The sequence below is a fragment of the Halichoerus grypus genome, chromosome 6 (assembly GCF_964656455.1).
Source record: "Halichoerus grypus chromosome 6, mHalGry1.hap1.1, whole genome shotgun sequence".
NCBI lineage: Eukaryota > Metazoa > Chordata > Mammalia > Carnivora > Phocidae > Halichoerus > Halichoerus grypus.
The window spans coordinates 149,034,924-149,156,819 of NC_135717.1; the positions used below are offsets into that span (position 1 = coordinate 149,034,924).

At 41.8% G+C, this 121,896-nt stretch overlaps 2 protein-coding genes across 6 annotated transcripts; both read right to left on the minus strand.

Moving 5' to 3' along the window:
- Positions 1–27,458: 27,458 nt before the first annotated feature.
- Positions 27,459–120,127, minus strand: POC1B (POC1 centriolar protein B). 5 transcript variants are annotated; one of them, XM_078076399.1, is made up of 13 exons: positions 119,791–120,124; positions 119,042–119,126; positions 96,058–96,229; positions 91,697–91,876; positions 77,217–77,324; positions 76,759–76,874; positions 76,426–76,506; positions 75,493–75,626; positions 73,144–73,212; positions 72,280–72,432; positions 63,795–63,875; positions 32,864–33,085; positions 27,459–29,054 (listed from the first exon to the last, which is right to left on the minus strand). In XM_078076399.1, exons 1-13 carry the CDS (start codon positions 119,803–119,805, stop codon positions 28,950–28,952), a joined length of 1,521 nt encoding a protein of 506 aa, XP_077932525.1. In that variant the 5' UTR covers positions 119,806–120,124; the 3' UTR covers positions 27,459–28,949. The 5 variants fall into 5 exon arrangements, with proteins under 5 accessions (XP_077932525.1, XP_077932527.1, XP_077932528.1 ...); XM_078076401.1 differs by lacking the exon at positions 119,791–120,124 and adding an exon at positions 102,002–102,045 and having other exon boundaries at positions 119,042–119,750; XM_078076402.1 differs by lacking the exon at positions 32,864–33,085 and having other exon boundaries at positions 119,791–120,127.
- Positions 113,251–118,743, minus strand: GALNT4 (polypeptide N-acetylgalactosaminyltransferase 4). The gene has a single exon (XM_036097290.2). The coding sequence runs from the start codon at positions 118,514–118,516 to the stop codon at positions 116,768–116,770; it is 1,749 nt and encodes a 582-aa protein (XP_035953183.1). The 5' UTR covers positions 118,517–118,743; the 3' UTR covers positions 113,251–116,767.
- Positions 120,128–121,896: the final 1,769 nt, after the last annotated feature.

A 121,896-nucleotide genomic window follows, 5' to 3' on the forward strand; every position in this document is an offset into this window, starting at 1 on the left:
TTCTTACCAATCCAATTAGTTCCACACCCTTAAAATTTTACTCAACACTCAACTCCTCTGAGAAGCGTTCCCTGATTACCCTGTCGTTCTTCCTTGTCATTGCAAACCCTTAGCCATTGTTTGCCCATTGATTGGCGCTCTTACTGCTGGGTATTTCCTACGCTCAGCAGGAGGCTCAGTCCCATGGGCTCCATGGTGAGTAAGTCCCCAGGCACTGTCCTCATGGAGGTCACAGTCCACACACAAAAGATAGCCTAATAGAAGGCGCTAAGGGCAAAGATGGAGATAGACAGGTGGAAGCACAAAGACTGTCATCTTCTGGGGTGTCAGGAGGCTTCCTGGAAAAGCTCAGATAACTGGGAGTTACGCAGGTAAAGGGAGGTGGGGAGAGGCACGCCGATTTGTACAAGAGGTGGTGCAGGTCAGAGACAGATATGACGGGCCCCTTGGCCCCCCCCCCGCTCCCCCCCACCACCCCGTGCTTGGTGTATCAGGAATCTTCTACCTGCCGATAAGAAGGTCTCTGAATGTGGGTTCTTTTCATGCAATTGAATTATAAGCTCTTCTAGGGACCATAGTTTCTACTTATTTTGCTTTTTTCCCACAGGTCTGCTATTGTCCCTAGTGTTTGCTAAAGCACTAAAGAGTGTTTCCAAAGAGTGTGTTCCACCGTCTTGGGCTACACTGCTGACTCACTAGTCAGCCCCTGCGTGCTCTGTCCACCAGCACTAGCAAGACCGTGTGGCCGTAGACAGATGCAGCGTGCTCTCCGCGGCAACCCGAGACCCGGGCAGACATGCATGCCTTTGACTCAAAGCAAGTACGTGCTGCTTCCATGGAGGAACCATCCAAAGCACTTTCCCGGAAAGTTCCACAGTCCTCATTAAATACCAGCTTTCTGCTATTTCATATTCTTAGCCTTTGTGATGATAACTTGCCTTTTATATTCAAAATCCCTGCCCCAATAATTCCATCAGGGTTTCATTGGATAATAATAAAAAAAAATCCACTGAGCAATATGGAATAGAAGTTTTAATCATCATCCTACAGAAACAAAGTCATCATTTTTTCAAAGTAGGATCTTAAAAGCCCCCTTTTTGTTGATGGGATTGCTAGCTACCTCAAACATCGCAAATGTTGGGTGGTCACTGTTATTCTTGATCCATCTGATTTTATTTAAAGTTAGAAATACTTCGTGGGCACACAGGCCAATATCTTACAAACCTGTGAGAGCTTTGTGGAGTCCCCCTGCTTCCCAGCGGGGAGGTTGGATGCCTCAGACAGAGGCTGAGGCACGAGCTGTGGGTATTGCTTCTGGCCTCCCGTTTGACCTCTAGGTAAAAAGACCTCCCCATTCCAAGACTGCAAAATTGCCATTGTTCATGGATGGTTAAATCCTAACCCCTTTTCCCACTGTCTGGGGTCAAGGGTGGAGGAGGGAGGAGAGTTAGAATAGCAACAACAGGGCAAACTCATTAAAAAAAAAAAAAAAAATGGAGAGAGAGAAAGCACCAAACAAGTTTTACAGGCTTTGCCACTCCAAAGCTGTCATTTCAAGGTTATGGCTTTAGAATGACAGAGGAGGCATCTTTCCACCTGAGCACTCTGGTGCAAACAGCCAGAAGCTATCTTGCCTCTGGAAAGAAGAAAGAAAAATCCTGGAGCTTGGAGCCAGGTGGGGGAATTTTGGCCACGGAAACCAGAGCTTTCAGAATGACCACATGATGCTTGGAGACCTTTGTTTCTGATGGCTCCCTAGCAAGGTCATACGTAGTATGGAAATTAAACTAATGGCCTGTTTTAAGTTCCCCAGCCGGACTTTCCAAACCCAGGTGATCTTCCAACAGGCAGACACTTCACGAACGAGATGGTGAAATAAAGCCAGGTGCCCACCCAAGGCCTGCATCATGAGGGGGAGAAAGGCAGAGAAAGGCGTTTCCTTATCCAGTTAAACTTCCCCGTTCCCAGGTCAAGTAATTCCTTTCAAATACATTATTAGACCTTGTACGTGAACACTCCGGGAAAGCCAATAATGCTTCCTGGTTGGCTTTTGCTCTCAGCCTCAGTGTCCTGATCAGTACTTTAGAGAGGTTAACACCTAACTCAGCGAGATAGTTACCAAGACTACACGAGGTAAGCTTTTCAAGTCCTCCCACAGTAGGCTTCTTCCTTTTCTCCCACCTTTCTGACTCCTACCGTTCTTACTGTCTTGGCAGTTGATTACATAACAAACTCAGGGCACCTGCTGGCTCATGTTTTCACTCCTGGAACGGTCTGAAAATTCAGTGAGGAGAGGAACCGCGTGGGATGCGCTTCCCCCTGAGGTGATCCCTCTGACAGAGTAGAGAGATGTAGGTGCTGGTGGCCATGTGTTTCTGTACCTGTGATGACCTGCTTCACGCTTGTGTGACTTTTCCTCCTTCTCAATAACATAGCAAGGGTGGTGGTGATGAGGAGAGCCAAGGCAAGAGAAATGTAGATAAAATTAAATTTCCTTACAACCTGCAGGCCATTGATGAATACCAGAGACCAGCAGAGCGGGACATTCCTCAAGGGGCTCACAACCGCCTTAATGTTAATGCTTTGCTAGAGACTAAAGCAACCTTAGCTCAACAATAGCCAGACAAACAGGATCCTCTAAGTCTTCTTGAACATAGGGGAATCCCTTTAGAGACTTCCCCCAAATATATAATCAGTCAGTCCTCACAATCACAGCACAGCTCTTTCTGCCCACGGGTCCTGTCCCCATGCCATAATAAAAGCACCATTTTGCACCAAAAAAGTCTCAAGAATTCTTTTTTTTTTTTTTAAGATTTTATTTATTTATTTGACAGAGACAGAGCACATAAGCAGGGGAGGCGGCTGGCAGAGGCAGAAGCAGACTCCCCACTGAGCAGGGAGCCCGACGCAGGGCTCGATCCCAGCACCCTGGGATCATGACCTGAGCCGAAGGCAGACGCTTAACGACTGAGCCACCCAGGTGCCCCTAGCCAAAAGGGCATTTTACAGAAAGCTCCACAGCTTTGCTCTTGAATCTTTTGAGAAAGACCAGCACTCTTGCCACTGCTATATTGAAGCTGACAAGCACCGGGCAGGGACCGTCTGGGAGACGTGGGCTTCTACAGACTGATGCCTCCTAGAGACAGGTACAGAAGGGCATTTGAAAGTGCCACGTCTTTCATTTCACAGGTGAGTAAGCTGAAGCTGGAGACGTTATGTTTTGCCCAAGATCATAGGCTCGTTGGAGATTGAGCCAGATAAAAGAAAACCCATGGCCAATAGTTTCCGGCTCCATTCATTTTATTCAGAAAAGGTTGACTAAATGTCTACCATGTGCTTAATATGTTGGGGGTACAGCCAAGCATGACACGATCCTTCTCTTCAGGGAGCATCAGTCTAAGGGGGATGAGGAACAAGAAAAACAGCTGGTCATACAACAATGGAGTAATGGAAGTAAAGGGTACTAGGAGAGCCAGGCAAGAAGAGTGAGGCACTCAGTTGCAGATCAAAATCAAAAGGACACCAAAATGTCAGTAACCGAGATAAGGAATATTTTCGTGCTAAAGACAGTATCATTATGACTAACTTTTCCCTTTGGTTCAGACTCTAGTATGGCTCAGCAAGGCACTCTTGCAGCTTCTCTCTTTATTTAACGTGTTAATATTTTGTTAACTGTGGATTTTCTTGCATTCATTTTGGTTGTTTAAAATATTACATTAAAATAATCTTTATGTCAATGGCTGAGTTCTTCTGGTGCCCCCCTCTAAAATTTTGCACCTTGGGCAAGAGCCTCACTCTAGCCTCCAGGGGAATCTAGCAGAGCCAGAGTGGGGATGGGAGGAAAGGGAGGGTCCTTTATGGGAGTTCCAGCAGAGGTCTAAGGTTTTCAGATTCTGCTTCCTTAAGACCTACGGATTCAAAAAGAGCCCCATCGGGGGAGATGTAGGACATTTTCAGCCAGAGCAGCTCAGCCTTGACCTGTTGTTTGCTAACATTTTGTGTAAGGGCTTGTCGAATTCCTAATTTGGTAGACAAGGATCTTCAGGTCTAAAAAAAGTTCTTACAGCAAGGGGAAAAGATGAGGTTCAAATACAGAAGACCCATCACATCCACCACAGGGCCCGAGTTCGGGGCAGAAGGATGGAGGATACAGGAGAAGCAGGCAAGGCCTCCAGCCCCCAGTGAGAGAAGGAACACACGGAGCCTCCCAGATGCTGACTGACCTGCTAGAGATGACAGGTTTCAGAGTTCAGCTCTTTGCTCTCCACCCAACTCTCCTACAGCACCCTGTTAGCAGACTCATTTGACAGACATGTCTGGTCATTTAACTGGACCATGTAGTTTGCATCCCCTTATCTGTCCACTGAAGAAAGGGTCTAAAAGGAGAATTTTTAAAAATTGGCTATCATAAGAGAAAATCTGCTGTCCTTAGACAAATGCTGAATAGATGATGATTGGGGCAGGGGGCAGAGCCAGAGAAAGAAAACATCTTAGAAATGATTCCTAAAACTGAATTAAGTGTAATCCAGCCAGATTTGGGGGGGGGGGGCACCACATTGCCCAACTCCAGGGGGCGACCTCTCAGTGTTGCCCGTGTAAATGGAACCCTTTGGAGTCATACGACGCACAGTCGTTGACTACACAGCTATGGTTTATGACGCTTGCCTACATACCCACTAGGAAATAATAGCTTGTGTCCATATTTGGCTAATTCATGCATCCTAATCCATGCATCCTAATTCAAACTATTAGGCTCTTTCAGTTTTTAGCAAGCTAGATTCTCAAATTCTGAAATTTTTCTCTAGCAAGACTTCAATTTTCATTCTCTTGGATCCCTGTAATTATTAGGGATGAAGGAAGTGTTTGTGTTCGTGTTATAGTGACAAGCGATTAAGGTGACAGGGGAATCCGGGAAGCCACTGAAAGTCGTCAGCTAAGAAAGATTTCAAGATCAGGGTCAAACTTATTATATTGGTTGGATTATATATACAACAAATCTGATAAGATCGAGTTTTGGAGGAGAAGATGTCAAAAGGGACCCTCATAAATTCCCAGCAAGCTTGGTATTTCTTAAAGGCTATATGGGGCTATGTGTTTAAAATCTAAATTATATGCATACAAATAATTTTAAAGCAGGTTTTAAAACTATGTCTACAGTGACCCCACCAAAAATACATATGACTACAGGAAAAAGAATGATGAGTTAATATGCATTTAAATGATGGTTCTCTGGATAGTGTGGTTATGGGTGATTTTTCCCTCCCCAGCTTTATTGAGATATACTTGATCTAAAGCATTGTATAAATTTAAGGTGTACAACGTGTTGATTTGCAAAATTACATATATCTAAGTGATTACCAGTAGAACTTGAACTAACACCATCATGTTACATAATTACCATTTCTTTTGGGGAGTGAGAACATTCAAGATCTATTCTCTTAGCAACTTTCAAGTATATACCACAGTATTATTAGCTATAATCACCATGCTGCACCTCAAATCCCCAGAACTTATAACTGGAAGCTTGTGCCCTTTGACCAACATCTCCCCATTTCCCCCACCCACTAGCCCCTGGTAACTACCCTCTAGTCCCTCTTCTATCAACATTTTTATTTTTAAATTATTATTATTTTTAAAGATGTTGAGAGAGAGAGAGAGCATGAGCAGAGGGAGGGGGCAGAGGCAGAGGGAGAAGCAGGCTCCCTGCTGAGCAGGGAGCGCAACACGGGGCTCGATCCCAGGACCCTGAAATCATGACCTGAGCAGAAGGCAGCCACTTAATCGACTGGGCCATCCAGGAGCCCCTCTATCAGCATTTTTAGATTCCACTTATAAGTGATCTCATACAGTATCTTTCTCTGTCTGACTTATCTCACTTAGCATAATGCCCTCAAGATCTATCCCTGCTGTAAAAAATGGGACTGATTATGTGAGATTTCAAAGGTCTTTTCAAGAAGTTTGCTCTACTCTGAGATGGAAAGCCATCGTCTGATTTTGAGCAGAAGGCTTCTAGAACCTGGCACATTCTTCAGTGGTATCACTCTGGTGGTGCAGGGGATCAAGGGCACAAAGAAGAAGACCAGCTGTGAGGCTACTTCAATAATTCAGGCAAAACATTCTGGGGGCTCAGAGCAGAGAGATGGTGACCGTGGTGCGGGACTAGCATTATTCTGACAGTGTGCCTGACGGAACTTGCTGCAGGTTTGGATGGGTACTATGAGAGATAAAGAGAGATGAAGGAAGGCTCGAGGTTTCTGGCCTAGTTGGAGTTGCCGCTGACTGAGATGGGTGGAGCAGATCGGGAGGAAGACTGGGGGTTCAGTTTTGGACATGTTGTATTTGTAATGTCAAGGGGCAGTGGGATTTGGAGTTCAGGGGTCAGACAGGAGAAGGAGCCCGGGACTGGAGTTACATTTGTCTGTGAGTTAGCAGTGGTGAAACAGGACCCATTGACCTTGCAAGGGCGACACGCTCATGGGCTCAGCAGTCCACACCCACTCAGATCTGGGGTCTCTTAGCCCTGGGTCCCTCCACTCCACGGACGACCCTTCCTGCCTGGTCTCGCTCAAATGTTACCTATACACTCCTCCTGTGAGTATGTCAGGAAGAGGACCCCAGGTAAGATGCTTCTCTGGTAGGATGCTGGTTGACCTGGGGAGCCACAGCTAGGGAGCGGTCCGAAGCCATGAGTGCTCCTGCCTGCCTGCTAGCTAGCTACAATATGTGCATCTGTCGGCTTTGGCTTTGTGCTTTAAGTAAACTCTATGCCCAACATGGGGCTCAAACTCACGACCCTGAGATCAAGAGTCGCCTGCTCTACCGACTGAGCCCGCCAGGTGCCCCTGTGTGCATATGTTTGACCTATTTGTTCTGAGACTTGCTCGGATCATGACCCACCAACTGGTTGGGCTCAAATAATGCTGACTGGCCAGTTCGAAGAAACTGCACTACCAGGAAGAACCTCATAATCTCTGTTGATCAGATTGATTTGGGCCATTTGCTACAAATAAAAATAATCGTCTTATTTGATATATATAATAGATATTTTCTCAGTAGTATATAAGGTGGATATAAAAGCATAGAGAACTTTACTACTTTTCGGACCTATTGTACATATTTTACGTTTTAAAAGTGCACTGCCTATGACCTCGGTTTAAGACAACCCACAGCCACCCGTTTTAACCAGATTGCTGCCCAGGACCCCTGTTCTGCGGGGACTCTGGCACTGCCCCCCGCCCCCACGGGGCTTCTGAGTACTCTTCAGAAGGCCATCTGCCTTGTTTCCACAATGCGCCACTTATCTTTGAAACAGCTGCTCCAGAATTCAAATTTCCAGCCCCAAGTTGGCATTTCTCTGATCCATTTGTAACCTATGCACTATTCATGTTTGGATTATATTGGATAAGTTTGGAGGTTAAAATTGATTCATGCAAATGGATGACTGAGTCAGCAATAAAAACATGACCTAGAATAATCTCATGGTTTGATATGGCAAAAACATGTCTTATAATCTGTTTAACAGCAAATTTGATACTTCCTGAATGTGTCAACCAGAACACACCCTTTTTTGTTAGCAGGGAGAAAAAGGAAAACCATATTTTTCTTCTCGTTCACAATCAAGGAAATTACTAAATGAGAGAATCTGGCTGTCCTCAGCACACTTTCTTAGGCTTTTCTTTTTAGCCCGGATTCTTTTCTCATCTTCTCGCGCAGGGGTTGGAGCAAAGGCACCTCTCTTACCTGCAATGGTTGCAATAACCTCGTTTCTTATTATAAGTATACCTGCCTGATTCTGACCAGGGATCAAAATGAGCATTGTCAAAAACGGGACAGGTTGACGTTATGTGCCCTTCGGTATGACACGCACAGAGGAAGAGCACCACTTCCGTGATATTCCTGGCAAAATGCATATAATATCATAAAGAAACCCATCATTCTAACCCAAACTGAGGGAGATTCTACAAAAAAAAAAAAAAAAAGTGTGAATTCTTCAAGAACATTGAAGTCATGAAAGATAAAGAATGGTTGAAGAATACTACAGAGACATCAAAAGTAAATGTGACACATGATCCTGGATCGGATCCAGAAACAGAAGGGAAAAGAAATTTTTTTTCGTACGTACCAGAACAATAGGTGAAATTTGAATGGGGCAGGTGGACTCCGTGGTGGTACCATATGTCAGCTTCCTTCATCTGAGGGCTGACCTGTAGTTATGTAGGTAATGTCCTTGTCTTCTAGTAAATACACACTGGCATTTCTAGTGGGACTGAGGCATCATGTCTGCAACTTTTAATTGTTTCGGGAAAATAGATAGATGTGGGTGTTACTGAACCTGGACTGGATCGCCCGAAGGAAGAACCAAGCGGCACCCGGAGATCTTGGAGGATCGGAGGTTTATTTAACGCCGGTGGGCTCAGAGGAGAATGGTCTCCAAAGGTCTGAGCCCCGAGCACAAACAAAGGGGGCAATTTATACACTTCTATTTCTGCATACTTGGCACTTTTGGCGCGTGTGCGAAGCACGGCAGGGAGAAGAACCCAGAAGAGCCCCGGGGCAGGGGCTGGGACTCTCTTGCTGGCTCGGTCGGCCATCTTAGGACACAGATTTTGCTTATCTTCCCCCCCTCTGATGCCCCTTTAAACACCTAGATTAGAGGGCATCATTTTCATCTTCTACGGGACGATAGTAAGGAGTAACTGGAGTCTGATTTTAGCAGTTTGAGTAGTGATAAACCTAGTAAGGGCTGGAGTGATTCCCACCGGCAATGTACTCATTCCTGTAATTGGGTCAGAGTTTCTTGGACCACCTCCGACTCATTAGCAAGGAAAAAACATTCCTGCTGTAGGAAGAGGCAGAGCCCCCCTTGCGCGGCTGTGAGCAAGTTGAGCCTGCACCTGTTTTGGAGGACCACTGAGGCCAGTGAATCGAGTTGGTGCTGCAGGGCCAGGGCTGACTGAGTGAGGGCAGAAAAATCCTCTGTGAGTTGAGTTAGCCCCTGGTACTGAACCTGAGACATCCCGACGCCAGTGGCGCCGAGGACAACACCTGATGCAGCCGGCAGGCTCACGGTAAGAGGGATGGCCGCAGGGGAGCGTCGAGGGCGGCTAGGAAGTCTCCGTATGAGTGGGGCATCGCTCCCGGGGAGGACTGAAAGATCGGGTAAGAGACTGACAAGCATGCATGATTGATTGTGCGGGGTGATGCAGATGTCTACACCTTGATCACAAGCCAGAAAAGTGTTGTTAGGCGCACAGACCCGACTGTGACCCATGACACGAGAGGAAGGGTTTCCATACAGCAGTACCAGAGCCAGAAAGGGATAATCTGAGGTCCCCGGTGCCGAGGTGGGAGGTGACATGGTAGATTGGTTGAGGATGACACCCAGGTATTGGACGGGACTGGGCTTCATACAGACCCAGCAGTCAGACGCTAGGGTTGGATTTGAGTGGTTAAGTGCTTGGTGGGAGGCATTAATCACACCTAACAGTTGCGCTATAGATGTTTGCTGCGTGTGGGTGGGGGACCCGGGGATGCGCCAGGGCGAGTTATTTTCTGTCTGAATCTGGGGGTTGACTGTAAGGCTTGGAGTGAACATGGACTTAATCATAAATTTGGCCATGGGGTCGATTCCCATAGGGTGATATTGGCCCAACAGGAGAACGATTCCTGTAGCCCATGATGTGGCATTGGGTTCTAAGACTGACATACATGTGATTGTTAGAGCAAGAGGATGGGGTGGCGTTGCGTGGCGTTGCGTGACAAGGAAATCTGGATGTCACTGTGCTATTTGAGGTGCCACCACCTGGTGGACCATTGTTCCATTCCCGGCCAAGTTGCCACCATGACTCGCATCCCCCGGCTTGTGAGCAGAACTGAGGGCAGGTGTTTGGCTGTTGAGGCGTAGGGCCCCCACAGATGTAGATATCTACCAGCTGGTAACCTGAGTGAGCACTGTCTGTGAGGTTCCCAGGGGGTATCAAGAAGCTGGCATCCATCAAAATGGAGGTTAACCTTTGGTGTGTGCCCATCCCAGGTGGAAGAAGTCAGTGGGGGCTCTGGTGTGGGACTGAGGGGGATAAGCTGGAAAGTCCATTTGCTAGTAGCAGTGATATGAGAGTTTGCCCCCCTTGCCTGGCCGGGCAGCTAGAGGCAGTGCGGAGGAACAGCACACCAGGCAGCAGAAGACAGGGACTGACTGGGGCCAGGAAAACCATGGTGAAATACACGCAGGAGTAGACAGCAGAGGGCCAATATAAGTGGGATCTATGACCTTAGGTAGAGGGAACCATCGTGGCTAACCCGACAGCAGATGAAACCCGTGGACAAGTGAGTGCAGTAATACACCCTAGGGACACCCAATAAGCAATGGCAATAGTAAGTCTCTGGGGGAAAGTCCAGTCAGGAGGGGCAACAGTGTAGAGTCTGAGTCGCAAGATGAGGGAAATCATGCCAATGAGAGCCAGGGACCACGGTGAGCAGGTGTCCATCAGTCGTTGGGGTCTCGTCGAAGGTGAAGCCAGAGCGGGTTCGTGAAGTCTGGCTGGACTCCCCACTGGCGTGGCTCCTCGTCTGAATGATGAGCTTTCTTCACTCTGGAGTGGTGGACCCATGGGGTGACACCTGAGACCTTGAGGGCAGTAGGGGTGGTTAGAACAACAGTGTGGGGCCCTGTCCACTGCGGTTTGAGGGGGTCTTTCTTCCAATCTTTGACCCAAACTGAGTCCCCTGTCTGGAAGGAATGTACCTGAGACCCTAAGGAGATTGGGGCCCTCTCAATGGTGTACTTTTGTAATTTATTTAGGGTGGCCCCCAGGGCCTGAAGCTGCTCCTTTATCCCTTTATCTCCAACCTGATGCAAGTTTCCTGGAAGGCTTCCCAAGCACGGGGGAGGCCGTCCATATATTAATTCGAATGGGGAGAAACCTGATGTCCCGGGCATGTATTGAGCATGCAGGAGAGCTAGGGGTAGCAGATCCGGCCATGGGAGGTTAGTTTCCTGACAAAACTTTGCTAAGGTTCCCTTGAGGTTGCCATTCATCTGCTCTACTTTCCCTGAGCTTTGGGGCCACTAAGCTGTGTGGAGTCTCCAGGTGATGTTGAGAGATTTGGTCAAGACCTGTACAATGTCTGCCACAAATGCAGGTCCATTGTCACTATGGATTCTTAATGGCAGGCCGAACTGGGGCACAATCTCCCACAAGAGGACTTTAGCTACTTCCTGGCTTTGTTCCATCCTGGTGGGGAAGGCTTCGACCCACCCAGAGTATGTGCATACTATTACTAGGAGATATCTGAATGCCCTGCTCGGCTGCACATCTGTGAAGTCTACCTCTAGATCTTCGAAGGGGGTTGCTCCCATCCTCTGGACACCTGGCGGGGGCCGCGGTGCAGACCGAGTGTTATTTTTAGCACATGTTGTGCATCTTTCACTCGTTGCTTGGCATAGTGCTGGCAGCTGACGGATGTAGTAGTGCTTCTTGAGAAGCGCCTCTAATGCAGTTTTCCCAGATGAGTGAGTCGCTGGTATTCCTTGACTAGATGCCCTCCAGTTGCTGTTGGAACAAAGACGCACCCATCTAGCATCATCCACCATCCCTTTTCAGTCAGGGTGGCTCCCTCAGCCATGGCCCATTCCTTTTCCTTTTCAGTGTAACTGGGCGGAGGGACTTCTTCCAGGGGTGTCAGGGCCATGGTGAGGGAAGGGGCTCTGTCCATGTCCTCACTGGCTGCGGTCTTGGCTGCCTCATCTGCCAGATGATTTCCCCACGCTATGGGGTTGTCTCCTTTCTGGTGTCCCTTACAGTGCAGGATCACTACTTCCTTTGGAAGCCAGATGGCTTAGAGGAGTCTCAGTATCTCCTCCTTGTTCTTGATAGCTTTTCCTGCTGCAGTTAGGAGGCCCCTTTCCTTGTAGATGGCTCTGTGTATATGTACAGTAGCAAAGGCGTACTGAGAGTCAGTGTAGATGTTGACTCGCTTGCCTTCACCGAGAGTGAGGACTCGGACTAAGGCATATAGTTCAGCCCATTGTGCTGACCAGCCAGCTGCTAATGCCTTAGCTTCTAGGACTTCAGTGGTTGTGGTTACTGCATAACCCGCTTTCCGGGCACTCTCTTGTAGGTAACTGCTGCCATCGCTGAACAGCATGAGCTCTGGATTCTTTATGGCTTGATCCTGCAGATCTGGACGACTCGAGTAGACTTCATCAATCACCTCGGAACAGTATGGTCTGGTTCCCCCTCTTCTGTGGGGAGAAAGTTGCTGGATTTAATGTCCTTACTGTTTCGAGGGTGACCCACAGGTTTTCGCAGAGGAGACCTTGGTATTGTGACCCACAGGTTTCACAGAGGAGAGTTGGAAAGGAAGCGGTGTCCCTGTGCGTTCATGAGGGACACAACTGCATGAGGGACCTTGACGTTAAGTTCTTGCCCCAGGGTGAGTTTGTCTGCCTCCTTGATGAGTAGGCCTGTGGCTGCCAGCGCTCTGAGGCATGGGGGCCATCCCGCTGCCACAGGGTCCAGCTTCTTTGACAGGTAAGCAACTGGCCATTGCCAGGGTCCAACAGTCTGGGTGAGTACCCCGAGTGCTATTTTTTCCTTTTCATGCACAAAGAGGTTGAACGGTTTCTCTACATCTGGTAGGCCCAGGGCTGGAGACTGCCCAGGGCGGTCTTTATCTCTGTGAAGGCGGCTTCTGCTTCCTCAGTCCAGGCAGGGGATTCTCGATCTGGTCCTACTAAGAGATCATAAAGAGGTCTTGCTATTGCCGAGAACCCAGGGACCCAGATGTGGCAGAATCCTGCAGCCCCCAGGAATTCTCGTAGGCCCTTTTTTGTCTGGGGCTGTGGCAGGGAGATGATGACCCTTTTCCTCTCCAGCCCTAGTTCTTTTTTCCCTTTGGTGAGGAGGAAACCGAGGTATCGGACCTGTTGTTGGCAGATTTGTGCCTTCTACCATGAGGCTCGGTATCCTGAGTCTGACAGGAGCTGTAGGAGGGCCTTTGTGCCTTTTGTGCAGTCTTGTGTGTCACTGGTAAGGAGGAGGTCATCCACATACTGGAGGAGGGTGCATCGTGTGGCCTCTCTTGGGAAGCTGGCGAGGTTCGTGGCCAGCGCTTCCCCAAAGAGGGTTGGTGAGTGTTTAAACCCCTGCGGGAGGCGCATCAAGTCAGTTGCATATGGAGCCCTGTATCAGGTTTAAACCATTCAAAGGCAAATAGTGGTGGCTCTGGAGAGCTAAGCGGAGGCAGAAGAAGGCATCCTTCAAATCTAGGCAAGTGAACCATCTGGCCGACCTGGGGATTTGGCCGAGGAGGATGTATGGATTCAGGACCACTGGGTGCAGAGAGATGGTCACCTTATTGATGGCCTGCAGGTCTTGAACTGGTCGGTATCCCCCTCCTGGCTTCTTGACTGGCAGGAGTGGGGTATTCCAGGCCGACTGGCACTCGACTAGAATACCTGCTTCTTTGAGTTTGGCCAGATGTTCTTGGATGCCGATCTTAGCTTCTTGTGGAAGCGGGTATTGCCTTTGCCTCTGAGGTTGGGCTCCTGGGATCAGTTCAACAATGATAGGGGCCCAATTCCGGGCTCGTCCAGGTGGGTTGTTTTCAGCCCATACTGAAGGGAAGGCGAGTCTGAACTCTGGCAGGCTGCTTGGTTGGGCCTGGGCACAGAATAGCCTCCATTCTTCTTCCCTTGGCATGGTAATTGCTAGTATTAGAGACCCCGTCTCCTCTTGCCTTGGGTTCAATCAGAGGCTAGTGGGTCCAGTGGGCTCAAAGGTTATCTGAGCCCTAAGCTTGGAGAGTATGTCTCAGCCCAGGAGAGGGATGGGGCAATCGGACAGATAAAGGAACTCATGTGGGACCTTGTGGCCCCCGAGTTTGCACTGGCAAGCCTGGCAAAAGGGCTTTTGTATTGCCCGTGTCCTGGTGGCCCTGAGGATGGTCGCAGTCCTTTTGCTGAAAGGTGCCACTGGGGAGGTGACAACAGAGTGCTTGGCCCCAATACCAACCATAAAAGTCACTGGTTGGCCCCCCACATTCATTTTGACCATGGGCTCATGGGGGCCAAAGAGGAAAGAGCCCGGTCCCCCTCAGTCTGAGTCCATTCTCACAAGGCCTATGAGGTCCTCCTCTCGGGGTTCTTCCTTGTAGTGGCTGGGCTTTTGAGCCTTTCCCCGGGGGGGACATTCATTTTTCCAATGCCCTTTCTCTTTATAGTAGGCATATTGATCCCTTGCCAAGGGGGTTCTGGGTTTCCCCCCTTTTGCTGGTTGGGGTCTCCCCATTTTTGTGTTGTCCTTTTCTTTCAGGGTGGCAGCAAGGACGCTTTCTTTTTCACCATCCCATCTTCATCATGTCTCTTGGGTTCCCGTGTCTCTCATCTCTCGTACCAGCATTTGGAGGGCACAGGCCGCAGCCCAGCTGCTGGTCCTGGAGAAGGTGGATCTTTTGGGTCTGGGGGTGCCAGTGGATCCTCTGGGCCTGGAGGCACTAGTGAAACCAATGGTGGCAGAGTGTCTGGAGCTGAAGGGCCAGGTGTAGGCAGTCTTGGGGGTATGTACGGTGGGAGCAGGGTCAGTTCGTCCTCAGGATCTCCGGCTAGGATCTGTGGAGACAGGGGCTTTTGCTGATTTTCTTTAGGTCGCTTGGATGAGATGATTAAGACTCTGGCCTGTCCCTGCCTATTGCAAGCGAATCGCACCCAGGGGGGAAAGGATCTGGGCAATTCCTAGCCAGGAGTCAATGTATGGAAACTGGTCAGGGTGTCCTGGTTCTCCTGTTACGACTCACCATACCTGACGAATCGTTGGGACATCGAATGTCCCTTCTAAAGCCACCGACATCAAAGGTGGGCCATTCCAATTCACATAGGGTTCTCAACTTGCCGGGGTTCATCCTGACTCCATAGTCTCCCAAAAACCCCTTCTTAAAATTTCTGATCATGGTCTCTAGAACCGTAGGTTTACTCTGCCCTGACCCCATGGTGATGTCCCCATGTGTGGTGGTGCAGAGACAGACAAAGCGGGGGTGTCTCCTGAGATGAGGAGACCAATCAGATGCCCGTCTGGCCGTGTCCTGAAGGAGCTTAGGTGAGGCTTAGCCGTAGTGGTCTCAGCATTGTGACTTAATGATCAGAATCTATTCCGATGCTGCTCTAGACTGTGTGCCGTTCACCACGGAATCGCAGACGGGCCCACTCAACTCCATAGGCTTCTGGGGACCTTAAGGGTGCCCGCCCGTGGAGTCACAGAATCAGTTTGCTTAAGCAAGCCAGGTCGGACTGCACATTCATTCACACATTCATTCCAGAAGTTATTACATTCCCTCCCTGGGAATCCCTACCTGTGAGACCTCTAAGAGGTCTCTGGGAGGTGATCAGGCTCCCCTTCCACCTCAGTAGGGGTGGGCCTGTCTGGGTCCTGGGGCCCCAGGCCTTACCAGAATCCGACGTCGGGACCAGGTCCTCACCTGCCAAGTCTCCTCGAGTCCGGTGGGAACAGCAGAGTGGGGCAGGCCCGAGGCGACTGGGGTGGGAGACTGCCGAAAATTAGGCAGGGCGCACCTTCTCCATTACGATCCCTCGTTCCATCACCGCCCCGCTGTTGCCCCCAAACTGGTGGCAACAATGGCCCAGCGCAATTGGGTTTCCCTGTCAGGGAACCAAATGTTACAGAACCTGGACTGGATCGCCCGATGGAAGAACCAAGCGGCACTCGGAGATCTTGGAGGATGGGAGGCTTATTTAATGGCGGCAGGCTCAGAGGAGAGTGGTCTCCAAAGGACTGAGCCCTGAGCACAAACAAAAGGGGCAATTTATACACTTTAACTTCCGCATATTTGGCAATTTTGGCGCGTGCGAAGCGGGGCAGGGAGAAGGACCCAGACTGGTGCACGCGGGAAGCAGAGCAGGGAGAAGAACCCGGAAGAGCCCCAGGGCAAGGACTGGGACTCTCTCGCTGGCTCAGTTTGCTATCTTAGGACACAGATTTTCCTTATCATGGGGGGGGGGGGTAGAAAGATGATAGATGATAGACGGATAGAAGATGGATGAATAGATAGATGATAGATGGTAGATATAGAAAGAATGATAGATACATAGATGATAATAAAGCAAAAGTGGCAAAATGTTAGCACTTTGGAATCCTGGATAAAAAGTATATGGCTTTGGGGTGCCTGGCTGGCTCAGTCAGTGGAGCACGCGACTCTTGATCTTAGAGTTGTAAGTTCGAGCCCCACGTTGGGAGTAGAGATTACTCAAAAATAAAATCTTGGGACGCCTGGGTGGCTCAGTCGGTTAAGCAGCTGCCTTCAGCCCGGGTCATGATTCCAGGGTCCTGGGATCGAGTCCTGCATTGGACTCCTTGCTCAGCAGGGAGCCTGCTTCTCCCTCTCTCTCCCTCTGCTTGTGTTCTCTCTGTCAAATAAATAAAAAATCTTAAAAATAAATAAAATAAAATAAAATCTTAAAAAAAGTATATGGCTTCATATTATTCTTTCAACTTTTGAAATTATTTCAAAATAAAAAGCAAAAAAAAGAGAGAAATATTAAAGAGTATTGTAAAGCAAGAGTCATTAGGTTACTTACTATTACTCTTAAAGTGAGAATGTTCATGATCACCATAACACAAATGGCAAATATCTGTATCTATGTTATTCTATATAAGATATAGAGAGCATCTATCTATCTCTTTCTATCTATCTTATATATGTAGATGTGTGTGATTTGCCTGGGATCCAGCAGACCTGCTGAATCAGAACACGGGGCTGTTTCTAGCAGCTCCAGGGGGGATGACGGCTCACAGCCAGCATGGTGCATCCCCCTTTAAGCAAGTCTTGCCAGTCCTGGGAGGTCTTGCGTAGGTCTGGGAAGGAAGAAATTCGGCTTCCTGTCTTCTCTCGCATGCTGTTTCCCTCACTAAGGTGTAAAACCCGAAAATGAATGACTCAGCAGAGCTTCCTAAACTATGTTCCTCAAAAGACTCACGTGTTCTATGAAAACAAAAACAAAACCCCATCTGGTCCTTGGATTGAAGAAGTCTATATCATGCTTCCTACCCTAGCTCCTTCCTGGACAGTTACTTATTTATTTTAAGTAGGTTTTGTTTTGTTTTGTTTTTTTGTTTTAAGTATAGTTGACAAACTTCCAGGACATTTACAATATGCATTATAAATGTTTTATAAATGACTGCATTTTGTGTAACTTGATATTTTGTGGACATTTTTGGCCATGGAAGGCTTTCCCTCCCATTTAACACTGATCCCATGACATCCGGTGACACTTGTGTTTCTCCTGGTTTACTTCTTCCCCAAGGCTGTGTGAGCCATTCGGGAGGCTGAAGGGAACGACCTAAAGGTAGTTGGGCTTCAGGACATTTGTTGTTCTCACAGCTCCGCCTTTTAGCCTGTGTCTATTTTATCCACAGGGCGACTTACCTCATGCAACTCATGCGATTTCAAGATCCCGTGAGTGGCAACTGGTCTCACGCTCCTCCCTTCACAGCCAGGCAAAGAACAGATTGTAGTCGCCTGGCTCAGATGACCCCGGATCCATCACCAGATCTTGGGAAATCAGCCAGGGCTCACCCCTGTGGCTGGGAGGGTCCAACTCCTACCTGGGGGCCACATGAAGGAGAGGCGGACAGGATGGATGTTCGGTGGGGGGTATCAGAAGGTTCTCCACAAAGTGGAATTTCAACATCAGAGAGCTGAGGGCATTGTGCCCCACTCAGGTAAACCTCTCCTTACCCCGAGCATCCCAGATGACCAGCAGCTTCTCAGGCAGCTCTATACCTTAGGTTAGGCTGTCCTGGGGGTGGGGAAAAGGGGCACCCGTGTGTAGTCCCCTCCTCCGCAGGCTGCAGGGTGGAGGCCAGGGGCAGAGATAGGCCCACCCAGGTGCTGCTCCCTGAGCGAAGGATAAGCATACCAGTGTACGGAGGTGCCTTGTGCATTTTTCTTGCCTTTATTTATTCCCATGCTTTCCCACAATTGAATTTTTCTCTTTCTTTGGCGCCACCCAGATTTCCACAAGCCCTGGCCCTTAGGAGCACAACTTTTCAGGACACTCCTGAAAAGACTACTGAATGCAGATTGCTCTCCAGTTCCCCTCTGCATGTTGAATTCCAAAGGTTATTTCCTTTAAGCCTTAATCTCAACCTTTTGCCTCATAATTTTGAAGCAAAATCCTTCTCGAGACAGGTCCTCACCAAGTGCTAAGAACTGAACAATGTGTCATTATTACACTGGCTGGCAGTAATTTCCAGAGAGCACGGGTGCATTCAAGCATCTGTAAGTAACTTAGCGTGGGTCAGCCAGGCCGCTGCTAAGAACGCCCCGACGTGAGGCTACCACTAGAGCTTTAGTTGAGCGAGGGCACACGAGGAACAGAAATCAACACAGGTCAAGCTTTCCTTCTTGTCCTGTGACACAGTTAATGTCGCAAGTACGGTGCTTTCACACACCTCTAGCTGGCCTTGAACGTGCGCCATCCCTCATTCATCACCCAAAGATGAGAGACAAGAAAGTGCCCCGTGCCTGACCCACAACAGATGTTCAGTTAGGTGTTCTTTCTCCCCTTCCTTCCTCCTGTCTCTTCCTTCCCCCAGAACACTGTCCCAGAAGAAGAGATCCAAGAACTCACTGAAAATTAATGTAACAAGTTACTCCTACAGGTCGCTCTCCTTTTGCCCTTCTGGAAATCATCAGCCCCTTGTAATTAGGTCACTGCCTAATTCATCTGATAAATGACTATGTGGTAAGGTATGTCACACACACACATACACACACACATTTTTAATGTGAGATCCTCGACACCTCAATTCAAAATAGTGGTAAGAGCTGAGAATCCCAGGCTTTCTCCTCACCACCAAGTGCTTGCTCCTCTCTGAAATCATCCCTAGAGGTGACTTGGCTTGGAGAGTTTTTAGGGTCATTTTGTACAAGTGACCCTGTACAGCCTACAGTTTGTCACATATCTGCCTCAGAGAAGACTCAGAGCCTTACAGTTCTGAGAGTCTCTTGAGGCTCAAAATTCTGCAAGGCCGCCTCCGATGTGTGAGACTCCTCCGGTCCCAGAATTCCTTCTGCAGTTACCAGTTCGGCAGAGGTAAACCACAGGATCAGAGTCTCAGGGTCAGATCCTCAATGTGCTGTTCTCTGTTCTAAGCTACAAATTCCCTGCCAAGTGGTCATCTAGCTTTCTCTGAAACACCTCCAGGAAGGAACGACTCTCTATTTCTCAAGGAAGTCCATTTTGCTTTCAGAGAGTACTAATTGTCTGAAAGTATTCCTTAGATCTGGTTAAAGCCTACCTTTCTGTCGTTTCCACCTCCTTCTACCTTCGGAAAGAATTTTTTAAATGCCCAGGGTTTCTCTGTAGCGGCTTATACCCAGAGCCTGCCATTTCGTATAAAGGAACCTCATGCTCGAGCAGGCGGGCCTGCCCTCCCCACCACGCCCAGCCGAGGGAAGCAACGTACTTCCTGGTACCTAAATGGCTATGTTCTGTGTGGCGCCGCCATTCTGGTCTACCTATGGGCTGATCCTTGGCCTATGGGAAGCGCCTCACAAGTGTTTGTCTTGCTAGGGATGATGATGATTTAATTCATCAATGAAATTGTTTCTCTCAAGCATTTGGACTAGAAAAATGGGGAGAGGTCAGTCAGAAGGTAACATCGGCAAAGCAGAGACAAAACAAAAATCGCCAATTCCTGTTAGTGATGAGGCACGAGAATCAGAGTTCTGCTGTTGGGGGTATGGTACGACGGGTTACCTGTAATTGTGATGGACTCTAACAATACAGTTCATATCCTGCACTAGATCTTAAGTACTAGGCTCAGGTAGGCCCGGCTAGACCGTAATTCCTCTCTTTCCCAACAAACTTGACTATGATTCTTCCTGGGTTGCCATATTGCCCGGCACTGTAATTGAGATTCTTGCCTTCTGTATTTTCACACAGAGTCTTCTAAAAATTTCTGCATCACCTAAAATAAACCAAATGAATCTCTAAGCCTTGAACCCACAGAATTTAAGAGTTCTCACATCTTCCGAGTCTTCTCTCCTCCAAGATAAAGACCTCTGAACATTTAAGCCATCATTATGGAATGGCTTCCAATCTCTTCCACTTCTCAGCTTCTCTCTGCCCCGTCTCCCCTCTCTGAATTTCTCAGTCCCTCCGCCTCACCTCCAACAGCCAGCATCACAAATGAAGCAGATCAAATGGCAGCCCATCCTAAGTGTGTCCTGCGTGTCTCCAACAGAAGCAGAATACTTGTATGAAATCAAATGTCCATCTTCTTTCCATTTTTGGAATGATCAGTGGAAAGATTTCCCTACTTTATCAGCCCCATGAAACCCAAGGATTGTTAGAACCAAACCTGTGAACTGAATTACAATGGATGATTATCTGCACGCTCTTAAAGGGAATATGGTGTGAGCCTCCTATTCATCTCATGACTACCCCTTTTCGCTGGATGAGATTATCGAAAGTATTGGCTCTCATTTCAATTTGCTTAGGTAGTATTGGGAAAAGAAGTTAAAAAAAAAATCTGAACTCCAGATAATGTGTTTAAATTGATTATCTGAAAAAAAATGTAAGTGTTCTTACATGTATCCACTTTTTTGGCTGCAAGTAATAGAAAACCTAATAATTACATAAACTATAGGACATTCTTTACTGGGGTATCTAAAACTGGGTTCGGGGTCTGTCCCCCCCACCTTGTTCCCTGCCCAGTACTCAAGATTAGAATCTGTATTTCTTCCTCCAGAATTTTGCTTGACATTTTCACATAACTATGTTTAAGACTGCAAGTCCTGAAAATCTTGAGCCACCAGAAGACGTCCCCTTCCATCTCATTAGTCAGGAAAGAGACACTTGGGCCAGTCTGAGCTCTAAGGGAAGCAAGGAAGTGAGTTTCTGGCCAAGGGAAGAGGGATTGTCATGACCAGGCAAGGCATCTGCTTCAACGCACTTAGAATGCTTAAAATGAGAGTTTTATTTTATTACGGAAATTAATACGTCATTATTAAAGGAAGTCTGGAAAACAGAAGAAAAAACATTTCCTAAGGCCCCCACCCAAAGTCTTCTCCCAAGGCACGATGTACTACTGTTCTAATCGTATGGTACATAGAGAATGATTTGCCTTTCTTTGTTTTTTTTCTCATTTAGCATACGATTATTTTAAAGCTTGATGGTTTTTGAAATACATTTACTGTCTTGAACGAAAATACCAAGTAGGCAGCAGAGAACAGTGGAGGCGGCGGGGGGCGGGGGGGGAGGGGAGGGCCTGGCTCGGGAGCCAAGAGGCTGGCCACGGCCGGGTCCCGGCGCACATTCATCCTGCGTTTCCGTTTCCTCAAGAGAAAGAGCTGTTTCCTCAGTTCTACCATTTCCGAGTCCACGGGATCGTGAGAACTGTGCCCTGAGACACACAAGCCACACTGTTCAGCCACCGACTCGACGGAGCAGCGACCGGTCACAGAGACAAGCAGGCAGGGGGGACTGGAAGGAGCCGCCCCGGGCACGGGACGCGCCGCACAGAATAACAGAACATAGAATACGTGATAAATGACCATCCCGGAGTACCAGATCTTCCCGTTTTTGAACAGAACCCAGAAACCTGGATTTTCATGTGAACTTGCTCCATTTTTAAATGTCGGTCCTTAATTCGAAATACCGCAGAGGAGCAAAACAGGTCTGCCCGGAGCCGACCCGCAACTCCAGCAACACAGGCGCCAACCCGACCAGCGCCAGATTCAAGGACACAGACGGGCGTTCCGGGGAGCTGCTTCTAAGACATTTTGGCTATACGGCGACTAGGTCACTGCCATAAGTCTAAGACATCAAATGCTTATTTTAATGGTGAATAAATGTTAGGATCTTATCGCCTCTGGTCTCTTCCATCGGCAGGATAAGGACTTCCCGTTGCTTCTTCCCAAATCCCCTGAGCTTACAGGTGCTCTCTTGAATATGTGCTGTATTGGAAACAATGAGTCAGGACCCTCCTTGGCCACAACTCCTTTCATATTTATATCTTTCATGATCCTACCTGGTCCAAAATCCCCATCCTGCGTCTTTTTGCCTGACTCACGCGGTTTATGGAGAAACCGGAAAGGAAAATGATGAAAGTCTTAAACAGGTGTTCCCTGGGGTAAAAACTGCCACCTTAAGCAGTTTGTTCTCTTCAATGCCGCTAATGTTGGGTCTTTAATCTCTCCTTTTCAGAGAAAGAATGATCAACATCAGGGTGACAGGGAGCCCCTGTGCTTAGCAGTTCTGACTCTCACTCGCTGAAAGCAGGGCAGAAAGAGGATTTAACGACTTTGAACTTTTTCCGTGATTTTTGCCTTTGGCACAGTTGTTATTAAATGAGTTCTAAAAAGGCAACAGTCCCCTACAAGAACATCAGGTTTCTAAATGATTCATCTTCTCACAGACCTTGATATTCAATCCAGGTGTAGGACTAAACAGTATAGCCCTCGGGGTCTATCCTTGGGGCTTGGAAAGGCTTCAGTGAAATTCTATAGCAAAGGGCCCAGGCGCTTCCCCTGACTTTCTCTTTGTTCTACTAACTTTTTATCTCTGAAAAGCAAAGGGATTTCCTTTGGGGATTAAGCAGAGGAAACAACCTAAGGTGGTGATAGTGTTTCATTAGAATTATGAGATGCAAAGGTATCCTGGAGTTAACTGAGCAAGAAGCCCTTTACCCCAGTCTTGGACCTCCTCCCTCTTACCCAGCTGAGAGCTCCACAGGCCCTGCCCATCTGAAACTGATCTTTCTCCAGGCCACAGGAAGATCCTGGGCAAACACAGAGGTGTCTCATCCCAAAGTAATGACATGCTGCCTTTTTTTTTTTCCCTTTGTATCTTTCAAAAGGTTTTACAGGTATCCTTTTGTTAACACAAAATCATTTTGTAATAGATATTTAAAAATCAGTAAGTGCCATTCTCATCCTGCCAGGTCATGTTTTCGAGTCACTGAAAGGAACAGAGGTTAGAACAAGGCAGATGATTAATTTTCTTAATGATACATTTGTACCAAGAATGTGACAAAAGAGAAATACTCTTAAAATATACCCTTCCTGCTCACAGAAGGCCAATGTGCTGCTGTCCTAGCCACACTTTTTATGCCAAACCAGGAGTCTGCAGAAGGATTGGAGTATGTCAAGAAAAGGATTTGTGTCAAATCCTGACACCCATCTCCTGTCAACACGAGGCTAGATAAAAAGTATACATACACTGCTACTCAAGAGCCACGAAAAAAAATCTTGAAATAAGCAATTACATAAATCACATTCCTATTACATTTGTTTCTCCGATTTTTCCACTCCGCTTAGTGGCAGACGTCTACTTTAAAACTGTGAATGGTAACCCGAAGGACCAAATTCTAAGTCAGCCACATTTTTATTAATTACTTTTGAACTAAAACAAGTTTTCTTCTCCTTTTGGCTAATGATTAACTTTAAAATTTTCAAAGAGCAAACTATTTTCCATATTTTTTTATGTGAACTTTATTATATTTTCCTTTCACTTTATTACGGTCGCTTCTTACAATTTTAGGAAGATCCTTGGCTCATGCTTTCATTGTTTCAGTGGTATTCCATCTAATTTGACAGGTTGCATTTCTATTTGCACTACATTTTGGGGTTTCTTCACTGGCCCAAATATTATTGAGGAGTTTAAGTTTTCTTTTTCGTGTGTTCTGTGTGATTAAGCATTTTATTTGGTTATTTCTAATTTTATGATTTGCTCTCTGGATATATGGAATACAGTGTTGTAACTTCCTTTATATCATGTAGTCCAGAACATGGTCAAATTTTGTTTAAAAATACACTTGGACAAAAAAGAAAATTTGCTTATATTTCCATATAGTTCTTTGTACACATGTTAAGTCTGCCTTACTAGTTTTGTGCATTAATAAAATTCTACTTCTGAGCTGTTGATATTCCCAATTATTTATGTTTGCATTTCTGCCAATTTTTTCCTCTCATACACTTTTTCCTTTAAAAATTTAGAAATTTTAGATGAGTGAGCTATTTCTCCTACTGCTTTTGTTGTGAAATCTCCTTTATTAGGAGAAGAATCTCAAAGCAGAGGCTTTATTTTTTATTAGGAACATGTTTGATATTTGGCCCCAAAGAAAAGGCAACTTTTGTACTTTGCAAAGAAAAAAAGTAGTTGTGTACACCCTCTCTACCCCCACTAACCTCTGCCTCTTGGCAAGCCACTGACCTATTTTTCCAGGGAACCCAAGCTGCCATTGTGTTATCTGACCGAGAGTCACAGCTGGGGCTTATGGAGGACAACCTGGCAATTATGCTGTGTTTCTAGATTCAACGTACATTCATAAATCCTCTGGGGCATGAAGTCTAAAACCTCGTGACTTGCTAAGGCAAAAACATTGTACGAGCCATAGTGGAATATGAAGCATACAATATATTGAAGATATAATTCCACTTAAATACCTATTATAGACCCATCCTTACTTATTACTGAATTTACTCATGAGTTGAACATGATTATTTGTCAGTAACCTCCAAGTATTTAAATCATGACTTTCTCTCAGCAGCCAAATATTTCTACCCGGGGCTAGAGGGCTTATCTTTCAATCCTCTTAGATGCGCAGAACTGATCTTGGGAACAACAGACCAAGTTTGCTCCTCATGTGAATGAAATGTTCAGTGAGGCTCTGGACTGCTTTGTCTTTAAAGAAAAGGTAGAAAGCAAATACTGCTTGTTCTCCAAATGTCAAAGGGCACGAAGAGTATGAACTCCCGGGAAGTCTTTGCCTCACTGGCACTTCCTTGGTTCGCATTCCAGGCCCTTCTCCCACTTCTCATTTCTGCTCTGTCTCTACTTAAGATAATTATGGCATTTGTATGCTCAGGCTGAATTCCTCTGAAGTTGCTCAGAGGCTAGCTTTTGGCCTGAACCTTGAGGTTTTATGTGTATGGAAGGCTAATTTCTTTTACATATTTATTCTTTTAGTTGTACTTCCAATAATAAAAACATTAATTTTGGATGAAATATCATGCTTTCATTCATTAGCACTTAATACCTGTATCCTTCCCACAGTTACAGTTGAAATCATATTATTTGGAAATGCAGTCCAGGGAAACAAAATGAGTAATAAATAGCAATAATATCTACCATTTATTGAGCACTTAATTCTGTGACAGCAATTGTGTTAACCATTTCACAAACATAATTCAATTATTTTTTTACCTTTCATAGGTAAGGAAAACTAAGCTTTGTGAGTACCTTTCCTAAAGGTCACACTGCTAGAGAAAAGCAAAGCCAGAATGTACACCTGGGTCTTTCTGGCTTCAAAGACTGTGCATGTGGGGCGCCTGGGTGGCTCAGCCGGTTAAGCATCTGCCTTTGGCTCAGGTCATGATTTTAGGGTCCTGGGATCAAGCCCTGCGTCAAGCTCCCTACTCAGCAGGCAGTCTGCTTCTCCCTCTCCTCTGACACCCTGCCTCTCTACCCCTGCTCATGTTCTCTCTCTAATACACAAAATCTTTTTTTTTTTAAAGGCATATCTTTAAAAAAAAAAAAAAAGGCTGTGCATGTAACTATTGAGCTATACGACAAATAGCAAGTCAGAGCAATGCCCACTCAGCCCCAAATATCAAGCATCTAAATTTTTACCTATGCTATGTCTTCCAGTCCACTCAGCCTAGTTTTAACTGCTTTTAGCTGGAAGTGGATTGAAAAACAAGTTTTTAAAACACTCGAATAAATGAAAATTCTCATTTACTCAGCAAGTATCTGCTGAGTTCCTATGAATGAGGCAATGTGCTTGGTGGCGAATTCTAAAGATACCAGCGTTTGCTTTTTGAGAAGGAGAGCCACAGCGGCAAGGGCAGAATTGCAATTGTATTGCCGTCTGTGTTGGACCAGAGACTTGCAGGGAACGAATGGAAGTGAATGATTTCATCCCGGGTGGTCAGGGAGGGCACCTTTGAAAAGGCAACCTGTAGGGGCGCCTGGCTGGCTCAGTCTGTGGAGCGTGTGACTCTTGATCGTGGGGTCATGGGGTCGAGCCCCATGTTGGGTGTGGAGATTGCTTAGGAATACGTTTTTTTTTAAAGATTTTATTATTTCTTTGAAAGAGAGAGAGAGAGCGAGCTCACAACCGGGGGAAAGCGGCAGAGGGAGAGGGAGAAGCAGGCTCCCCACTGAGCAGGGAGCCAGACGTGGGATCCCAGGACCCTGGGATCATGACCTGAGCCGAAGGCAGATGTTTAACCGACTGAGCCACCCAGACACCCCGAGAGTAGACTCTTTAAAAAAAAAAAGAAAAAAGATGTCTTTGAAAAGGCAACCTGTGAGCAGGGCTGGAATGTTAGGAGGGGTGGGGACAGAGAGTTCCAGGCGGAGGGAATGGCAAGTACAAAAGCCCTCAGGCGGGAGCTATTTTGCTTCGTCAAAGGAAGGCAAAGAGGCTACTAAGGCCTACGGCCAAAGGGCAATGAGTGAGGGCGACCCAGGGCAGAGGGGAGAGGTCCACCAGGAGGGGGTAGGGGTCCCATTACTACTGTCAAGGTTTGAGCTTTCAGGCTGATGAGTGCGATGGGAGGCCCTGGAAGGTTTGGAGAAGAGCCACCCGTGTAAACTCGCTTTTCAGTGAGCACTCTGGCCTACTATGCCAGGCCGGCAGGCGGGCCAGCAGGGAGGCAAATGTGGTCAGGAAGGGACGATGGCAGCTCGGGCCCGGGCAGGTGACCAAGGTAGTGGAAGTGATCACGTGTTTCATCCGCTCTGACAAAATCTGCTGGAGGAATGGAATGTGAGGTGTGAGAGAAAGGAGGCGAGCCTAACTCTGAGGTCATCAGCCTGAGCACCTGCCGGGAGAGCTGCCCCTCACCGAGACCGAGCCTGGAGACGCAGGAGGGGAGCTGGCGGGTGGCACCGGAGCGGGGAGCAGAGCTCGGTTTCGGACATATTCAGAGAGGCCTACTAGTCTTCCAGAGTGGAGATGTAGATGAGGCAGTTGAATATGCAGGTTAGGACAGATGAGAGGCTGGAAAGCAGAGGAAGACCAAAGAGAATCCGCAAAAGCTTAAAAAAAGAGGGGGGAGGGGTTATAAAATGACCCTCTTGAAAAAGTTTCAAGGCATTTTAATTTCTATCACCACTGTTTTTAGATCCCTTATAAGGGTTTGTGATGCCTATAAAAACGTGGCAACACCATGTTGTAAGAAGTGGCTATAGCTCCGTCATCGGTTTCTAGAGTGTGGGCCGTAGGCCGGCAAGCATCTACAGCTCCTGCGAGCTTCTTAAGAGATGCAGATGATGGGCCCCGCCCGACCCGGTGATCCTACAAACCGGGTAAGGCCCAGGAAACTTGGACAAATGCCCCAGGAGATTGTTATGCACAATGAAATGTGACTGAGCTGGATAGGAAGTTTAGTATTTCAAGGTTTTAACCACTTAAAAAGAAAGGAACAACTTTTTTAAGGTAAAATGTTTTTATTGTTTGAAGCTTAAGAAATGGTAAACAAAAATCAGTATGACATTTCATATCTTAGTCTTTTGAATGAGGTTATAAAAATACAATGCCACTTAGTCTTTACAAAACTTTTGAAAATGTCTAGAAGTTCACACTTAGTATAATATAAAAAGGCACTTAAAACACACAATGAGGTGATTTTTTAAAAAAAAACACCTTATAGATATGATTGAAATTGCTTGGGAAAAATTTATAAACACAGACTCCTACATAAATAGGACTTGACTTTTTCTTCTTTTTCAAAACATAGCTAGCATCTTCCCCATGTTACCTACAGACAGCATAAACACAGACTGCCCTCGCCCACCTCTTGATTTAGGTTAACAGAAAAGCAAGCAAAAATTAATTTGTTTTTCTTCAATTTAATCTATTTTTTTTAGATAAAACAAAATTCTTAATTTGTAACCAAATCACCCTGAGCATTTTTTGGAATGCCAGGCTCATTTTTATTTTGTTTTAAATCACAATTCGTTAAAAAAAAAAAAAAATAGGAAGACAATGATGTGAATATTATACATACTTATTACTCAGCCACCCAAATCACCCTAAGCAACAACTTTTCTGAAGCATGTGGACATACGTGTGTGTGTGTATTTGTAAATATCACTGTTGCATCACTCAAGCATCAGACCATACTGAAACCCCACTAGCGACATCTTTGTACCCTGGGGTCATAGGTCTGGACACAACCCAAATCCTTCCGTGCGCCCATCAACGAGAGCAAAGACGTGCGCTTCATGCGTTTCTAGTTCTTCATTTTCTTTCAGGCTGGGCAAAGGATAAGCCATGTTCACCATAAATGAAGTAAAAACCCACTGCCCTGTGTCATGTATATAAGTGTATTCTTGCTGTGGAAATTCTGTGCTTTGGGAATTTTATAAGATCATCATTTCAGGACATTGTTAAAAAAGAATAAAAAAAAATTTTTTTTTTTTGAGCTGACAGAAACATGAGTCAGACCACTAATTCATTCTCCGCATACAGGATGCAGTTTTAGAGGTTAACTGCATTACTTCACCCCAAGGGTGTTGTTCATGAAGGAAACACATCCATTGCTTTAAGGAATCACCTGAATGTGATCAGTTGAAATGATTTAACGATGAAATTCGATTTGGTTACTTTCCTGGCAGGATTTGGACTATAAACGAAAACTGGCATTTACAATAATATGGGGGAAAATACAGAGCCACTTGAATACTTACCACTTTATTACTGCAATCATAAATGGTAATGATTTGAATTAGTCCTTGACATTGATTTGTGTGTTTAAATTAGTCATTATGCCTTTTCTGCCTTTTGTTCTGTTGTTCACCCTTTTAAGAAATGCCATGATAGTGAGTACATGGGTGTGTTGTGTGAAGCATCTTGTACCACCCTCCAGAGCACATGTACATGTGGCCATTTATCAAGCCTCTGCTCATATTTTTCTATTTAACTTTTCTGTTGGATAACATTGAAAAGCCTTTGCTGATTTTCAAGGCAGTCTTTCAGCTTATCCTCTGTCAAGGTCAGTCGCTGCTCCAAGATTGAAACAGTCTGCAAAAGGAGGACAAAATAATCAATACCTAGTGACCTGGCGGTGAGGACAATGACGGTCATCTCTGCATCGGAGATCCTTTCAGGAACTGGAATGTCCACCCCTTTGCTGGGAAGGGGCTCCTAAATCAGCCCCAGAACGTGTTCTGCTTCTGGGCCCTTCCACTGGCAAAAAGCGTTATGAAGCAATTTGAGGAAAAGATAAAAACCGATGCCTTTGGTGAGAAAAGAGTAAAAGATGAGGCCTCTGTAGACCATTCTTGTCTGGTCTCCTGAAGCACCAAAGCCAGGGAGGAGGCCACAGGTGGCCTGTGCGCAGTCCCGCAGGCTACATGGCAGTGTGGGGGGGAAGGGACAGGGGGGCGGGGCACCACAAGCCCAGCCCAGGGCCTACTTATATGTCACCACTCGTCACTCTGTCATGACCAATCCATGATGGACCCTAACTATACCAGCTGGATCCTTCGTTTACTTTAAATTGTTAGAATAACCAGCATCAGTTCTCACACCTTGAAAATGACCGTGTCTCCCAGGGTTGTTAGGAAGACCGAATGAAGTAAGGCACACAAAATGCTTACGCGGGTGCCTGGTACATACGACTTGATGAATCTTAGCTCTTTTAACTCCTGTGGCTGATAAATGAGCAAATGACCCCCCCACACACACACACAAATGGCTACTTCGACATTTGGCAAATCTAATTTGATATTGACTACTTCATCTTCAATCTTTTAGATTTCTTTTAAACTTTTTATTATAAAATAAAATGGATTCAGGAAGCTACACAAAAAAACATGTCCCTGAATGAATCCTCATGAGAAAAACACCCTGATAACGAGCACCCAGGTCCAGAACTATTACTTTGCCAGCCACCCCAGCGTTCTTTCCATGGGCCTCTCAGAATCCCCACTCCTGCCCTCCCCCCGACAACAGCCACTCTCCTGACCATTATAGTCATTGCTTTCTTACGTTCTTTATGGTTTTATCGTTCAGGTGTACATTCCTAGACATTGTAATTTTGTCTTACCCATTTTCAAAGTTTGAGATGCCATTTAAAGTTCCTTTTAATCTACAGCTTCTCATCCTCACCCCCCACTTTTTTTTTTTTTTAAACAATTTGTCTGTTGACAGACTCAGGCCATTTAGAATAGAGTTTATCTGCAGAGCGTCCACCATTCTGAATTTTAAGGATAGTGTGCTAAGGGTGCAGGTCATTCTGTTCTGTTCTCTATATATTTTCTATAAATTGGCAGCTGGATTCAAAGGCTCGATTAGACTCAGATTAGATCTGCAAGACTATGGATCTAATAAGACCTATAGTTAAGACTATAGGTAGTGGTCTATTTCATTAGAAGGCATGTTAATAAGGTTTGATCATTTCTTTTCTCATAGTGTTGGACCTGCTCAATGCCTAGATCTATTCATTCTTGAGCATTGTAAATGATATTCTAATTCCATCATTTAAAAAAATTATTAGCTGGGATAATTTATAAATAAGAGACACTTTCCTCATCTACTACTTGGTTATCCAGTGGTAGAGTTCATATAGGAAAGGCAGGATAAATGCTTGATTATTTTAGTCAACAAGTTTTAAGATAATGAACTGATTCCCTATCAACCTCTGAAAGTAAACATTTTAAAAATATCATTATTTAATAGCTTTTGCTTTCATATTCCATACTATAGATTATGGCTAATTAAAAGTGATGCTGATAGGGGCGACTGGGTGGCTCAGTCATTAAGCATCTGCCTTCAGCTTGGGTCGTGATCCCAGGGCTCCCTGCTCAGCGGGAAGCCTGCTTCTCCCTCTCCCAGTCCCCCTGCTTGTGTTCCCTCTCTCACTGTGTCTCTCTCTGTCAAATGAATAAATGAAATCTTTTAAAAAAATGATGCTGATAAAATTTTCTACCATTTCTTGAGTACCTATATGGGCCAAGCATTTTGCTATATACTTTACATACATTATCACAATTCCACATGCTAAAGCTGTTGATATGTATATTAGCAACACCTTTAACACTGGTTAATTCCATTTATCAGTGCAGATGAGATATAAACACTGTGAGTGAGTTAGGAGATGCTCAGTCATCTGTAATTAAAGTGAATCAGAACATGTTTATTTTACTTGCTACTTGCCCACAGATTCACTGTTTCTATTTTGCAAGTGTGTTGTGCTTGCTTTAACCTCTTTAATTATAAAAGAAAGCCAGCCTTTCAAAACTAAAAATCATAGAGACATTCAGTAAATCTTAAATGATTCATTTTACCTTGAATCAGGTAAGAAGGAAAGATGGGTCATGAGGCTGAAAGAATAGAGAATGGAAAGATTCACTTGGGAGAGGCTCTAAGAAGGACCTGACATTGAATATGACAGTGTAGGTGAAGAAGTTGTGGCAATATGGGAAATAAGCCAACCAAAACTAAATCTGGCATGAGGCCGAAAGGGAAGCTGCCTTTAAAGGGAAGAAGTGTATGATAAATACAGAGAAGGTCACCTCCAGTACAATACTGCAAAGTGAAAGTTAGTGATTTTAATAGGATTTTCATTGAACAAATCTTGTGATGACTCCAAGTACTCACATGGCTCTTTCCCACAATCTGTCAGGACCCCAAATCCACATATATGGCTCTTGCTTCAAAAGGCCCTGAGATGTGATCTACAGGTTTTTAGTATTCATTTAATTAGTGCCTCTAAACCCTGGCTGTGAAACAGAATCGTATGGGGTACTTGAAAAGACAGATGTCAGGGCCTTACCCCAGCCCAGTCGCAATGGATTGTCTGGAGATGAGAACTGGCCGTCTGCGTATGTATGCTTTATAACTGCCCAGGTGACTACAATGTACAGCCAGTGTTGAGAACAGAAGGAGATGATTTCTATGCAAGAGCTATTTCAACTTGAAATATGTATTCTGGAAAAGTAATTGCCATCTCTCTAGCTCACATGATAGCCTCTCTTTCCGTATAACTTGTAGCAAGGTCTGCTCTGACAAATATTGGCAACCTCATTCTACAGATCAGAGCAACAATAAGACTTCTTCAGAGGAAACACTGAATCAGCAGGGCTGGAGGAGAAACCTTTGATGTATCCATTTCAACACACCACCTCCTTTAAATGACACCTATATCTTCTGACCAAGAGTTGGAAGACCTTTGGTATATAAAGATCCTCAGTATACCTTCTTTGCAAAGGTAAAAAGGCATCAAAGGACGAGGTAATATTCTAAAACAGGTATGCAAAATCCATCCCCTCCAGAAGCACACAGCATCAACGTAATTAGCTTTGGAATGAGGAAAGTTGTATCTTGGACAATGAGAAGTTCTTCACAGTGAAGAACTATAAACATTGTCAAAATTTCATTCTAACCAGAAATTGTTAATCATTTTTCTTATGGCCCCAAATATTTCTTTGATAATGTCCTAATCTGAACACAATACATCAAAAATCTTCAGGTAAAACCTTACTGAGCAGAATCATATACATTTATAGCATGGCGCACCATGCTATTCTTCCCAGTCTCCACTGTTCCTTCTGGCCTCCAGATGGCAGACAGAGCACAAGGGCAGCTGTACGTGTGCGTGCGTGCGTGTGCGTGTGTGTGTGTAAATGCACACATGCGTGTGTACACGTGGGCTCTGATCTTACCTCTAAAAGATCTTACTATAGCAGCTCAGCAGAGCATGCCTTGCTATGTTGCTTGCCACCTTGAGCTAGCCCTTCTAAGAAATTTCCCCACGGCTTTGCTAGGTCTGCAACCTGCTGCAACCAGCACTGTGTTGTATAACCTAAGTACAAAGCATGCTAGCCCACCTGGGTCAGAACATTGAGTTGTTCCATAATATGTTCTAAAGCATCAGTCACCGCGAGTGGTATGCTTCTTTGGCTCTCAGAAGGGAGGTCACTCATGTCTTCCGTTTTCTTTTTCAAGGATGTTGGTGAACATTCCGATGACAATAAAGAAGGGTTCAAGAAATATCCGCTGATCTCTTCACTCCTGTCTGCTAAGGTTCTAACAGTGGTGGTATCTGTTGTCTTTGACATCACAGAAAAGAGGAAGAGTTACCTTTTCCAAACCTCAACATGATATACATATAAGTTTTTAATATTCTTCCTCTAAATACCCAGCTTACATTTAATTGTTTATCCTCAACTACAGTTTATAAAAATTACAATTGCAGGGAGAAAATAAAGCTAACAACGAATAGATAAAATTCACAACTTTCCTGGATTTTTTACATGAAATACACTTTGTATGTATCTGTCTGCTAGATGAGGTGTTCTACCACTAAAAGGACTGTTTAGATGCAGTCTAATTCTTAAGCAAAAACAAATACCACATCAAGGTGACTATTATTTTTTTAAAAAATGGAAAACAACAAGTGTGGGTGAGGACGTGGAGGAACTGGAGCCCTGATGCATTGCTGGGGGGCTATCAAATGGTGCAGCTGCTATAGGAAACTCCACAAAAAGTTAAACACAGAATAAACCATATGACATAGCAATTCCACTCCTAGGTAGATGTCCAAACGAATTTAGAGCAGAGACTTGAACAGATACTTGTACACCGTTGTTCACAGCAGCTTTACTCACAATAGTCAAAAGGTGGAAACAACACAAATATCTACCAACAGATAACCGTAGAAACAAAATGTGGTACGTAGATACAATAGAGGACTTCGCAGGAACTTGAATACTTTTGAATACGTTAACCACCTGTGTACAGATTTTATTACTGTTCTCACAGATAGAAACCAAACGCTCCAGATAACCAAGACAGTCTTTTTCACACGGGTCACGACATACCTCCGTATGTACATGCAAATATCACTAGTGATGCTGTAGCAATGGTTCCGGCCATCCATGGGAAAAGGCCTCAAGCTAATTAAACAACCATCTTTGAACTCCAGGGCTTTGCAGTCAGGGTAGTTAGTGAAGAAAGGGTAACAGGAAATGGACAAAGGAAAGATTTAAGACCCTTAGTCTAAGCCATAAAAGATCTCAATACAGCCTTAATAATGGTCTTCTTGTTTGGGACCAGCAACAAATAAATGACTATCATATGACATGTGGAGGTGAATGAAAAACAGCCCAGGGTATGGGCAGAGAGAGGGGAAAAGTACGAGGTCTCCATCCCACATCCCACAACATTAGCCAACTGACGTTGGCTCTTTCTGTTTCTCAGAAGTAGTGGAATCTAGAAATTAGCAGATTCTTTCCCACCAACCAACTCTGACTTTGCATCCTGCTTGTATAGGAAAAGGGAGAGCTGCATGGCTTGGGGAAGCTTCAATGCACTCATTTATGAAATTAAAAAAAAGTTGAGAAGGGAAAAAGTATGTTTAAGATTCTGGGCTATCGGAAGTCCAGCAAGTGAGGCTGCCATCCGCAGCGCTCCCAGTGCACCCGGGCCCTCTCCTACCTCCAAGCTGCTACTACTCTCCCTGGTAAATGCCTACCAAGCACCGACAACACACCAACCATCTACCGATGTTAAATATGAGTATGGGGCAGGCCTGCTCTCGAAGATTCTGCAGTGGCCAGAGAATTAAGACAGAGCAAGGCCTAGAACCGCCGCGGTGCTCGGCTCCTCACTGGCAGTGCAGAACGCAAAAGAACCAGGAGCACACCCATGACTGTAAGACTGCAAAACAGCGATGCTTTGGTGCTCCATAAAAGGAAGCAATCACACCACGTTCCCTTAGCTCCTACTTTACTTGCCGACACTTGAAGTACAGTGAGGTAAGAATAATTCATTCATTCACTGATTTAGCAAACGAAGGCCTCCTATGCTGGGCATGAAAGCTACAGCAAAGAGCAAGAGGGATGTGGTAACTTCCTTTGTGGAGCTTATAGTTCTCTGAGAAACCACTTCATCCAGAAGGATGGTAGGGCAATCACCACCCCTAAGTTTTCCTTGGCTGGGCCCCTGGTTGGCCATCTCAAAGATGGGAAATGCAGCCTCACCAAGGGCATGAATAAATCTGAGTGGCTGAGAGACCCTATGTCTACAGGTTAAAAGGCTTGACTCTCCCTTTGAACGTACAAAATAAAATAAGAGATAAAGAGTTGACTGATGCCAACAACTTTGATAGTCCTGAGAGCTAGATACAAAACCTCTGACATCCTGGGGACAACTGACTCTTTTTTTTTTTTTTTAAGATTTTTTTTTTTTTTTTTTTGACAGAGAGACAGAGAGAGCACAAGCAGGGGGAGAGGCAGAGGGAGAAGCAGACTTCCCACTGAGCAGGGAGCCTGATGTGGGACTCAATCCCAGGATCGTGGGATCATGACCTGAGCTGAAGGCAGACGCTTAACCGACTGAGCCACCCAGGCGCACCAGGACAACTGACTCTTAACAGATTGTTTAGATGCCATGGAAAAATTAATGCGTAATTTTTCATTTGTCACTTACATTAGAGAATGAATTTTTTCGATTTTTTAAAAGATTTTACCTATTCATTTGACAGAGAGAGAGAGAGCGAGCATGCATGAGCAGGGGCAGAGGGAGAGGGAGAAGCAGACTCCCCGCTGAGGAGGGAGCCTGACACGGGGCTCAATCCCAGGACCCCGAGATCACAACCTGAGCAAAGGCAGACGCCCAACTGACTGAGCCACCCAGGTGCCCTGAGAATGAATTTTTTAAATACATTAATAGAAAGTGAAAATCGTGGCATTTGCAAGCAAATTTTTATCAGGAAATTAACCATTCAACAATGCAATCAAGGTCCACACATTTAAACTATTACTATTTATATAATTAACAATGGAACATTCAAGATACTGTGCTGCTCTATTACCCATAGAAGTTCATGCATTATCTTTATTCCCTTCCTTCCTCTCCCCTTCTTTCCTGCTCCTCCTCCCCTCCCACCCACTCCCTGTCTGGGCCAGCAAGCCAGAACTAATCACCGGTGCCCCTCTGTGCTCGTAAGCCATCATGCTTGCCAACAGTAGAGCACTGTCATTTCCTGTCATATTTGTGTTTACATGTCTATATTCCCAACTAGTTTGTGAGAGAGTCTCTTGAGGGCAGGAGCCATCACTTTACCATCTTTTTTCCTCAGGCGTCCAGCACAGTGCATGAGACACTGATAGGGCTCACCAGTTATTGAGCTGAGTTCACGGATTCTAATTCACTGAATTCACTGTCCTGTATCAGTTGAGCCATCAACAAAATGGAAATATTAATAATTTGACAGTATTTGGAGACAAGTTAAAGCCCAAAGTTAAGCCAATACCATTCTCTACTAAAAATTACTGTCTGAAGTGCCTCCTATGAGAGAGCAATGGAAGCATTTACCACGTAACTGCAAATCTGCAGATCACTTCTTGATTTTTATTCACCATTCCCCCTCTAGCATATTTGATGGTTTCTGATAGCCGAGCATAAAGACTTTCTGCAAAAGTAGGCATTTCACATGTGAAGATAATCAAAGACTTGGACTTCAGATACATCTTTAATAAATGGGTTAAAATAAGTCAGTTTTGGCTTATAACTAATATTTTTAGTCTTGGTTTAATTCTGTAAGTAGAGAACAAAACAGGCAAAAGTCAGAAAAATCTATCCAAAAGTGGTTTTGACCCCTCCAGCTAAAGTGAGTTTCCCATCACTGAAAATTCTAAAATAGACATGGGATGGTCAACTTGTTGGGGATATTATGAAAAATATACAAACATCAGGTCAGGAAATTCAACTGAATGCCCTTCAAAGTCCTTTCCATTCCGGATATTCTGAGATTTTCAAATCACTACACACACACACACACACTTATGAAATGCCTCCTTGAAATAGACTAGGATAACAAAGAATATCTTTTGCCTGGATAAAAATAAAGGTAAATATTATTTTTCAAATAAAGAATGGATTATTTATTTTCAATAACATTTAGAATATGAATTCGAAACTTCAATAATCTCTATATGGGATCTAAAATAATGAAGACATAACGCTCATTCAAACGACTTTTTTTAGTTTAGCACCTACATGTCAGAAAAATTCCAAACAGCAGAGATACAGAACGGTATTCGTTTCCTACTGCTGCCATAACAAATTACAAGTTTAGTTGCTTAAAACAACACACACTTATGAACTTAAAGCTCGGGAGGTCAGAAGTCCAAGACAGGTTTTACAGAGCTAAAACCACAGCCAGCAGAGCTGTGTTCCTCCTGGAGACTCTCAGGGAGAGCCTGTTCCTTGCCTTTTCCAGCTTCTAGAAGCCCCCGCCTTCCTTGGCTCATGACCCCATCACTTTAATCTCTGCTTCCATTGTCATACGCCTTCTCTAATTCCCGGGGCCTCCCTCCTTCCCTTACAGGGACCCTAGTGATTCTACTGCATCCACCCCAATAATCCAGGATAATCTTCCCAACACAAGATCCTTAACTTTATCACATTTGCAAAGTCCCTTTTGCCATGCAAGAAAACACGTTCACACATTCTGGGAATGGGGACATGGACATCTTTAAAGGACCATTAGGCTGCCTACTATAAGGAATGAATAAACAAGAGAGATCCTGTGGACACGGCATTATACTCAAGTGGGTGAAACAGGAAAATAAATATACAGATATGTGATGTAATGTCAGGTAATGACAAGAGTTATGAAGAAAAATAAAGCTGGGTAACATGTTATATTATGATATAGCTTCATTGATGATGTATTTTTTTTTAAATGGAGAAGGTAGAAAATAAATTTTAAGCACGTTAAGTTTGAGATACCCATTAGACTTCCAAAGGGAAAAGTCATGAATGCCATTGGAAGTATATGACTCTAGATTTCTGTAGAGAAGTTGTGGAGAGCTATCTGTGGAGAGTTATATATATATATATATTCACCAGTTTTTATAAAGGATACAAATGAACAGTCAGATGAAGAGATACATAGAACAAGGTCTGGAAAAGTCCCAAATACAGGAACTTCTGTTGCCTTGAAGTTGGGGAGCTTGGCATGTAAATATTACAGCCATGGGCCTATGATCACTTGGGGGGAGTCAAACAAGAAAAGAGTTGCAAAGACTTCAAAATGCAGGGCACAGCTGTAATAATGGACCACAGAATCTAAGGTAGAAGAGAGGGACACAGACACAGGAGGTGGGCAGTGAAAAGGCAGGAGGCTCAATGGATTGGTGACCCTTCTAGGGTTCATGAATTATCAAAATTGGAGGACTGGAGGAAGTGGTGGCCAAAGGGCAGGAGGCTTTACACTGAGTTTACCATCAGCACAAAGGATTCAGTCACTGAGTTCATCTGAGAATCCTGCCAGAGAGACTATGGCTGTCTTTCAGAAGTGACTCAGTGTTGCTCTATCTTTAGCTCTCTCCTTGAGGCCAAAATCCTGTGTTAACCAAGGAGTGGATGAACCAATCAGGAAAACAGAAAAAGGAGCTATAGACTCACCCATGTGGGACTGTCAGAGGACCACATCACAAGATTCACTCCCAATTTCTATAATCTTTAGGAAGAAAATCCTGAAGAAGAAAACCACAAGTCTTCTATTTCATCTATCTGCATAGTGTACTGTGTATCCTTGTAAAAACATACCCACCTGCTCAAGTCTTATTGATTTAAAAGGATCTCTGGGATAAAATCAGAGAATGTCATGTGAAATTTGTGTCTCTCACACTACATTGGCTGAGTTGAAAAAGACTTCTGTTTGTCCCTTGGGAGAAATCATACATCTTTTTCTCAAAGAAAGAGCCTTCAGGCTTTAGGGATAAGGTTTTACGGAGGGCTTTGATTTTTCTTCTTCAAACCAAACTGGAAATTTCATTTTTGTCAGAAGACTTGAAAAACACACCCCTATGTAGCTATCAACTATAACATCTGAATGCTTAATCCAGTCCCCTTGGACAAGGCAGATGCCGCAACAAATCGACTGTCTTTGTCTTTAATCTTTATTCTCATCTCTAGAGAAGCTTATTAATTTTGAAGCCATGAACAGGTAGGATACAAGTAGGACAAATAAAATCTGTACAAAAATTTCCTTCCGTGGTTCACTTCTTACACGATTAGGCAAAAACAAACTATGACGCTTCACTCTCTGTTCAAAAAAGGTGCACGCGTGTATGTATCTAAATTTTGAGGCTTATATTATACAATGATGTATTTCTGAAAGATATTTTATATTCAAGTAAGTATTACATCTTGGAAAAAATGGAAGTTTGACGTGGAAAGCCATATTTGGTTTAGTTTCACCCACATGTCTCAAAAGAGCCATCTGTTCACCTTTCAGAAAGCTGCCCCCTTCTGTGGGCACAAAGCATCAAGGGAAATTAATACATGAGTGGATAAGAAATGCAACCTCACTGCAATACTAACGTTTTTGAATGAATCAGGAATCCCTCTCTTTTTATCTAGTAACTTTTTTTAATAAGTTCCAACTATGCTTTAAAACTTTCAATTAAAAGGTATAAGGAATAATAATGCAGCCCTCTCCGCTACCTTAAGAAATAAAGTGTATCCTTTTCTGATCTATCTTCTTTCCTTTCCCTCTTAAAGAATACCATCATCTTGAATGTGGTATCTATCATCCCAATTCACATCCCTTGGCTTTTATCACATCTGTAGATATCCCTAAACCACAGTATTGTTTTTGTGTGTATTAGAACTGCACAGAAAATGGTCTTGTAGTATATCCTTGTAGAACTTTTTGTTAATCATCATTTTTAGATTTGTCTATGAGGATGCAGCTAAGTCTAGTTCACTTATTTTCACAGCCAAATAGTACTCCATTGATTGACTATTCTACAATTTATATATTCTCTCTACTATTAACTTGCATTAAATGCTACAATGAGCAGTCTTATAAATGTCTCCTGCATAGAAGTGTGAGAGTTTCTCTAGAATGGAAAAGTTAAGTCAAAGTTTTACCAGATATTGTCCAAAATATTGTCCAGACGTTGTCCAAACTTACTCTTATATGAGCAGAAGGCAATTTCCCCTTTTTCTACAAAATCAGTAATATTTCATTGTGCATTTCAATGATTACTGCTAACTTGGGCATATTTTATGTGTATATTATCATTCTTCTGTAGATTGCCTGTTCAAATCCTTTGTCCACTTTTTAATTGGTCTACCTCTTTTTTCTAATTTATATTTAAGAGTTCTTTATATATTCTAGATACCAGTACTTTGTTGTTTGTCTTCATTTCTATTTTATGGGATTTTCTTTATTCATACAAGTTTTTGTCATAAATGTAGTCAAATTGATCAAACCTTCTTTTGTAATTTATGCATTTCGCATTTTGTTTAAGCAATTCTTGCCTACCAGGAGTGTATAAATATATTCTTCCGTTTTCTTTTAGAGGTTCTGAAGTATTTTCACATTTAAGCCTTTAACTCCCCTGGTATTGATTTTGTTTGTGGCTAAAAGTAAAAAAAAATTATATATTTTTTCCAATTAGCCGGTTGCCCCAGCAACATTTATTGCACAGTCTATGCAGTGGCTAATCCATCTTCGTGGGACTGCAAAGCCAGGACTTTCATATACCAATCATCTATATCTGTGTGGGTCTATGTGCTCCCCACTGTGGACTCTGTCTCTCCCTGTAACAGCACCACATTTAGAGCTTAATGAAGCTCCAACCTTCATATTTCTTTAAAATTGTCCTGTTCAGGGGCGCCTGGGTGGCTCAGTCGTTAAGCGTCTGCCTTTGGCTCAGGTCATGATCCCAGGGTCCTGGGATCGAGCCCCACATCGGGCTCCCTGCTCCGCGGGAAGCGTGCTTCTCCCTCTCCCACTCCTCCTGCTTGTGTTCCTGCTCTCGCTCTCTCTCTCTCTGTCAAATAAATAAATAAAAATCTATAAAAAATATATAAAATAAATAAATAAATAAAATTGTCCTGTTCCTAAAACTGTCTATTTTTGGCCCTTTGCTTTTCCACATGAGCTTTAAAATCAACTTTTTAGGTTTCACTAAAAATCTTACTGGGATGTTTATTGGAATTGCCTTGAATTTATAGATTTATTCAGGAGAACTAAGATCTTTATGACATTGAACCACCCTATCTACAAACATGGCATTCTAAAAAACATGGAATATTGTCTAAATTTCATGTTATCCTTACATGAAGGCCTCACACTCTGTACTTTCTGCATCATTTCCATTTTAGTCCATTGCTTCAAAAGCAAACACATCGCCACCATGTTAGCGTTATAATAGTTATGCAGAGCCCAACTTACCCTGATGTTTCAAATTACAATTTTCTCAACTTTATCATGGTGCAAAAGCAATACACATTCAGTAGAAATCATACTTCAAATTTTAAATTCTGATCTTTTCCTGAGCTAGCAATATGCATGGGGTAGGATACTGTCTGGTGACGCTGGGCAGCTCCCAGTCGGCCACACGACCTCAAGGGGAAATCCAATTGATACACTTTCAACCATGCTCTTTCTCACTTTCAGTATTCAGTAACTCACATGAGATATTCAACAGTTTATTACAAAATAGGCTTTGTGTGAGATGATTTTGCCTGACTGTAGGCTAATGTGCCCTTAGCACACTTAAGGTAGACAAGGCTAAGCTATGACGTTTGGTAGGTTAGGTGTATTAAATGCAGTATATTGGGATGTAACCTCATTGTAAGTTGTACACAGATAGCCAACCAAATCAACAAGTCAAAGTATATCCTCAAATAACTATCTTCAGTATTTTTGTGAAACACTAAGTTATCATAGAATCAGGGACATTATTTAGAATATATTTTGGAAAAATTATTTCCTGAGCTTGCTTATTCTCTCAGATAAATAATGCCATTTCTTGGTTTTTCCTACAGGCCCCATTTTCTGTTCCTCGAAACTCTTCAAGTGCCAGATTCAAAAGAAGTGAACTGTGTGTTAAAAATCATGAGATAATTCTTGGGGCGCCTGGGTGGCTCAGTTGGTTAAGCGACTGCCTTCGGCTCAGGTCATGATCCTGGAGTACCCGGGATCGAGTCCCGCATCGGGCTCCCTGCTGAACAGGGAGCCTGCTTCTCCCTCTGACCCTCCCCCCTCTCATGCTCTCTCTATCTCATTCTCTCTCTCAAATAAATAAATAAAAAATCTTTAAAAAAAAAAAAAATCATGAGATAATTCTTTTAAATTGTACACACAAAGTACATCATGCTTTACTCAATTGAATAAGACTTTAGCTCCCTTGCTGTATTTGTTTTAGTGCTATGAAGAGGCAATTTTAAGACAAGAATTTATCCAATCATTTAACAAAAGCTACATTCAGAAAACTGGCAAGCTTTACAGAACATCTTTCGGAGAGCAAATATTGTATTTATTTATTGTTCTATTCATCATGTAGCATAATGTGAATATTATAGTACAATTAATAATAACTGTGATTGTAACAGTAATATGTGTATATATTCACAGCTGGGTTTGAGAACCACCCTTCTGTCTATTTATTATTCATTAAATCATTCAAAAAACAGAGAATGAAAGCTTTCTATGAGAATTCAATATACACAGTGTACATTGTATTAGTTGACTTGAATTTGCATTTGCTAAATAATGAAGTCTTTCCTTATCTTCCCCAAACAGATGAAATTTGCCCCTCATCTAAATCTCTACAAAAATTCAATTTTGCTTAAGGCAATTATCAATTTTTCCTTGCATTTCTGCTATTTGTGACATCATATAATTTTTCTATGCTCTCATATAATATGGTGGCCCTATGAATGGGACATCAAGTCACACAGACCTTTAACCCTGTATCTTTTATGCATTAACTATGTGACCATGGACAAATTACTTGACCTGTCTAGGCCTTAGAGACGTTGGACTCTGAAAAACAAACTGAGGGTTCTAGAGGGGAGGGGGGTGGGTGGATGGGTTAGCCTGGTGATGGGTATTAAAGAGGGCACGTTATGCAGGGAGCACTGGGTGTTATGCACAAACAATGAATCATGGAACACTACATCAAAAACTAATGATGTAATGTATGGTGATTAACAATAAAAATTAAAAAGAAAAGAACATCGAGCTACATTATAAGGTTGTTGTGAGAATGTACGTAAAGAGTTTAATGTACAGTTTGTATTTACTCACCTATCATCATCAGTATCATCATATTATATCCTCCCCCCAATTCCTCTAAAATCTAATTTGCAAGTTTCTAGAAGGGCAGAAGCCACAGCTTACCTTCCTTCACACAGTTGACAACTTGATGAGTAACTCCTATGCATAAGGCACACAAAGTAATTAATAAAATTTGTTGAATTAAAGATATTTCTCTATGCAGTATACTCCAAGTTTTGGTGTTGTTTTTTTTTTTTTTTTAAATTCTCCTCTTTATATGTCTGGTTTCTCAAATTAGATAATAAACCATATAAGGGCAGGTGGCAGTTCAGCAAATAAATGAATGAACCTTAATAAAGAAATGCTAATAGTAAATGAGTAAGTAAATACTGAATATACATTTAAAATAAAAATCACTGACAAATCCAAAATAAAATATTAAGACATTTTCAGATGTAATTAAAAAAAAACACACAAAAAACAAGGTTTCCATTTTCAGGCAGCTGCCTGAAAAATGTATATATTTTTAAAAGACATTTAGTAGACAAAGATCCAACATCTATAAAAAAATTTTGGTCTTGTCATTTTCATAGATAAAAAATGGTTTCCTAATAACAATACAGGAAGCCAATCTAACATCAAGCATTTAAATCTATGAATCTTATGTAAAATATTTAACCCCTTGATGAAGATTATATATCTAGACATAGTTGAAAATTATGGCATAAAGCCTCCAGGAAGAATAGCTTATGAGTAGAATTTCAGTAACAGATATTTCATTATAAATAACTGAAAATATGATGCTATGATAACAGTATACTGTTTGATAGAGATACAATATTTTCCTTTCCAACATTTTTGTGTGTAGAAAGGTGTGTTTCTCCCTTTCTTATTCTGCTGGTGGAAGAAACCCAGAAACCAAAGACAATAAAAATAATGACTGCATTTATAAAGAAAGATTTTTTCTTTTTAACCAATTACCATGGGGAAAAGTGGTCCAGGAGAAATAACTTACAAATACTGCCACAAAACTCACTTTCTACCCATTGATGTCACTGAGTAAGCATTGTTAAGGTCTCCCCTCCTGCCACCATCATGTCTAAGTCAGTCTCCCAGAGCCCCAATAGCTGTGGAAGCTCTTCATTGGAGGTTTGAGCTTTGAAACAGAAGATGAGAGTCTGAGGAGCCATTTTGAGCAATGGGGAACACTTATGGACTGTGTGGTCATGATAAATCCAAACACCAAGCGCTCCAGAGGCTTTGGGTTTGTCACATATGTCACTGTGGAGGAAGTGGATGCAGCCACGAATGCAAGGCCATACAAGGTGGATGGAAGAGTTGTGGAACCAAAGACGGCTGTCTCAAGAGAAGATTCTCAAAAACATGGTGCCCACTTAACTGTGAAAAAGATTTTTGTCGGTGGCATGAAAGAAGACACTGAAGAACATCATCTAAGAGATTAATTTTTAACAGTACGGGAAAATTGAAGTGACTGACTGAGGCAGGGGCAAGAAGAGAGGCTTTGCTTTTGTAACCTTTGATGACCATGACTCTGTAGACAACACTGTCATTCAGAAAGTCTGAAAGTGCTGTGAATGAATGGTCAAAACTGTGAAGTAAGAAAAGCCCTATCTAAGGGAGAGATGGCTAGTGTTTCATCCAGCCAAAGAGGTCGAAGTGGTTTTAGAAACATTGGTGGTGGGGCGCCTGGGTGGCTCGGTCGTTAAGCGTCTGCCTTCCGCTCGGGTCATGATCCCACGATCCTGGGATCGAGCCCCGCATCGGGCTCCCCGCTCAGTGGAAGGCCTGCTTCCCCCTCTCCCACTCCCCTCTGCTTGTGTTCCCTCTCTCGCCGTCTCTCTCTCTCTGTCAAATAAATAAATAAAATCTTTAAAAAAAAAAAAAAAGAAACATTGGTGGTGATCATGGAGGTGGTTTTGGTGGGAATGACAACTTGGGTCATGGAGGAAACTTCAGTAGGCGAGGGGGCTTTGGGGGCAGTCAAGGTGATGGTGGTGGCTATGGTGGCAGGGGGGATGGCTTTAATGCATTTGATAACGATGGAAGCAGTTCTGGAGGTGGCAGGAGCTACAGTGATTTGGGCATCTACAACAATCAATCTTCAAAATCTGGACCCATGAAAGGAGGACATTTTGGAGGCTGAAGCTCTGGCCCCTATGGTGGTGGAGGCCAATACTTTGCCCAACCATGAAACCAAGGTGGCTACGGTGGTTCCAGCAGCCACAGTGGCTACGGCAGTGGCAGAAGGTCTTAATCACTGCCAGGAAACAGGCTTAGCAGGAGAGGAGAGCCAGAGAAGTGACAGGGAAGCTACGGGCTACAACAGATGTGTGACCTCAGCCAAGCACAGTGGTGGCAGGGCCAGCCTGCTACAAAGAAATGTTTTAGACAATACTCATGTGTATGGGGCAAAACACTCATGATTTAATTGTATAACAGGTTATTTTAGTTTCTGTTCTGTGGAAGATGTAAAGCATTCCAAGAAAGGGTTTTAATGTAGATTTTCTTTTCTTTCTTTTTTTTTTTGGCACCCATGCTGCCAATTGCTAAATGTAATAGTCTGATCATGGCACTGAATAAATGCGTCTTTTTTAAAATGTGCTGTGTAAAGTTAGTCTACTCTGAAGCCATCTTGTAAACTACCTTAACAGTGTGAAGTTAGAAATCCTTCAAGGTGATACCAGGTTCCATGTGAAATGTATTTGCAACTTGCTTGGGCACTGAAGCCACAGTCTCCAGAAGCCTTGGTGTAGTTGAACTGACAGTTAATGTGTTGTGACCTGGAGTTCATGGTTAAAAGAACTTTATTTGGTGTTTGGTTATTAATATGATTGCTGGCACATCTATGCAATATATCTAAACTGAATTACAGTATCAGATAAAATTATAGATGGGACTGAAGCTTGTGCATCATCCATTATCATGTGTAATTAATAAACGATTTAATATCCTCTTGAAAAAAAACAAATACTACATAAAATTCAAACATACTTTTCACAGATGCCATGAGTCAAAGAGAATATGAACTAGATTCTCTAACTCTGTAAAAGAGTGGTTAGCAATCATGATAACTTGCGTGCACACACGCGTGAACACACACACACGTGCACACACAAAGGAAGAGGCAGGCAGTTCTTAAAGAGGAAGCCGTGCCACCACTAAAACATGTCTGATATTTCCTGCCATCACACATAACCAATTTTATCTGCTTCATATTTCAGTCATAGTATTTACCAGATAACCAGCATTTCTCAAATAAACAGCCTTCTAATGATCCCTCCTGATGAATGGGATGAGATTAATGCTGATCATTGGTTCACCATAATCACTACAGTATTTACTACGGAGTGCAGTTTGGGATCATCCTGTGCAACCTTATGGCTTGATCAATCAATTAAAGATTCTCAAGTCTCTATCTGGACTGGATGCTCTATCCCCAGACTCTATGTCCTATCTTGGGAAACTCTTTACTCAGTAGTTCCAAATTCAAGATCAGTCACCTCCTCTCCATACCCTATGTTACTGCTCTCCATCAAGCACTCCCAGCTTTGTATCCGGATTGCTACTGCAAGTGCCCCCTACTTTTCTATGCCTCCAGTCTCACCTCCCTCACCCGTCCTTTATCATATTTTCAGAGTACCTATCTGAAATTCAAACTTGCTTGTCACTCTCCTGCTTAAAATCCTTCACTGGTCCTCCTGAAATTCTCACGGTGAATTCAAACACCTTCAAATGGCATTCAAGGTCATGCATGATCCAGTTTCATCTCTTCTCTCCTGACTCATCTCTTGCTATCCCTCAACCCCCCCCCCTCCAAATGCTGCAGCCAATCAAGAATGCCCACAGTATTCTGAATTCACCATGCCCTCTTAAGCCTTCTTGACTATGCAGAAACTGAACTCTGTCCTTGCTTCCCATATAATCCGGCAAATTCTTGAAGAATCTGCTCAGGTATCAACCCGTCTGGGAGGTTATTTCTGATTAACTTTCTGTTCCCCACCGTATTTTTCTAGTCTGCACACGCATATGTGTACACACACATGCACATTCCTTATTTAGCCACTCTGCTCCTGTCCTCCCATAGCAACTTAGGCATATATCCCTATTTCTGGACTTAGTCCCTCATCTGTACATTCTCACCGCTTGCTATATAACAACATTCAGCAAATGTATTGAATAAAAGAAAGAATGATCTATTCTAGCTGTATCTTTTGCTCACCCTTTCCCCCTATACTCACTGTTCAACTCATTTCAAACTGGCTTGCACCTGTATTACTCCATCAAAAAAAGCCCTCAAAATGGTAACCAAAAATCTCTGCCAAATTCATCAAACATTTTTCAGTCCTTCTCTCAGCTTTCAGCTATGTTGCTATACACATGCCCTTGAAACACTCCTCTCTTGGCTGCCAGGACGCTACGTGCTCCTATCCATCCCTGGCCTCCAGCCCTCTTTTTCAGTGCCTAGGGCACACCCAACTCCCCTGCAAGATGGTCTTTGCACACAATGTTCTTTCTGTCTAGCACACTCCAGTACTCCTAACTCTCTCATCTCAACTACTGCTGAAGCTTAGGTCGCATTTCTCAAACTTCAATGTACATGTAAACCACTGTGGATCTTATTAAAATGCAGAGTCTAATTCAGTAGGTCTAGGATGGGACTGGAGAATCCGCATTTCTAATAAGGTCCCAGATGATGCTCAAACTATTCATGGACCACATTTTGAAAAGTAAGGTTTTATTTTTTTATTTTGTGAAGAATTTATTTATTTATTTGAGAGAGAGAGAGAGTCTGAGAGACCACAAGCAGGGGGAGTGGCAGAGGGAGAGGGAGAAGCAGGCTCCCTGCTGAGCAGGGGGCCCACTGCGGGGCTCAATCCCAGGACCCCGGGCTCACGACCTGAGCTGAAGGCAGATGCTTAACCCACTGAGCCACCCAGGTGACCCTGAATAGGAAGGGGGTTTTATGTTTTTTTGTTTTTTTTATTATGTTATGTTAATCACCATACATTACATCATTAGTTTTCAATGTAGTGTTCCATGATTCATTGTTTGCGTATAACACCCAGTGCTCCATTCAGTATGTGCCTTCTTTAATACCCATCACCAGGCTAATCCATCCCCCCACCCCCCTCCCCTCTGCTGAGCGAAATAAGTCAATCAGAGAAAGACATGTATCATATGATCTCACTGATATGACGAATTCTTAATCTCAGGAAACAAACTGAGGGTTGCTGAATAGCAAGGTTTTATGTGCCAGTTCAAATGTCTTTCCAGGAGAACTTTCTCTGATTCTACCTTACCCACACACCTAATGAAGTCAAATGTCCCCAATTCTTACTCTCACTGTACCATGTAACTCTCCATGATAGCTTTTGCTTAGATTTACAATCTACGTTCATCCTTCTCCCCAGCCCCCAGTTCCCACCTAAGACCTGGCACATTCCTTTCTGAGAAATGAATGAACAGTGTCCATTGAGCCTTCTCCTGACAGGCCAAATCACACTAACACAACAAGGTTCACCGCCCCGAGCTCAGCTCCTACAAAAATCCAGCTGTCTGTGGTTAGTTCTCAGAGGGATGTTCTATTCCTTCCCAAGATTTGCTCATTTGGGGTCTGCTGAGCTATGGCCAGAGAGTAAATGATTCCACATGCACTGGCCTTTTTGTTCATTATAACAAGCGTGGCTGGACATAGTCTCCATGTACCGTCTACTAGGTACTCCAGATTCTCTTGGGCCGGGTATATAAGAAACAGAGTTTAACAAGTAAATTCTACTTATTGTGGCCAGATCCAAATCTTCTACCCCGGTGTGAGAAATATTTTGGCACCAGGAGGGAATGAGGCAGGAGGAAAAGACAAAAACTTTTAGTACACTCTGATTTTTTTCCATTTAAAATTCATTGCCTAGATTCTCATAAAATCTATTCTTTCTTGTGTTTAGGGAAAAAATTGACTAAAAATACTATAGGAAAAATTATATAAGTTAATGGCTGGATACAACAGCTAGAACATTTACATGATGGGGAATATAATGGAAGAGCTTAACTGTGTAAGACCCACGACAGGCAGAAGCAACGCCTCTGTTGCCAAGAGAGCTGCCTGGAAGGAGGGCTGAAGTGAACACTAAAAATAAACAAAACATAGTTTGAGATATGAACTCCATGAATGTCATTTCCCTTGACTGATAAATACATAAAAAATAGTCATAAGCACACAGCACAAATAAAAAGATATTAACACTTGATTAAAATATTAATATATCTGAGAAAATTGTTGCTCTCTGAATACAAGTTTTAAGTGTACTTAAGGGAAGAGATCATTTATTTCGAAATTAAAACAATTTTTTCCCCTCAATTCTGTTTGGTAAACCTCATAGTATACTCAACTTGAAAAATGGTGATGTATTTTTTTTAATAATAATCTCATTTGTGTGCAATTGTTGATGTCATTTAGTTGTATACCAGAAAGTAACTGTTTTTCCCAGAGGTGAGAGAAAAGGATGTGACCCTCTGATACATTAGTGCCCAAAATGTAAACAACCACAGTTTTATGCATTCATAATTCACAGAACACTTATGTATATAAATGATTTCTTGAAAAAGAAAGAACTTTTAAAATAGCATTAACATCTTGAATTTTTTTCAGAAATTTTACTGTGTACAGAATTATACAGAAAGTACACAGAATTTTCTAAAAGTACAAATCTGGGAGAGTACAGTGCTTAGTCAAATTTTTCAAATTTTCAACTGATTTTCCAAAGCACACAATTGTCTTCACTTTATCTTAATAATGATTTTCCAGTTTTGTTTAAGATAAGAAATTATTTTAGTTATTTATCATCCCCAAATTTCATTGTTATTCTTGTCCTCAAAATGCATATTTCAGAATTTGGAATAACATTCCTCAGCATGGTAATCTGCCTGATGCTAGATGTCATTTAGAATTAATTCATTTTACATAATATTAATTATGTAGAAAACGGACAAAGTAGGGCACAGATCCATTTTACTGAACCTGCAGTTTCAAACAGAAGTTGTCCAAGTGACCTAGGAAATGTCTTTGAAGGTTCCCACCTACGGGGACAAGGTATAACGTGGAAACACAGCTGTTACATAATGGCTCCCAAAGAGGCGATACCAGCAGAGCCTGAGGCGCAATGAACACGGAAGGACCGGGTCCCTGGGAACTGTAAGGACTCAGAATCTGAGGAATAATAACAGCAAGAGAAAAGAAAGGTTGGAGGAGACCACCTGGATTCTGCAAATGGGTATATAGCCTCAAATCAAGAGAAACAAACAAAATATGAGTTTGGGTATGCGTTCCAGCCTTGCCCACAAGATTTCTAGCCCAGCAAACTGAGGACATTTACGAAGAAAACATATTTCTGTTTAAAAATAAAAGTCAGTGGAAAATAGGATTCACCTTATAAAAATCGCACATAACCAAATCTGATGGAAACTGGTTATCACCTATTCTACAAAGGAAATAAAACCTGCACACACCAGAACTGATAGCAATAACAGCACCAAAGAAAACTTACGCACTCACAATTCTTGCCACAAAGAATATCCTTTCTTCAAAAGCAATGAACAAACAAAAAATGAAAATCCGTGGTAGGATGAGGTTGGGGACCTTGGGGGAGCAGTAAAAGAAAAGTAGCTAAAAAGCCCTATCAAGGGGGTAGAGCCATTCTATTATTGTGAAAGAGATTTAAAGATATAATAGCTCAATAACTAGTCTTACCAGGAAGCTATACCCACACAATTAGGCCTGAACTACCTATGATGAGCACACTATATGGCATGCCTCCTGAATAATCAATAAGAGACAGTGTGTCTTAAACACAATTCTTTTTGGTGAGGATTCTAATACTAAGTTAAGGATTTGTGCTTGTTAAAGTCTGGTATATGCCGAGGATTTAAGTACTTGGCAAGTAGGAATGGGTAATGTATAAAATCCCAAAGTAGGCTCCACAACCAATTACTTACAAGCACTGACATTAGGGCCTATTTCTCCATATGCTCCCAACCAAGTATTGAGGTCCTCAAAACCTGTCCCCCATTTCTCCCCAAACGAATATTCATCAGGCTTTTTTGGCTACTATGTTATACTACAGTGAAGAAATATTTACTTAGGATAAGCCCTATTGATAATAAGGAAGCTAAAATTAGGATTCAGAATGACAAGTCATGTGGTGTGGGTAGCTTAACTATTTCGGGAGTGATAGAGTGCAGGGGGGTCAGAGTTTGGGCTCTGAACTTAGTCCCATCTGGGCCCTAGCTCACCTCGATCACTTCACAGTTGGTGTGACTTTGGGCAAGTCACCTTAACCTTTTTTTAAGAATTATTTATTTGAGGGGCACCTGGGTGGCTCAGTCGTTAAGCGTCTGGCTTCAGCTCAGGTCATGATCCCAGGGTCCTGGGATCGAGCCCCACATCGGGCTGCCCCCTCAGCGGGAGCCTGCTTCTCCCTCTCCCACTCCCCCTGCTTGTGTTCCCTCTCTCGCTGTGTCTCTCTCTGTCAAATAAATAAAATCTTTAAAAAAAAAAAAAGAATTATTTATTTGAAAGAGTGAGAGAGCACGCGTGCACACAGGAGCGTGTGAGCAGGGGGAGGGCAGAGGGAGAGGGACAGAGAGAAAATCTCAAGCAGACTCCCTGCTGAGCACAGAACCTGACTTAGGGCTCGATCTGAAGACCCTAAGGTCATCAACTGAACCAAAATCAAGAGTCAGATGCTTAACTGACTGAGCCACCCAGGCGCCCCTGGGCAAGCTACCTTAACCTCTTTAGAGCTAAATTTGTGGAGAGAGTCTATGTGCATCCTTAGTAAGGAGACAAAATGCTTAGTTTTACATAGAAAATGGTGACTATTTTTGTGGAAACCACAGACATGTAAGGAGAATGCTCCTAAACGTGATTCAGTGAAACTTTAAAATACATGTCTATAATACTATATTCCCAGATGAGCAAATACAAGATGGTAAAGTTGGCAATCCTCCTCAAATTATTTTATAAATAAAATGCAACTCCCATCAACATTCCAAAGGAAAGTTTTTGGAGAACTAACAAAATAATTCTAAAGTTCATATGGATATCCAAGAAACATTTGAAGGGAAAACTTGTGCACTATATTTTAATGAAATATTCTGAAGTTACAGTAATTAAAAAGGTATGAAAATAGATCAAGAACAAACAGATCAATAAGACAGAAGATAAAGTGCCCAAACAGATAAAATACATAAGGATTTAGTTTTAAGAAGGTTCAAATCAGTGAGGAAAGAAACAATACAAATGGAGGATAACTTTGTTAACTATAAATATGTAACTTATAACCAAAATTAATTCATCTAGAATTTCAGATTTAATTGTCAAAAATAAAATTTAAGGGGTGCCTGGGTGGCTCAATCGGTTCAGCATCTGATTCTTGGTTTCAGCTCAGGTCATGATCTCATGGTCCTGGGATAGAGCCCAGTGCATCAGGCTCCATGCTCAGTGGGGAGTCTGCTTACCTCCCTCCCTCTGCCCTTCCCCCTCCCCCCCAGCTCCTGCATACACTTTCTCTTTCTCCCTCTGCTTCTCCCCACTTCTCTCTCACATAAATAAATTAAAAAAAAAAAAAAAAAACCTTAAGAAGAGTAGCTAGAGATATATTTGGGGAGTAGGGAAGGACTTTCTTTGCATAAACTCCAAAGAAATCATAAAATTAAAATAATGATACTTTTCAAGAAGTTAATGCAACTAAACCTATCAAAAATCAGAAAGAGAATTCAAGGGGAAATAGCAAAGAAAACTTCGTAGCACATGGCAAAGACCGTCAACCTTATTAATTAAAATGACTTAAGGATCAATTTTAAAAGGAACAAAATAGAAAAAATGGGCAAAACACACAAATAGGTAATTTTGAGAAATACAAATGAGCAGAAATTATGAAAACAGGTCAAAGCGCACAACCACACACACACACACACACACACCACACACTCACACAAGGTAACTATGGGCGATAATAGATATGTTAATTATTTCAACTGTGGTACTCATTTCACAATGTATTCATATATCAAAACATCACACTGTACACCTTATATACAATATATCCAATTTTCATTTGTCAAAAATAAACATTTTTAAAGAGCTCACAAGTCACTAAAAAATAAAAACACCTCTTGCTTATTACATTTTGAAAGGCTTTCTAAATTAAACATAATAATTAAATAAGTATAACACCTGACATATGTTTTAAAATGTAGGAAATGGGCACTCTAATTTAGTACTAGTGGGAATCCAAATTCACATGTTATAGACTGAATTTGCCTTATAGTTTCCGGGTTTTTTTTTTTTTTTAAAGTTCCTATCCTTTAATTCGGTGATTCCTCTTATAGAATGTTTCTTGGTTCCAAATCCACCCTTCAAAACTCTGTTCTGTGATGCTGAGATCGGGCCTCTGCAAACTATAGCTTTCTCTTGCCAGTGGGTTCCCTTATAGGCTCTGCCAAAAGAAGCCACGATGGGGAGGCCAGAGGTCAGAAGCAACAGAAGAGACTCCTCCCCCTGTTTGATTGCTGCTCCGGTCAGCCTCTTCCCAGCAGCAGCCTTGACCCTACAGACACACTAGCACCAGGTGACCAGTGCCCCTTCTCCAAGCCTCTAGCATCTAACAGCAGCAACCTCTTCCTGGGAGACTATATTTTAAATGTTAACAATAGTTGCCTCCTGGTAATTTTTTTTTCGTGTGTTTTCTCTCCTTATTTTTCTTTCTTCATATAATTAGGAAAGTTACTGCTTTAAAAACATACACACATTCACACTATATAGTGGTTAAAAGCACACTCTCTAAAGCTAGATAGAGTTCAAAATCCAGCTTTGTTACTTACTGGCTGGATGGCCTTGGGTAAATTTCAAGTGCCCAGGTTAGTATCCAATACATACAAGATGCTCAGAAAGAATTCCACTGAATGGATACACATATTTGTTTCCCTTGATAAAATTAGAAACGTATTGCTTACGATATCCTTTTTTTTTTCACTTAATAAAAAGATAAACAAAAACTGTATTTAAAAAATAAAAATCAGGGCGCCTGGGTGGCTCAGTTGGTTAAGCGACTGCCTTCGGCTCAGGTCATGATCCTGGAGTCCCTGGATCGAGTCCCGCATCGGGCTCCCTGCTCGGCAGGGAGTCTGCTTCTCCCTCTGACCCTCCCCCCTCTCATGTGCTTGCTCTCTCTCATTCTCTCTCTCTCAAATAAATAAATTAAAAAAATAAAAAAAAATAAAAAAATAAAAATCATACTTCCCTATGAAGATCTATAAGTGATTTTTAACTTTCACTTTAAAATAATTTCAAGCTTATAGAAAAGTTGCAAGAATAATGAAAAGGACTCTCATATACCCTTCATGCAGATTCATGTATTGACATTTTGCCACAACTTCTCTATCATTATCTATTTATCTAATTTTTTTCTGAATCTTTTGAGAGAAGCTGTAGACATTATGCCCCTTTACCTCAATTACTATTGTGGGTATTTACTAAGGACAAGAGCATTCTCCCATATAACCACAGTATCATTATCAAAATAAGGAAATTCAGCATTGATACTATCATCTAATATTCAGCCCATATTACATTTTTGCCAATTGTCTTAATCGTGTCCTATATAGCAATTTTCCCACTGACCCAGGATCCAATCTGGAATCACACACACTGTACTTAGTTGTTGTTAAATATGGTATGGCTATATAATATTCCATCCATGGATATACTATACTTCTATTTAACCAATACTCTCGTATAGGACATTTGATTTGTGTCCACCTTTTATTATAAGTCATGCTGGAATAAACATACTTGAATAGAAGTCTTTGTCAGTACATCTTATTATTTTTTTAAGATGACTTAGACTCTTTAGAATGATCATTTGGGATCCAACAGGAAAACAGAAACCACAACAGTTATTTTAACAGAGAGAATTTAATATAGGGAGCTGGTGAAACAGATTTGGAAGTCTGTAAAGGCTGAAAGGGAGCACGGAGGTAAGAAGAAATAGTAAATGCATGAAACAACTACCTCAGTAGCACTGGAGGACCAAAGGAAATATGTTGGATTACTGGACACCAGGCACTTAGAGGCCCCTAGCTGACTTGAGATGGTTTGTTCAGAGGAGAGAAGAGGAATGTTCATTAAAAAGACATTCTGAAAAGGAAGAGGAAATGCCTGGCATTCCTTCTCCATCCCCCCTTCAACTTAGAACAAACAAGTTAACTTGTATGTGCTTTAGTAAAATAATCCAAACAAACAGGCGAAAAGTAAAAGAATTTTGCCACCATAAGCACTGAAACCCAGCAAAATTCTGTAATGATTTGGAAAGCAATTTGTAATATAAAAACCGGGCTTTGTAGTGGCCATAATTATCTCATGCAAAGAGAAAACGCTATAGGAATTAGTTTTTTAAAAAGTCAAGTTATACCAAAACATTCTTCAACTGTAAAAATCCATTTGAAATGTAAATGATAGGAGTTGGTTGGTTGGTTCAAAGCAACAGAGTTTTATCTACGTTTGAGAATGTATGATTGTGCACACAGTATGCTACCTTCTACTGATGCCTACTTCAGAAAGTAAAAGAAAGGAAACGGAAAGACACAGTAGGAACTAGACAAGGACCAGCACTGGCCTTAATAGCCACGTCACTGATTATAGGGGTTTTAATCTCTCTGAAGCCCTAACATATTTTACAAATCCTGATTTCATAAAGTACAAAGAAATGACTGAAAATTCATATTAGCAGGTTGTTGACTACTTCCACCAAATAATTAACTGTCACGTGGCTGAAGAGATGAGCAAAGCCAACTAGCTTTACCGTGTATGCAGCACCAAATAACTCAAAACCAGACAGGTAGAGACAGACAGAACAGCTGAAAGCTGAGTTCCCGGTTTTCCACGAAACTCTGACAGACCCACATGCCGTGTTTAGCTCCACAGTGAACCACTCTCTGGGTCAGCAGCAGGAAGCTCATTCCCGGCTGACAGTCCAAGAGATAGGCACTTTTCAGAGTGCTACTGGAGTAATTTCCTGTGTGAAAAGCTCACTGCTGTTCTTGCATTCCTCAGGGTGCATTTCTTCTCATCTCAGAGGATGTTGCTCTTCCACAGGAAGAGGAAGGAACCAGTTGTTACTGGATGTGTGGGCGGAGAGAGCGGTGGGGCATTTTCAGCATGCCTCAAGCTCAGCTGTGGGAACCCGGGGTGCAGCTGAGATTCCCAGGCCTGGGACCCTGGGTAGTACTGCAGCAGTTAGGGGTCACGGCTTACAAAGACAGTATCTCAGGAAGCTGGAAGGCAGAAATAATACCTGGAACTCCAGTTCCCAGAAATGTGCTAATTTTCTAAAGGAAATTCTAAAAAAGTACTCTCTTGGGCTCCCAAATAGCGTATTTTATAAAATCTTTTTGTAAAGAGTCTCCTTTTTTTCTTTTTTCTTTTGTACATTTCATAAAGAAGAGTTTAAGTCCTAAATCATTTTTGTTGAAATTTCATTTGTATAACATTTTTTGGTAAAAGGAAACACTCATTTACGTAAGCTTTCTTTCTCTGTGACCTTGAAACTGAGAATGAAACTCAAATTGGTACATTTTTCAGTATAGCTAAGTCAAACACTTGGAACTTATGATCCTTATGATTTTTATTAAAAAGTACATTTTATTTGAAGGAAAAAAAGAAAGCCTCTGACCCCCACTATTAATCTTTTTCTAGTTGTACTATCTTAGTAAATTTTACAGATTACCAGAACTGTGTCTTCTAAAAAAAAAAAAAGGAAGACAGATAGACAGAAAGAAAGAGAGAAAGAAAGAAATAAAGAAAGAAAGTCATGTTCCTTTAACAGACTAAAAAGTTTTAGTTGGATTTTTTTTCTTTTTACAATCCAAAAACACATTTTTTAAAAGGTCAGCTCCACATTCACAACTGTTGGTAGTTTTTATAACATATGGGTCACGATATACTTCAAAAGCAAAGATACAACTAATTTGGAAATAGTCTCTTTCCATCTCTAATATTTTCTCTCCGATCTCTAAAATAACTTGTATCTGAAAAAAATGTGCTGTTTTCTTCTAAATGGTAAAAGATCTGTGAAAACATTTTTCTTCGTTAGTTCTGTTGATTATCATGTATATCTTCTTTTTAAAATGTCTCTGACAATTTAATTACTTCATTTCTTACAATTTCAAAGGACAATGTTTTAAAATTATTTCTCAACCCAAATGAGAATTCCTCTTTTATTCCTACTAACCATCTCAGAGTTACATTTAACTTTTTGAGTTCTGGATAAAAAAAATTACTGTATCCTACTTGACATGATCATTATTGTTTGAAATGAAGACTAAAAGTCTTTTAATAAAAGGTGGACAAATTGTGGACGGTACCAGCCAGTGAGTCTGGATACAGATTCTACAAACATCTATGTTCATTTCCTTTCAAACGCTTAGAGCAAGGGTCAGGAGAAAGATACCGCAGGGCCATTGAACCAATGTCTAAAGATACTGTTAAATTGTCTGTTTCCTAAAGCTTAGTAAGCAGCAACAAAGTTACAAACATACCTAGTTTCAGAAATCATATGGACTAAACTTACAAATTAAATGCCATCTTATAAAATACTGCAAAGTTTAAAAACTTAAAAAAGAATCTCCCCTACCTCCAAATTTGGAGGTGGTTTATATATGTAAATCCAGCAATGTTAGCTTACAGGAAAGTAGTGAAAGCAGGAGGATTGTGCAACCTGATTTTTGCTTATTTTCCTGGAAAAGTAAATGGGGAACCTGAGGACAATAAATTGCGTATTACCATTTTACACTTTTAAAGTTATAAATTTTAGTTTTGAGACATTTAGGTTTGCATACACCATGTTCTTTTGAGTAAGTCTTTCCAAATCTTTGCTTACATAAGCAGTTAGGAACTGGAATAACTCTGAACTAGTTATGCAATGTTGTTTAGTAACCAGGACAAACTGTTGCCACAACATCCATGGAAATAGTTTCTCTGTATCTGCAAGTTTCCTCTTTGTGTGTCTGTATATTTTATCAATGCATTAATATTTTTCAGAGAGCATATATCATATGACCATTTCCATGAAAGCATGTAACACTTTTCTTCCTAAAAATACGCTGAGACAAAAGAGTGCGCTTTGCTGAAAACACCAATCTCCATGACATCTAGGAGGGAGGAGTGTGTTTTACTACTGTGCTTCCCGAAGTCACAGCAACAGCAGAGTATCTCCTGCACTAATTCAACTGATCTGATCGCTTTCCTGAGCCTAAAAAGGACGTGGTAAAACCACAGCTCTTTTTCTCTCAGCAATCCCTCTGGCAAAGTGATGCAGAGCCAGGAGATAATCTCAGCTATCCTGAGGTTCCTCAAGGCTACACCTTACTGTCCCTGGGGAAAGGAGATAGGGAATCCCACAGCTGACGTCCGACCTGTCAGGAAATCCTCTTGGCTCTGCCTTCAAAACACGTCCAGAATCGGATCACTTACCCACCTCCTCTGCTACCACTGTGGGTCAAGGCACTCTGGCCTCCCATCTGACTACTCATTCGCTTCCTAATTAGCCAGTCGGCTTGCTTCTCTCCACCACCCCGGGGCCGATTCTCAACACAGGCGTAGCCACAGTGAACCTATTAAAACCTAAGTCAAACAAGCTCCACCTCTGAAGGAAACCCTCCGGTGGCCCCTATCTCACTCTCAATCTGCCCTTCTGGCACTGCTCCCACCTGCCTGGAGCGCCTGCCCAGATATCCTCACAGCTTGCTCACTTCATCCCTCACATGCCCCTTCCCGCACGACTTGTCCCAGCCATACTACCTAAAGCACACCCTTGCTCCTGTCTGCCTTCAGTGCTTTCTACACCTTTGCGTTTTGGCGGGGGTCTATATACGCTATGCTCTACCATACAACACAGTCTACCCTTTTAATCTGTGAATTGCCTGTCTTCCCCACTAGAAAGTAGAAAGCAGGCTTCTCCGGGGCAGGTATTTTTGTTTCGTTCACTTTTTCTAAAGTCAAGAACAGTGAAGGACACAGAATAGTTACCTAAAATACAAGTATGGATTAAGAGACATATATGTTGTGAGTAGGCATGTTGCTGGCCTTCTACCACATCTGGTACCCACTAAGTCAAGCAACTTAAAGATCCCAAACTAGACCGATGAACTTTTATTATTGGGGTATATATTTTCAATTATTTCTGAGACATCTACTTATACCTTGCTTTCCTCAACTGTAACGTCCCACTCAAAATCCTACCCAACTCTGGTCAGGTCAGGAACCGCTCAAAAGTTTCCTTCTAGAGAAATTCTCCACCCCATTAATGATCTTTTCTGAGTACTTCCATCAGTAAGCTTTCATGACAGGCACATACACTTGGCATCTAGTATGCTGAAATTGCCACTTATTTCTTAAACTCTTATTTCTATTGGGCTAGGTTGTAAGTTTCTTGAAGTCAGCTCACTGAGCATCTCATGTAATGTCTTCGTGTACTATATTTTAAATATTTTGACTGATGGAGCAACAAAAGACTGTAAACCCTTGATTTTTTTCTATAATATAATTGCAAATTCTCATTTATCGTAAAGAATTAATTTGACCTGAAATACTGTCCCCAATTCTAAATAAAGGTACCCACATTAAGTTCGTATTCTACACAGTTGCCAGAATGAAGATGAGAACACTGTTTTGGTTCTCAGTGAAGAGTCCAGTGTTTTGATAATCAGTCAGAGGAACACTAGCAAGATTATCAATTTCATTTTGTTCATTTGTAGGACAAATAACAGTAAAATTAGGGCATCAAAACTTAGGAATATAGTTGACCTAGAATAAAATATTTTAATAATCCTAGAATATTTTAAATAAATTTTGTTTACAGTCAGTATTGTTTTTAAGAAAGACTTTATGTTAGGATACAGAAGAGAAATTCCTATCTTGCCGCCTTTTACAGGAGAGAGGTTAGACTAGGGGAGGGTCTGGAACATCCCATATAGCCACATCCCATGTCGGAGCTAATGCTAAATGATGCTGTACAACGGTGATGACAGAATCTTGGTCTAGTTCTAACTGAATAAATGAAAATATTAAAAAGACTCAATGGAATCTTTGAAAACCCTCAGAAAATCAGTACATAATAAGTAACAATGTAATCAGAATAAAGATTTAGGAATTTGAGATCAACATTTTAAAATTGTATCTATTTGAGCGCCAGTATATCCCTTTATAAACTGCCCCCCCATTCTGTTTTTATTTGTTTGTTTGTTTGTTTTTAACAGCAATGGTTTAAAAATGCAGATTGGTGGGATGCCTGGGTGGCCCAGTCGGTTCAGGGTCTGCCTTCAGCTCAGGTCATGATCCCAGGGTCCTGGGATTGAGCCCTGCATCGGGCTCCTTGCTCAGTGGGGAGCCTGCTTCTCCCTCTGCCTCTGCTCCTCCCCCTGTGCTCCTGCTCTTCTACTTTCTCTCTCTCAAATAAATCTTAAAAAAAACTGCATTTTGGTAACAGCTTATCTTGATCCCGAAATACTGTATCAGCTGTCATGCCTGCCATCGAGGCACAAGCACAAGCCACAGAGACAGCAGCCGTTACACTGTATGCATGACTTGTGGTAAGAAAGCATCAGAGCCCAGGTATCAGCACTCGCAGATCTCCAGGTCAGTCCGAATGTAATACTAAATCAAGTCAAAGCAGAGCTAGAAGCCAACTGTTTCTTATATCATAACAAACCTGGCTTTTATCCTACTAGGAAATTTGACAAATTCAGGCTTAAAGAGTAATCTTTTTTATGTCCCATTCTTTTTTTTTTTTTTTTAAGATTTTATTTATTTATTTGACAGAGAGACACAGCGAGAGAGGGAACACAAGCAGGGGGAGTGGGAGAGGGAGAAACAGGCTTCCCACTGAGCAGGGAGCCCGACGCGGGGCTTGATCCCAGGACCCTGGGACCATGACCTGAGCGGAAGGCAGACGCTTAACGACTGAGCCACCCAGGAGCCCCTATGTCCCATTCTTGATAGAATGAATTCTAAGGAAAATTTCTTCCAGTCTTCTATGAAAACCAAATAAATCCCCCAGATAAGGAGTAACCACCACAACAAAAACCAAATCCACCCTTAAATACTGTTTTTTGGCTTCTAGTATTTCTCTGGGTTTTAGAATTATAATCACATGCAAAGTTCACATCACAAATACTTAATGCAGTTGTGCTTCATGCCAGAGCAGAAATGAATCTCCTTTACAATTATGCCTGATCTGATGTGCAGAAGCAAGAGAAAAGCAGCCAGTGTGCAGGGACTACAGATTAAGAATTACTTACCAGTAGATTAATGAGAAGATGGACATTTAAAGTGATTTCACTTTAGTTTTCTACCCAATTATCTATCAGTGAGCTAAAAGGAAGATATAGATATAGATATATATATTGAAAATTTAAAGGGAAAAGTTTTAGAGATATTATTTATAAAAAAGATGCCTTATGAGCATATATTTATGTCTTCAGAGAATGTCCTAGTAAAATAAATAAAATCAGGAGTCTTTATACCTTGCCTGGAGGCAACCAGCTATCTTCCAGATTATAAAAAAATCTACCTGGGGCTCCTGAGTGGCTCAGTTGGTTAAACTACTGCCTTCGGCTCAAGTCATGATCCTGGAGTCCCGGGATCGAGTCCCACATCGGGCTCCCTGCTCAGCAGGGAGTCTGCTTCTCCCTCTGACCCTCGCCCCTCTTGTGCTCTCTCTCTCTCTCTCTCATTCTCTCTCTCAAATAAATAAATAAAATCTTAAAAAAAAAAAAATCTACCTGGACAGGACTTCATTAGCCTAATCCTAAACTGATTTATAGCAAGTAGGTTTTTGTTTTCCTGTGTTTTCTTCTCTGTTTTATTTTTATGAAGCATCAAGCACACAACTCTAAGTAACAGTAGAGTCTTCTTTGTAATACTTCTATACTGGGTTGAACCATGGGAAATCACTGACATTAGACCATTTTTGCCTATAAAATAGCAATTTCATATAATCCAACCCAGTATTATCCTTATGTGGACAATATCTGTACTCTTCAGTCTTATTAAAGGTTTTACGGGCATAGCTGCAAACTTGTCATGTGTTTATCATACAGAATTGTCCTCTTAAAGTCCCACATACATTGTAGTCCCTGAGTCAGGGTCCTATAACATGAAGCTGACTTGGGCACCTTTGGATCACCATCCAGGGATAGATACCCTGCTAGCACTTGCTAGGTGGTAATTATGCCACTTGCATAGCATACTGTAAAAAAAACATCTGGGTTCTTCAGGTCATGAGGCTTTGCAAAACTGCAAAGGTACCAGCAGGGAGAGTGAGTCTCAAAATGTAGACCAAAGACTTTTGATGATCTGTGATAACTTCTAAGCCAGGAATACCCAAATTCCGTAGACTAACAGCCTCATAAGAAGGCATCACATCTCAAAAACCACCCCTCTTTTGCTCCTCTTACTACAGGGGCAATAACCCATCCTATCGGAATTTATGCTTGTTGAGTAAGTCATTGAACATAAATGTATTAAGTACCTATTATAAGCCACCAATCAATGTGGCAAGAATTAGATGTCCAGTTAATTTTTAATGTCATAAGTAAGCTATTAATGCAGAAGTGCTAAGAGGGATATTTTATAAACATGAATACTATAAGAGACAGGACCACAGACCTGCTTGAGGTTCTGTGACAATTCTGCATGACAATCAGCCTGTTGGTTACCGCCCCCCCCCCCCAACCCAGGGTGATTTCTTGTCGCTGGAACTTCTCATGAGTGATCTATGAGTCTTCTCTGCCTGGGATTAACAGTGAAAGAACCCTTAATGAGTACAGTTCTTTCTGGTACAGGATAGATTCAACATGGACTAGTCCCTCTACAGAATTCCTCTACCAAAAATACCATTCTTGAGATCTGCTGGAAAGGGTGTAATGTCATAATGTCAAGTGTTTTTATTTGTTTTCTTTCTTGGCCACACATTAATAATTTCTCCAAAATATTTAACTACACTGACACCATCACAGTAGTGTGACCAAAGACCATGCATGCCGTTCTTCCTACTCATTCTTATGACTAGTTTTGCCCTGACTAGCAGGAATTGATGACAGCGATGAGCTGCCTTGCAAAGGCTAACAGACTCAGATTGAAAGGCTGAAACTCTCAATCTCTGACTTTACACTGAGTAAATAAATTATATGTATATAGTTTTTATAAACAAAATTGCAAATACTAGAAATACTTAATCTCTGGATAATCCATCAAGAGGGATGAACGAAGAGAAATGACTGCTTTTTTTACAGCTTCTCAGGAGAAAACTAGAAGTGAGTTTAGCATCTCTGAAAGGTAATTAACAGAGAAGAAAATCTGTTCTGTGACAACAAAGTGAAATGTCACTTGGATGGCACCTTAATAGGGAATGAGACAGTGAGGACGGGTTAGACTGAGTTTAAGGTCATCAAAGTAAAAGCTTTTCTGAAAATTGGTGCTGCTCCCCCTTGTGGCTATTTAGACACATTGTAAATATGACTTTTTATACAAGTTTTCTTAATGCTAAAATGTTAGGCTATTTAGCCCACTTTTTATCTCCTCTCCCACACATTTTTTAAGGAAAATGGATTTTGCCAAATAATTAAATGCCACTTAAATGTCAAAGAAAACTTACTGTGGTAGAATCAAAAGAAAGGACGTCCACAACAGGGGGAGAAGAAGTCTGCAAATCAATTACCTCAAGCTTTGGATTAATCTGTGTATATATATAAGAAAAGTGAACATTAGTTTTTTTCTACCATAAGAAACTGGATGCTATTTGTAACAACCTAGAGGGTATTTCCTAATACATTCTAAAATTAAAATATATTGCTATATTTATAAACATGGATGCAAAAATTTTAAACATAATATTAGCCTATCAAATCTATCAATGTATAAGAAAAGATCATTATGACCAAGCTGAATTTATCCCAGGAATAAAAAGTTGATTTTACATTAGAAAATCAATATAATTCACCTTTATAAAGGGATTTTTAAAATAAAATAAAATAAAATGACCCACCTCAAAAGATGCAGAAAAAAGTCCTAGCCAGTTCATTAAAACAAGAAAAGGAAATAAAAGGTGTAAGATGTAAGAATTGGAACAGAAGAAATAAAACTGTCATTCATATGTAATTATCTATGGAGAAATTCCAAGAGAATCTATTGCTAAATCATTAGAACTAATAAGAGGATTCATGAGATCCAAAATCCATACACGAAATCAAATGCATGTCTGTACTTCAACACACAGAAAATGTAAATTTTAAAAAGACATCATTTATAGGGCGCCTTGCTGGCTCAGTCAGTAGAGTATGCGACTCTTGATCTCGGGGTGGTGAGTTCAAGCCCCATGTTGGGCGTAGAGCTTACATTGAAAACAATAATAAAAAATTTTTTAAAAAGAATAAAAAGACATCATTTACAATACCATAAAAAAATTTAAATACATCACAATAAAAATACAAAGATGTATAAGATCTCATGGGAAAAATAATAAAACTAATGTAAAAGATATTTAAAAAGACTTAACTAAATAGAAAGCTATACCATAAAGAGCTCAGAAACAGCGCCCTACATACATGGAAAATAAATACAAAAGAAAAATAGCACCACAAATCAATAGAGGAAGGATGATTATAGTTGAGAAAATTGGCTCACTATATGACATACAAAAGTAGACAGTAGATAGGCTGTAAAACCTAAATGTTACGTTAAAACTAGGAAGTTACAGGGGCGCCTGGGTGGCTCAGTCAGTTAAGCATCTGCCTTCACTGGAGGTCATGATCCCAGGATCCTGGGATCGATGCCTACACTGGGCTCCTTGCTCTGTGGGGAGCCCGCTTCTCCCTCTCCTCCCTGCTTGTACTCTCTCACTGTCTCTCCTTCTCTCTCTCTCAAATAAAAAAATAAAATCTTAAAAAAAACAACTAGGAAGTTATAAACTATAAGGTAAATGTAAAGAATATCTTTGTCACATGGGGTCAAAAAGGACGTCTTAACAAGAGCCACAAAAGCAAACCCTAAGGCAAAAAATAACAACACCACCGAATTTTTAAAAACCTGATGCATCTGATGACATCAAAATTAAGAATCCCTGTTTAACAATGGACACCACAAAGTTAACAATCAGATCATGGAAAAGGAGATAGATTATGTCTAAAACTGGAAAAGTAGGTTTTTCTTACATATCTACAAATCAATGTGAAAGACAGTGATCCCAAGAAAAAAAATTATGGAAGAGAAAACCTAACAGTTGATCAGCATGTGGAGAGATTTACAGAAACATTAGTAATTAGAGCAGATTAAAGCAAAATGTCACTTGACACCTATTAGATTCTGAAAATGAAAAAACTCAATGTTGCCAGCCTTGTTTATAGCGGTACTGTTTATAATGGTGGGGAAAAAAAGCCACAACCCAAAATCCCCTAATGTATATCAACAGTAAAAAAGACACATAAGACACATAAGTCGTGGTAATTACCACTGTGGTACATTCACTGGAATCCTATACAGCAGTGAAAATATATGAAATACAACTATGTACAAGATATGATTGTACAAATTTAGAATCTAAATGTATGACTCTCAGGATTTTAAATTTTTTTTAAGGATTTTATTTATTTGAGAGAGAGAGAAAGCACACATGAGCAGGGGGAGGGGCAGAGGGAGAGAGAGAATCTCAAGTGGACTCCCTGCTTAGTGCAGAGCCTGATGTGGGGCTCACTCCCAGGACCCTGAGATCATGACCTGAGCAAAAGGCAGACGCTTAACCGACTAAGCCACCCAGGCGCCCCACAGGATTTTAATTTTAAGTGAAAAAGCAGTTTATAAAGAAATACACACAGTATGATTTCATTTGTATAAAGCTTAAAACCACCTAAAACTAAATAACATCTAATTATAGATTAAAATATATTACAGTAAATGAAAAAAGGAAAGCAAGGGAATAATTAACTAGATTGGTGATTACTTCTGAAGGAGGTTACTTCAGAATTCAAGGAGACCAAAGAAAAAAAATTTTTTAAAAATCCACATCATCATCAAATACTTACTGAAGATTGTGAATACAAATTAGTTAACAAAGGGCAACAAAGATAGGAGAACTTTGTATCAAATGAATGGTACCAGCAAAGAGTATACAAGAATCTCAAAAAAGAAACTGTTGACTGGGCACTTAGAAAAACTTTTCCACGGAGGAAACACAGGAAGGGCTTAAGATGGATCCTTGAAAAAAAGGTTTAGAAAATAAAACCAGACAGAGATGAAGTAAAGAGCATTCCTGAGCATAGAGGCAGAATGCTGACATGATACTTTTGCACAGGGTAGTAATAAGACAGGTTGGCAAGGGGCAAACTGGGAAGGGTGAAGGAATTTGGGAAGGCACAAAAAAGTTGGAGCCTGCAATGTGCTTTAGCAAGGTGAATCTGACAGAGGCCTGCGGAGTACCCAGAAAAACGGCGGGTAACAGTGAGAACACTGCAACAGTCCAGGACCGTGCTGATAAGGGCTGAGCCCGTGGGAAGAGGAGCAGAATGATTTTAAAAACACTTATCATGTTTGATAGGTAAAGCTAGAGTTCTGGAAACGTTAAGAGGCTTTTATAATTATCCAGCCACTTGTATTAGAGGTGTGTGCCCCGGGATGCCCACGCCCCAGAAAAGGGGTTAGCGCGGTACAGGATGAGGATGAGGGCCTATCCGCGCAGCCTGTCAGCACCTCTGTTTCTTTCTGGCTCCAGACAGCAGAAAACACAGCCTCCTCCTATCAGCTCTGAGTCCGCATGGGAGGCCAAGATAAGAAAACTGAGCATGAATCACTTTCCTTCCATCTTAGCCTAGCCAGCCAAAGAGATTGCTTGCAGACATTTTATTCTCTTTTATCTACTGCCACCTAGTGTAGATATGAAATCATTTACCTATGAAAAATAGAATCTGGTTTTACCATCTGAAATTTGAACTGCTCAAAAATCTAAATCCCATGCAAACAGCATCTCTCACAGAGAAATCCGTAAACTTCTCAAAGTTGGAAAACTCTTGATGTAACTAACAAGTTGCTGCCACATATATTAAATGGAGCAGGGCATTCTTACTAAGGAAAACCTTACAGTCTTCTCCAAAAGAAAATATGTGGAGAGGGTGATGCTTCCAGTGAGGCTCTTTGCTAGCTAACCTCTAGGAATATTAACAGTCCCTCCTAGCTCTCTGTCCTTATTAAAGGGAAGAACCGTGTCATAACTACACTCACCTGGAAATGGAGTGGGCTGTCTTTTGAGGGGCTGAGTTCTCTCTATCAATGAACCAGGACATATCATTGAGGGGTTTGTGCAGGAGAGAAACCTCATGTGCACCACCCCACTCTGAGGCCCTGTGTACCCACCACACTGAGGAGTCCATGAGCACAAGGACTGCTACTAACAAACTCGGAAGGGCAAGGAATCTGCCTATCTTGTTCTTTGTTGCATACTCTAAAGCTAGTACAATGCCCAACACGTAGAGACTTACTATCTGTTATCAGAGTACCATTTAATTTTGATTATTTTGAAGCATTACATCAAAATGGTTAAAAGCACAAAATGGAACCAGAGAGCCTGGGTTGAAATTCTAGCACCGCCACTTACTAACTTTAAGTTTTAACTTACATGTGCCTCAATTTCTCAAGGAATAAAAATAGTACTTCACAGAGCTTTAAAGGAAGATTTAATGACAAATTATGTAAGCCAATTAGAATAACTTTGTATGTATTTAATACTGTTATTATTACTAATATTATTATTATGTAATCTCTGGAGAACATTTATTGAGGCCCAAATAATATAAACATATGCCATGGCTAGAAATAAAATACAAGATTTGTAGAGAAGCGGTCATTTTTTATCCAAAATTATGTTTCCAACTTTAAGAAAAGATTGAGATAAAAACCCAATCTCAGACCTGAAGACTTAAATTGATCATTTTTCAACAATGAATCATGGCCAGACTGTCACAAATTATTATTATATAGATATTTGGTTAAGTTAAAGGGATTTTTCCTTCCTGTTAAGTATCACACAGAATTTCCTGTGCAATATTAAGAACTTATAGATTAAGTTCATCTCAAATGGCTATTATAAGATTAAAAGCCACCAGAACAATTATTTAATAAATTCTTTTTAACTAACCATAATCCCTTCCTACACTATTCTGCAATTCTCCTAGAATAACTGTTTTGGTGCTTGTCACCCTTAGGATGGCTTTATTGTCTTCCCATTAAAATATGCAAAAGAGGAAGGTACTGCACACACATTAAGTTCCCCTTCAAGAACTGGAGGCAGAACTCTGCAGTTCAGCTCATGTCAGTCTGAAGAAGATAAAGACAGCATGAATTAACGATGTCCCCTAGCAAAATGTGGTCTAAGATACCTTGTTTTAGGGGTGCCTGGGTGGCTCAGATGGTTAAGTGTCTGCCTTCAGCTTAGGTCATGATCCCAGGGTCCTAGAATTGAGCCCCGTGTCAGGCTTCCAGCTCAGTGGGGAGTCGGCTTCTCCCTCTGCCACTCCCCCTGCTTGTGCTCTCTCTCTCTCTTTCAAATAAATAAATAAAATCTTAAAAAAAAAAAAAAAGATACCTTGTTTTAAAATTGGGCTTCTTTCCCACTAAAAAAAGAAAGAAGCTGTTCTCTGTTTTTAATTAAGATGGAGTGCCTCGGGGGCACCTGGCTGGCTTAGTCAGTAGAGCGTGCAACTCTTGATCTCGGGGTTGTAGGTTCGAGCCCCACGTTGGATGTAGAGATTACTTAAAATTTAAAAATACATATTTAAAAAAAAAAAAAGATGGCGTGCGCAGACCAGAAGTGCTACAACAAAGGATCCTGCAGTTTGATCAGCGGAAAGGACACAGCTCACGCCGCTGGTGCTGGGACTGTATGTTGCGTGCCTTCTTTCATGTGGCCTTCTTTCATTTATTCTAAAAGCAAGCTGCTATCGCCCTCTCTATCCATGTAAGAATTAGTAATTTACTTATTTTCTCAGTTGGAACCCAAGGTCTAAGACTCCACCTTCAAACAAGCAAAGCACCTAAGCTGGCAAATAGGTGGCTTTCACAAAAGGCCAAACGATTTCACCCAGAAGACTGAGATTATGCCACTCAAATGAGCCTCACAGAAAATACACAAAAATATAAACCAAAGGAATACTAGGTTGCTTCAAACTCAGAAATGGAATACTCATGGTTACTACAAAAAGAGCAACTGAGGGAAATTAACTAGATCATTTGGGAGCCATTTTTTCTACATCTTTTTTTCTTTTTTTTTTAAAGATTTATTTATTTATTTGACAGAGAGACACAGCGAGAGAGGGAACACAAGCAGGGAGAGTGGGAGAGGGAGAAGCAGGCTTCCCGCAGAGCAGGGAGCCCAATGCGGGGCTCGATCCCAGGACCCTGGGATCATGACCTGAGCCGAAGGCAGACGCTTAACGACTGAGCCACCCAGGCGCCCCTTTTTCTACATCTTTTAATAATACTTTTTATACTGTTAATCATGAATTCTGATCTCAAAAAAAAAAGTTTTTTCTAATTTTTTTTTTTTTTAAGATTTTATTTATTTATTTGAGACAGAGAGAATGAGAGAGAGAGAGCACATGAGAGAGGGGAGGGTCAGAGGGAGAAGCAGGCTCCCTGCCGAGCAGGGAGCCCGATGCGGGACTCAATCCAGGGACTCCAGGATCATGACCTGAGCCGAAGGCAGTCGCTTAACCAACTGAGCCACCCAGGCGCCCAAGTTTTTTTCTAATTTTCAAATATTTCCCAAGTATGTATAAACTGACCTTGCCTAAACCTTTGAAAAAAAAAAATGAACCCACCAAATTTAGTAGTTCAAAGTAAAATGTACTGATCATAAACGGACATAGTAGTGATTCATCCTCTTCCATTCTAGTTGATATTTTCAAACTAATAGTCTTTTGGTTCTACGAGGGGTCCTTGGACATTAACTTGAAGCCTTTAAAAAAATTTGATACTTAACATTTATTTGTAATATTAAAGCTGTCCTCTGTCCAGAAAACTTAACACCCTTGCTTTAGTATAAGAGTTTTCTAGAAAAAAACAAACAAACAAACAGTTGATTGTTCATATGCAGCATCCTATCACTTCTCTGGCATTTTATATCACATGATCTGAAGATGTTTTACAAATATACGTTATACTGCGTACTTAATTGAAGCAACCGTGAGTGCTTTACAGATAATTTAAACTGGGCACACAGAGGCTGCCATTCTTAAGGCCACAAACATAATTCAGTCACAATGCTCAACATTCTGTATAGGATAACAGAACTCTAATTCCAGGATGAAAGGTTGGTTTTTAATAGATTTTTCAAGTGTACATGTGAAAATTATGGTTGAGAGTGACTTTGGATGGCCTAGGTCATCTCGACCCAGCCAAGCAAAGCAACCCAGCTGCTTTTATTGCTTTCTGGCTGTTCTGTCAGAGCCGAGCTTCTCAGACAACTTGTTGACATTTTCAAGAAAGTCCAGCACTCTTAAGTGGGCTGGGGCTGACAGCAAATCACAGAGAAAATGGCTTGGGAGTCTAATGCAGGCGTAGTGTGGTGTCATGGAAATATCACTGAATTAGGAGCCAGGAGACCTGGGCTCAGCCTGCAGTCTACCCCCCACCACCCTGGAAAGTGGCCGAGTGGGTGACAGGGCAGCAGCAACACTGAGGGTCAAGCCCACCCAAGCCCCAGAAATGCTAGAATAAAAAACACCACGAGTCAATAAAACCAGCTGGGGTAAAACAAGAAAACGGAACTTAAATTAAAATATATTTCACATATACATTATGTGAACACATGTGATCACAGGGAATCCACAAATGCATCTATCATTGTAGAAACTGAAACAAAAATGTGATGAACCACAAATTACGTTACATTATTTCTTTCAAAGAAATAAAAAAAAAGATACAATAATCATGATGATACAATAACAGCACAAAGAAGTAGTAAAGCACATGGTAAATACTTTGTTTAGAAGAACTAGAAAGATGGTTAGAAGATGGGCAGGATAAAAATTATAACAAAGAACTGAAAATAAACACCACCAAGAAAAAACTAGGACAGAAATCCCCAAACGAGGCTAAACAAAATCTAGAAAATAATCCAAAAAACTTAAAAAAGTTTTAAAACCTTAAATGTGTACACACACACACACACACACTGTGACTAACAGAAACCAAAATCAAAGAACAGATTGCGGTGGAGACACAGGGACCGTGGAAGGGAATGTGGATCCACCACATAAACAGTGCGTGGGGTGACTGAGCTGCCACTCAGGAGTGTTAAGGACTCAAAATAGCTACTCTAAAGGCAAAGCAAGGCTCTGTTGATGACGAAAAAACAATTCAGATAAATAGGTAATAGTGATTTCCAATATCAGCTCTTGGAAGAGAAAGGGGCTTAAGAAGAATCACGCAAAATGGAAAGAAACAAATACCAGCCAAGTATCCAACAAAGATGAATTTTGCCTTTGCAAAGAGTAGAACATTTAAATCTATAGGACCTAGGGGAATCTGTCAACAAAAACCTACAGCTAAACAGATAATTATATATTTGAAAATATATGTAGGCAAAGTAGGCAAATAGTAAAATGGTCTCAATGATTAGGTTTAATGCCTAAATCTCTTCTTTGTACTGTCCACAGATTTTTTTTTTTTGGTCATAAAAAGGCTTTAAGATACCTATTCCAGGAACTGTTATAAACACTCTTGCCTTTCAGCCCTGTTCTCATGATAGCCATCACAGATGCTCCCCAAACACATCAAGAATATGAAGTAATTCAGGCTTCACAGTCACCCGGAGGCCTTAGGTTTGATTTCTCATTTCCTATTATCATTGACACAATTTTTAAGCTTTATTTCCAGGCCTTCAAGCAGCGAATCTGAGAAGCTTCAACAGAATCATACACTATCATTATTTATAGTGTTATTGTATTAGTGAAAATAATTGTTTCTCAAAGTACTGCGGTTTTAAGACATAACTAGGTTTTATATAATAAAGTATGATTTCAAGCATCTAGTTGACCAATCGCCCCAAAACGTACACTTGCAAACAGGGGGATGACTAGGCGCAAAGTACTCACTTCAACAGTCTCAATTTTCCCTTCGTGGGGATGTGGTGTCCTCGGGTATATATCGACAAGATGTGGTGATGCATCAAAATGTAACCTTTTGAGATTTCTTTTAATCATGTCTTTACAATTCAAGTCATCAAAATTAGTCCTCCATAATAAGACCTATAAAAAATTAATATATTGGCACTTAAAACTGACTTGCACGTAAAAGCAACAGAACTGATTTAAAAAAAAAAAAACAGTTTACATAATTGTGCCTCAAAATAGTCAGGAAGGCTAGATGTATACTTCAACAGTGCTACTAATTCCCAATACTACTTTTTTAAGGGTGGGAGGGAGAGATATAGCACTTTGAATGGCCTTCATGTCCAATTTAAAATTCATACTAAGAAAATAACTTATTACTTTAAAATCCTCTCTGATGTTTTCAAAGTTCAAAAGCATGTTCTTGGCTTGATGGTCCACCTCATTCAATACATTTGCCTATGAATGACTTTCAGTCATTTCCCCAAAAATGCAGATTTGCTAAATGAACAATTTATATTTACCATCCTCAAGGAGCTTAACATTTGAAAAACAAGACCTAGAGATAAAAGGTGAGGCAAGAGTTCAGGTGGAAGCGCCACACCAGCACTAGGAAGTCAGTAAATTCCAAGTATAATTAAGTGTCGAGATGAGCACAAGAAATAACTGGAGTTTGAGTTCCAGAAAGTGTCAGAACTGGCACTATTTCAGCTATGAGACAGCAGACTTCCTGGCATGAAAGCAAAATATAAAATCACTGATAATCATCTTAACATCTACAAACGAGCTGGTTGTAAGAATCTTAGCCTTTACCCTCACCAAATCAAAGGAGCTGAAAGATTTACAAACCTGCGCGTCTGCACCTCCTGAGCTAAACAGCTCTCCACCTTTTGAAAATGAAACAGTAAAGACAGGTCCCTAAGAAATAAACAGAGATTAAAAAAAAAAAAAAAAGCACTTCGTATTGTTTCCTCATGGCCAGAAAGACTGTATGAATTTTTCATCCTAATCTACATAGACAATTTATGCAATAAGTCTGATGGAACGTACCCAGTCGCTGCCAACTAATGTAAGCAGAGTAAAGATAATTAAGGAACCAACCCATGATATTAAAACACATATAAATGATACTAGATAAAAAAAGCAATACTAATAAAAATATGAAAATAACACTTTCTTCCCATTTAAAGAAAAGCTTGTACATGTGCAAGTGAATAAGAATGTCTATTAAGATTTTCTGGTTTTGGACTCTTTATTCAACAAATCACTAGCAGAAACTGAATGACAAGTCTGTAAGGTGATATGAACAAAGGCCATTTCCTGACCACAACGGGCTTTACCGAGCTCTCCCTTCATGTGGGCAATAGTGAGTCACTGAGAGTTTTGCCAGCAGGACACAGATAGGTGGAGAGTTGGGATTGTGGAACACTGGGATCACGATTGTAAGAATGATGAATGGGAGCAAGAATTAATGGTTGGAGCCAGTTAAGAAATTACTGCAATTATCGAGGTGAGAGGTAGTGAGAACCTGAAATTAAGCAATGACTGTGGAGTTGGACAAATCACAGATGCATAGCCACTAGGTCAATTTTTCAGTCAAGATAAGAATAATTCTTTCTCATCTCAAAAATATTAGTATATTGTTTGTTCTTAATGTCCTTGATCAGTATAAGAAAACTTTGGGGGGGAAACCATTTTGTATTTTTCAAGTAGATCATCACACAGACTTAGGTTATTATAGCCCCTTAAACATCTTTACTCTAGACCATGAAAAATTCCATCTTTGTGTACACTGTTTTTCTCCTAAAATATTATATTTTTTCTATTATTCTGTATTATTATTATTATTATTCTATATTATTCCATGGATTTTTTAATCCTTGACCACTTTTATTGGTTGTTTATTCAGCCTAAATCCGTGGATACACATATATCTGAGCTGGTTAGTGTCTATTTCTGCTTTGCTCTAACACAGCTGCAGAACAAATGATAAAGCAAAGCAGGAAGCCAGGCAGGATATATGAAGGCAGACAGAACCCCTTCTCAAAGCCTATTCTATTTCTGGAGATAAACAGCTCACACTTGGTTAAAAGGAAGTACCTAGTACATCTTTAAAAAAAAAAAAAAAAAGAGGATGCAGGATGCATTCTAAAAAATTTAGAGAAGTTTGAATATTTACCCAGAAAGGAGGAATAGTTTATACACTTAAAAACAGTTTTTATTTAGTGCATTATATGCTGGTGTGTGTGTGTGTGTGTGTGTGTGTGATTGAACAGGCTCAATAAATAGCAAGCCTCTTCCTCATTGGGTTCTAAATCAATTAAAAATTAACGCATAGGAATGTCATCTTTCTTACTGATAAAGGCTTGTAAAGAGAAAATGTGGCTTTATCTGTGCGCAAATGGGCTGAAGAACTGAATCCCAGAATGAGTCACATTTGAGTACCCTGTCACAGGCAAGACCGGACAAGGGCAGGCATGTCCACAAGAAATATCAGAGAGGGGCGCCTGGGTGGCTCAGTTGGTTAAGCGACTGCCTTCGGCTCAGGTCATGGTCCTGGAGTCCCTGGATCGAGTCCCGCATCGGGCTCCCTGCTTGGCAGGGAGCCTGCTTCTCCCTCTGACCCTCCCCCCTCTCATGTGCTCTCTCTCTCTCATTCTCTCTGTCTCAAATAAATAAATAAAATCTTTAAAAAAAAAAAAAAAAGAAAAGAAATATCAGAGAAAAACACTGAGGACAGGCTCCTAACAGAAGGCACTGGGCTCTCCTTGTTGACTTTCTCCTTCTAAACTCACCAATCAGATTAATGAAAAGCAGTGCATGAGACGGTGAGAGGCGCAGTGTCAGAGCTATGGGACACAGCCTCCACAGGAGGGGAAAGATCAGAAGTAAGGAAAACGCTTACCCATCGCCATCTGACCAGTCAAACCTACACTACATACTGAAGAAGACAGCAGTGGAGGATTAATTTAATGGCCATTGAAAGATGCACAGTGATTTTGATAAGAATTACAATAAGTAATATTTCTAAGAGTTGCTTCCAGAAGATAAAAACAAAGCCCTGAAAGCAAACATATTTTGTGTGTGCGATAGCGGTAATGTGTGTTACACCTGGAAAGATAATAAAGATATATAATAAAATGGATCAACACTTTAAAATATATATTATTTAAAAAGCACAAATCTTAGTGTTAATACCGTATGTCCTTGAAGTGTATATATGAGCCTTCCTTCTAAGAGATCCAGAATCTTAAGTGTGCCATCTGAAGAAGCAGTGATGAGGTAGTTGCCCGAAGGATGGAAGGATACACAATTAACTCCACCACTGTGAACTGATTCATAGAAAATAAAAGCAAAAAGTTCAGAGAACAAATTTTAATTCTAAAGATGTCTCTTTGCCCCTATTAGCAATATTAGGTTGGAAACAACAATCAGTTAAAGACAATGTCTCCACAACACCAAAATTCCATATAGTTCACTAAAACAAGTAAGCAGCTTGCCATCATTCAGCTTCAACTTCCAGCTAATGAGACAGCATAGCTTTAAAAGTGGAAGTGTGTCATGGAAAGATGAGCTCGCTCACCACCTAACTGTGAACTCTCCAGGTACCTTACCAATATAATATAACCAATAGTGGATCGCCACCGCCTCACATACAACCTAGCCTTAAACGAAATTTCATAACCCATTAGTGGTTTGAGGCTCGGGGGTGAAGAGTGTGGAGGTCTATCTGCAGAAGTGCATAGCCTTGCTAGCTTGCCCAAGAATGTATTCCTGGACATCATCTTTCCAACAGGAGGCAGCACGACACAGCCATCAGACGGCTGTTCTTCCACGTACTTTGTCAACAGAAAACCCTAAGCTAGTTCTATCAATTATTTTAGCAAGTTACTTACTCTCCTTATGCCTCAATTTCCTTATCTTTAAAATGAGAGCAATAATAATAATAATACTTCCCAGGGTTGTTGTAAGGATTTAGCACAGTGTCTGCTCCATGGTAAGTTTTATACTTACTTTAAAAGGGAAATGTGAATTTAATATAAATCCAGTACAAACCAAGAAATCAATTCATTTCTAGTTTCAATACACAGGCCCAGTCGGATGTTGTTTTCCACCAGTTGTAACACCTACTTGTGCTCACAGAACTCCTTCTGATTTCAAATTCAGGGTCCATTTCTATCCCAGACCTCTCACAATATGCAGAGAGCCAACCTGTGAACAGCTCACAGCAAGTTATTTTTTCACAGCCCTGCATCATTTTTAAGGTCCCCCCACCTCCCCCTGCACGCTGACACTGCTCAGACCATGCTGTTGATGGAACTAACTGTCCTCCAGTCAGTTCAAAGGCAGCCCCCTGACTCTTTAAGAGGGCCAAACCACACTGAGAAGCATGGGCTGCCAGCTGAAGAGTTTCCTGGAAGAGGCCTGGCATCAGCTGGATTTTGTTGTCATGGAAATTGTTACCTTGATAATGCTGAAGCAACTTGTTTACTCTTACATCCCAGATTTTCACGGTGTGATCAGAACCTGCCGATGCTATGCATGTACCATTAGGGTTAAAATCCACAAAATTTGCAAACCTAGGAGGAAAGAATAAGATAGCCTAATATTCTGGTTTCTTTCCCTTCATTTATTTATTTGAATTTTTTTTTTTAAGATTTTTTTTTTTTTTTATTTGACAGAGAGAGACACAGCGAGAGAGGGAACACAAGCAGGGGGAGTGGGAGAGGGAGAAGCAGGCCTCCCGCCGAGCAGGGAGCCCGATGCGGGGCTCGATCCCAGGACCCTGGGATCATGACCTGAGCCCAAGGCAGACGCTTAACGACTGAGCAACCCAGGTGCCCCTCTTTATTTGAATTTTAATAACGAAATGTCTCCTTAGCAAACTAACCCGTATAAATGCACGAAGAGAACGGACTTACCCTACAGAATCTGAGAAGTTATTAACACACTGCTTATTGGTGGTATCCCAAATTTTAATAGTTTTATCTTCACTACATGACACAATTAGCCTTCCATCAGGTGAAAATCTAGAAAGCACAAGAAAGAAAACTGTCTCTGTGAAAGCCTCCTGACAATCACCCACACCCCCTACACACACACACACACACACACACACACACACACACACTCACAGCGCATGCGTCAAGCTGTACATATTAAATACCAGAGACCATAGTTACCACACCAGGCAGCAAAGTCATATTCTACAACCATCTTTCTAACTAAAAATAAGCATGACAAATGACAATGACAGACCATATCAAAATATACTATATAGACCAACCAATTTTCTTTTTTCCTTTTATTACTTGATTTAAATGATTTAGTTTTATGGCACTTGTTCTAGGTCTTCGATTCAACTCTGCACTCCCCCAAGCCAAGTACCTTGGCTTTTTTTTTTTTTTTTTTAAGTATTCTTTATCTCTTTCTTCTATTTTTGTCATTTTCTGGTATTATCCCTATGACCTATGAGAGCCTTTACTATTCATCCCACTAACCCTGTACTGAAGCTTTCTGGAAGAAATGGATTGGTGTGAGAATTTAAATTAAATGATACCACCAACAAAAGAATCAACTCCCTAAGCCTGTAACTTCCTGGACTTCCAGAGGCTGGAAATCTCCAGCGGATAGCTCATTTATACAGAACTGAAGGTCCTGATTCATGGACACACCTATCATCCACATGACCCATTAAAAAACAAATGAGACAATTCTCAGACATCTCATCTACTGCTTTTATACACTCTCTTCCTTTAAGAACCTTTCTGAGGTTCATTCTTTTTCCCCTAAGTGGTAAGGGAAAAACAGATAGAAGAACAGAAGACCAAGAAAAAAAAACAAAAAATTTAGATTATTAGGAAACTATGAATAGTATTTTTATTATTACTACTTTAGCAATAACAAAAACCAAAAAGACAGACTTAGGTCATAGTCTGATTATGTTTCAGTTTTCTTTGTACTTTCCCTCTATGCCCAGATGACTATAAAGGTCATCAATTAAGGGTGTGGATTATAATTGAAGGGTTTTTTTGTTGTTGTTCTCTCTCACTCACTCCTCTTCTCCCTCTCTGTTCTTAAGGCTGACCTAAAAATAATTCTTCCTGACAGAAACTTTGAATCTGTCATTTGTGGACTTACCATGTAAAGAAAAGGGACGTAGAAGGGTAAATCAGTTCTACGTGAAATAATCTTTTAAAATTCTGGAAAGTGGGACACCTGGGCGGCTCAGTCGGTTAAGCGTCTGCCTTCGGCTCAGGTCATGACCCCAGGGTCCTGGGATCGAGCCCCGCATCGGGCTCCCTGCTCAGCGGGGAGCCTGCTTCTCCCTCTGCTCATGCTCTCTCTCTCTGACAAATAAATAAAATCTTAAAAAAATAAAATTAAAATAAAATAAAAGCTGAACTACCCAGCATGGAAGGCATTTCCTTGCAAGGTTATTTTCCAGAATTTTATTTTATTTTTTAAAGATTTTATTATTTACTTGAGAGAGAGAGAGAGAGTGAGAGCACAGAGCGAGGAGAAGCACACTCCCCACTGAGCAGGGAGCCTGATGTGAGGCTCAGTCCCAGGACCCTGAGCCAAAGGCAGATGCTTAACCAACTGAGCCACCCAGGCACCACTTGATTTTATCATAACATAATATTTTATTAATCTTTTCCTCCAGAAAATACGTGAGGAAGATTCACATATGAAGGGCAGTATTATAGAAATGCTTCACATAGATGATATGTATTTTACACAGATCCTGGGGAAGGAACACCTACTCAGTATCCTCATGGAAATAAACTTTGCATAATAATGCAACTAATATAAGGAATCAAATTATGTTTCTCAAAAAGTTATCTTTTAAAAATCACTTACTGTGAATATTTTAAAAAGTATTTCTAAGAGATTACTTGGTTCTTACATTTTCAGAAAGCAATGATGTAAGAATGGTTAATAAAATGGAATGACCAGATTAAAAACAAAGCCTAAAAATACTCACCCTTTGACATTAATGGCCAAACACCACCACCTCCATTATCGTCGTTATCCTGCCTACATTGATTGAGCAAATATGTCTTAGAATGGTTCCTAACCCATTACCTATAGCAACTCATTTAATCCTCAAAATAACCCTACAAAACAGGTGTTACTGGTAGCCTCAATTTACAGGTGAATATACCCAGCCCCATACAGGATCAGGAAACTGCCAGAGTCACACAGCCAGGAAGATCTGACCAGCAGTCTGGCTCCACAGCCAAACCTCTCAGCCACTCTGCGTAAGTCTCTGACAGACTTTCTTCAGCTGGCGAAATGATTTAGAGCTCAGCTCAGTGTGGCTTCTGGGTAACCACATGAAGTTCTAGAGTGAAGGGAAACCATGAGGCAGTGCTCTGAGGAGGCTATGTGACTGGGTTCTGAGTGGCAGGCTAGCAGCCAGACTATCCTTTAATAAAAACCGGTCTCTGCTGCCATACACTGTCAGTGTCCTTGGGGACTTTATGGGGAAGATATTCATTCCTTCATTCAAATATTTACTGTGCACCTGCCAAAACCAGACCCCAGGCATTGTCCTGGGTAATGGGGATAAAGTGGTGAATGTGACTGGTAAGATCCCAGCCCTCATGAGGTTTTCATTCTAGGAAGGGCACACAAGTAGTATCATTTTAAATAGTGCTAAGAAAAGAGTTTGTAACAAAAAGGTGCCAATTTGTCAGGAGAAGTTCCATTGGAGCAACAAGATTTTAAAGAAACTTGTGAATACGGAAAAGGAGGGATCTTGGCTGGCTAGAAATTCATCCTGAGCAGGAAGAGCTAGAGCCTGGGAGAATTTCCAGGTGCTAAAGAAATGAAGGGGACGAGAATGTCAGATAAGCCGAGAGTGAAAGAGGTGGCTGGGAAGAACCTGGTGTGGGGCAGGAGGGGGGGGAGGGGGTTCTACCCCCAGCTCCACACGACCAAAGGGGGACTCGGGGTTAAGGCTGTCCGCCTCCTCTGAACACCACATTATAATCCCTGCATATGTTCTCTCTGTATGTTGTTGTTGTTGTTGTTTGCCTTGGCAGGGGTTAAAAGTGAGGATGGTGGTTTGTATCTTCTCTTCTCCCCTTTCATTTTAAATTAGATACGTCAAAAATAGGTTAGCACCAATAAAACAGGTTTCTCTTTGCCCTGACTTTGGGGCAAAGGATCGTCCTTTCCTTTGTCAGGGCTTAAACAACATCTAACTGGGTTATTAATTTTAAGAATGTTAAGAGGATATAAAGTTTCTACTGAAACATCAACAGATTTCTACCTCTCTAATTCAGCACCACTTAATAACCACCTTTTAAAAGCTCTAGAGAGGGGCGCCTGCTCAGCGGAGAGTCTACTTCTCCCTCTGCTTCTGCCCCTCCCCCTGCTCTCTCTCTCAAATAAATGAAATCTTTAAATAAAAATTAAAAAATTAAAAAAATAACACCTCTAGAGAGTGTGTCACTGACATGGACATTATATTAGTCAATAGTGACTAATGGATTAGCACACATGAACTGTCTGTAAGGTATCTGGGAAATTAACTGAACTACTATTCAATCTCTTAAACACAGTGATACTCATTTGGGAGAATCAGGAAATTACTGAACTTCTTTCTAGAAAAACTGGTTCACAGGTCCTTGAAAATAGCCCAAATACATGACAGGAGTTCTTTAACTTGGAATCTATGGAGTTCCTGAAACTGTATGTAAAATTGTGTTATTATATACACAGCCATAGGGTTATCCACTCATTAGAGAGCCAAAGGGGTTCATGAACCATGAGAAGTTTCAAAGTGTTCATAAGAAATCAAAATTTTCCTTTGGAATTTCTTATCATTGGAATAAATACTCTATAAAAAGACAATTCCAGCCCTCAGGGCTCTGACACCAAACAGAGTAGGCACTGTTCCACGTCCTTAAGAAACAAATAATTAGTATTTGGTACTCTGAAGACAGCAGCTATTCAATAAGAGGGGGAAGCAGTAAAAAGTAGTGGAAATAAGACTGCCCAGTCAGTACATGGTCCTGAATTCTAGGGCCAATTCTGCAACTGCCCAGCTATGTAACCTTGTGAAATTCAAAACCACACTGGCCACAGTTTTCTATTTGTATAATGAGGGAGTTTGGATTGCATTCAGACCTAAACTTTCATAGACTCATTGAAAAAATATATTGGCAGTCTCAGAGTTTGCTTTGGTGAGATTCTGTGTTTGCATATTAAAGGTGAAGTTCAAGGCAATAAGCAAAACATTTTTTTTTTTTCCTAAGTGTTGGTCAGCATCAGAAGAGAACCCATCTGTTAATGACAGGAACAGGATTCAGCTACTGAGAGACAAAAAGCAGATGAAAGAGATATAAAAAGATTTAACTATGCCATAAAACATGCTAATTATTTGTTGGGTCATTTACTGTTTATACGCCCAGATTTCTCTCCTGGGATCTCCACCCATAAATACAACTGCCTACTAGGCGTCTCCTCTTGGATATCCTGCAGGCACTTCCAACTCTGAACTTGTCCAAATCTGAACTCATCATCCACCTCCCCAAACTGCTCCTTCTCCAGTGTTCCTTTTTTCAGTAAATACTTTCTCAGGCCAGAAACCTGGGAGTCATGTTTTGAGCCTCTTTCTCCTCCATACCCCCACACTCCAATCCATTATCAGGCCCTGTCTCTTCAAACCATAAAGGAAACTAATGTCTTCCATTCTCCACAGGCAATAAAAGTGATCTTTAAACATTAAATCAAATTTCTCTGATTAAAATGCTTTGATGATTTTGCATTTCCCTTGGGGAAAAGCCTGGCATCCTTCCTACTGCTTACCAGGTCCTCCAGAGTCGGCCCTCCTGTCTCTTCATCATCCTACTTACTCTTCCTGACACACATGCCTCTCCCCTCAGGTCCCTGCTCCTGTCTCAGGAAGTTTCCTCATGGGCTATTTCCTGTGCCTCAAATGCTGTCCCCTACTTTTATGTAGTTTCAAATACCTAAGAGGATTTTACTCCTCCGGCAAGCCTTCGCTCAGAGTCACTTCCTCAGGAAGTCTTCCAGACACCCCCCCCACCAGGTTAGTTCCTCACTATGTGTTCTTAGAGTAGCTCATAGTCACACTTAGGTCACACTTGTAACCAAGCATTCTGTCGGCTTCCCCAACAAATGTAAGCTCCAAGAAGACAGAAACCACATCTGTCTCATTCACTGTTGCACTTCCAGACACAGTATATGGCACTGAGTAGGTCTTTAGTAAATATTAAGGCACTTAAAAGAGAATTGTTTAAGAGAATTGGGTCCAATTTAATATTATAGCCAATGAAAGCTTATGTTTAAAATCTTTGCAATTTGTTGCGCAGCATGAATACATCTAATGACACTGAACTGCGTACTTTAAAATGGTAAGCTCTATAATATATATATCTTAGCACTATAAAGAAAAATCTCTTCAATTAGTGGTCAAAGATCACCTGTAACACTACCAACAACTGAAAATTAAAGGTAGGGTTTTCCCCCTAAAAATTAATGCTGGAAAAGCAATAATGTTGGAAAAGTTGTCTCAATAGGCTGTACTTATTTTTGATAGAGGATACCATAAAAAAAGCATACATTATCCTAGAGTAAACATTTTTTTTTAAGATTTTATTTATTTACTTGACAGACAGAGACACAGTGAGAGAGGGAACACAAGCAGGGGGAGTGGGAGAGGGAGAAGCAGGCTTCCCGCCGAGCAGGGAGTCCAATGTGGGACTCGATCCCAGGACCCCGGGATCATGACCTGAGCCAAAGGCAGATGCTTAATGACTGAGCCACCCAGGCACCCCGAGTACACATTATTTTTAAGAATACTGGGCTACAATAATTTTACCTACAAGAAAAATTCTTTGCCACTGGAAAGAGAAAATATTTCTCAACTATATATGTTTCAAATGATAAATGTTTTCTTCATTACTCATTAAAGAAAAATTGAATGTTAAAAAAATGGGAAATACAGTAAGTAAAAAAAAGTCCATAGTCCCATCTCTCAAAATCACACTTAACATTGTGTGTATGATAGCTACTTTATCTTTTGTACTATAATGAGTTCTGAATTTTGCTCTCCCTCCCTCACATAAACATTTTCATGTCATTACTTGTATATAGTCCCCTTTTAATGGCTACACAATAGTCTAAATTTATTTAACTAGCTTTCTTTATTTGGAAAAATTGGTTCTTTCCAATTTCTCGCCATTATAAATTATACTGAAAGCAGTACCTTTGAATACAAAGCTTTTTCTTTTGCATACAAAAGAGTATTTACTTAGAATATATTTCCAATTGCAAAGTCACTGCAACAAACACACCTGATATATTCTGCAAATGATTTCTCAAAAGACTATACTAATTTATATTTTAGAAGCATGAATATATTTCCCAATATAGAGCATATCTTAAAAATATTTCTGTGAATTAAAATGTATGATCATAAGTAACAGTTACTCCAAAGAACATAGCTAGCTATTCTTCACTGCTTACATGAATAGGCACCATCTCTATGCCACACAGAGTAAGTCTAGGCTCCAAGAACAAATGTATGGTAAGTACCCAGCACAGACAGACACAGAATTTTAATTCCTTAAGTCTATGCCATACATTTAAAATTCAAATACTACAGGGAAAAACAATTGCTCTGCTGACCCTCTATATTCATTTAAATATACTGTCTATATATTAGGAGGAAGAGCAGTATCATTTGGACAATTTTTAATGTTTAGTTGTTTAATTCATCTACCAATTTGTAAATGTATGGTATGCAATAAAGATCCCACTTTACATTCTCCCACACAGAAATCCAATTATATTAACTACATATTAAACAGTCCATCCACTTCCCCACTGATTGGAAACACCATCTATCATAAAACATGTATGCATCTACTTCTAGACTTTCTATAAGTTATTTTCCTAATAGTAACCATTATCACCATATATATAAAATGACACAAATTAATTCAAAAGTAGACAGTGATTATATTAAGGATATAGACTGTAATCTCTAGAGGTTGCTTCTAAACAAAATCCAAGACAAAGAGCAAAGCTAAAAAGCCCAAACAGGAGATAAAATGGAATACTAAGAAATAATCAATCTGAAAGGAGGAAAAAGAAATAAACAGGGGCGCCTGGGTGGCTCAGTAGGTTAAGTGTCTGCCTTCAATCAGGTCATGATCCTGGGGTCCTGGGATGGAGTCCCCCACTGGGCTCCCTGCTTAGCGGGGAGTCTGCTTCTCCCTCTCCCCCCCCCCCCCCCGGCTCATGCTCTCTCTCTGTCTCAAATAAATAAAAATCTAAAAAAAAGGAAAAAAAAAGAAATAAACAAATGGGACAAATAGAAAACACAGAGTAAGATGGGACACTTAAACCTAATCATAGGAAGAGTTACATAAATATAAATGGATTACGCTCTCCAATTAAAAGGCAGAGATTTTCAGACCCAAGTACTTGGAAATAAAGTTACCCTCTAATAGTTAAATATGTAAAGTACATTCAGTGGATGATAGCAGTTACCTGTAGTAGCAACCCCAAACACTGGGTGCAAATGCATGAAGTGACTGTGAGCACAACCTAATGGAGACTCCAGGATAATCCACAGGAGAAAAAACTGGAACATGAGGGCAGTTGATAGCTGACATTTGATATTTTATGTTCATTCACTTGTTTAATTTTCACAAAGACTCTATGAGGAAGGTACCCCTTGATACCCATTTTATAGGGGAACAGACCAAGGCCCAGAGAGATTGAATCATGTTCACAGGATCACATGCCAGTGAGCCCATGCTCTTAACCACCCTGCACGGGCTCTCTGCAGAATCTACCTAATTAACCTGTGCAATTGTACCCCCCGCACCTGAAAGACACCATGTCACCTGAGAGGAGGTGCTGAGCAACAGCAGGAGGCAAGAGTAGTCAGTATGTCTCCTGCCTGGCCCGGGTGAGGGAGGACCTGACCACTGATCATGCAGTTTCCTGGGCAGGTGTGTGCCTGTGGCAGAGATGGCCCATCACACGATACGAACCTGAGAAAACTATTCATCAAGATACTTTTTTCAACAAACGTTCTTGCTTTAGTTCCAGGACCCATCAAGCCCTTATTCTGACTTTGTCAGCAAAGGAGGAAGGCCCTGACCGAAGCAGGCAAATATTCTAGTCCCTTTGAAAGTTAGCATTGTCATTGTAAATAAGTAAATTGGCATCTGCCTTGTGTTTCAGACTCTCCTAAGTTTATTAAAGCATGACTCAGTGCCTCAGAGTGTTCTCACCTCTGAGTAAAAAGTGAAAATAGGACTTCTGATCCTTCAGACCTTTGGAAGAAAGTTCTGGACTGGGCTGACCCTGGCAAGGCTAAGTTCTCACAGGAAGCTGCACAAACACTGAACAGGCTGGGCTCGAGGGGTCAGTTGGGCCCTCTCAGTGCTCCTGTTGTCTAACTACAATAGCACGAGCCAAGAAAAAAGATGATAATAAATGCATAAGAAAGAATCTCTAAGCATGCCGTAGAGCATATACATGGAAAGTTGCCTAAAAGATGAGATCCTTATTCATTAGATTTAACCAAATTATTTATCAAAGAACATTCCTCCAGAGAGTCCTCTGCAGAGTTTCACATGAATCACTCATGCCAAACAGTTAGAAAACAACTGATTAAAAAAAAGAAAGAAAGAAAGAAATCTACCTCGGAACCACAAGGTACCAGCAAGATAAAGGCATTCCATTAAGACCAGGTAAGCTCAGTACAAAATTATCAATCTGAACAGGGATTGGCCAAAATGGAAAAAAAAAAATAGTGAAGCCCCATAAACATTCTCCATCACAACCTGCATGTACAGTCCTTCTATATTTGATATTAAAAATCCACAGAAATGACTCTTCCTTGAAGAAGCCCATGAAAACTCCCACCTAAGCTACCTGCCCACCCCTCACTGATTCATTCAACCCACATTTTTGCACAACTCCTCTGAGCCTTCCCCACCCCATACTAACACTGCAGTGCTTCTCACACTGTATATGACTCCATCTCCAACACTCGCCCCTGGTACCTGACTCACTGGCTCCCTCCCTTCAGTCAAAGTTGCCTGAGCAGAAATGCCTTTCCTGAGCCATATGTAAAAGAGCACCTTCCAACCCCAGCACTCTCTATCTTGTTACCCTACAGTATTTTTCTGCAGAGCACATATCACTAACATATTTTTTTTATTGTCTACTTCCCTTGGTAGCAGGAACTCTACAAGACTGGGAATTTTGTTTTGCTTTCTATGGTATCTACAGAATTTAGAATAGTGCCTGTCAAGAGAATACAATATGAATAAAATACTTGTGGGCGCCTGGGTGGCTCAGTTGGTTAAGCGACTGCCTTCGGCTCAGGTCATGATCCTGGAGTCCCTGGATCGAGTCCCGCATCGGGCTCCCTGCTCGGCAGGGAGTCTGCTTCTCCCTCTGACCCTCCCCCCTCTCATGTGCTTGCTCTCTCTCATTCTCTCTCTCTCAAATAAATAAATAAATAAAATCTTTAAAAAAATAAAAAATAAAAAAAAATAAAATAAAATACTTGTAATTCAAAGTCTGACAGGGAAGAGAGGCCGAAGCAGACAGACCTCGTAAACAGGACCATGCAGTGGCATAGAGGACTTACGATAAGCTGGGCCTGGGAGAGTCAGAAACATTTCCTGGAGGGAGAGATGTAGAGCAGGACTGTGAGGGAGGGTGCATTCACGGGGCCTTCCAGGCAGGGCCTGCAGCATGTGGAAAAGGCACAGGACATAACAGAACATCGCACACAGGACTCTATAGCTGCAAGAAGGGGACGGTGACAGGGACAAGAGACAAGGCTGTAATAGGAAGGCAGAGCAGACACGCCGGGTGGTTTTTAACCTGAGGAGCAGGAGGACCAGATCTGCATTTCACAAGGTCTCCGTGGAGGCAGGAGAGCAGTGGGGGGTGGGGGGAGGGGTGGGGAATGAAGGCAAGTCTGTAGAGAGGAACACTTAGGTGTCTTGAGTGCATATCACTGGATTCAGCAATATCTCCCATTTCTCCAAAACACTGTTCCACAATCACATCTTATAGAAAGTGCCTTTCAAAAAAAAAGTGAGAATTTTTAAGGCCCATTTCTTAAACGCACATACATGCACACAAACCCATGTTAATAAAACCGGGTATGACTGCATCCAGAAACCACACCATGTAATTAGAGAGCAATTCTTCCTTTCTCCGGCTCACAGCTCTGCTGCCCGAGTCAGCACCACTGTCAGGTCAGCTCTTTGCCCATGGTGTCCCTCAGCAGCCACAGGTTTAGATAAGCCTAAGGGGCTCTTGGCTCGCTCCCTCAGAACGGTATGTGACTCTTGATCTCAGGGTCATGAGGTCAAGCCCCACGTGGGGTGTAGAGACTACTAAAATAAGTAAATGAACTTGAAAGAAAGGAAGAAGGAAGGAAGGAAGGAAGGATGGAAGAAAAAGGAAATAAGCCTAACACAGAAATCCCAAGGGAAAGGCCTGCCGTTCTAACGAGACTCACTAACTCCGGTAGGCAGGAGGGGCCCTGTTCCAGATGGCAAGCCTGAGCGCAATGCCCTCTGCTGGGACTGGGGATCAGGCCGTGCCGGCAGACACATAACATAAGGGGGCCGTGGGGGAGCGCGGGTTCCTCAGGGAGAGCTTGGGCACTGTCACCAGAAAACAGAACAGGTGCGAGGCAGACAGAAGAGCAGGCTTCCACCACCGACTCCTCCTCTCTAGCTGGTGGGGGAGAACATTTATAGGGGCTCGTCCCCAATTCCTAAGTTTCTCCCTAACTGATGCTGCCCAGACGGAGGAATGGCAGGCTTCTGGCATCACTCAGTTCTGAACAGTCTTTCTCATCCTCACCACAGTCCGTTGGAGAAGCCTCATTACCCTCACCTCCCACTGAGGCTGAGAGCCGTAGACTAACTTGCCCAAGGGTAATCATGTGGCACAGGGAGGCACAGGAGTCTTAGCCTAGCTCACGCCAACCCTCTAAAGCAGTCATGCTGTGGGATGTAAGACCAATTAGTAGAGAGCTCGGGAATGATCATGCTTCTTCCCCATTCCAAGCCCTCCGGTGTCTCCGTGTCACCTGGGGGATGAAATCCTAAGTCTTTTCATGACATCCATGACACTGAGCCTTCCCCCCTCCCTCCCCGCTCCACCTCGCATCCCACTTTACTTCCTGTGCCTGGCAACAGCTGAATAATTCATGTTCCCAGAGCACAAAACGGTTTCCCAGGCCATAGTGCCTACTCCCGCTGATTCCCACTGTGAACGGCTTGCCACCCCTCCCCATCTGACAAGATGCATGCTGCCTGTTCTCCTGCCTGTCCCTGGGTGCTGGGCCCGATATGTCTTCCTTGGCTTTTCCTCACGCAGGTCTAGTTCAGTGCCCCACTGCACACTCCCTTATCGCCTTGTGCATCATCTTCCCATAGGACACATTAGTTTGTAATTATGTTGTATCCATTTTTTTCCATTGAACTATAAAATATAAAAGCTCCTTGAGGCTCAGACTGTGGTTTTCATCTCTACCTACCTAACACGCAGCACGGATACGTGGTACGTAGCAGGGCTATGCTCATTAAAGGAATATTCTGAAAACTTTACATTACTGGCGACCTTTTCAACATTCCATAAGTTCTTCTGTCTTACACTAGCAATACCTTTTCCTTTGCATGTATATTATACATAGATGATTCAGTACAAGGGCAGGAAATAAAATACCTCCTAGAATTTACCACAGGAAAAATTTTGTCTTATGTGAACAACTTGATAGGATTCCTTTTTGTTGTTAGAACATGAAAATACGTCAGCCACCGTCATCCCATTAATACCTTGGCTGCAGGAAACTCAGGTTAAACCTGCCAGATTTATACTAACCGAGGTTACATGGTTCTAGATAGAATTGTCTCTTCATTCCCTCCAATTGTGTTACAGTTATTATAAACCACCTTAAATGATTTTAGGAAGGAAACAGAGACACGTAGGACACACTAGATAAATAACGGCTATCATTCAATGTTTTTGCTTCTGATGAGCTCCCTGATGAAGGTAACAGAAACCAGTGTCTTTGCCAAACTTACCCAGAGTCAGTCCTAGTGGGAGCTGAATAATGACTCCCAGTACCCGGCCTAATCTCCTGTGCCTCTGTCTGTTCTCCGGGTCTGATCTGCTGGACGACAGAGCTCTGTTCACAACATCATTTAATAAATAAATACAAATGATTTGACCAGCCTCTTGGGACCACCACACATGTCATCCCCTTAGGTGGGAAAAAACTATCAACTCAAGCTCCACAATATCTTTAAAAATGAAACAAGATGGTGATGTCCAATGATGATGAGAAGAAGGATGGCTAAGATTTATCTAGTGATTACTCTGTGGGAGGCATGATTCTAAATGTTCCACGTATATTTATTCATTTAAATACCATGACAACCTGTGCAGCAGGTTATTATTATCCTAATTTTACAGGTAAGAAAAGGAAGGCACTGAGAAGTTAGATAACTTTCCAAAAGGTCACACAGCCAGTAAGTGATGGGGCTGGAATTTTAGCCTATATATTTAGGTCCCAGGCCCATGTTCTTGACCACACAGCTCTGTGGCATATTAAATAAGACTGAGACGGCCAAAGCCAAAAGTAGCTGAGAACTTTAGAAGAAGAAAAAAAAATTTAACTAAAAGTATGACCTGCTGTCTATCTTTTTTATTTTCCTTAGACTCATTACCCTAGATTATAATCAACACCTGACCAATAATGTCCCACTGAGAGCATGATAACAGGCGCGTGGGCTGTAAGGCGAGACAGACAGAGCTGGGCTCCCCCTCCCCCTCCCCCTCCACCACATCCTGGCTGGGGTTGCCCAGCATGTTGCTTCATCCAGCATGCACAAAGTCGGCTGGCTGCAGGCTTCCCAGATCTTCCCCTAGTGCCCCTGACGATGCTAGTTCCCTTCTTCTGAAAGGGGACTAGCATCCCCCTGTCCACCACCAGAACGCATGGTTGGTATGTACTCTCAGCCCCCAGCTGGCCCGAGTAACTGGTCTCAGTCAGGGGCCTGGCTGACCTGACACAACCACAGGGTCTCGCTGCCCGGAGAAGGGATGGGCACAGGAGCCAGGCTGAGAGCTGCCCCCGGCATTTTTCTAACTGGCGGTAGGACACGCTTTTCCTGTCCAGTCAGAGCTGTGAGGACTTCTGCCCACAGCTGGCAATGACCTCAGCAGCAGGGTGTTTGAGAGAATAGAGGCGGTGTGGAGGGAGGCCCAGAGAGACACTGTGGGCACTGGAGGCCCTGGTCCTAGTGTCCCCCTTCTTCACTCCAAGGTCACCAAACATCAGCCAATTAACCACCTTGAGAGGAGAAAAAGAATTTCTTTGGGTTTCTATCACTTTCAACTAGACGAGTTCTAACTTTAACTCTGAAACTCAGTTCCCTTATCTGCAAAACTGGGAAAATAAAACAAGAACCCTATCCTCCCAGGGCAGTTGGGGAAATATTTTAAGTACTTCAGCAGTGTGTCTTAAGAACAGAAAGGGACGCCTACAGTAGCACTCGTCCCAGAAGACTGTGGGGTCATTCTCAGTTCCTCTCTCTGTCACAGCCCACGTGACAGCAAGCGGTGTTGGGTGCACCTCCAAGCTACATCTAGAATCCAACCACTCCTCGAAATCTCCACTGCCACCACCCCGGTCCAAGCCGGGATGTGAACTACTACACACAACCTCCTAACGCCCCCTGCCTCTGCTCTGAGCTTGACAGTCTATTCTCCACACAGCAATCCGAGCAATCCCACTAAAATGGTGGTCAGAGAGAGGAACACACTCCAGAGGCACCTCACCCCACTCAGCGTGCACGTCAGCTGTCCCCGACCTGGCTGCAACCTCCCTCGGCGCCTCTCCTGTTCCTTCCCCACACTCTGCTCCACACCAGCCTTCTCGCTGGTCCTCGACAGCCTCCAGGCTCACAACCCAGCGCTTCTGTACTGGTTTCCACTATCCAGGACATTCCTTTCCCAAATATATTCAAGCCTTGCCCCTCCCCCTGTTAGGTCTCAGCTCAAAGGCCACCCTCTCTGTGAGGCAGTCTCTGCTTAACACTGCAGCCCCCACCCCTTCCAATCCATTTTCCTACCTGTTCATTGTCTCCCTCCCCTTTCTAGAATGTAAGCTTCCTGACAGCGAGGGGTTCTGACGGTTTTGTTTCCTATTCTTCCCAGCACACAGCAGGTACACAATAAATATTTGCTGAATGAACGAATGAATGAGTTTGTCCTCATCCCCTTTTCTGGGGGTAGGGCGGGGGCGGTCAACATGGACTACAGCAGGAAAAAATGTGGAACTCTTACAACAAAACTTCACACTTACTTGGCACAGCGTACCCAGTGTGTATGTCGGTACAAGGAGTATAAGAAACGCTGGCGATACATGTTCCATACTTTGATGGATTTGTCTTCAGAGGCTGTAGCTAGAAACTGGCCATCAGCTGAAAAGTCTACACTTCGAACTGGAGCTGTATGAGCTTTAAATTCAGAGGATTTCCCTCTCCTGGAAATAAACAGTTAAATATTTATAACACTGGATTTCACTATAGTCAATATGTAATCAGCATACAGACTTTGAAACATATAAAACAGTTTAACACCTATAAAAAATTAACAAAAGTATGAAAAGTTTCTTCATCAACACTCTTTAAAGCTGGTTTTATTAATTAAAGTCATAACTGATACTTAACAGGAAAGATCCTAGTGGTCCCACCCAGAAATGCACTTGCTGTTTTTGTTTTAATTGGAAGCTAGAGAATATTTTGAACAAATCTTGACCATGAATTTTAAGTTCCTGTTGTTCCCCTAGAAAGAGCAATAAATAGTTTAAAGAACCTGCAACCTAGAAAAGCTAAGACAGATGAAATGAAGAGCTCCAAGGAAGTGTTTTCAAACTGGGGCCATGTGGAACTTGTGTGGACCAGCAGTCTAGGTTGGGAGGGAAGAGAGGCCCTTATTCCATTTTCCCCTCTACAGAACGTAGCTCTAGGTGAGCTGACTTTCCTGTTTCCACTTGTGTTTTCACCCACCAGCAATGAGAACTGAGACCCTCGGGGTATATCTTAGGCCAGGCCCAATCTTATACTCCTAAGCAAAACAAAGGACACATGGTAATAACATACTCCAGTTCTCAACACTTTGAAATTTCAGATGCTGCTTCTTTTTCTTGACTAGGGTGAGAAAAATAGAACAGGAAAAGAAAAGATGGAGAAAATAATGTGTGGCATTTAAGGAGAAGCACCAGAAAAAAAAAAAGTTAAAATAGTTACGGGCAGGCTAGCAGAGAGCACTGGAGTTCGAAGGTAGCATTTGGAAAGTACTACTTTGTGTCAGCATTCCAAAGTTCCCAAGACACTTCAGAAAGTGTCTTTCCATTCAGAAAGTCGTATTTATATATAACTGTTTGAAAAACATCGGGCAACAGAATGTGCAGAGTGAGAAGTGATACTCAAATGTTCCCCTTCTCTTCCCACATTCAGTAGGTCAAAAAACAGATTCAGTGATAGTGATATTGCTATCACTTCCCAAATATCCTTTCAACACCTCTTCTTTCTATCCCAGCTATGCTCACATTAAGGTAGATACACCCTCCATATCCTTCACCGAGATTATCGCAAAAGCGTCTTAACTGGTCTCCCTGCTCTAATCTTTTATCCCCCTCCAGTCACCTACATACTGTGCTTGCTACCTCCCTAAAAGTGTCATTCCAAGCATGTGAATCTCAGCATAAATGTGTCACTGGTTGCCCTCCAAGAAAAGGTACAATGCCCAAGCTCTTCAGCAAGGCATCCTGCCGTTACACTGAACTTTGGACTCAGAACAGTCCCCGAGCTTCAAACACACCTCTGTCTTTGTTAGATTAGCCTAGATTACTTCCTCCACCCCAACCCCCCTTGACCAACCCAAGCAGGCTTAATTGCTCCCTATCTGCTACATCTATTTTGCTTATTACATTATACAGTACTTAAAAAAAAAAAATAGACCTGTTTCTCTTCTATTAAGCCGTGAGTTTTTTGTTTTTTTTTTTTTTTTTAGGACAGGAATGATGATTTGTTCATCCCTATAAGACTAGCATCTAGCACAATATCAGGCATATAAAAATAGCTCAATACATTTTGTTGAATTCCACTGGGAAGAGTCACTACTTAAGGTTCTTAGATCCATCCCGGCTTATCCCTCCAGTGGTCTGTAGAAGGTAAAAGTGACTTTGTCAAAAATTTCCATCACCTGATACATGATATTATACCATGCAAAACCTAAAATTGATATTTTTTTTAAAAAATAGGAAGGAGCATTCAGGGTCTAGTCCAGTGAAGTTTCAAGGGAAAGTTCCCATGAGTGGCAGTTAGGAGTATAGCCTAGAGAAAACAAAGACAAGACTGGCATCTGCTATGAGCAGGAAGCCAGGAGACGGTCTGAATCACCGGAATCTGCCCTGCTCTTTAGGTCTATACTCCACACTCCAGCAGGCTATCCGGCTGGACTTCTTTCTAAAGGGCCCGCCTCTCGGCTATACTCTGGTGTCACCCCTGGACCCGGTCTCAACAGGAAGACGTAAGAAACCACAATAGCAGCGCCTTGGGCTTGCTGTGCTGTGGCTTAACTGCTATGTAGCTCCTCACCTCGCCTTGACATTGGCTCTCTGCCCACACATATTTACGTCCCCTTTGTGCCCACATTCTCTTGACTGCCCACTGTGATGAACTCCGGGCCGGAACTGCTTCCATGCTTGTTCCTACTATTCTGCCCTAGCCTGCCAGTCACCAGGTGTGGTGTTGGCGAGTACGGCCGCCTACTCCCTCTCATCCCTATACGCACATGCCGCTCCTCCCCACACGAGGGGGAATCTACCGATTTCTCCTCCCTCTGAATCTGGGCTGGTTGTGACTTACTTTGACCCACAGAATGAGGCAGAAGTGCCACTAGAAGTGTCAGACCTAGCCCTTCAAAGGACTAGCAGCTTTCATTTTTACTGTCCTAGAACCCAGCTGCCAGGACAAGGAAGTCCTTATCCGGGTGCAGAGAGGGCAAACGGAGGACCAGGTGCCCCGGCCAACAGCCAGCACCAGGCCGCAGGCGTGAGTGAGGTGCTGGGCCTGCCAGCTTAGTGAAGCTGAGTAACAGCCAACATCAAATGGGGCAGAAGAACCATCCAGATAACCCACAGAATTATGGGAAATGACAGTTACTGTATTAAGTTAAATTTTGAGGATGGTTATGCAGCAATAACTGATATATCAGTCTCCATCCCACTGCTATGACCCACGATTGCCCTGGCCCCATGATGCTACGATTTAGAAAGAGGAACCAGAGACATCTACTCAAGCCTAACTGTGGCACTTAGATTAGCCCATACAAATTAATGACTGTGTGCTTTTAGCGTTTCTACCCTTGTATATAGTTTAGTCCCTGAGAGTTCCTTGAATTAGTAAGGGCAGACGGAAGCTTGTTGTGCTGAAGACAGTAGAACCACTAGCCCTAAATCCTCAAAGTTAAGGATTTTAGGGAACACTTTCCCTTTTGGACCCCAAACCAGTCTCCCTCCCTCGCAGCTCCCCTGAACGTTGCCACCCGGAGTGTCGTGAGAACACGTCGCTTCTCTTCAGTAGTGTTCACCACCATCAGGGTGATGTTCGGATTTCTCAGCCTGGAGTTTCCCTTGGGTGCTGGCAGAAAACAGAAGTGCCTCCTGGCAGGAAAATGCCCTGTGAACGACCACAGGTGCCACAGGTGAGGGTGCCTGGGACTGTTCAGTCACGTACCACGAATCAAGTTCTGCCACAATAGAGCCAAGGCAAATGCTCAAATTCCTATTCTCTGAGGTATTTGTGGGGGGAAATGATATGATGTGTGGGAGTTGTTCTAAAAATACTCTAGCTTAAAAAAAAAAAGAGGAAGGGCATGGACGGAGCCACTGATAACTGCTATAAAGATAGCTGCTGGAGGTGGTGGAGTATGGGGGAGAAGTCGTTGTGCTATTCATTCTGTTTTCATGTGTGTTTGAAAACACATAATTAAGAGTTCAAAAAAAAAGAGTTCAAAAGCTTTTTAAAAAATCATGGCTCAATAATTGCTTAAAATAGATAAGCTATCAGCTAGGATTTAAAAAGCCTCTTATAGAGAGATTTGTTACAACAGGATAGGAATGCAATGATTTATACATTTGTCAGAAACTTTCTTTAGCCACAAAACTCCGGAGCCCAATAATGAATGATATGCACCAAAGAATAGTTCTGGCTCAGGGATTAATAGACATCCAAAGGCCCCCAAAAGATCCACAGATGGGCAATAGTAGGTTAATAAATTATAAAATTTCAGTTATACATGTCGATGTGTATCTCTCTGGGGAGACAATCTGAAGTTTACAATAGATTTATAAAGGGATTGATAACCATCCCGCTGCCAAAAAAAAAAAAAAAAAAAACCCTTAAGCATATTTCCATGGTTAGAAATAGGTTTCAAATAGAAGAGATAATTATGAGTTAAAGATGAGGAAAAAAGGGTATGAAATAGTTTGCTAACTTCATGACAAGGGCAACACATCTTGCATGTGACTCGGACTAAGGGCAGTGCAGGTAACCAGGAGTTCAGGCATTCCCGAGAAGTACAGAAGGAACAGCCAGGCTCATTTTCTTTCACATTCCTATATCCAGAGCATATCAGGTATTTCTTTGTTTCTCTTACTTATCAGGAATCCAGAGTCTAACAGTTCTGTCCCGTGAAGCAGATGCCAACAAGTTTCCAAGTGGGGAAAACTGCACGCTGGTTACAACATCCTTGTGACCCACATATCTGAAAGCCCTGGCTTGTGGCTTGCAATTCCATAGCATGAGAAATGTGTCCCAAGAAGCCGTAGCTATCAGGAAAGAGAAAAACAAACCACTGAGTGTTAAAATGCAAATATAGGCATGTCTCATTACAATGGGCAGCCTATCTAGTAACAAGAGGTCCAGGTAACAGAGGGGCTGGAGGTTGTAAGGCTGACCAGGTAATGGAAAAAAATATTTTAAAAAGCAACCCAAAGCTCCATCATTAATGTGCAAGCTTGGCTGCGTCCTATGCAACCACAAGTCAGGATTACTGGCCCCTGCATCTGGCTGGAGCTCGATGACAGTTTACTAGAAGGTGGCAGCACAGCATAACACAGTCCACAGGAGTAGAAGAAGTTTTGTCTCTAACTCTCAGGGTGACTGGGAAAGTTACTTAACCTCTGGGTCACAAAGACCGAACGCTTTTCCTAAGAGGGCTGGATGAGATGATTTTTTAAAACTGTTTAAGTGGAGAGAATTTCACACTTAAGAGGAAACATAAGAATAGTATATAAAGAAGATTAATATACCCTTTGCCAGATCTACCTGATGTTACTGTTGTGCCCCATTTGGTTTGTAATTGACTCTTATGCTCACCTGTGCTCACTCTTTCTCTCCATATGCAAGCGAGCGAGCTCGCTCTCTTTCCCTCTCTCTCTCTCTCACACACACACATTTTTCTTTCCCCGAACCATTTGGAAGTAAATACACCATCATAGCATCTTTATTCCTAAATACTTCATTGTGGTTTTTTTTTTAAGATTTTATTTATTTATTTGAGAGAGAGAGTGAGAGAGAGCATGAGAGGGTAGAGGGTTAGAGGGAGAAGCAGACTCCCTGCCGAGCTGGAAGCCTGATGTGGGACTCGATCCTGGGACTCCAGGATCATGACCCGAGCCGAAGGCAGTCGCTTAACCAACTGAGCCACCCAGGCGCCCTTCACTGTGTTTTTCTAAGAATAAGGATACTCTCCTATGTGCCCATAGCACCATCAACTTCAGGAAGTTGATTATTGACAATACTTTAATCTACCAACAGTTTTCCAGTTCTGTTAACTGACCCAGTGATGTCTTTTATAGCTGGATAAGGTGATCTTGAAAGTCTCTTTCTGCTCTGACATTCTACAATTAATAAAAGAATTGTGTATGTCAAACAATAGCTTAAGGCTTTAAGACAATAAAAACAAATGCAACCAATGGTGGACATAAATGCCTCTGACAAAGAATGAACAAATAAACAAATGAAAGATCAATCTAACTCTTGCCCCCAAATCAAATTTTATATATGCATGCAGCCCCCAAGTTACCCCAATAATAGGAACCAGGTCAATAAGAATCACCGTCTAGATTGCAGAATTCTTAGAAAAAAATGCAACTTTATAAACTTGAAATACAATTAGTATTACTGTTAGAAGAGAATATAAAGTCACTGAAAACCTTCTAATTTCTTTAGCCATAGATAAAATTCACCTGGACTCAGGCTATGCATTGTTTCCATGTAAAATAGCTAAAGTGAATTTTAAAGTTTCAGGCTATAATGCTGTATACTACCCCCTTTTTAAAAAATACAAAAAGTTGATGTTCCACCACAATGCATAAGATTATTAAATATTTATATTAGAGTCTGAATTATCTGGAGCTAATGTAGACAAAATGGGGAAAACAATGAATTATCACATGCGTTATACTTAGGACCCTATTCGAGATCTAAAGTATTATGCTGCAAATAAGATCTACAAAAAGAAGACACAATCCCTTGCCTCAAGGAATCACAACATCATAGAGGAGACAGTTCATTAATATCATACACATTCAGAGGACTTTTACAAATTATTCATTCTATTTTCTGTACCTCCCACTCCTCTTTATCTACTGTGCCCACTCCCCCACTGGCAAGCACACTATGTTCTTTGTGTTTATCAGTCTGGTTTTTTTTGTTTGTTTGTTCATTCATTTGTTTTGTTTTTAGATTCCATATATAAGTGAAATCATATGGTATTTGTCTTTATCTGACTTATTTCACTTAGCATAATACCTTTGAGGTCCATCCATGTTGTCACAAATGGCAAGATTTCATTCTTTTTATATGGCTTAGTAATATTCCAGTGTGTGTGTGTGTGTGTGTGTGTGTGTGTGTGTGTGTGTGTGTACATACCACATCTTCATCTGCTCATCTATCAATGGACACTTGGGTTGTTTCCATATCTTGGCTATTGTAAATAATGCTACAGTACACATAGGGGTGTATATATCATCTTAAATTAGTATTTTTATTTTCTTTGGGTAAATACCTAGTAATGGAATTACTGGATCATATATTTCTAATTTTTTGAAGAATCTCCATACTGTTTTTCATAATAGCTGCAAAATTTATGATCCCATCAAGAGTGCATGAGGTTCTTCTTTACATCCTCGCCAACACTTATTTCTTGTCTTCTCGATTCTAGCCATTCTGAGAGGTTTAAGGGGATATCTTGCTGTGGTTTTTATTTGTATTTCCCTCATAATTAGTGATATTGAGCATCTTTCCGTATGTCTGTTGGCCATCTGTATGTTTTCTTTGGAAAAAATGTCTATTCAGCTCCTCCTCCCATCTTTTAATCAGATTATTTGTTTTTGGGGTGTTGAATTGCATAAGTTTTTTCTATATTTTGGATATTAATCCCTTATCAGATATATCATTTGCAAATATCTTCTCCCATTCACTAGGTTGCCTTTTGTTTTGTTGGTGGTTTCCTTCAGTGTGCAAGAGCTTTTTATTTTGGTGTAGTCCCAATAGTTTATTTTTGCTTTTGTTTTCCTTGCCTGAGGAGACAGATTCTAGAAAAATGTTGCTAAAGTTGACGTCAAAGAGATTACTGCCAATGTTTTCTTTTAAGAGTTTTATGATTTCAGGTCTCACATTTAGGTCTTTAGCCCATTTTTTTCACTGAAATTGAATTTTTATTCCAAATGACTGTAATGGCTAGAAAGACAACAGAAAAAAACTGAAAATGATTTGTTTAACTGGAAATTAGAAGTAGTTGATTTCAGGAGAGCAAGCAATGACAGCCTGGCACTCTGATAACAGTCATAACTAAGAAAGCATAAAAATAATCCATGTCCCTCTGACACACAATCTGGATGTGCAGCACGTACAGCAAATAACATCAAAAGAAAGAAAGGAGGAAAGAAAAGAAAAATAGGGGACAAATCCACAAAATTCCAAACCTCAGAAATTAACATTCATTTAAGCACACAGTAGAGAAGGTTTTTGGTAGCAAAACTTTTTCATAGTTCTTAAAAGGGAAGTCTTCAAAAGTACTTCTTCAAATTCAAAAGCTAAAAACAATGAAGAGAGAACAGTTACACTGGCTTAAAAGAGCTGCTGCCTGTCACAAAGATGACGATCAGTCCTACTTCCAAACATAGTGAGATCTGATGAACCCGACAACAGAACGGAGAGGCCGCCTGGTAGGCACTGACGTCACTGTGAAACAGTTCACTAATAAATATCATACGTGTTCAGAGGATTTTTCATATATTCTTCATTCTTAGTGTTATGTGGGGTGGCTAGTGATCCTTCCTGAGGAAAGGGCTTTTTTAAAAAAATATATATTTTATTTATTTATATGGGAGAGAGAGTACGCATGAGTGGGGAAGGGCAGAGGGAAAGGGAGAAAAAATCCAAAGCAGACTCCGCACTGAGCACAGACCCTGAGATCACGACACGAGCTGAAACCAAGAGTCCGACGCTTAACCGACTGAGCCACCCAGGTGCCCTGGAAAGGGCATTTGCACATAGACTTGGTGCAGTGAGGATTGATTCAGGCTGACCTGTGGAGGAAGAATGCTCTCTGGGCAGAACAAACACCACGCATGACTGCCCAAGTCAATGTATTTGAAAGACTGAGGAACAGCAAGGAGACCAGCATGTCCACAGTGGAGAGCAGAAAATGAGAACAGTGGGGTGAAAGCTAAGAAGAAAGCAGATTCCAGGCAAAGAGCCATGGTAAGACATGTCTATTTCATGCTAAGTGCAGTGGGAAATCTTTGAAGGATTTTGAGCAAGGGGGATCTCATGATCTGAGTTAAGAAAATTACCACTCTTACAGTAAGAAAGGATGGTCTTTACAAAAAAATGATGCTGGGTCACCTGGATATTCCTAAGGGGGAAGAATGTATCTTGACTTTTACATTTTATACTAAACAGAAAAATAATTCCATATAGAGTATAGATCTAAAAATGTGATAGGTAAAACAACACATTAAGACTAGAATGTAGGAGAATACCTTCATGACCAATGGGTAGGCAATAAACAGGACATGAAAATGATTAAATTACTAAAATTACTAAAGGAAAAGCAATAATTTGTACTACACCAAAATTAAGAAACTGTGTTCATTGAAAGATACTACCAAGTGAGTGAAAAGGCAAGCCACAGAGTGGAAGAAGATATTTACAATACATCTATCCCACATTGAACGCAGAATCTGTAAAGAACCCTACAAATCAATAAGAAAGGGCAAGAAAATAGGTAAAAGGCCTAAATAGGTACTTCATAAAGGAAGATATACAAATGGTCAACAAACGTGTGAAATGGTCAATTCAATGAGTCTCTCAGCAAATACAAATGCAATGAATGAGACAGCACTACACACTCGTCAGAATGTCTACAATGAAAAAGATATATAATACCAAACCTGGATGAGGATGTGGAACACCTGGACCTCTCATAGAATGCTGAGGGTCATAACCATTTTGGAAATACACTTACCGTCTGACTCAGCAGTTCCACTCCTAGGTATATCCCTGACAGAAACTCTTATGAATGTTTAGCAAAAGGCAGATAATAATAATGTTTGTGGCAATATGATCCAAAATGGACCAAAACTAGAAACCCAATTATCCATCAAAGATGGATACATAAACTGTTGTGTCTTCATACTGTGTACCTCCTGGGTAATGAAGTTTCATTTATATGAAGTTCAAGGAGTAGTAAAACTCATCAACGGAGTTAGAAATCAGTATACAGATTATTGGGGGGCAAGAAGGGAGGACAGTGGCTGCAAGGGAGCACAAGGGGGACTGCTGGGGGTACCGGTTCTGGGTGTTGGTTAAATGGGCATGTCACATTGTGAAAATTTATCAAGTTGTCCAATTTGGTTACATATCTTGTATTTCAATAAAACATTTAGAAAAAAATTTAAAATATCACTCTGCTCTGTGCAGAATATACAGGGGGCACGGAGACAGAATTGAAGAAGGTGGTGGTTTAGACTAAACTGGAGGCCATGGAAATGGGAGGAGTCAAAATTAAGATATATTTAAAGGTAGGGGCACCTGGGTGGCTCAGTCGGTTAAGGGTTCAACTTGTGATTTCGGCTCAGGTCATAACTTTAGGGTTGTGAGACTGATCCCTTTATTGGGCTCTGCTCTGGGTGTGGAGCCTGCTTCAGATTCTCTCCTCTCCCTCAGCCCTCCCCCACCCCAAAAGATACATTTAAAGATAGCGCCTGTGCAGCCTGCAACTGGATTCAATGTAAGGAAGAGAAAAAGCAGCAGCAAAGGTGCCAGGCTTTTGGACTGGACACCCAGATGAATCTTAGAGCCATCTAATGAAATCAGAAAAACCAGAAGAAAAGGAGGTTGGTGGTGTGGGAACCGAGACTTCTTTTTTAGGACACAGTAAGTTGGAGATGCCCATTAGATATCCAAGTGGAAATGTCAAGTAGTGGGAGGGGTATACTCACCTAGAGCTCAGGGAGAGATTTTAGCTGTACACTGTGATGGTTAAAAGAGCAAACTATAGAATTAGACTCCCTGAGTCTATCACTTACCAGCTATGTGTCCTTGGGCAAGTTACTCAGCCGGGACACTCCATCTGCAAATGAGGTGTTTAAAATATTAAGAGAAATGATACTTGTAATTCATGGCTGGCACACAGAAAACACTCAAAGGTACCTCTTATCACCACTGTTTTTGGTACTGTTGGCCACAGCAGCAGTCTAGTGCAAGGACTAGACACTGGATAGCATCACCCGGGAAGTGAGACTAGATGAAGAACAGGGTGAAGGCACCCAACCTTGAGAAGGAAGAGCAAAGGAAGGAGACATAAATAAAATAGGAGGGGACAAGCAGATTTTGCTGTCCAGGAACTCAATAAGTATTCCAAGAGGGTGACGAGCTGTATCCAATGCTTTAAAGAGATTTAGTAATATTAGGCCTGAAAAGGACCAGCTACATAATTTGTGGGGCCCAATGTAAAATGTAAATGTGGAGGCCCTTGTAGAAAAACTGTTAAGAATTTTAAGACAGCGAGGGGCGCCTGGGTGGCTCAGTCGTTAAGCGTCTGCCTTCGGCTCAGGTCATGATCCCAGGGTCCTGGGATCGAGCCCCACATCGGGCTCCCTGCTCGGCGGGAAGCCTGCTTCTCCCTCTCCCTCTCCCCCTGCTTGTGTTCCCTCTCTCACTGTGTCTCTCTCTGTCAAATAAATAAAATCTTAAAAAAAAAAAAAAAAGAATTTTAAGACAGCAATAGCAGGACATTAAACCAGGTATGAGACCTAAATGACTATATAGGTCATATGCCCTCAGAACTGGTCCTGGGCCTGAGGACCAACTATTGGTTTGGCAATAAGAACTGTGTCAGTAAAGTGGTGGGATCAGAGCTGGAGTGGTGTGGGTTGATGAGAAAATGTGAGGGAGGCAGCGCAAAGAGTTAATATATACAATTGATTCTTTTTTTTTTTAAAGATTTTATTTATTTGTATGACAGAAACAGAGAGAGAGCACAAGCACGGGAAGTGGCAGGCAGAGGGAGAGGGAGAAGCAGGCTCCCCGCTGAGCAGGGGGTCTGACACAGGGCTCGATCCCAGTACCCTGGGATCATGACCTGAGCCAAAGGCAGACACTTAACCGACTGAGCCACCCAGGTGCCCCTGCAATTGATTCCTTAACTCACTGAAGGTTTACAGGGTCCCTAACACTCAATATGTATGCTAAGGGGACCAGGGAAAGATGGTATTACAGGATGATCATGGTGATGCAACAATTAATGGGGTGAGGGGAGGTCAGAGGGATAAGAATAAGAAGCTTAACCGAGAAGGAGACGAGACACAGGGCAGGGCTTGAGCCTTCACATATTTTTGTCAGAAAAGGAAAAGAACATCTTAACCAGAGTGGATGTTCAAAAATTATAAAATTAGAGTCGATGGCTACATGCCCACATTAAAGCAATGCTTGCTGTTCTCATGTGAGGCCCAGTGAAGAGAAGTGAGAGAGCAGAATGAACAAGTGGTTCATAGGACAAGGACAACCTAACCTCTGGGCAAGATGGCACTTCAGAGGCCTATTAATTATGAAATACCAGAAGCAGAGATGTCCCAGGTAACATTGTGTGGCTCAGGGTACATTCTATTTCTCCCAAATTCTTCGTCCTTACTTCCTTAATCTGATCCCACCAAACTCTCATACCATGATAATAAAAGGTATTTGACTATCAATATCAACGTTGTATAGTGTCAACGTGGAATTTGCTTTCATACATTTCTACTGAGCCACACCTTATACAAACATTACCCCATAAAAGCTTGTAGCATTCATCATCTGAATGGTCTATTTTGAGATAAAATGTCAAAGGCAGGAAGTTTAGAGAAAAGGTTAACTAGTAAATCAACTCATTTAAAAAACTATTTATATTCTATAACAATAATTCACTGTTTCAAGAAATCCTCATTAGGACAAAAGAAAAAACAAAGTCCGTGCTCACCTAAGCCAGTGCTGAGTCTCTGGAGGTAACAAGGAACATACTAATGGAGAACATGTTTGCTTTCCATAGTGCCCAAAAGTTACTGTGTCACCCGAAGTAGCAATAACTTTAGTCAACCCAAGATCTCTCACTCCTTGATTTACCCCAAACTGAAGTTATTTAGAGGTTTGCTCTGTCAAGAATACTATATCCTAGAAAGAAATGGTATTGCCTCCAATTTTCAAGTTTGTTGTTGAATTATCTTATCTTTTCTATTGGTAAGATATGTACATGATATTGGTATTTACCAAAATCTCCTTCCAGACCTTGGCCACCCCGTTCCCCTTCCTAGAGGCGACCAGTGTCAGCCACTGCCTGAATACCCTCCTATACGCTTAAACAAATACTTGTCTATTCACAGGTCTTTTTTATACAAATGGTAAAATGTTATTCCTGCCATTCTGCATTTTGCTCCTGCATCTTCTTCTCCACTAGCCCACTTAGGATAATATATTGGAGGTCATGTTTTTTCAGCACATAGAACTGTCTTATTCTTTTCCTCCCTAGTTTTGATAAAACTTTATTTTGATAATTTCAAGCTTACAGAACAGTTACAAAGGTAGTACAAGAAACTCCCTTATATCTTCTACCTTAGATTTTTGTCTTTGTTGACATTCTATTTGCTTTATATTCTCTCTCCAAACACTCTTACATATGCATATTTTGTCTTAACTATTTGAAAGAAAGTTAGAAATATAATGTCTCTTTACTATCAAATACTTCAGTACACATTTCCTAAGAACGAAGATATTCCATTGACATAAATCATAGTATAGTTAACAAAGTCAGGAAATTAAATGCTATTTAATATATTCTTAATACTTATCCACAATCTATATATATAGGCCTTGTCAATTATAGCTATTTTCCCCAGTCCATGGTGTAATCCAAGGATATGTACTGCATTAAGGGCCAAATGTCTTTGGTTTCCTATAAACTGGGAAGATTTCCTAAGTCACTTTTTCTCTTTGACCTTGATATTCTTAAAGACTACAGATCTGTTATTTTTGTGGGATGTTCATCAATTTTTTTCCTGATGCTCCTCAGGATTAGATTCAGGATATGTATTTTTGATAGGAGATCCACAAGTTTTTTTATACCATTTTCATATTAGGGTGTATGTGATGTCTGTCTGTCCCAGACACTTGGTTTAGGTGGTTTTTGCCTGGTAAATTTAGTATTGTTCCCTTCTGTAATCAGTAAGTTGTTTGTGGGGAGATACTTTAGGACTATATAAATACCCTATTCCTCAATAAACTATCACAACTAATTTTAGCATCCTTAATGCTTTTCTAACCCATCATTCTTTCCATAATTTACTAATTAATTATAAATTATATGAATTAATAATTTAACTAATGAACTAATATATAATTTGTTTAATTTATTATTGCAAGGAAGAACTTCCCCTTTTCCTCTATTTCTCTATTTATTCATTAGCTTATTTTATCAATATGGACTCAGATTATAATCCATAGCTATTATTATTTATTTTGACTCTCATGCTATTCCAAATCTGCCTAGGGAGAGACCCTTAAACTGGCCTCTGTGACCTTCTCTAATATGTGTCCATCATTCTTGGAGTACTCCCTTCCAGAATCACTTCTAGAACTCTGATCTCCGCCGCCTCCACTCAGCTAGGATGTCACTGCTTTGGCTCTACCTGACCGTGGGCTCACCTTGTGTGTTTCCCTCCTTGCAGGGGTCATCACAGCTTTGCACTCCCTGTTGTTTAATGCCCGAATACAGTTGCCTCATATATTTTGTCTCATTTTACAGTTGTTTTCAGGCAGGTGGGCAATTTTGGTTACCAATTACCCTGTCCTGACTGGAGATGGAAGGATGCCTTCTTCTTTCTTTTTTTTTTTTTTAAAGATTTTATTTATTTATTTGACAGAGAAAGACACAGCGAGAGAGGGAATACAAGCAGGGGGAGTGGGAGAGGGAGAAGCAGGCTTCCCGCGGAGCAGGGAGCCCGATGCGGGGCTCGATCCCAGGACCCTGGGATCATGACCTGAGCCGAAGGCAGACGCTTAACGACTGAGCCACCCAGGCGCCCCTGCCTTCTTCTTTCTAATAGCCACATAGTATTCTATTGTGTAGCTACACCTTAACTTATTTAACCAGCCTACCCTATTTAGGTTGTGTACAGTCTTGCCCTTTCACAAATGATGCCATACTGTACATGTGTCATTTATGATGTGTGCAAGTACATCACTGGGATCAATTCCTTAAAGAATTATGAATGGGTCAAAGAGTACATGTTTTTAAACTTACAAAAAGGTCTGTGATCACAATATAGTATCTTTCACAACTTTATACATTTGGATTATATCCCTCTTGGGCTTTTCCATACCATATTCAAGAGAGTCCCAATAATTCAGGTCACCTTCATATAGAAATTCTTGAATCTTTCAACTATTTCAGAGGTCCTTCTAGATATTTTGGACGCTGATTATGTCCCACTTGTACTTTACTACCAGAAGTAAACTCAGATTTCTAGTTTGAGGGCACCATGATTTTGTACTTCCTGTTGCATTTCCAGGTTCGTGCTTGTCTTTGGATCACAAAAGAAACTCCAGGCTGCCTTCTTCAAGGAAAAATAAACAAGGACATCTTCTAAGGAAATCTATAAGAAGGAGTTTTCTATAACTATTTTTAAGAAAACAAAAAAAAAATAATTCCCAAGCATACACATCTATAAACTTAGATAAAAGAGAGAAGGCTGCCCAATAAAAAGATAATATTCTAATCTTCATTAGATAAACTTTAATACCTATCTAATACTTTCAGAATTAGTTTGTGATCTCCAAGCACTGTGTAATAATATAAATAAATGATGGCACTAACTGAACATTCCTCTGCCCTGAATGAGGGACTATTTAATCATGTCTTCCTTCTTGCTGACACTAAGTAATTATCTTACTAGTGTAAACATGGTCTAAAAGGAGCTGTGGGTGCTTTAAAAATAATCTTTAGTAATGACAATCTGGGGAAACTTAATTTAACTTATTCAAATTCCATATCTCTATGAGGATGGACAATTATAACAACATGCACAGTTACTGAGTTGTTACTATGAGCCAAGCACTTTTAAAGACTTCATAAGCATTATTTTATTTAATCCTCACAACAAGGCAGGTAAATATAATTAACCTTCTTGTACAGATGAGGAAAGAAATAAAGCTTAGCAAGGTTAGGTAATTTGCCCAAGGTCACAGAGGCAGAAAGTAATGGAGTCCATTTTTAACCCAATTCTATCAGACTCCAAAGCCTGAGCATTTAACCAATAACCCAGTGCTTTGAGAAGCACTGGGGATTTATGGACTATCTCCATTAGAATTACTGGGAACCTTGTTTAAAATGTGTAATTCCAGGAGCACCTGGGTGACTCAGTCAGTAAGCGTCCAACTCTTGGTTTTGGCTCAGGTCATGATCTCAGGGTTGTGAGATGGAGCCCAAAGTGGGCTCTGTGCTCAGTGCAGTCTACTTGAGGTTCCCTCCCACTCTCGAGTGCGCTCTCCCTCTCTTTAAAATAAATAAATAAATAAAATATTTTTTAAAGTGTGTATTTCCAGCAAATTAAGCATTCTTTGGGGTGAGACCAAGGAAGTCTGATGTACATCAAACCTAGAGAAATATGGCACTCTGCTACTGTCTCTCAGTGCATATACTAGATCACTTTAGCACTAAGGAGTAATTTTTTGAACTAGAACAGTAGGAGAAACTTTAACAAAGCTACTACACAGGTTGCCATCAAGAACCATAATAGAAAAAGAATTTCTGGCCAACTTTTACTATGGTTTCACCATGAGGAAAACAACTTAAAAATTCCAAATTTCATTCTGCTCCTATTAGAAAGAAAGAAAGAAAGAAAGAAGAAAGAAAGAAAGAAAGAAAGAAAGAAAGAAAGAAAGAAAGAAAGAAAGAAAAAAGAAAGAAAGAAAGAAAGAAAAGAAAGAAAGAAAGAAAGAAAGAAAGAAAGAAAGAAAGAAAGAAAGAAAGAAACTTGTTCTTTATCATCATTTATTCTACAAACAGCCCAAAGGCTAAATAGGGATTGAGTCAATGACAGGATAACCTTGAAGGAAAAAAAGGGGGGGAAGTGACAACTTCAATGTTAAAATTATATAAATTTAAATCAAAACTTCTAAAATGCAGCTCAGATTCTACAAACCACGTGACAGTACTTTTAAACTCTCCTAATGTTTAAATAAACTTGAGTGCTGCCCTCTGAGAAGGTAGCCTAATGGAAAAAATGTGGCTCCAGAATCAGACGGCAAACCAGGCCCAGCCAGGCTATAGAGCTTCAGCAAAGTCACCGAACCATCAAAAGGGATGGAAACACTTCACCGGTTACTGTTTCTTCCCATTCCCCTGTCCTCTGATCCTTCCCAACCCACCCTGTGAAACCCAAGAGCCCACCACCTTCTAAAAGGTTATCAAGTATAAATCTGCCATACTTTATGCTCTATTTCCTCCAGTCATGACCAGAAGTTGAAGCCTTGAGCCCCTCTGGTCATCAATCACATGTACTCACTCCCATAATGCTCTGAATGTCCCCTTAGCTGACCCTAACACCTGTGCCTTCTCTCCTTTCCAAAAGTTACCACTCGGCCAGAGGAACACCCACTAGATGATCTCCCTTATACCTACCTCCTCCTCCCTGAAAGTCCCTTCTTCTCAACCACTTATGTTTGACTTTGCTTGGGAACCCCAAGTTTCCTGAAACCCTTTCAAGTGACAATCATTTTCTCTTTCACATTTCACCTACCCCAGGTCACAGTTTTCCTCTCCAACTCCTGATATTATTAGTTCATTCAAAAGGTATCTCACCCCTACAACACGTAAGGCATTGTGGCAAGGGCAGGGAAAGTCCTAAGTAACAAAATAGGCAAAATCTCTAAATGGGGAGCTTACTTACATTCAGATGAAGAGGAGGAAAACAAGTCAACAACAGGCAAACATATCATTTTAAGTTGTGCTAACAGACATGAAAGATAAGTCAGGGAGTCATAATAAGAATTCTGTGTGAGGGTAGAATACTTAATTCAGATGGAGTTATCAGTAGCATTTTAAGTAGAGGCATCAAGGACAAGAAGGAGCCAGCCAAGCAGAGTGAAAACTGAAGAGCCTTTCAGACCAAGGGAATAACCAAGACTCTCCAAAGCCCTCTACTTCCACGCTTCCTCAGCGACTCATTCAGAGGCCACATCCTGCATCTTGTCATCAGCAGAACCTGAACACTTCCCAGATCATGAATCAAAAGCCATCATCCTCTGACAACCTGCAGAGGCTCTCTTCATTTCTCCCTCCAAATTCTAATCTTCATTTCTCTCCTTATCCAATTGATAATACCTCTCTTCCACATATATTCAACCCCTTAACCCTCCCTCCTTCCTTTAAATTTCCTCAGCCAAGTCCCAATCACTCTGCCTTTTCTGGGACTATATCTGTACCACTGAAAAGGGCTAGACACACCCCCAAACAGATTGGAAACACTGCAAATTCAGAACCACTAATTTCACAAGGATCTTCCATACTGTCCAGCAGTGCTTAATTCTGCAATAGTCCCCTCCCCAGTCTCCTAATGACGCGGAGCCTGATGTGCGGCTCGATCTCATGACCCTGAGAGCATGACCTGAGCCAAAATCAAGAGTCAGACACTTGATCGACTGAGCCACCCAGGTGCCCCTGCTAATGACTATGTAATATCTTCTCCTCTCAATTCAACATTTCTACCCCACCCTGGACCTTGGCTTTCATGATACCCTACTGTCATGGTTTTTCTCCTATCTTTCTGATTATCCCTTCTTAGATTCTTTTGCCATTTCTTCTTCTGGTCTAGAGGTTGGAGATCTTTAGGACTCAGTCTTGGGCCATTTGCCCTCATTGTTCTATGTTCTTCCCAGGTGACCTCAAATATTCCCATGACTTTGCTAAAATCAAAAACAAATGGAGACCAGCCTTGAAAATTCCCTGAGCACACAAAACCTATTTAGTCATACAAAGATTAATTTAGCTTATTTTGTAAAACTAACTTGACCTGGGTCATTTCTTGCTTATGTCCCTGGAAATCATAAGAAAACTTGAACTGTTTCCCAAGGTAACTGCTGACCAACACCCTATCATTTAAGACAATTCTAATATTACAAGCAATCAGTGTGAAGAATAAAGTCACTGCTTTCTTACAGTAAAAGCTGCTTTATAACATATCTCTGAGCCTCATTCCATGTTTTGAGTTACTCCCAGTTTGCAAACTGTCTTTATGGCATGCACACAATAAACTTTTACTAATTACTATTTCAGGGACTGCTTGGTGTTACTTCTGTTATTTCTGAATTTTTGACAACTTTAAATACCATCTTTATGCTAAGAACCACATTTCTCTCTTTCCAGGATCACCACGTTAGTTTGAAGACCACCATCATCTCCTGCTGTTATTACTAAAATAGCTTCTAATTGATTTCTCTACTAATAGTTCAGTCTCCACATAGTAGCCACAATGATCTTTTTGAGGTATACATCATATCATGCCATTCCCTTACTTAAAACCCCTCAACAACTTTTCATAACTCTCAGAACAAAATCCTAAAACATGGCCTCTGTCTTAGTTTTCTGTGGCTGCCATAACAAATTGCCACAAACTTAGAGGCTTAAAACAAAGGAAATTTTCTTGTATAGTTCTGAAGGCCAGAAGTACAAAATCAAGGTGTTGGCAGGAATCTCTCTGAAGTTCTAAAGTGGATTCCATTCCTTGCCTCTTCCAATGTCTGAAGCCTCCAGAAGCTCTTTGGTTCATGGCTGCATGACTCCAATCCCTGCCTCTGGCTTCACATGGCCTTCTCCTCTTATTTCTTCTGTGTCTCTCATAAGAACACTTGTCATAGGATTCAAGGCTCACCAAGATAATCCAGGATGATCTCTTTTAGAGATCCTTAACTTAATTACATCTGGAAAGAACTTTTTTTTTTTCCAAATAAGGTTACAATTTACAGGTTTCAGGGACATGTTTGAAGTGCCACCATTTGACCCACTCTAGCCTCCAAGACCTTACCTAAACTGCCTCTGCCTTCCCCTGCAAACTCATCTCCCAAAGCTCTCTCTTCATTTACAGGCTCTAGCCCTTCTGGTCTTCTTTTTTTTTTAAGTAATTTTTTTTTAAGTTTGTTTGTATATGTATGTATGTACTATGTAAGTATGTATGTAATCTCTACACCCAATGCCAGGCTTGAACTCACAACCCCGAGATCAAGAGTCATATGCTCTTCCAAATGAGCCAGCCAGGCACCTCTGGCCTTCTTCTATTTCCTTGATCAAGGACAAGTTCTTTCCCACCCTTGGTTTTTGCATACGCTATTCTCTCTCCAGTCTTTGCCTAGCTAACTCCTCCTTCAGGTCTTGAGTTAAATCTAACTTCTACAAAGGAGTGTCTCTTAACCCCATAAACTTACGTCGCCACTGTTCTTCCTCAAAGCACTCTTCCTTTTCTTCATACCATGCACTTCTTTTCCTGTTTCAGGTTGTACTTGCACATGATTTATGTGTTTCCTAGTTAAAATCTGTCTCTATCATTGGACTGTGAATTCTTCATACCCCCGAAAAAGCATACACACGTGTTTTGTTCACCTCTGTATGTATACCCAGAGCATAAGCCAGCATCTGGCACACAGTAGCATTAACTAAATAAAGGAGCACTAAATAAATAGAGTACCTCCCATTTCCCTCTTTGAATAAGATTAGATACATGCAAATAAGAGGGTTAGAATAGTGACCAGACAGCCAAGGACACCCCTGGCCTGCAGTAAACAACTCTACCAGGCCAGCCTGAGAAAATGATTGAGCTTGGCACAAAAGGAAAAGTAGTGTCTGATTAACAGCAAGTTGTAAGGACCTGTCTACTCTTCAGTTCTGCCATGGACAACTATTCAATTCAGGAACTCATTTCACCTTTTATAATAATCCCTACTTCCTGTTCAAAAAAATTGATTGAGGTTTCTCTGAAATCTTAGGAAAAAATTCCAATACAAACTGATTTCTACTCACAGCCTAATTCACATATATATCTAGCTTTCTTAATTCTGCTGAATTACAAAATGACTCAAGTATTAATAAATCCTGCTGGCCTGTTTTAAAGTCTAATAGGCACAGAGGGACATAGAAATCTTTTCTGGGATACATGAAATTCTCCAGCCTCTTCTTTTCCCCTAAAGTTTTCTTTATTTAAAGAATAATTGAGATGTAATTCAAATATCATAAATTCACCCTTTTATAGTGTATAATTCAGTGTTTTACCCAAAGTTGTACAACCATTGTCACTATATAATTCCAGAACATTCTCAACACACCCCTGCCCGCAAAAAAAAAAAAAAAAACACCCATCCCCATTAGCAATCATTCTCTACTCCCCGCCCCCCCCAACCCCTGGCAAACCCTATGTACTGTCTCTATGATTTTCCCAGTCTTTTTTCACTTTCATGAAATTGAAACAGAGATAAAATGATTTGCACCGGGTTGCCATCACTTAGTAAGACAGCAAGATTATAACATACATATTTATAGTAACACTTTAAACTATATGTAAAAAAAAAAAAACCAGGGGCGCCTGGGTGGCTCAGTTGGTTAAGCGACTGCCTTCGGCTCAGGTCATGATCCTGGAGTCCCTGGATCGAGTCCCGCATCGGGCTCCCTGCTCAGCGGGGAGCCTGCTTCTCCCTCTAACCCTCCCCCCTCTCATGTACTCTCTCTCTCTCATTCTCGCTCTCTCAAATAAATAAATAAATCTTTAAAAAAAAAAAAAAAAAACCAAAAGGTCAGTAAAAATACGTTTATCTCAACTATACATATCCCAAATGTGGCTATAAGACATCTGATGTCTTAGAATAGTGAATCCCCACTATTCACTTAGAATAGTGATTCCCAGGCAGTGTCTCAAGCTGGGGAGAGGCAGGGGTGTAGGGCATTAGGCAGAATCACTAAGGAGGAAGAGAGATATGATTGGTGGACAGGAAATGTACTTAGGATGGGGTGATGCAGAGAGAAGGTTAAGGGAAATGTGAGGCTATGCGGTTTACAGAATAGACATATTTCTTTTTAGCCTAGTGTTTTGAAATTGGTGTTAAGGTGCCCAGACACTCACCTGCTTCCTTTTATAGTGCCCCCAATGGGTCCCAGAACTCCAGGATCATTTCCTGTTTGTTTACAAGTAGTTAACGCATGTATTAATAGTGCTAACATCGCTTCAGAATGCTTGTTGGTTAATGACACCTTGCAAAATAATGCAGGAACTTTGACTTTTTAATATTCTGTCTGCATTTCAAACAAGCAAAATAATTACAAGCTTAACTCACCTCTGTTACCATCAACAAATGTGTACACAGAAACAATGATCCCATAGACTAAAATTATTAGAATCCATTTGCAAAAATAATTAGCCACACATTTTATTTTATATCTTAATCAATATTGCAAAAACCATTAACAAAAGGAAAAAAAAGGATGGAAACTGCTCATCACAAAGGAAAAAAATTCATTGTTCAAAAGATTAATCTAAACCTCAACATTCTTTGTGCTCATTTAAAAATATTATTAAAACAGCAATTTAAAGGGACAAACAAGTCAAAATTAAATATTTTATTAATTAAAATTGAGATCCTAAAACCACTAAGACTCTACAACTTAAAAATAACCTCTTGTATTCAACCTAGAAAAGTTTGATTTGCCAACATACAATGAATATGCGGGAGCCTACCCCTGGGGGAGTAAACAGACTTTCTTATACAAACAAGTTATTCTGAGTTACAGAGATCCTGCAGATGACTAGGTTATCAATTTTTTAAAAGACGACTCCTAGAAATGCCTATTTAGACAATCTAGTCAAAGAACTGGACACTAAATGACAGTGACCATTTAAAAGGGAAACCTCTTGTCTACCAAATATTTTACTGAAACTGTTACTAGTATGTAAAGTAACTTAAAAGGTCAACTCTTCATGGTCTACAGCAGAAGAGAGCTTTGGTACCAATAAATTGGAATTAGGGAATCAAAATAAATTTTGTTTGTAATTTTACAGTATGTTTTTGAAATTAAATTGGAAATGCCTAAAGATGAAAATATGAAAGTCTCATTCTTCTGTTACATACACTATCAGGAGGAATGAACAACTGGACACTTTCAAGTTATTGGTATAAATAAAGCACTATCCCAAAATTCCTTCCAAAAAGATTAATGGGTCACAGCCTGAAGTTTAGGCAATAGGTAAACAATTAAGTACTTTGCTTTTCAGTACCCCCCCCCCCCCCCCCCGCCTTCACCTTTTGACAGGAGCAGCAAGATACTGGAATAAAAGTAATTCCAGTAAGTACTTCCAGAATACATCAATTTTAGTTTTTCCATTTGATAGGGGGCTAACAAGAACAAAAAAAAAATAAAAAGAGAAAGGATAATTTAAATTAAAAAGTAGACCGGGCAAGAGGAGAGGGTGGGTTTAGAACAACTGCTATCAAACAACCATTTTTGCAAAATTCAGAGTATTCTTATAAATCCTTCTTAAATTACACCCATGGCCATGTACATTGCACATGAAATTTGGACAATTCTTTGCTAAACTTTAAGGTTGGTAATTAATGAAAGTTATTAACACATTTTCATTTTCAGAAGCAAAAGAGAAATAAAATATTCAAGATACATAGCACTTTTACTTTTTAAAATGGTTATCCTAAAAGCTTTCCTTAAATTCACATTCTGCAAAGTTCCTTCTCTCCCATCATCATGTACACACTGAAAACAACTTTACTTATGAGTACTGTCATCTAATTCTCTATGGAGTACGCATTTTTCATAAATCTAGACCAAAGTGAACTAATTGAGATTTAATTCTAAATTCAGCCTATGATTTCTGGATATAGCACTGAAATAAAACTAGTAAACATACTTTTTTCTTAAAAAAAAAGTATGCTTTTACTCAGATAATTAGTTTTGGTAAATATTTATATTCTTAGCCCAAAAGATTACTTTTAGAGTTTGAAGAGTAAAGCTAAAAACAAAAATTGGTTCAATAATTGTCAAAATAAAATGAATACAAACATTGACCACAACAACTTTCCACTCAATCCACACTCAACCACTTCAGTTGGGCTCAGCTCACTTAATTATTTTTTAGGGATTTATTTATTTATTTATTTATTTGAGAAAGAGAGAGAAAGAGTGGAGGGAGGGGCAGAGGGAGAATCTCAAGCAGACTCCCCACTTAGTGCAGAGGCCAACGTGGGGCTCGATCCCATGACCCCCGAGATCATGACCTGAGCTGAAACCAAGAGTCGGACACTTAACCGACTGAGCCCCCCAGGCGACCCTCACTTAATTTAAAACTGTCCCTCTTTTCCAGCTTCATAACTGAACTGAATGTTGGGTTCAACCACATTATCTGTGTTAAAAGTGAGGACATAAAAAGTATTATAAAGACTGCAAGAGTGATTGTAGTGTGATCAAAACATTTCAGAGCTGGAAGGAATCTTTGAGATCTAATCCAGCACCCATATTTACAGATGAGAAAACTGAGGCCCAAACAGTCTGTTGGTCAAAGGACAGGACCAAAATCACATTCCATGGCTGAGCCTTTCATTCATTCATCATCCATCCATCCATCCATCCATCCATTCACCCACTTAATGAAAGCTGCCTAAGTACCAGGCTGATGCTAGGTGCTGAAAACAGGCTGCAAGGTGGCATTCACCAGTGCCCAGACAGTCTTTTTTCTTGTTTTAAGATAAATCCTTAAACGTCCTAATCAGGAAGACTCCTACAAGAATCCCACAGCCTTTGTAGCATGCGGCCCACTTTCAGTTTCACACATTTCAGTAAACGCAGTTGGGTTTAACTTCAGAGAGCCAACAACTATGTTTACTTTAAACGATTAAGCATTAACAAAGGGAAGCACAGTATTGTGAATGAGTCCCTCTCCAGTACATTCATAACTTAAGGAAGTGCAATCAGAAAATGCCCCCCACACACAAAAAAAGAGTTCACAGAGAGGACAGCTTACAAAATCAGAGCAATATGAGGTATCAATACAAATCAGTGAAGTCTAATAGCTCAAGTTCACCAAGTATGGAATGTAAATATCTCCCCATTTCATCAGACGTGGGTATGCTTTTCTGAGATGTCTCCATGTTAAAAAGACCTCCAAATTCATATTCAAACTAATGACCTCTTCCAATGAAACATACATCTAAACCAGGCCTTTTCCCTTCAAATCAACTTTCTTTGATTTCTAGCTGATTAAAGGAAAATCAAAATTAAAAAAAAAAAAAACACCTAAAATTTAATGTGCTGGCTAAAAGAAATTCAAATCCTATATACAATCAAAACAGCAATAGCTCCAACCGCACATTTATGAGTTCTGTTTTTAAAGGGATGGGTAGTGAACTTACCCATCAACATAACTCATCCCTCATTCTGCTTGGACTTTTACATTCTGTAATATTAAGTCTGGCACTTAAACGTTTTGTGTATCTCAATTCACAGTCAACTTCTTTAAGGAGAAGAAACCATATTGACAAAGCTCTTAAATAAGACAACCCATCAGTAAGGCACTTTGAGAGATTAAACAGCAGCTCTCTATGCACCCACTTTCAGTGTTCTATACCAAAATGGAACACAGCTTTCACAGAGCTCTCGCAGATGACCAGTGGGTGATTTCTGATAAAATAAAATCTTCACTGACGTTCTTTACCAGCTCTTTGACTTCCTTGGAACTCTTGTCAGCTCAGGAAGAAAGTGCCATTGTGCCACTCTTCTATTTCTCAAACTTCCAGATTTGATTTTTATCTAGAGCATCACAAGTTCTCATTTGAACATCAGGTCGACCCTCAGGTGTCCGGAAAGCACTAAGACACAGCCCCGAGTGTGGATGAAAAATGGTTCCATCTTCTTTAAAATGCCAAATAATGTTTGCTGGGATAGGGAACCCATCTTTTGGACAATTTTGCATTCCTACATACTTTTTTTGCTCAGGAACCTCTGCACATAATTCTGTCACAGAGTTAAACCTTATTTCTTTGCTTGAAGTATATTCAAAGAATTGATTGCCTCCTTGACCATGGCATCCAAACAGGGAAAGGTTAGCACCTGTGGGGTTGTTGTCAGGAGAATTATAATCTAAACATTCAGAAGAGATTCCCATACTGCGAACAGCTCCATGCCAACCTGGCCTATCCTCTGGAACGTGTAAATTAGAAAACACATTTTTCAAATACCAGTCAAAACTCTGGCACTTCAGCCGTTCTCGTAGTAATTTTCTTTCAGAAATATCACCATAAGCTTCTTTCCTTGCTGGAGGGTTTCGATTGTAGAAATGCTCTTTGTACTCGTCCATCCACACTTCCGCTGCCCGAGCAGTATTCTGTAGGAAATTGGGTCGAGCATATGGCGCCCGCTTGGGGAATACATGGCCCACATGGGAACACGGGTGGATCTCCAATTTACCACCACACTGCCACACCCTAAAAGACAGCTCAAGGTTTTCACCTCCCCACACTTCCATTCCAGTGTCATATGTTCCAAGGTACTGAAAATATTTCTTGCTGACAGCAAACAGTCCTCCAGCCATGGTGGGTGATCTGATTGGGTCAATTCTCGATTTCCGTCTGTCCCTTTCATGTCTGGGGACAGAATGCCACTGGAAGGTTAAGCGCCAGTCAAATCCACCAATCATGGGCTCCCCGGTCTGCATATAGAATTCAAAAGTATTCCAATCAATGGTGTCTATAACAGGACAAACAATTGCCGTCTCATCGTTACCAATTCTTTCCAAAAGTGGTTCTAACCAACCAGAATTACACTCACAGTGACAATCCAGGAAAGTGAGGACATCCCCAGTGGCAAAAGTGGCCCCAATCAGGCGGGCTCTAACCAGCCCTTCCCGCTTATTTGTTCTAATCAAGCGCACTCTATTAAGAGTGCTGATGTAAGTTTCAAGCTGTGTCTTCAAATAAACTCTGTCACTCAAGTCATCCACTAAGATGATTTCCTTCAAAAGGATCGCAGGAGAAGTTTCTAAAACACTGTGGATGGTGCGGAGCAAAGTCGACCAGGCTTCATTATAGAAAGCAATGATAACAGAGGTGGTGGGAAGTCTCCTATAATTAAACTTCTTGGATTTACATTCATACATTCTCTTATCCTCTATGTGGCGATGCAGGGAAATCCTGTCACTGAGATAAATATTAATAGCATATCTCTCAATAAGTTCCTCTTGCTGCTTCAATTCACCCTCGCTGAGCTGGAGTTTGCTGGCTTTTCCCCACTCCCCAAGTGCATGGGAGTCGGCAGGGGGCTTCTTGTAGAGCGGTCGAGACAAATCCTCTGCCTTCTCCCAGGGGTCTGAAAGCTGTTTTGGCCCCCGCTCCCTGGCAAGGTCGGCTGCTGGAGAGGCATGCAAAGTGGAGACCGAGAGTTCCACTAAGATATAGGCCACTGTTAAAAGCGCCAGCAACAGGCAGCTTTTGCCTGCCCAGGTCCACCTCACGGCCATCCGGATCCTCATGGCCAGGGCGCAAACGCGGCCACCAGAGTCACCACGCAGGAGAAGGGCTGCGGACCCGCAGATTTGAGTTCCCGGCTCAGGAAGGAGCGAACTTCCGTGCGGGTCCCTTCTTTGACGCAGACGCTCGGCTCCTTTCCAGCCACGGGGGCTTCCAGGGGTGACCTGAGACCCCTCAGTCCTTGGCCTCCGGCACAGCCCCAACTCCTCTCTCCCCGCTTCCTCCTGCTCTTCTCACAACTTTTCACAAACTCTCTCGCCAGCACCCCACCCTCCCTGGGCCGAGGACAAACCCCTCCCCTTCCCACTCACTCCTCCTGGTGGTTAGTTCGCGAAAGTCGTCGGCCAGGCCCAGGCCTGTAGGCGACTCTGCGGGGCTGGGATGGGGGCGCCGGGACCGACACGACCAAGGTGCCCGAGTCTCCCGCCGCTCTCAACCTCCACCCAGGTCCTCAGTGGTTCTCCCGCGGCCCCGTGTGGACAGGAGGCAAGGTTTCCGACCTCATCACAAAAAGAGATAACACTTACCAAGTTGTTTGCCGTTGGGACTAAAGTCCACGGAGGTGATCGCAGCTTTGTGGCCCTTAAAATATCGCTCCAGAGCGGGGTCCTCCTGGGAAGGAAAGTTGTCAAGTGTTGCAAGCAGGTGCAGACCTCGGACGCGGGGGTTCCGGGATCAGCACGGTCTCCTCCCCCGGAGCCGGGCCTGGGAACGGCCACACTGGCGGCGAGCCTGCGGGGCAGGGGCGCCCTGCGCGAGCACACGCCCGGACCCCTGCCGGGGGGTGCCAAGCGCCAGCTTCCCACGCAGAACCCGCAAAACCCGCCATGGGCGCTTCCCAGAATCAGGCGCGCCCGCGGGGCCCCCTGGGCAACTTATTTGAATGCACGTTCCCGGGCCCCGGCCGCTGGCTCGGAGTCACAGGTGCGAGGCGGGGCCCCGGCTTCGGTACTTTTTAAAAACCTGCCAGGTGATTCTGACGCAGGCGCTCCACGGAAACCCTCAGAGAATTCTGGGGGCCATAGGGCTGCCCCGGCTCGGTCCGGGGCTCCGGGACGCGGGGAGAAGCGCCCGGGATCTGGCCAGAAGTCGGCCCCAGTAGCAGAGAGTGAGACGTGGACGCCCCGGGGCGAGGGGCGAGGGGCGAGGGGCTAGCGGCTCAGGACCCGGCTGCGGACACCGGCCTCCATCTCCCGCCAGGTGCGAGCGCGGCCCCGACCTAGCTCCGCAGCCCTTGGCACCAGCTCCGGGGAGGCGCCCCCCAGCCCCTCCTTACCAGGGCGGAGGCCATGGAAGGCGCGGTTGGCGCCGGGCTCCAGCCGGCGGGGGGGAACCGGGGGAAGGGAGGGGACGGGGTAGGAGGGGGGGACCGTGCGACGCCCGGAACCGTCTGCCCAGAGCGGCGGCGCCTCCCGGTCACTACAACAACGGCGGCCCAGTCAAACCCCGCGCTCCAGGCGTGGTCAGTCGAGCCCCGAGGCGTCGCCGGCGCCGGAGGGATCCGGGCCGCAGCCGGCAGGCAAGCGGCACGCCCCGGGGTCAGGTGTGACCCGAAAGCCAACGTTTAGCGCTCCCCGCGGCTTGAAACTGTGAAGTAGGGCAGTCACCGGGATGGAAATGAGACCGATGGGAGGAAGGGTAAAGAGTCTATGATCGATGCAATCGAAGTTCTATTACACGTTAAAGAGACAGCGCCCACAAATTTGAAGAGGGTCCCCAACCGCTTAATGACGGGGGAAGGGAGTTTTGATCTGAAGTTGGGCAGCTTGATAGTTATTAATATACGCACAGGAACTAAACCTCTGGAGGACACATTTTAATTTATTTAATCACTGATTTTCACACAATACGCTTCGTGATGTAAATACAGATGCTGGATAAACCGAATGAACGAATGAAAGTTGTGCGTCCGCTTAATGTTTTTCTGTTACGTGTTTCTATTCTCTGCTCATTAGCGTTTGCTTTAGAGCAGCAGACTTACGCGGCAGCATATGTAAAGTCTGTAGGAAGGCTTGGAAAGGAACTTTTTGTTTTTGTTTAAATTATTAGGCCACATAGTAACTATAGCCCCTTGTACAGCAGGCTTTCTTACACATAATATCATCTGCGCTTCGGCAACGCTATGAAGTTGATAGAGTGACAAAATGTTACCAACGTTTACAAATTATAAACTTGATTCCTAGATATTTTACATATAATTGTCAAAGATCCCAGAGTCACATCTTCCAATTCTAAGTCCGTATCCTTTTTTACCCTACCTCAAAGCATGAAGGACTCAGCTGAAAATTACATATAAGATAAACGTTATTGGCAGCAAAAAATGGCACTAATGGACCACACCTGGTAAGATACATGTTCGATGTAGATGAAAGGTATACTGCACACCTTAATTACAGGTGCTCTAGTTGTCTAGTGATAGAATTTAGTTTCAGTAAATACTGTACATAGCAATTAAGCAGATAGGAAATACCTTTAGATTTCAGTATTAGTTCAATCCAAGTATAAGTTTGTTGACTGTCTCCTGTTTGGCTCTGTGGGGTACAAAGGTGGCAGATATTCTCACTGCCCTCAGGAACTCAACAGCCTACGTTTCTGAGTTTCATATTTTAGCATGCATAATGATAATTTAGGGGACCCCATTCCCAGAGATGCTGATTCAACATGTATAGGATGGGATCAGGGCCCTACAGATATAATAAGGGAGTCTTAAGCTGTGTACATTGTGAAACATTGCTCTAGTCTAGGAGGTCATGTGTCAAGAGTGTTAATACCAGCAACTTATCAACAAACTGTGGCAAAAATCTAAGCTTTGCTACTTATTCCCAGTCTAGGTTTGACTTCAAAAAAAGAGAGAGAGAGAGTCCTTAAAAATAGTGCTGGATGCTGGTTTGAATGTAAAATGTTGTAGCTCTGTGGAAAACAAGTTCCACAATGGGCAGTTCCTCAATAAGTTAACTCCTAGGTTTATACAGAAAAGTATTGAAAGCAGGGACTAGAACAGATACTTGTGCACCAGGGTTCATAGCAGTATTATTCACAACAGTCAAAAAGTGGAAACAACTCACATGTTTAACAGATGAATCTACAAATGAAATGTGATAGGTACATACAATGACTGTTATGTGGTCATAAAAAGGAAAGAAATTCTGATACATACTACGACACGAGTGAAACTTGAAAGCAATATGCTAAGTGAATAAGCCGGACACAAAGGTGCGTATATTGCATGATCCCGTGTATATGAGGTACCTCAAATAGTTGGATTCATAGAGACAGAACGTAGAATGGAGGCTACCAGAGGTGGTAGAGGACAATGGAGAACGGAGAATTATTGTTTAATGAGTGCAGTTTCTGTTTGAGATGATGACATTCTGGAAATAGG

Excerpts from the sequence above, each read along its gene's own strand:
- GALNT4 (XM_036097290.2), bottom strand. The coding sequence starts at position 118,516 with ATGAGGATCCGGATGGCCGTGAGGTGGACCTGGGCAGGCAAAAGCTGC.
- POC1B (XM_078076399.1), bottom strand. Across the intron at positions 76,507-76,758 it reads GTTGCTTCAGCATTATCAAG|GTTGGCTCTCTGCATATTGT; the intron begins GTAACAATTTCC and ends AGCTGTTCACAG. Across the intron at positions 33,086-63,794 it reads TTTCTTTTGATTCTACCACA|ACAACAGATACCACCACTGT; the intron begins GTAAGTTTTCTT and ends GTGATGTCAAAG.